General features: G+C 39.4%; 1 protein-coding gene and 1 long non-coding RNA gene across 4 annotated transcripts; one reads left to right on the forward strand and one right to left on the reverse strand.

Annotated features, from left to right (window-relative positions):
• The first annotated feature begins 21,574 nt into the window (after window positions 1-21,574).
• On the forward strand, window positions 21,575-40,781 carry GORAB (golgin, RAB6 interacting). 3 transcript variants are annotated; one of them, XM_060197868.1, is made up of 7 exons: window positions 21,597-21,714; window positions 21,850-22,247; window positions 24,051-24,139; window positions 24,942-25,299; window positions 26,818-26,919; window positions 30,763-30,903; window positions 37,882-40,781. In XM_060197868.1, exons 2-7 carry the CDS (start codon window positions 22,156-22,158, stop codon window positions 38,330-38,332), a joined length of 1,233 nt encoding a protein of 410 aa, XP_060053851.1. In that variant the 5' UTR covers window positions 21,597-21,714; window positions 21,850-22,155; the 3' UTR covers window positions 38,333-40,781. The 3 variants fall into 3 exon arrangements, with proteins under 3 accessions (XP_007525284.1, XP_060053851.1, XP_016044648.1); XM_007525222.3 differs by lacking the exons at window positions 21,850-22,247; window positions 24,051-24,139 and having other exon boundaries at window positions 21,575-21,714; XM_016189162.2 differs by lacking the exons at window positions 21,597-21,714; window positions 21,850-22,247; window positions 24,051-24,139 and having other exon boundaries at window positions 25,166-25,303.
• Window positions 40,782-69,444: 28,663 nt separating this feature from the next.
• LOC132540202 (uncharacterized) lies at window positions 69,445-80,718 on the reverse strand. The gene is made up of 4 exons (XR_009551417.1): window positions 80,635-80,718; window positions 78,595-78,718; window positions 76,552-76,631; window positions 69,445-69,588 (listed from the first exon to the last, which is right to left on the reverse strand). It is a non-coding gene; the product is annotated as an uncharacterized LOC132540202 (long non-coding RNA).
• Window positions 80,719-101,326: the final 20,608 nt, after the last annotated feature.

Raw genomic sequence — 101,326 nt, forward strand, 5'->3', positions numbered from 1 at the left:
GGGGGAAAAAGTCACTGAGAGTGGTGGATCTGATCTTTAAAAAGACAAAAAAAAGGTGGGGGTAATCATTCCTGAGTCACACTGCCAGGGTTAATACTTATTACTAGATGTGGAAACTTGACAATTTACTTAAATTCTGCTCTGCAGTTCCCTCATTTGTGGAAGAGAAAAGGATAACTTGAAGGTTGTTGTGAGGATTCAATAATATAAAATGCTGGTAGATTTTACAATAGTCTTCTTATAATAAATGTCAGGTCAATTATTATAATAAAATAATGAGATACTTTTCTTTGGTACATCTTTCCCAGAACCACATTAGCTCCTGTCATTTTGAGGGTTCCTGCTCAAAGCCATTTAAAGCATCACAGTTCAAGATTTTTCATGAACAAAGTGTAACATAAATAAAATATGACAGATTTAACCTCTTATATTTCCATTCACTTTGTCAGGTACTTATCTAATAGCTACTAAAGTTTATAACTAAGCACTTTCTCAAGATTTTCCCTCATAAAGTGACTAAAAGCTTTTCCAGGTAGTCTAGGTCCAAAGTAATGTTGCTAGTTTATTTTTACCGGCTAAACTGATTTTCCTCCATTAATCCTGGGTCTTTATGATGGTTTCCATCCTGAGTGTCTAGCAAAGACAGGAATCACTTTTTAATAGACCGTGGAGTAGTGTGGCTTCATCTGGTAAGAGATGATTGGATATGTCATTCGTCACACCACATTCCATATTTATATCATGAAAATGAGCAAATGAGGTGGTTACTAGTTTTTTCTATTTTTTTAGAATAGCATTCTATTAAACATAGTCAAAAATTAGTCTCTAGTCCAAAAAAAAAATCAGTCTTTGTGAACAATCTCAGAGTACCCACATTCACTCTTAGAATACTGCTTATCCCAGGAGCAAGTTTCAAAAGATATCTCAGTGTGTATATTTAAAGGAATTATGTGGAAAAGACAATGAAATAAGTGTGTTCCTCTCTATATTACTCACATTTGTGTTTCTGGTTTTCTATTTTAGTTTTAAAATATGAATATAACTCTTTGCCACTATTGTGGTAAAGATGTGGTTTTCTAATTCTGCATATTAAATTAGCTTGGAAATACTCATACATGATGTAAATCCTCTTAGAAATTCAGTCTGTTTTTATTCAGAGCTTAAATGCAAAATATTTTATTTTGTTCTGGAAATTTTATAAAATCATTTTGCCAAAATCATTAAAAATTTGATTTTACTTGTTAAGATTTGCAAGAACTGCTTTAAATTTATTATAAAAAATAACAGCAACAGCAACACATTTTCCCCTTTCATTAAGGTAGTCAAAAGAAAAAAAAAAGACCTTTAAGAGCTTTTCCATAAAAATGCTCTAAAATATTCCATTAAAATTAAAAGGCAACTGCCATTTCACACGTGGTCAGATTTAACTATTTAAAGTTATTTTAGTTATATCAGCCCCAAGAGACCCAACTATCTGAGAATCCAGCTGTGTTCAAAGATTCAGAGTTGGACAGGATTGATAGCAAGGTTGTCAGACTAAAGAGGGGAAGAACAGTTGTGGGGCCCATATTGGTATTAGGCTTCTCCAAATTCTCACCTGATTAAAGATATCCTATTGAAACAATCACCCTACAATGAATCGGAAGAAATTAAAAAAAAAAAAAAAAGCCCAATTCCAGTACTGATAGCTTGTAGCCTCATGTTAGTAGAGGCAAACTGAAAATCTCAACAGGAAGTGATCTGATTGAGTTGTGAGAGAAAAACAGCATTTCAGGTGAATCCACTTATAAAATGAAATCTTTAAATATTTTTGTCATTAAATATTATACTCCTTCCAGCTCTCTTTGTCTAGTTTTGTTTTCCAGCAGCACTTATATATTTTAAATCTGGTTCAAACATTCACTACCACAAAAAAATGAATTTTATGCATCAGTACCTTATCCAAGTATTTCTTAAGGTGGTCCATTATATGTAAGTTTAATTACCCTAAGAATAAGGTTGTTAAATATTTCATTCAATGTCTTAAATATTTTTTTAAAAAGGTACCCTATATCTTTCATGAATTTATTCTTGACATTTTTTTTTTTACTTAAAACTTAACAATCTTTTACCAGTAATCCTCTTAGGGTCTCTCAGAGCCCCAAGAAATTCCGACATCTGGTATACTGATTTTAATACCAAATGCTTATATGTTAGATTTGTTTTATAAAAGTTACCAGAGGGAGTCGGGTGGTAGTGCAGCAGGTTAAGCACAGGTGGCGCAAAGCACAAGGATTGATATAAGGATCCGGTTCAACCCCCTGGATCCCCACCTGCAGGGAAGTCACTTCATAGGTGATGAAGCAGGTCTTCAGGTGTCTATCTTTCTCTCATCCTTTCTGTCTTTCCCTCCTCTCTCCATTTCTCTCTGTCCTAACCAACAACAACGACATCAATAACTACAACAATAAAGCAACAGGGCAACAAAAGGGAATAAATAAATATAAAAAAGTAATTTATTAAAAAAAAAGTTATCAGAAAGAAAAAAAAAAAAGAGATGTCTTTTGACATGCTTCCTGAACCAGAGTTTGAAATGGAGTGTGGGATAGGAGTGAAATTGTTTGATTTGCTTATTTGTTTAGAGTTAAGTGAAAAGTACAGTCCTTATAGCCATACACTCACTCGTATAATTCTTACACTTCTGTTTACACATTTCTTTAACTTTGAAGAAAGCACTCAATTTTAAGTGACTTTTTAATTTCATTAGATTTTGTTTAAGGACCATCATTAGATGAGAAAATAAAAAATAACAATACTTGTAGTGCTTTCATCTATCCAAATATAATATACATACTTTTTAAAAAGGTAGCAAAATGGTAAATTTCAGGTCATGCAATTGCCTTTCCTTTTAAACTCCTGTTAAGAAGTTGTCAGTCTCTGCTTTAGAATTCCTTATTATAAAGTACTACAGTCACATTATTGAAAGTGAAGGCACTCTTCAAGTGCACACACTATTTGCTTGTAGGCCAGAAGTTTTTTTTGGTTTTTTTTTTTTTCCCTTCCAATCAAGAAGGAGGCAATTTCCAGTCTACTTGCTCACACATTTACTACACATGAGCTCAACTCCACTGGCAGAGCAGCGGTGAGACACTTGGAAGAATCTGATGGAGCCCAGGTGGCTGTCTTCTTTCTCTTGTCCCTACCCACAGCCACCACACCAAATGGCCTGGCCGGATGGCTACAGCTGGACACTGCATGCCCTACAGAACACCTTGTTATAAAAAATGGGAAACCTGGGCAAAGTTCAGAGAAGAGCTACTAAAATGATTATGTGACCAAGGGGACCAATTTATAGGGAACTCAGAAATGTTTGGTTAAGTGGTAATAACCCTAAAAAGGTGTGGAGGCCTGGCATTCAGCTGGAATTCCAGGCCAGGCTTGGCAAAGAGGCCTCTTTGCAGGCCCTCATGTTCAGAAAAACCCTGAAGAGGGGCAGCAGCTAACTTTAGCTTGGCCTTCTGAATGCTGCGCTTACTGCTATGTGGGTGGCTTTCACACTAAAGAGCATTAGCCTCCAAGAACAAGCAGGGAGGCAAGGATATCAAAGCCAAGGTCATAAAGGAAAACTGAGGGAGCTCATAGATAAGGTTTCAAATGATGAACAAGCTCTGAGTTACTAGGATATAGTTCACTGGGTAGAACACATGCCTTGCCATGCACATAGTCTAGGTTTTAGCCCAGCTCCACACAGGAGTGCCAAATTACTGAGGGTAGCCCCAGTACAATTGTGGTTCTCCCTCTCTGAGTCTCTTAGAATCTCTCTCTCTCTCTCTTCCTCACTCTTTCTGAAGTAAAAAAGGAATGAAAAAGTTATACCAAGTTGGGAAAAGCCTAGTCCTCCATCCCAGATAAGCACTCAACAGCTACTGTTCATCTTTAACCACTGCTTGGTATGTGGTGTTATCTAATAAGAACTGCCAGGTGAGCCCAGTTTACAAGTCTATCTAAAATAGATTTGGGGGGGGGGCAGTGAAGACTCTTCCAGTTGCATGCATGCACTACCATATGCAAGAACCCCAGTTCAAGCTACTGATCCCCACTTGCAGGGAGGAAGTTTCCAAGTGTTGGAACAGTGCTGTGCTGTAGATGTCTTCCTTTTTCTCTCTCTTTATCATGTCTTACCTCTATCAAAAGAAGAAGAAAACAGCAGCAGCAGAATAAGGAGGAGGAGGAGGAGGAGGAGGAAGGAGAAAGAAGAGTAGGAGGAGAAAAGGAAAAATGGCTACTTGCAACAGTGATGCCACATAGGAACTGAGATCTAGGGGTAATCGTGGTGACAAAAAGAAAGAAAGGGAGGAAGGAAGGAAGGAAGGAAGGAAGGAAGGAAGGAAGGAAGGGGAAGGAAGGAAGGAAGAAAGAAAATAAAATATACTGCTGCAAATGTCAATTCCTTTAGGCATGACTATTCCCTTTTAAAAGAAAGGGTAAAACTTAAGAAAACCTGATAAGGACCTGCAAAAGATAGTGTTTCTAGACCTAGTGAGCTCAGCAATTTAGTCGAATGGCATAAAGAAGACATCCTAAGTTTTCCAATCAAATATTTATTACTTAGGCCTAGACAGCCCCCTCACCTCATACTTCATTTCCCTCAAACACTCTATCTACTCAACTAAGTACACAAAAGAAAATAAGAGAAATCTCCTAATCTCTTCTGATAGCACCAGCATTATCGTTATCCCTTGATAAGCTTTAGAAGAAACACTATACATTTGGAAAACTCTGGTGGACACACACACACACACACACACACACACACACACACACACACACACGTACATATATACATTTTGCATTTTTCATCAACAGTCCTGCCTTCACTTCCTCCTTTTTTTTTTTTTTTGCTTGCACTATAAATCCACTGCTACTGGTGGTCATCTTTTTTCCATTGTTGTTGTTGCTGTTATTGTCATTGTTGGATAGAACAGAGAGAAATTAAGAGAGGAGGGGAAGTAGAGAGGAAGAGAGAAAGACACCTGCAGACCTGCTTCACTGCTGGCAAAGCCAACACCCTACAGATGGGGAGCCAGGGCCTCGAACCTGGATCCTTGAGCTGGTCCTTGTGCTTGCATTATGTGTGCTATCTCCTGGCTGCCTTCACTTCCTTTCTAAGTCACACTTACACCTATTACTACTTCCAAGTGCCCTTCCTTTTTCCTCTTTGTTAACTAGAAGCAGCTTAATCTGAAAGTACTCAAACTAAAGTTGAAGGATCTTCCACTTCCCTGAGACTTGCAAATCCTATGTGTAATTGTAGTGTTGTGTTCTTCTTTTCTTTTAAATTCCACAGAACTGTACCTATAGCTCTCTTATCATTCAAACCCTGTTGCTATAAAAATATATCTCAAAGAGCTTTTTTACCAGATTTATAGGTTGTAATGGGAGAGTTGAACCAAGTGATTGATGTTATCAGACTAAAATTCACTTTGGATTATTCTGGAATCATCTTTTTTTAAAAAGATATTCATCTGCTGTGTAGGTACAGTGTAGATTCAAACACTAAATCTAGATCTTCTTTCTATACTTTTCACAATAACATTAGCTAATTAATTAGCTAGTTAATGAATTAATTTAATATCAACAAAATCCATGGGGCTCAGTGCCTACACAGCAAATCCAGTGCTCCTGAAAGCCAATTCCCCTTTTTCTTTCATTACCCTTTTTTTTTTCATTACCCTTTTCCTTTCCTTTCCTTTGACAGGACATAGATAAATTGAGAGGAGAGAGAGAAAAAGAGATAAAAAGGAAGGAGAGATACACCTGCTGCCCTATTTCACTACTAATGATGCTTCCACCCAGCAGGTGGGGACCACAGGCTTGAAACCAGCTCTTTGCACATGGCAATATGTGTGCTCAGGTCAGTAGCCACTGCCTGGCCCCAATTATATTAGCTTCAACCATCTCACTTCTTAGAATTTCTTTTAAGACATCTATCACTTCTACATTATGTTTCTTAAATACACACTTTGCCCAATAGCTTTCTCCCCATTCTCCCTAGTTTTCAATATTTTAAGACTACATACAGCCACACTGAAATAATCATATTATAAATATTATCACAGTTGGGATTCCTTCTGATGACCATCTGAAGTTGTGCATCAATTTTTCCCACAAGTAAGAACTGACATCTTTAAATGTGAATGTACAATACAGCAATTTGGCATTCTGCTTCAATTCTTTAAAAGCTTCATTTATATTGCTCTTGTCTTTTGGAATTTCCTGTAGGCTGCCTCAGATAAAGTAATTTCCAGTTGGGGCTGGGTGTTGGCACACCTTGTTGAGCACACATGTTACAATGCTTAAGGACAAGGGTTCGAGCACCCAGTCCCCACATGCAGGGGAAAACTTCATGAGTGGTGAAGCAGGGATGCAGGTATCCCTATGTTTCTATTACCCCCTTCCCTCTTGATTTCTGACTGTCTTTATCCAATAAGTAAAAATAACAAAATTTTTAAAAATGCAGCATAATATTTATTTTGTCTGCTCTCTACTTGGCATTATATTCAAGATCAAGTATTATTATTTAATCTAAATAAAATACTTTACTACAAAATACTAAGCCAGTAATATTAATGGACTGACTGTGGCAATTTACTGCTATAACTGATAAGCAAATGTTTAAGCTTTGATAACTGACACTCACAGCTTTGCAAATTTCTTCCAGATTCTTCATAATTTAACAAGATATTCTAACAACTACACATGCATGTGTGCACACTCACACACACACAATCTAACTACTTTTATGTCTCAGGAAAAATCAACACTTTATTTTCCTTTTTCAAATAAATTCACAGACCAAATTTCAAAGGTAGGTCTGAGTGTAAAAGCTAAACATTACCTTCTTTGTCATTATCTTTCTAAGATGGTAACTATAAAAATACACTAAGTCCAAAGTGGCAAAGTGGCAACTATTCACTGCCAGCCTCAGCATTTCCAAGTTAAAGAGAAACTGACAGATAGCCCCTTTACAAGTATAGTGTTTGTAAATATCCAGTGAAATGACTTCATTCACTCAATTATTTCTGGAGAAAGTTGGCAGGATAACATGGTAATTAAACTGAAGGCTGATGGAAACTGTTAAACAGGGGAGCTAGTATGTCCAGCAATTCTAGTTGTTACTTTTAATGCCTTTTCATTTTCTTTTTTTTTTTCAAAATGCTCAAAATACTTGTGCAATTAAAGGGAGCTTGCTCTTCACTAAGAAACACATTTAAATGCTCCCATGAATATGACAGATGGAAAAAGGAAAGAGAAACTCAAGTCATCCAGTATCTTCTTAGAGTCAGTAAAGTATCTTTTTTATTTATTTATTTAAGAAAGGATTAATTTAAAAAACCATAGGGTAGGAGGGGTACAACTCCACACAATTCCCACCACCCAATCTCCATAACCCACCCCCTCCCCTGATAGCTTTCCCATTCTCTATCTCTCTGGGAGCATGGACCCAGGGTCATTGAGGGTTGCAGAAGGTAGAAGGTCTGGCTTCTGTAATTGCTTCCCCGCTGAACATGGGCTTTGACTGGTCGGTCCATACTCCCAGTCTGCCTCTCTCTTTCCCTAGTAGGGTGTGTCTCTGGAGAAGCTGAGCACCAGGACACATTGGTGGGGTCTTCAATCCAGGGAAGCCTGGCCAGCATCCTGGTGGCATCTGGAACCTGGTGATTGAAAAGAGAGTTAACATACGAAGCCAAACAAATTGTTGAGCAATCATGGACCCAAAGCTTGGAATAGTGGAGAGGAAGTGTTAGGGGGGTACTCACTGCAAACTCTATTGTACTTCTGCTTTCAGGTATATATTATGCAGTAGTTTATGGATACGTGTGAACATAAGCTCTCTCTCACAGAAACTGGTGTATATCTAGGTTATGGGACTTTGTTAGAAAGTGAATCAACTGAGATGAAATTATGAGAGGGGGAAAATCAATTGTATGTCTCAAAGTTTTTCAAAACACAAACTGAATCTTTTTAATATATAGGCTGTGTATTTGATATGCGGACTCTCTCAAAAGCCTAGACTAAGTAGATTAGAAGCATCCAATAGCACAGCTATATACAAGATACTGGGCACTGTACAGCAAACCATAACAAAAGGACTTTTCAAAGTTAACCCAATTACCAAATAATGTGATGATAACATTAACTATCGACTGTCTTTTTGAACCCTAAGACAGCAGGAACCTCAAATCTCCACTATAGAGCCCCTACTTCCCCCAGTCCTGGAACCCTTGGATAGAGCCCACTTTCCCGTATGCCTCTCCCAATCCATACCAAATAATATTGCATCCACCGATCACAACCTAACCAACGCAACGAATGCCACCTCAACATGCTTCACCTCAGACTGTGTCCAGAGACTTCACGTGTGGAATGACAACCCTTCAGCTTCATTACTCGGGTGAGACCTTTCCTTTTATAGTACACTCTAATTTCAGTAAAGTATCTTATTTAAATATGATGAATTGTGAAGTCAGAATACAGCTATATCCAAATGTAAGTAGAAAAAGGCACCTCAGGGTCCCGGCAGTGGTGTACCTGGTTAAATGCAACATGACAGTGCTCAAGGACCCCAGTTAAAAGCCCCTGGTCCCCACCTGCAGGGGAAAAGGTTCACAAGTGGTGAAACAGGGCAGCAGGTATCTCTCTGTCTCTTTCCCTCTATCATCCCCTCTCCTCTCAATTTCTTTCTGTCTCTAGCCAACTATAAATAAATAAGAACAAAAAATATTAAAGAAGAAGAAAAGATACCCCAAAGTCAGAACATTGTATACTTCAGATTCAACTGTCCCGGATATCCAGCTCATATTGAATATCCTATCTGAATGTTTTATTTTGTCCAGTAGGGTAGCCTTTCATCAACTGGCCACCAGCAAATTTTAAGCCAGCCATCCAGCCAGCCCTCCATCCAGCCATCCCAAGCCATTTTCCCAGGCATTATGGTTATTTTGTAATGTAGTCTCAAACAAAAAGGCTTATCTACATATCTCTCTTCATGGCCTAATGAAGAGCTAATATAGCTGGAGACTAAAAAAAGTTCTACTATAGGGGCCAGGTTGTGGCACAACCAGTTGAGCACACACATTACCATGCTCAAGAACCCAGGGTCAAGCCCCTGATCCCCATATGCAGGGGGGAGGCTTCACAAGTGGTAAAGCAGTGTTACAGGTGTCTCTCTTTATCTCCCTCTCACCCCTCAATGTATCTCTGTTCTATCAGTTTTTTTAAAGTTCTAATGTAAAGTAATAATATGAAATTAAAAAACTGGTGGAAAGAATACTGAATACTTCCTGAAGGAAACTGCGAACTATTTATATTATTTGTAATATTTCATTTGTAAGAGATTCTTGCATACAAATAACCACCTTCCCTGTCAGAAAGATAGCTTTCCAAGTAGGGCATGTTCTCTGCTATGTGCACACTTCAAGTTCAAACCCCAGAATCACATGGGAGATGTTCTGGAACTGAAGGGATCTCTTGTTCTTATTCTGTATCTCTCTGAGTGAAAAGGGGCCTAGACTAGTGAAATTGCACATGTATGTTGTCCTGGCTTTGAAAAAAGAAAAGGTGTTTCCTAGCATCTGATTCCATACATATATATGTTACAAGAGGTACACTTTTAGGCCATATGTAACAGTCTCAAAAATGTAGTAAGAGAAGTCAGCAAAAATGAAGAATAACTTAGGGAACTCAAATTAAAAAATTCCAAAGTTTCTATGGACAATTAATCTTTAAAAAAGGATTCCAGACTATTAAATGGGGAAAGGAGAGTCTCTTTAACAAATGTTGTGGGGAAAATTGGATTGAAACGTGCAGAAGAACGAAACTGAACCACTATATCTCACCAAAACAAAAGTAAATTCCAAGTGGATCAAAGACTTGGTTGATAGACTAGAAACTATCAAATACTTAGAGGAAAATATTGGCAGAACTCTTCTCTGTCTAAATTTTAAAGACATCTTCAATGAAATGAATCCAATTGCAAATAAGACTAAACCAATGGGACTACACTAAACTAAAAAGCTTCTGCACAGCAAGAGAAACCATCATCCAAACAAAGAGACCCCATACAGAATGGGAGAAGATCTTTACATGCCATACATCAGAGAAGAGGCTAATAGTCAAAATATATAAAAAGCACACCAAACTCAACAAGAAAACAAATGACCTCATCCAAAAATGGGGAGAGGACATGAACAGAATATTCACCACAGAAGAAATCTGAAAGGTTGAGAAACATGTGAAAAAATGCTCCAAGTCATTGATAGTCAGAGAAATGCAAATAAAGACAACAATGAGATACCACTTCACTCCTGTGAGAATGTCATACATCAGAAAATGTAGCAGCAGCAAATGCTGGAGAGGTTATGGGATCAAAGGAACTCTCCTGCACTACTGGTGAGAATGTCAATTGGTCCAACCCCTGTGGAAAGCAGTCTGGGGAACTCTCAGAAGGCTAGAAGTAGACCTACCCTATGGTCCTGCAATTCCTCTCCTGGGGATATATCCTAAGGAACCCAAGATATCCATCCAAAAAGATCTATGTACACATATGTTCTTAGCAGCACAATTTGTAATAGCCAGAACCTGGAAGCAACCCAGTTGAGTGGATGAGAAAGTTTTGGTCTATATACACAATGGAATACTTCTCAGCTATTAAAAATGGTGATTTCACCGTTTTCAGCCCATCTTGGATGAAGCTTGAAGAAATCATATTAAATGAAATAAGTCAGAAACAGAAGGATGAATATAGGATGATCTCCCTCAAAGGCAGAAGTTGAAAAACAAGATCAGAAGAGAAAACAATCAGCAGAACTTGGACTGGAGTTGATGTATTGTACCTAAGTAAAAGACTCTGGGGTGGGTGGTGGGGGAGAGTTCCGTTCCTGGAATAGGATGGCAGAGGACCTAGTGGGGGTTGTATTGTTGTATGGAAAACTGAGAAATGTTATGCATGCACAAACTATTGTATTTACCATCAACTGTAAGCCATTAATCCTCCAATCAAAAAATTAATTTAATTTAATTAAATAAAAGAAAATTCCAAAGTAGAATAAGTCAGTTGAAAGTCAGTGACTTAGAACAATTTCTGCTACCTTTCACAAATATTTATTTTTGTCATGATACAAGCCACTGAAAGATTTCTCTGAATAAAGAAGAGTAAATACAAATGATATGGAGTTGTAGGATTAAAGGTTATCAGTCATTCAGATTCTGCTCATATGAGTTACACAGAAATGAAACGGAATGTATGTCAGAGTTCTCTGTAACCTGGGGAATACCATAAAATCAGAATGTCAGGCTGCTCAGTACTTTCTTTAAGACTTATTTCTTTCTATGAGAGACCCAAAACACTGCTCAGTTCTAGCTTATGATAGTGCCAGGGATCAAACCTGAATCCTAGGGAATGCAAGTGTTGTGCTAGAATGCATTAATATATCTCCCAGGAGAATGGATCGACCTGCCAACACCCATATTCAGCAGAGAAGCAATTACAGAAGCCAGACCTTCCACCTTCTGTACCCCACAGTGATCCTGAGTCCATACTCCCAGAGGGATAAAAAATAGGGAAGCTATCTGTAGTCAGGCAAGCCCAAGGACCAGCTTAAGGGTCACGGTTCGAACCCCCCGCTCCCCACCTGCAGGGGAGTCGCTTCACACGGCATGAAGCAGGTCTGCAGGTGTCTGTCTTTCTCTCCCCCTCTCTGTCTTTCCCTCCTCTCTCCATTTCTCTCTGTCCTATCCAACAACAACAACATCAATAATAATTGTAACGATAAAACAACAAGGGCAACAAAAGGGAATAAATAATAAAAATAAAATAAAATATTTTTTAAAAGAATAGGGAAGCTATCAAGGGAGGGGATTGGATATGGAGCTCTGGGGATGCGCACTGTATGGAAATGTACCCTCTTATCCTACAGTCTTGTCAATATTTCCATTTTATAAATAAAAATTTAAAAATATATATTTCCCAGATCCAGTCACCAGAGTTTGAATATTAGCATTATTATTAACAATCTTTGCAACTATGAGCAACTAATTTAGTTTCTTTGTGCCTCTGCTTTCTCATCCACAAAATAGAAATAGTAATGGAAACTACTCCACAAAGTTGTTGACAACTTAAATTAACATATGTAAAGCACTTAAAATATTGGTAGGATTTGTACTTCTGATCAAAATGGAATCACACATACTGAACTTGAGCTTCCTCCTAAAACAACTTATACTAAACAAGTAGAATAAATGCAACAGTGGGTTGTGGGACATGGGCTCAGACAGTGAATAAAAGTGATCCCTAAGACATAGGGGTGGGAATGAGACAAGCCTAATAAGTGACTCTTTTAAAAATAATTTTTATTGTCTTTATTTATTGGGTAGAAAAGCTAGAAATCAGGAGGCAAATGGGTCATAGAGAGGGAGAGAGACAGAGAGAGAGAGACCTACAGCAATGCTTCACCACTCTCAGAGCTTTCCCCCTGTAGCCGGGAACCAGGGGCTCAAACCTGGGTCCTTGCACACTGTATCAGGTGCACTCAACCAGCTGCATTCCCACCTGACCCCCTTATAAGTGGCTCCTGCAATTCACAGAGCAAAGAGTAATCTAATATCCAAAGATTTTTGCCTCCACAGTGGCAAATTAGCTTGACTACATGCTCCTTTGATCATGTCTAACAATATTTTTTACATTTTTTTCTTTAATAGGACAGAGAGAAATTGAGAGAGAAGGGAGAGACAGAGATGGAGAGACAAAGAAAGACCTGCAATACTTGCTTCACTGCCTGTGAAGCAGAGCAGGTGTTCAAACCTGGGTCCTTTTAAATGGCAACATGTGCACTTAATGATTTTTTTCTTTTTATATATATTTTCTCTTTACTTATTTTTGCATAGAGATGGAGACAAATTGAGAGGGAAACCTCTTGCCACTGTCACTGGTCATCTCCATCAGGAACAACATAATGGACCACTTTGTGGGCCTTTTTAAGACCTTGCCCTCAATGGGGATCAATAATGGTAGGGAATGTTCCACTCTCCGAAGCAAGGTTGAACAACATACTCTATCTACTACCCAAAGAAGATGGGTCTCAAAACAGTGCAGCCTGGAACGTTCCTAGCCGTGACCACAGAATGAGATCTCAGACCTACAGGGATGCAGAGGTTACATAGGCTCTTGTGCTGAATATGGGCCCCAGATCAAACCAATGGGGTTTACAGTTAACAATATTTATATACTTTCCCCGTATTTGGGAGCTACTGTCTTCCCTGATCCAGCTTTCTGATCCTCTTTCCAACTATGACACCATCTCCCCAGACAATAACCTGGCTCCACCTGCATATTAGTTGTCAGACTCAGGCAAAAACTAGTAAAGTCATGGGCCCTCTGGAATATACTTAAAATAGACCTACTAGTTTTTTTTCCAAAATGAAGACCCCAAATCTTCATCTGCAATATTCCTGCCTTTAGGTTCATGATTAGTCCACAATTTGTTCTGCTTTATATTTTAACTCTTTTTCAGCCACCAGGTTCCAGATGATACCATGATGCTAACTCGACTTCCTTGGGCAGACAACCCCACCAATATATCCTGGAGGTCCACCTCCCCAGATCCCTGCCCCACTAGTGAAAGAGAGAGACAGGCTGGGAGTATGGATTGACATGCCAATCTCTATGTTCAGTGGGGAAGCAATTGCAGAATCCAGACCTTCCGCCTTCTGCACCCCATAATGACCCTGGGTCCATATTCCCAGAGGGATAAAGAATGGGGAAGCTATCAAGGGAGAGGATTGGATATGGAGCTCTGGTGGTGGGCATTGTGTGGAAATGCACCACTCTTATCCTGTAGTCTTGTTAATATTTCCATTTTATAAATATTTTAAAAAAATGAGAGGGAAAGAGGAGATAGACACCTGAAGTACTGCTTCACCTCTTGTGAAGCTTCCCTCATACAGGTGGGAGCTGGCTGCTTGAACTTGGGTCCTTGCACAATGCTGTATGCACTCAACATGTGCACCACCATCCAGAACACATGTTTAACAAATTTTAGAATCAACTCTCAAAAAGATAAAGCTATTTCCAAATAGTTTGGTTGCATCTCAAAACAAATCACACAAATATTTATTGAAAAATAAATAGCCAGCACCTAAAAAAGTAACATTCATAATGTCCTCACAATGCAAAATTATAAAGGGTACCACAAAACAGAAAAATGTGGATCATAATGGAAAAATAATTAATTGAAACTGACGCAGAACTGACACAGATGTTAGAACCACCAATGACCTATCACTACTACATTTCATGTGTTCAGAAAGTTGAAGACATCACAGATATGAAAAGAGCCAAACTGACCAGCTATCCATGAGCACTGTGATGAAAAAGTCCACTGTATCAGAATTAATAGCAATGCTATGCAAGTCTATCGAAGAAACTAAAAAGACTATTTCTCACTTGGTTAGACCTGCAGTACCCTGTCTCCAAACCAGACAAATAACACACAAAATAAAATTTAAGACTAATTTCCTTCATGGGTGTATGTGAAATTATTTTAAAATTTATATTCAATTAAATGTTTAATATATGAAAAGCCTATCACTTATAGTGGTGTTTGCTTCAGGAACATATAAAAGTTCGTATTTGTGATTGGTGTAATATTGGCTAATTAGTACAGTTCCCCTTACTAGCAATCTGGGGGGAAAAGTCATATAATCATCTTAATAGACACAGAAAAATCAATCAATCCATTTCTGCTTAGCTATCTCAGCAACTAATAAATAGGGATTTCATCAAACTGGTAAAGAGCATCTATAAAAACAAACGCAGTACTAACATCATACTTCATGGCGGAGGATTTTATGTTTGCCCACTGAGATCAGAAGAAAGACAGGATACCCAATTTCACACCTACTGCTCATTATTGTACTGCAAGTCTAGACAGTGCAATAATGTACCGAAAAAAATAATAGAGGCATCCGGGTCAGAAGAAAAGAAACTGTCATCTGCAGACGGCATGATTATCCACATAAAAAGTTCAAGAGAACCTACCTGTAACATCATAATTGTAGCTGTTGGGGAGGTGGCTCAGTGATATAGTGGAGGATGGGTAAGATCCTGAGTTTGGTTCACTGGTACTGCATAAGCTGAAGTGATGTTCTGGTGCCCTCCCTCATTAAATAAACAAATTAATCTAAAAAAAGTAAAATGGCTGATGTAAATAACCAGTGTGTTTATTATAGTTGAATTAACACATATAAGGTTTATTTCTATACATTAGATAAAAGTTAAATATTATTAAGTACTTATAAATTCCTCTGACAGAAGATGTAGAGGACTATATATAAAAACTATGGAATAATCTATGAAAAATACTACTTTAAGGACTTATAAAAATAAAATAGTATTTTCCTCAACCTATTTTAATGGTTTTAACTAAAGATTCCACAGTTGCAACGAGCCATGAGTAATAAATACAGCTAATGCTATTTACTATCATAGGAGTTTATACTAGAAAGGAACCTAAAAATATACTAAATGTTGGAATATTTCAGCTCAATACTTGACTTGGAAAGTCAAGTATTGGAAAGTATTTGTCTTTCAATTATTTGAATATTCAGTAGGGGGCCAAACAACTGGTTTCACTTAGTGAAGATACATCCCTGAACTTGTAGAACTACTACATAATAAGGTGAAATAAAAAAATAAACAAGCGGGAGTCGGCGATAGCGCAGCGGGTTAGGCACAGGAGGCGAAAAGCGCAATGACCAGCTTAAGGATCCGGGTTCCAGCCCCTGGCTCCCCACCTGCAGGGGAGTCACTTCACAAGCGGTGAAGCAGGTCTGCAGGTGTCTATCTTTCTCTCCCCCCTCAGTCTTTCCCTCCTCTCTCCATTTCTCTCTGTCCTATCCAACAATGACAACATCAATAACAACAACAATGACTACAACAACAATGAAAAACAACAAGGGCAACAAAAATGGAAAATAAATAAATATTTAAAAAAAATTTAAAATAAAATAAACAAGCAACCAAAGAAACACAATATAGGAAGTATAGTCAATGCTACAGAAGTAGTAAGAAACAGAGAAAGAGGATAGTATTTCAATATTTGTGATATTTGGGTCATTGAAAATCTCTCAAAGAAACATTAAGGCCAAAACCTGATAAAAATCACTGAAATAAAGTTCAGAACCTGAAAAGAATAATCCATCTACCAAAAGAGAACTAGGAAAAACAAAGTCAGCTTACTGCTCTGAAAAAGCAATAAGGAAGCCTGCACCTTTATAATTTTTAAATGACTGTTTCTAAAGCACATACAAAAAGGTGATAGCTGAGATGTGTGTCAGCTATGGAAATGTAACAAGTGGGAAAAAAGGGGGGGGCTGAGTGGTGGCGCACCTGGTTGAGCACACATATTACAGGACACAAGACCCAGGTTCGAGCCCCTGGTCCTCACTTGCAGGGGTAAAGCTTTGCAAGTGGTAAAGCAGGGCTGCTGGTGTCTCTCTGTCTCTCTCTCTCCTTCTCTATCTACCCTCTCTCGATTTCTGACTGTCTCTATCCAATAAATAAAGGTAATTAAAAAAAATTTTTTTTAAAAGGCCCTCCACTCTGGATTATAACAATTTACACACCTAAGGTCCAGAGACATTAGGCGTGGAATGTCAACCCTTCAGCCTCATTACTCGGGTGAGACCTTTCCTTTCATAAGATTCTCTAATTCCATTCCAGGTGATTCACCTCCTAATAAAATTCCCAAACCTAGATATACAACAGGTCCCATGAAATAGAGCATATGTTCACATGTATCCATAATTTAGGGCAAAATATAGACCTGAAAGCAGAAATTGCCAATAGTCTGCAGTGAGCCAGTATATGCAGCAAGCAAGTAGAAAGACCTAAAAAGACACCATAAAGTTCCTAATGAAATAGTGTCTACTTAGAAGTAGATAACCTCCTCACTTACCTCCTATTACACTTCCCTCAGTCACTCCAAAGCTAACCTTATCAAAGTAAGGACTGCAAAAGCTGAATAAGGGCAAGAGACTGGAATACTGTAATGATGGCTCTTTAGTCACTATTGGGCCACCTCATCAGCTGGGGTCCTAGTCAGGGAGTCCTGAGATTCCAAACATACATGATGGGTCTAGACCTCGAATAAATCCCACTCTCCATTGTTATTGGTCTGCTCTATCAGAAACAACACAATAGACCCCTTTGTGGGCCCCCATAGGACCTTGCCCTGAATGTGGATCAACAATGGTAAAGAATGTTCCATACTCTGAAGGGAGGCTGGACAACGTATTCTATGTTCCACCTGAAGATGTCCTGAAATTGGGGCAGCTTGGAACGTTCCTACTGATGACCACAGAATGTGAGCTCAGATCTATAGGGATGCAGAGTCACATAGGCTCCTAAGCTGAATATGGACCCCAGATCATATCAAACCGATGGGGTTTATAGTCAACAATATTTATACACCTTTCCCATATTTGGGAGCTACTCTCTTCCCTGATTCAGCTTTCTGATCCTTCTTCCAGCCATGACATTATCTCCCCAGACAATAGCTTGGGTCAACCTACATATCAGATGCCAGGCTCAAAAAAAAAAAAAAAAAAAAACACTAGCATAGTCATGGGCCCTTTGGAATATACCTAAAATAGGCCTACTATCTACAAAATGGAGACCCACAACTCTTCATCTGCACTAATCCAGCCTTTAGGTTCATGATTAGTCAACAATTTGTATGGCTTTATATAAACTCTTCTTTCAGCCACCAGGTTCCAGATGCTAGCGTGATTCTGACCAGACTTCCCTGGACATACGACCCCACCAATGTGTCCTGGAGCTCCGCTTCCCCAGAGACCCTACTAGGGAAAGAGAGAGGCAGACTGGGAGTATGGACCTACCAGTCAATGCCCAGGTTCAGCAGGGAAGCAATTACAGAAGCCAGACCTTCCACCTTCTGCAACCCACAACGACCCTGGGTCCATGCTCCCAGAGGAATAGAGAATGGGAAAGCTATCAGGAGAGGGGATGGGATATGGAGATTGGGTGGTGGGAATTGTGTGGAGTTGTACCCCTCCTACCCTATGGCTTAGTTAATTTATCCTTTCTTAAAATTAAATGAAATGAAAAGGCCCTCCATTTTGGGTTATGACAACCTAAACACCTAAGGTCCAGCAGAACCAATCATACAGACCATCTCTCAACTTAAGGTAAAGAAAACTCTCACCCCCCCAAAAAAAAATTAAGATATGCTCCCAATAAAAATTACACATCATTTGAGGAAACTGGTCAGCAGGAGAGTGAGCCAACAGACACAACCAATAGGAGATTTAGAACCTTGCAAACTGAAAATTATAACTTGATACAGATGTTATCTTTTACTAAAATCTCCCTCATGCTTTGGTTCTCATTCAAGGTTAACAAAAAGCCTTTTTAAATACCGTAATTTCCATCTCTGTTAAGATTGTTGATAATGCTTAAAATTCAACCAGAGTGAAAGAAAGTTTCTGTATAAAATTCCACATGGGGCATACAATGAGGTTCGACTTTTTTTGCCTAGGCTGAACTAGATGGTTGGTGTCTGTAAACAGAAAATTAAACTAACTGCTACTGATTACTTACTAAGTTGGAGCTTGATAATCTACCTTAATGTCCTGAGTTTATGTTCTAATGTTGGATAAATCCTTCTCCTCCAATCCTTAGGAAAACCACTAATTTTTGTTAGCAAAAATGACAACATTTTATCCTATTTTTTGCATTATTTTTATTTGTGATTAATAGTAGGCTACAAGACTGTAAATTAACAATGTATGGTTCCACATCACACCCACCACCAAAATTCTTTATCCCCATGCTCCCAGCTCACAAATATAACCACCAGAGTTCCCACACGTCTTTTTAAAAGAATATTTATTTCCTTTTGTTGTCCTTGTTTTATTGTTGTAGTTATTATTGTTGTTGTTATTGATGTTGTTGTTGGATAGGACAGAGAGAAATGGAGAGAGGAGGGAAAGACAGAGGGTGAGAGAAAGACACCTGCAGACCTGCTTCACCGCTTGTGAAGCAACATCCCTGCAGGTGGGGAGCCGGGGGCCCAAACCGGGATCCTTAAGCAGGTCCTTGCACTTTGCGCCACGTGCGCTTAACCCGCTATTCTTAATTTTTTATCTTTATTTACTTATTGAATAGAGGCCGTCAGAAATCTAGAGGGAAGGGAACGATAGAGAGGGACAAAGAGACAGAGAGACACCTGCAGCCCTGCTTCACCACTCCTTAAGCTTTTCCCTGCAGGTGGGGATCAGGGGCTGGAACCTGAGTCCTTGCACACTGTAACATGTGCGCTCAACCAGGTGCGCCACCACCTGGCCATGGATTTTTTTATTTTTAATTTTTTTATCTTTATTTACTTATTGAATAGAGGCAGTTAGAAATCTAGAGAGAAGGGAGTGGTAGAGAGGGAGAGCGAGACAGAGAGATACCTGCAGCCCTGCTTCACCAGTCGTGAAGCTTTTCCCCAAACGTTAAACTCTCAAGCATAAGATACTGAGTTGAATCTCTGGCACTACATGTATCAAGTGATGCTCTGGTTCTCACTCCTCTGTTTTTGTTTGTTTGTTCCTTCTTTTTTTAAAAATAATTTATTTCTTTATTGGGGAATTAATGCTTTACATTCAACAGTAAATACAATAGTTTGTACATGCATAACATTCCCCAGATTCCCATTTAACAATACAACCCCTACTATGTCATTCATCATCTTTCATGGACCTGTATTCTCCCCACCCACCAACCCACCCCAGAGTCTTTTACTTTGGTGTAATACTCCAATTCTATTTCAGGTTCGACTTGTGTTTTCTTTTCTAATCTTGTTTTTCAACTTCGGCCTGAGAGTGAGATCACTGCACTGTTTGTTTTTTTAACCAGAGCACTGCTTAGCTCTGGCTTATGGTGGTGCAGGGGATTGAACCTAGGGCTTTGGAGCCTCAGGCATGAGAGTCTGTTTGCATAACCATTATGATATCTACTCTCCACCACACTTTTAAATTTAAAAGCTGAAAGTTTACAAGCGAAAATTCCAAGTATCTTCCACCTTCTGACTATATTCATTTCAATTTTTTTTGGTGTGAAAGTTTGTTTTCAGACTAAGATTTTATTTCAATTTATCTAAGAATACTGTTGATAACACACACAGGTCTAAAATCACGCTGGCGCTTTTAAGTGCATGCCGAAATAATTAATATATGCATGTATATCCACACATAGAGACGTGGGGTGGTGGTTAAATCGGTCTCTTGTAAATCATTTTAATAGGTAAATTCTTCGACCATCCTTATTGTATCCCTCGCAATCTTGCTTAGAAGAATAAAATGATAATCCAAAGAGGTTTAAAGTTCCAAGCATAATCAGAATAACGAAATGTGGACTCTAGCTTCATTACTCTGCCACCAGGTTCCAGATGCTAACATGATGCCAAGCGGAATTCCCTGGGCAGATGACCCCACCAGTGTGTCCTGGAGCCCCACTTCCCCAGAGCCCCGCCTCCACTAGGGAAAGAGACAGGCTGGGAGTATGGATAGACCTGTCAACGTCCATGTTCAGCGGGGAAGCAATTACAGAAACCAGACCTTCCACCTTCTGCATCCCACAATGACCTTGGGTCCATACTCCCAGAGGGTTAAAGAATAGGAAAGCTATCAGGGGAGGGGATGGGATACGGAGCTCTGGCGGTGGAAATTGTACCCCTCTTATCCTACGGTCTTGTCAATATTCCCATCTTATAATTAAAAAACCGTATTAAAAAAAAGTCCAAGCAATCTTCCAGGGCCCACGTTTTACATGGTCTTCTCTGAATGGGATGGTAGAAAAAGTCACCTTTTAAGGTGACTTAGCCATCTCCTAGCTATAAGGTAAAAAGTGTGGGTGATCATTATTTACAAAACATCGAGAAATCGATGCAAAATCCAGAGAAATCTGGAAGATGCTAGGAGGTCCTTCGGGAGACCTAGCTCTCAGGGAGTCCTGCTCCCTCTCCATTAGTAACTCCCGCCCCCAGTCCTCTTTACTAGGCTTTCACCATTAATAACCTAAATTTGCACTTTCCAGAGTCTGTCTACAAGGAAGACTCCAAGCAATCCTAGAATAAACTCTTAAGAACCTCGATGCACACCTGAGGGAATGTCACAATGAGGGGAGGCTCGGACTCCAAATGGTTCAAGACACCCCTCGCCCCCAGGATCTTCTTCCTTTACCTCCACACCCCCCCATGGTCACTTCGTCACCGCCTGTTTACCTTTTTTCTTATCTCGAGGGTTAGTCACCCCCCTTATCTTTTTAAAATAATTAACCCACAAGTATAGAAGACCGAGAGAGGCAAAGGAGTTGGATCAAGAACAGTAGAAAGCAGCGCGTTCGTAGTCTCCAAGAAATTTTTCCGGCACCGCTGCGGGCAGCCTCACAGGGGAGAGAACCCGAGGTTAGGTGAGGGGGCCTGGCGTCCAGAGTGGCGGACGCTGATTGGCCGGCCTGGGAGCCCGGATGCTAATGGGTCCTCGCCGCGTTGGCCGTCCTGAGGTCGAGGTTCGGACTGGCAGCCGGGGGGCTCTAGCAGCCGGATCCGATGGCGCAGCGCTGGGCCGGCTTCTCCGAGGAGGAGCTGAGGCGACTCAAGCAGAATAAAGGTATCGGGAAGTTCGTGCAGTCGTGGGAGTCGCGAGTGTGTGGAGAGGAAGGGGCGGGGCTGGAGCTTTGGAGAGTCAGGGAGGCGGGGAACTTCGCTCGGGGAGGTGACCCGTGACACTGGGATCTACCTTCAGAAGAGGGAGTTGAGGAATCCTACTCAGAATTCAACTTTTCCCTCTTCCCTCCGAGTGGCATGAGGCGGGCGATCGGGGAGAAGGATATGAAGCTGCTACCCTTGCTCACCTTGCAAAGTGTGATGATGGAGAAGCAGACTAGGACTGGGGGCGCCTGACGGACGATGCATTTCCTGGTGCATCTGGAGCTGTGCATTCACTTCCGGTTGCCACATGACCTGTGCGCTATGCTTTCCCTGACTCTTGGAGTCAGCAAGCCAAAAGGGTCCTTGGAAAGCGGGGCAGGGGCAGGGGCGGACAGTAAAGATGATGGGACTGTGCTGTGGTGTCTCCCATGTCCTCTCTCGTCCTCCCTTCCTGCCTCCTTCGTTCACGCTTTCACGAGGAGGAAAAAATAAGTAAATAAATGAGTTGGGCCAGTGGCTATCACACATAATCCTAGGTTCACTCTCTGGCACCAAATTAAAATAACAACTTTAAAAACGAGATAAGTTAGGTGTGAAATATATACACTCTTACTTTCTTTTCAACTTAAATTTAAGTTATGTGATTCTTCCTCTGACTTTGAACCCTAAGTGAATGTGCACCATTCTCTCTTTTAAGGAAGGAAGTGAATTTACTGTTACTTGGTCAAAACTCTTGGAGATATCAGCCGGAATTTGTTTGTGATAAAGCTTATCTGCATAAATGATCAGAGAAGGGCACAGCACTTCTGTGTCTACACTGTTCTTGGTACCGTAACTTACACACTTTACTTTGAAGAAAATAGAGCAAGTTTTCTGTGTCGTTTATTATAGTTGGCAAATAAATTAGTGTACTTATTTTAAGCTTATTTAAGATAGTTTTAATTTTATTTCTTAGGAGATAGAGACAGAAGCCAAAACACCACTCTGGTACATGAGGTACTGGGAATCAAGCTGGGTTTCTTTTAAGAGAACTTTTGAAAGGAAATACACATAATCTGGATGATTACATTTTATTCTTTAGAAACAGACTAGTAAAGTGTCTAATGGGATTTGATTAACTCATTTTTATACTGTGCTGTGGTGTCTCCCATGTCCTTTCTCGGCCTCCCTTCCTGCCTCCTTCATTCACACTCTTAGGAGGAAGGAAAAAATAAATGAATGAATGAATTGGGCCTGTGGCTATCACACATAATCCTAGGTTCATTCTCTGGCACCAAATTAAAATAACTTTAAAAACTAGATAAATTAGGTGTGAAATGTATACACTGCTTGGTACTGGAACCTAAGTAGACACAATGACCAATGGAATAGAATCGAGAGCCCAGAAATAAACCCGTATACCAAGCAGTTTTGATTACAATAGCCCTATAATACAATTTGAGATCTGGGAGTGTGATTAATAGGATCAATTCTTAAGTGATTTAATAAGTTTAAAAATTAGCTTTTAGGGCTGAGGAAACTGCATGATGACTTTGCAAAAAACTTCATGAGGTTTTGAGGTCCCAGGTTCAATCCCCAGCACCACCACTGCCTGAGCTGAGCAGTTTTTTTTTTCCCCTTTCCCCTCCCCCTCCCCCTCCTCCTCCTCCCCCCCTCCTTCCCCCCTCCTCCCCCCCTCCTCCTTATACAGAGGAAACATTGACAAAACCGTAGGATAAGAGGGGTATAACTCCACACAGTTTCTACCATCAGAACTCCATATCCCATCCCCTCCCCTGATAGCTTTCCTGTTCTTTATCCCTCTGGGAGGAGTATGGACCCAGGGTCATTGTGGGATGCAGAAGGTGGAAGGTCTAGCTTATATGTAATTACTTAAAAATGAGCCTGTCTCTCTCTTTCCCTAGTGGGGCGGGACTCTGGGGAAGCAGGGTTCCAGGACATATTGGTGGGGTTGTCTGTCCAGGGAAGGTTTTTTTGTTTTGTTTTGTTTTGTTTGTTTTTAACCAGAGTACTGCTCACCTCTGGCTTATGGTGGTACAGGGGATTGAACCTGGGGCTTTGGAGCCTCAGGCATGGGAGTCTGTTTGTATAGCCATTATGCTATCTACCACTACCCCATAGCAGTATTTTTCTACCAGGTTTTTTTTCTACTTCTGTTGCCTTTTTCATGTCTTAATAAAATTAGCTTGCATACATTGTTTAAAAACTAACTAACTTTTGGGGAACACAATCCTGGACTATTCTGGAGGATAAAAGATTCTAATTAACTTTAAACGGCTTTCTTTTGTCTTCGAGGGATTTTAAATTTTGCGTGTTGACTTTTCAAGATTTGTTTCAAGTTGCTTTGGTAGTAGTCAAAAGAATCAACTATTTCAACCAACTAGGTAAACAACTTAATTCTCTTATTTCTAACTAATCATTGGGGAATATAATCTTAAACTGTTCTAGATGGTAAAAGAAACTATCTAGGGATACTAGTATTCCTAGAAATAAAGAGACTTCACTCAGTTACACTTTTCTGTGTAAGGTCTACTTATATTTCAAATTGCCCTAAAGCCTGTTAGAATTTAAGGAAGGTGGCAGTGTGTTAAGCGCATGTGGCACAAAGCACAAGAACCGACCGGTTAGGATCCCGGTTCAAGCCCCCGGCTCCCCACCTGCAGGGGAGTCACTTCACAGGTGGTGAAACAGGTCTGCAGGTGTCTCTCTGTCTCTCTTCCTCTATCTCCCCCTTCTCTCTCAATTTCTCTCTGTCTCTATCCAATAACAAATAAATAATTTTTTAAAAAGAATGTAAGGAAGGTGAAGCTCATTTGGAAACTCAGGATCAATTTCATTTCAGAAGAGCAGACAGAACAATAAATAAAGTTCAAAACCTGTCAGATAATTCAGTTGCCTACCTTTTGATTATTTTAACTGTTATCAAAGCAACTTTAAAAATAAACCTTCTTTTGTATTCTGAGACCAAACTCATAGATAGATCTACTTCTTTTAAGATAAATTGAGAACTTGGAACAGTATTTATTATAATAGAAAAATGACTGCTTTCCCCTGGGCTTATAAGATAGAATAAGAGTGGTGGGTCGAGCTGTGGAATTATCAAGATTTAATGTTAACACTTTTGTCTCCTTAGAGAAATTATTTGCTGAGCACACAAAAGACTTATCCATTCTCTTTTTCATATAGATCCAATTGAACCCCAGCGGCGTGGCCCTGTGAAGAAAAGCCGACAGCAACTACAGCGAGAAAAGGCCCTTCAAGAACAAAGCCAAAAACTTGGCCTTCAAGATGGTTCAATCTCATTGCCTCCAGACCAACTGCTTTCTGCACCAAAACAGAAATTTAATAATCAGAAACCACATTCTTCTACCCCTGTTTCTCCTAGTAGTCTTAGTCTCACCTCTCCTACTGGTGATGGAAAGCCACAGAGTGGTGAAAATCAACCAGAGGAACTGGGCTTTCAGAATTCTCATGATGGTCACAAAAGTACTGAGGTTTTACCTCCAAAGCCAGATTGCAAACTGGGGAAGAAGAAAGTGGAATTGTTAGTAAGTCTGTATATCCATGCGATATTTTTTTCAATCTTCCTCTTTTCCCCATTGAATTTCAAGAAGTTGTGTGTGTGTGTGTGTGTGTGTGTGTATGTGTGATTTTATATAACATGAGATTTTCTGTATTGTATTCTAACCTACAAGTGTGATAAATAAACTATTGTAAAGTTGTTGCCACCTAAATATAGGGCAGGCTGGATCTGTTAGACATTTTATACTTTCCCTCAGTGTTCACAGTGACTCTGCAATGTACCCTCATTATTTTCACTTAACATTATCAAATATCTTGGAGTAGATTGAATGTTATTAGAAAATTATTCTTAGGGGCATGGTGGTGGCACACCTGGGTTTGAGCCTCCAGTCCCCACCTGCAAGGGGAAAGCTTCACAAGTGGTGAAGCAGGGCTGCAGGTGTCTCTGTCTTCTCTTCCCCTCTCAATTTCTGGCTGTCTCTATCCAATAAATAAATATAATTTTTTTAAAAAAAGAAAATGATTCTTTAGGTATTTTGGAAAAAAAACTGAAGATGTAATCTCAGAAACTGTAAAAAGAAGAAATCCTGAAATTATAAGGGATAGAAAGTTGTATCCTAGAGAATACTCAGATAATACCTCACTTCTATAGAAAAGGCAAGGGCTAGGCCAAAAAGCTGTAGAGAATTAATGAAGTGAAGTGGGACTTGGAAGCAAAGGGTACTTACCTTGGATGCTCTTGATGTCTCAGTGTACCCCAAGGCCTCTAGAGGAGAGAAGGCCCCGATCAAAATAGTGAGTGATAAAGGGACTAGTAAATCTTGGAATGGATATTGTTGATAAGATGACTTTAAGAAATGATGAGAATAAATTCCTTTTTCATTACCTTATTTAATTTGCATTGTCCTCAAGTTTATGATATGTAAGACATTTTAATATGCTTCTTCCAGAATTGGACAGATTTGGAAACAGTTTTCATTTTCAGATGTTTGAAGTTTTTCTCTACCCATCATTAAGGTCTTAGCTCATAGTAATGCACCCTATATAAAAATGTTTTAAGAGCTGTAAAGAAGTGAGCCAGTTGAAAGAAAATGGATGAAATTCTAAGTAGTACTTATCCTAAGGGTGTTAAGTGGTTGAAACTTTAATTATAGAAAACTCTAAAAGTTGCAACATAACATTATATAGAAACTGACTGACTTTGCTCTCCATTTTGCATATAATACATAATAAATGTACACAAGCTTCTTTGTACTCCTGAAATACGCCACAATACTCTGACCTCCAGTTTGTGGGTTCCTAGATTATATACATATAATGGATTTCAAAGGACCAATTTATGTAAGCCTTCTTTACTTCAAATCATAGTCTTTGTTCCTATTAGAACAAAATAATGAGCTGCAGATGGATTTCTTTTAAGAGAACTTTTGAAAGAAAATATACATAATCTGGATGATTACATTTTATTCTTTAGAAACAGACTAGTAAGGTGTCGGATGGGATTTGATTAACTCATTTGTATACTGTTTTTGCTCCCTAGGCAAGAAAAATCTCGTTGGGAAGTCCTCCAACAAGAACAAAGACTGATGGAAGAGAAAAATAAACGTAAGAAAGCTCTTTTGGCTAAAGCTATTGCAGAAAGGTGAGGCATCTGAACAGGGAGAAGTTGTTTCTAACCTGAATTCAGCTCTGTGGTGTTGTATATTTATTTTCCCATGTCTGCTCTAATAAACTTTTGTTTTCTCTACAGCCACTTCTTTTAAGGCTAATTATGATATATAAATAATACAGATAGTCCTTTGTTAATTAGGTCACTGTGGGCATAAATCATGAGTTTGGGAATACAAGTGCAAGATCAGTATTTGCCATTTTACCCATTTATGTACTCATTAGGGAGCGGTAAATAACTATTAACATAAATCAAGTAGCAACCAACAGAGGTTTGAATTTTGAGGTTGAGAAGCCTTAATCATCCGGCATGTAGAGGAGCCAAGTGCATGCCACTTAAGTGACTTACATGTATACCCATAAATCTTAACTGTGTTTTCCATAGACATTTTTCTTTCTTTTTATTTACTTATTGGGTGGAGACAGCCTGAAACTGAGAGGGAAGGAGGTGTTAGGGAGACAGACAGACGGAGATACCTGCAACGCTGCTTCACCACTTGCAAAGCTTTCCCCCTGTAGGTAGGGGCCGGGGTCTTGAACCCAGGTCCTTGTGTATTGTAATAATGCACTCAACCAGGTGTGCTATCACCCGGCACTGATCTTGGTGATGCTGGACATGCACTATGAACCCTGCTCTTTCCCTACTTAGTGTGATTTACTTTTCTCCTCACCCCCCACCATCAGTCTGTTGGCAATCTCCTGTATTGATCTTCCACAGTAATATTTCCATCTGAGCCCCTTTCTTGCCCTCTTACCCATTCTGTTGCCTTTTTCATCTACTATAGCCTTAGAAACCAAACTTAGTAAGGCAGTGATGTGGGAGTGGGGGTAGACAGCATAATGGTTATGCAAAGAGACTCATGCCTGAGGCTCCAAAGTCCCAAGTTCACTTCCTCATACCACCACCACAAGCCCATTACTGAGAATTCCAATGTCAGCAGACACCATATCATCTAAAGCTAAAACTAAATGGAGTAAATAGTAGTGTTTTCTATCAGTGAGATATGGACATATACTTATGAAAAAAATATTTTTCTCCTTCTGACACGGTTTGATCTTTCATGAAGCACTGGAAATAATGCAGTGCAGTGGACTCTGCTTCAAGAGGAAAAACAAATTATAAAGCGCAAGTTCCTTTTTCCCCTTCTCACGATTATTGGAATGCACTTTAGACTTCAATTTGAATGAAGTTGGCTATACTAAGATTTGTAGTCTCAACACTAGGCATATTTTGCTTTTGATTAATGTAAGGAAATATAACTTGATGAGCTTATTAATGTTTCTAAGCAGAAAACGAGTTAAGTGCATAATGTAGAAATCAGAGAATGTCAGTTACACCATAGTGGTTTTATTTGGTAGCTTTATTCCAGAAGATTCCAGAAGAATTTAAAGACGGGTGCTGTCTTTGTTGATCTCACAGCAGCCTATGACACGGTCTGGCACCGTGGTCTCCTAGTCAAGATCTCAAGATGCCTGCCTCCATGGGTGGCCAACACTATATCGTTTCTTCTCTAAAACAGAAGATTCCGGGTGCATCTGGGTGACAAGTCTAGCAGATGGAGACTTGTCTCAAGTGGCCTCCCCCAGGGCTCTGTTCTGGCTCCTACGCTATTTAATATTTACATCAATGACCTTCCAGAAACTTCTTCAAGGAAGTTCATCTACGCCAATGACATCTGCTGTGCAATTCAGGCATCCAAGTTTGACATCCTCGAGGAAACACTCACGAAAGACATGTCTCTGATATCTGATTACTGTAAAAAATGGCAACTAATACCTAGCACTGCAAAAACGGTATCATCTGTTTTCCATCTACACCATGCCTCGGCCTCGCGTGAGCTTAATGTGCAGCTTGACGATAGGAGAATCCGGCATGAAGCCCAGCCAGTCTATCTTGGCGTTACTCTCGATCGCACCCTGTCATTTCACGAACATCTCATAAAAACTGCAGCAAAGGTGGGCGCGAGGAATAACATCATTGCAAGACTGGCCAGCTCCTCATGGGGCGCGAGCGCTTCCACACTATGATCATCATCTCTGGCACTATGCTATTCCACTGCAGAATACTGTGCCCCAGTATGGTTCTGTAGCCCCCATGTCCACTTGGTCGATTCCAAATTATATTCCTCCATGAGGATAATTTCTGGAACCATCCGTTCCACCCCGGTTCCATGGCTGCCAGTTCTTAGCAACATCGCCCCGCCAGATATTCGTCGGGATGTGGCATCATCTAAGTTCATTTCCCACATCTACGCTCGACCGGACCTGCCAATATACGCGGATATCTTCGCCCACCCTGTCCAATGCTTGACGTCTCGTCACCCAATCTGGTTCCCTACGCCTACACTGAACTTCTCTGTTCCAGACTCTTGGAAACAGAGTTGGCAGTCAGCTGAGGTAAAGAACAAAGACCTCATCACAGACCCCTGCAAGCGTCAACCCGGCTTTGACCTAGCACGTTATGATTGGGTCCTCCTCAATCGCTATCGAACAGGCCATGGCCGGTGCGCTGCTATGTTCCATCGCTGGGGAGCCAGAGACGACCCGAACTGCCCCTGCGGCTACAGACAGACTATGACCCACATAGTCAACGACTGCCACCTCTCCAGATTCAAAGGAGGTCTCGAAACTTTACATCAGGCTCAACCTGATGCTGTTGACTGGCTACGGAAGAAGGGCAAACGCTAGAAGAAGAAGAAGCTTTATTCTCTTGGTAGAATGTGTGTGTGATACTTTGAAATAAGCAAAATCATGATGAAACATTTGCTTTTGTATTTATTCTATTTTTTAGTTGTATATTGTATTTGAAGGTAGCGAAGGAATGGCAAGATGATGAGTTTGAGTGTACTTTTAAACGAGGAAAACTTTATTTTGAAGGCCTATAGTTTTCTTTAAAAGGGGGGGGGGGTCTAGCCAATAAAGGTTTGTGAAAATGAATCCCAAGAAATTCAAAGCCAAAAAAAGATTGTCCACCATAAAAAGAACTAGTGTGTTCTGTTTTACCAGAGTACGCATCAGCTGTGACTTATAGTAGTAGTGTAGGGGATTGAATCTGGGACTTCAGAGCCTCAGGCATGAGAGTCTCTTTACATAACTGTTGTGCTATCTACCCTGGCCCTAAAGAATTAAGTCTTTAATGCATGTATCTGTCCTTGATGCTCACTAATTTTCAGAAATGAAAATGGTTTTAAATAAGAAAAACGTTTCAAGACTAGGAATTTAATAAGTTGTATTGGGTGGTCTCATGTAAAGAGAATACAGATACATTCTTCTAGTTTTTATTATTATCTTTATGGTGAGTATAGACTCACAAATGAACTATTTATTGGTATTTTTTTCCCTCCTTCAGTGTTACTGTTGGGGCTTGGTGCCTGCACTATGAACACACTGCTCCTGATGGCCATTTCTCCCCCATTGGATAAGACAGAGAGAAATTGAAAGAGGACGGGAGACAGAAAGGGAGAGAGAAAGATAGACAACTGCAGACACTGCTTCACCATTTGTGAAGCAAACCTTCTTCAGGTGGGGAACCATGATCCTTGTGCGCGTCTTTACACTGGTATTTCTTTTAAGTCTCGCTTTTTCCTTTATATATAAAATACACACCAATATAAAATTTTGCAGAGGGAAGCTCAAATTCAGTCTTGAGAGCTATCCCAAAATGTTGCTAGCATTGACTTCAGATTTTCTGATTTTTATAAAAGTACACACTATTATGATATTGTTTATATAGTAGATTGCTTTTTTCCCCCCACTTAGATTGTATATGGGCCTGTATTATAAATGTTTTTTCCTACTTGTGTTCTTGGTTTTCTAGATCTAAAAGGACTCAGGCAGAGACCTTGAAACTAAAGCGGATCCAAAAGGAGTTACAAGCTTTAGATGACATGGTGTCTGCTGACATTGGAATTCTCAGGAACCGGATTGATCAGGCCAGTCTCGACTACTCAAGTGCTCAGTAAGTGGGGGAAAGTAAACAAGAGAGTCTATAAAATTAATGTTTATTGTCTGCTAGAATAGAAACTTTTATATGTAACATCACTTAAACCTCATAACAGCCCCAGATGGAGCTATATTTATTCCTCAATTGTACAAAATCAGATGTTTCTTCTTACTGAAGTCTGCCTTAACTCTACCCTACAACTCAAATCTAAGATTTCTATTAAAAACTTTTGGTACCTGGCCCTGCAGGATTAAAGTCTAGTTCTCATTTCAGTTTTCATCAAAATAAGATTTTCCTTCATTTTCAAGCAAATGAATATGTATTTTAAAGAAAACACTAATCTGCCTTGAAAGCGTGGAGTTTTTTCTTTTTGATTACACTTAGTATAAAGTGTTTGCAAGCATTTGTTTCCTTGGTTTTAACCATTGGCATTTTTTAAGAGAAAAAAAATCACTGTGGAGTATTTTTTGTAAGTGAAATAACACATGTAAAGAATTACATGAACTTTACAAACAGATAAAAGGGCAAAAAATTAAGTCCAATTCCAGGGTTTTCAGTCCTTTTAGCATTGCTTTAATCATCCCCGTTTATCTTTTTCACAAGGGATTGCTGTGTTCATGACTCAGTTTTGCATCCTTCTCTGTAACACTCAATCAGAATGCCTCATTAGTCCAGGGTAAACCACAGCATCAGAATGTTTATGTAGCAATTTAATAAAGCGGAAATACTTGATTGTGGTTTATAATTCACTGTTTACTATTTAAGAAAGAGGTTTGTGGTTGTCTTTGTGAATTTTGTAATTGTTGTTTGACCATATGCTATTATACTTAATGGGTTGCCCTTATTAATTAACTGCCTAAAGTAATGCCATCAGTAGCTGATAACTAGAAGTTCCAGACTTCTGTTAATAAAGCCATTAAGAAAGTGACTGAGATTTAAACTAAGCCTAGATTTTTAGCACCTTTTATCCTCTGGAATTTAAGATTATTAGAGAAATATTTTTATGCCTTTATAGCCCTGTAATTCATATTTTTCTGGCTACCTACACAGACAAATTTTCTGATTATGTTTTCTATCTAAGAAACTAACACTAAGTGAAACACTAAGAAGTTTCATAGATTTATCCTTTCTTCTTCTTCTAGCGTTTGCCCTTCCGTAGCCAGTCAGCAGCATCAGGTTGAGCCTGATGTAAAGTTTCGAGACCTCCTTTGAATCTGGAGAGGTGGCAGTCGTTGACTATGTGGGTCATAGTCTGTCTGTAGCCGCAGGGGCAGTTCGGGTCGTCTCTGGCTCCCCAGCGATGGAACATAGCGGCGCACCGGCCATGGCCTGTTCGATAGCGATTGAGGAGGGCCCAATCATAATGTGCTAGGTCAAAGCTGGGTTGACGCTTGCAGGGGTCTGTGATGAGGTGTTTGTTCTTTACCTCAGCTGACTGCCAACTCTGTTTCCAAGAGTCTGGAACAGAGAAGTTCAGTGTAGGCGTAGGGGAACAAATTGGGTGACGAGACGTCAAGCATTGGACAGGGTGGGCGAAGATATCTGCGTATATTGGCAGGACCGGTCGAGCGTAGACGTGGGAAATGAACTTTGATGATGCTGCATCCCGACGAATATCTGGCGGGGCGATGTTGCTAAGAACTGGCAGCCGTGGAACGGATGGTTCCAGAAATTATCCTCATGAAGGAATATAATTTGGAATCGACCAAGTGGGCATGGGGGCTACGGAACCATACTGGGGCACAGTATTCTGCAGTGGAATAGCATAATGCCAGAGATGATGATCATAGTGTGGAAGCGCTCGCGCCCCATGAGGAGCTGGCCAGTCTTGCAATGATGTTATTCCTCGCGCCCACCTTTGCTGCAGTTTTTATGAGATGTTCGTGAAATGACAGGGTGCGATCGAGAGTAACGCTAAGATAGACTGGCTGGGCTTCATGCCGGATTCTCCTATCGTCAAGCTGCACATTAAGCTCACGCGAGGCCGAGGCATGGTGTAGATGGAAAACAGATGATACCGTTTTTGCAGTGCTAGGGATTAGTCGCCATTTTTTACAGTAATCAGATATCAGAGACATGTCTTTCGTGAGTATTTCCTCGAGGATGTCGAACTTGGATGCCTGAGTTGCACAGCAGATGTCATCGGCGTAGATGAACTTCCTTGAAGAAGTTTCTGGGAGGTCATTGATGTAAATATTAAATAGCGTAGGAGCCAGAACAGAGCCCTGGGGGAGGCCACTTGAGACAAGTCTCCATCTGCTAGACTTGTCACCCAGATGTACCTGGAAACTTCTGTTTTGGAGAAGAAACGATATAGTGTTGGCCACCCATGGAGGCAGGCATCTTGAGATCTTGACTAGGAGACCACGGTGCCAGACCGTGTCATAGGATGCTGTGAGATCAACAAAGACAGGACCTGTCTTTAAATTCTTCTGGAATCCATTTTCAATGTAAGTTGAGAGGGCCAGGGCTTGTTCGCAGGTAGATCTTCCTGGGCGGAAACCAGCTTGGGCGGGTGATAGGAATTTCTCTGTAAGAGGAGAAATACGTGACAGAAGCAGCCTCTCAAGGAGTTTGTAACACACGGAAAGGAGAGAAATTGGTCTATAGCTGGCGGCCAGTGTTGGGTCTTTCTTTGGTTTCAAAACCGCTATTATCTTCGCACGACGCCAAACTTTGGGCATAGACTCAGATTCCAAGATGTGGGACAGGAATGAAGCGAGCCACTTCTTTGCCGCGGGACCCAGGTTAAGAATGAGTTCTGGGGTGATGTTGTCATGGCCAGCAGCTGTTCCCGGTTTAACCCTCTTCAAAGCGTCTTCCAATTCAGACAGTGTAAAGGGAGAGAGTTTTGGAGATGGACAAGATAACCAGAAGTGGGATGACCACTCATGGGAAATTTCTCTTTTCCAGACTGGGTTGATCTTAGCATGTCCAACTTGAGTTAGGTGACTGGCCACTGAGTTTGGAGATACGGGAGGATGGGAGACGGGAGGGGGTTGGCTACTGGCACCCAGACTATGAAGAAGCTTCCAGGCCTTCCTACTTGAGTGGGTGAAGTTCAGACTTTCCGTGAGTTGTTGCCAGCGGGCTTGGCGTGCTGCATCCAGGGAGGCAATGAGATGGTCAGCCACATCTGGGTCGCCTGACTCATCATACTGCTTTAGTAGTTGCTCGCATTCAGCATCAAGACAAGGCGTATAGTTAGCACGTCTCCCACGAGGAATGGCTTGGGAAGCTGCTTTGAAGATGGCTTGGTGGAAGCGCCTGTAGGAATCTTCAGAGGGGATAGAGTTAATTGGAATTGCAGGAATAGATTTGTTGGTAAGATCACTGAACAGACGTCAGTTTGCTTTCCGAAAGTTCCATCTTAGTTTCTTCGAGCACAGAATCAGTGGGAGCTGGAGACCAATGTGGATGATAGCTGTGCGGTGATGACTGTGCGGGAAGATCTTGAGAACTTGTCTTGTAGCGGGAGAGGCTTGGCCGTTGGCTGTGCTAATCTAGCACAGGTCGGGTGACGAGTCTTTATTCCATCTAGCACTGTGAAAAGAGCCTGGCTGTTTGGGATCGTATAATAGGGAGAGGTCATTCGCTGAAGCCCAGTCGGCTAAGATAGAGCCGTAAGCACGAGTGGAGGAATATCCCCAGTCTTGGTGATGACTATTAAAGTCTCCAACGTAAACGGCTGGGTGATTCGGGCTAGGCAGGACCTCATTATCCCATGAGGCACTGGGAGGCTTATATACGTTGACAAGCTGAATAGTTCCAATAGTAATGGAGTCATAGAAGGTCGAAGAGGCCGTATGGTAAATGTCCACAAGACACGATTTGGCGTAGATGGCTCGGCCGTGTTTAGGATGGAGATTATAGCATATTAAATCGAATCCACTGACGGTGAATCGAGCAGCTTCATCGACTGCTATATGTGTTTCTTGTAGGCAGATAACATCTGCCTGATGCTATATCGCCAACTGACCAATAAGAACGCGTTTGGCAAAGGACAGCCCCTCAACATTAAGTTGGAGGACTCGAAGAGCAGGACCAACAGCATGAAAGCTGTCAGGAGCTGCTTGTTGCTGGCTTCGAAAGTGACTGGGATCCATGTGGATTCAGTCGGCTAGGAAGGATCGTCAGTTTCCCCAATGAATGGGTACTCACGAGATGCACCACGGGAAGGTCGATCCAATGGTTCTTAGACACAGAGTAAGGGAGAATTTTCTTTAAAACTGCCTTGTGTAGGATCTTGTCTGAAGAGACTAACACTGAGTTTTGGGGGGATTTTTGATTGTTTTGCTACCAGGGTTATTCCTGGGGCTCAGTACTGGTGCTACAAATTTACCACTCCTAGTAGCCTTTTTTATTTTTATTTATTTATTTATTTATTTGATAGGACAGAGAGAAATTGAGAGAGGAAAGGGCAGATAGTGATGGAGAAAGGAAGATAGATTTGCTTCACAGTTTGTGAAGCATTCCCTCCTGCACATGGGGAGCAGGGGCTCAAATGCTCGTCTTAGCTCATGGTAATATGTGCACTTAACTTAGTGCTTCACTGTCTGACCCTGAGATTGACACTTTGAGTTGACCAACTTAAGAGAGTAGATATGCTGCTATTGCTGTTCACAGTAGTAACTACAGAGCTGTCCTATGATGTGCAGACCAACTTGTGCCATGGAGAGGGGGTGAATGAGCAACACGTCTAGCCCTCTTTTTACCAGAAAAGCCAGTTAATCACTATTTTCCTGTATACTGAAGAGACACTCTACAAATAAGCACATGCATATATAAATATTTTGTCATTTTATGAATCGTTTACAAAAGTACAAATAAAAGGGATTCAAAAATAATTATTAAAATTTTTAGTAAGAATATAAGCCTTGTGCTGCCTGGGAAATGGTACAGTGGGTAGAGCACTGTGCTTGTATGAGGTCCCACGTTTGATATCTCTCTCTCTCTCTCTCTCTCTCTCTCACACACACACACACACACACGCTCCTTCCTTCCCATCATCTCCTTCCTCCTTTTTTCTCTCCATTTCTTGAATAGCAATTAGCATTTTAAATAAAATACTGTAAGCCTTGCGAAGTTGTTGACTTATCTATTAACTACAAAGAAATCTCATCTGTCAACCTTCCCTACTTTGCCATTATGGAAAGAAAATAAAAAATATGAATTGTCAACTATGTTCTGTGAAAACTGAGAATAGATCACAATATAATGTCTTCAGCCTTTTCTTAGATCTTATAGTGAAATGAAATAATGATCATTACAGCATCATCCTTTCAGGTTATGCCATCATTCTCTGGTTTCTTATTATTTTAATTGTTTTAGTACAGATGAAAGTAAGTGATGAGGAAATAACTCAGAGTTGTTAGAATGCAAAAGTGTTTCAACACATAGATACATCTCCATTTTTTACAAGTCTACATTATACTACTTTGCTTTTATTATGGAAGACCTGTATCAATACTTTACTTAAAGCAACCCAAAGGAGGATTTCACTTAATTGGCAGAAGTAAAATTGCAAATTAAAATTTGCTTTATTTTATGTTTTAAAGTGTAAATACATTTTCTCTTTGTTCTCTAGAAGAACTAAGGGAGAACAACAATTAAGAAATATTAATCTTCATAGAACTGTTCAGAAAAGGAGCACAACCGAAAAGTGGTTAATGGAACCTAGTAGTATACCAAGGGTTAAGGATTTGGGTTTTTAAATTTTCAGGATGCTGAAACGAAAAGACAGGTTTTTGAATCTTTTAAATAGCATCCATTAAATCATCTACTGTCTCTGTGAAATAATAAAATAATGTTATAATTTCATTTCCAGATCAGCTTGTCTTTTACATGGTGTATAATGTTCTTAGTATTCTCTTCCTAAATATGTTAATATACTGTCATTTGGTGTTACCCACCTGACCCCCAGACTACTAGTGCTGTTTGTAAAACTAATCAATATTTTAAGCATAAATCACTCTGTACACGAATATATGTGCATGTTTCTGGCCAGGCGGACTTTAAATAAATAAACAACATGCAGAATTTTCCATGATTTATCCAGGGTGAAATATCAGTGGAAATCCAGGGGCCAGTTTGCACATGTTAATTTCAGTTCATTCATGAGTCCACTGAGTTAAATCATTTCTAACTGACTTTGACTAAGCGGACTACAGACTTACACAGAAGACTTGTTCAAGTGGAGGAAGAGGCAAGGTAGTTATAGATCTATAGAGAACACTGTCAGACATCTTAAGTTTGAAACTAGTATATTCGTGAACAAAATAAGTTAAAAAGTATGGAAATAAACAAGAGAGCTCCTTTATAGCCACTTCTTTTAATACAGAGGGTTACTGGAAATCAGCTAGTTTTCTATTTCATATATGTAGTAGAAAACAGTGAGTTCCCTTCCATTTATGTTTACCTTCTAACCACAGACTATAGTTTTATATACCACAAAATTTTTGCCTTTTCTTCTCCACTAAGAGTTACAAATTTTCTACTTTCTTCATCTGTCATTGTGTACCTGTCATAATTTTAAGGAGCTTGTTGGCAGAGTCAGCTTCTCATTAGATCATTAGAGTAAATTTAACACATCTCCTCCTTTCTGCATTCAGTGGTGCCACATTAGTAGTTTGAAACTGGCTATCGTGGTAGTATTTATATTACAGAAGTTGACACTTTTTACAAAATTAGGGCTCTTGCCTACCGGAGTTAGCACTTCACTGAATTAACCCTCTTTGCTTGCTTTCGCTCAACCACAGCCTTAAAAAGAGGAAACGAATGCAGAAGAAAGGTGTTACATTAGGAGAGTCCAAATGTGGCAGTTGTAGATGGTTCAGCCCTGATAATAGCCTCACATGTAGACAAAGCATTCATTAGGTATTAATATCTCTGTCTGCCTTGTACTGGTTTTCCCCAATCTGGGAGTATAATTATTGTCTCTAGACCCTTCTTAAATGGAAGACCATGGACCAACCTTTGTACTTGTCTCTACAGGAAACGTTTTGACAGGGCCGAAGCAGAGTACATAACCGCAAAGCTTGATCTGCAGCGCAAGACTGAGATTAAAGAGCAACTCACTGAACATCTTTGTACAATCATTCAGCAGAATGAACTCCGCAAGGCAAAAAAGTTGGAGGAATTAATGCAACAACTGGACGTAGAAGCTGATGAGGAGGCTTTGGAACTTGAAGTGGAGGTAGAAAGGATGCTACATGAACAAGAATTAGAAGCAAGGAAACAAATTCATTTAGAGAGGCCAGTTCAGCCTTCTGGGGACAGTGTGACATTTCCTAAAGAGAACAAAAAGCTTCAGGAACAAGCTGTTTCCCCAAAGGTAGATGAACAGTGTGAAAATTACACTAACCTTCCCCTTCCTGAATCAGACTGCCCAAGCCAAGAAGTTAAAACAGCAGCAGATGACATTGCAGCTGCTTTGACCACATGAAGTCCCCATGTTAATTATTTCCAGCTAATATGATATGTTCTGTAAATCATTCTTTCTACTATAGATTATGCCATCACTGCCAATTAAACTTATTTTTTGAGTCCATGATTAACTTTAGTATGTTAGCATATTGAACTATTCCAAGGTGCCAAATTATGGTAATTTTATAAATGTATTTTGATGCAGTTCCTTAGTGTCCCCTTATTACTGGGTGAAAACATGACTTAAGAGGATGGAAGAAAAATACCTTGTTAAGAGCGTTTTAAAATCGTAAATATACAATAGAAAAGTAAAAGGGAAAATAAAATTTCAAGTTCATTTGGTTTCTGGGATATTGTTGAAAATGAGAATTCTATTTTATGTAACAAGCAAAAGAGATGCAAAAATTAATGTGAAAAAGATAAAACTAAAATCGAATAATCGTTCTTGAGTTGCAGTTAAAACCAGCAATATAGAGTAATCTAATTGCAGCTAAACAAATTAAGCCAACATTACTTTTGTTTTCAGTTTACCTTTTAAGTGGCTTTACTTTACAGTCTGAGATTTTAAAGCTGATAGAAACATCCTGTAAATATAAGCATAAAATATTGATATTTTGTTTTTAGTCCATGCATCTATTGGATTAAAGTATTACTACTTGTAGTTATCTAAAAAATTGTTCTATTTTCTTTTTAAACTTATCTGTAAATATGTATTTTATATGTTGAACAGAAATTGTTCTGTCATAAAAATTAAATTTGTTAAAATGATGGTTTTAGTACTTGGAACAGTTTAACTGTTACAAATAGTTGACACTACACAGTACTGTATGAATGTGCAAATAATATTGTGCAACAGAATCTGTATCAAATATCATTAAATTATGCTCTGTCAAAAAATTCTGAAAGTACGAATAGTAGAAAAGAACTATTCATAAGGAGATGATTGGGAGTCAGGCAGTAGCGCAGTGGGTTAAGCGCACGTGGAGTGAATCGCAGGGACTGGTGTAAGGATCCCGGTTTGAGCCCTTGGCTCCCCCCCTGCAGGGAAATTGCTTCACAAGCAGTGATCAGGTCTGCAGGTGTCTATCTTTCTCTCTCCCTCTCTGTCTTCCCCTCCTTTCTCCATTTCTCTCTGTCCTATCCAACAATGACAACATAAAAAACAACAAGGGCAACAAAAGGGAAAATAAAAGTTTTTTTTTAAAAAGGAGATGATTAATATCAAATCCATGATAGTAAAAGTTTTTGAGTGATATTATCTTTTAGTAATGTTGGATATGCTTTATGTTTTTATATTATGTCACTTGAGTTGAAATAATTTTTTTTTATCATTTTTTGTTGTTCAGAGTACTGCAGCTCTGGCTTATGGTAGTGATGGGGATTGAACCTGGGAGTTTTGGTGCCTCAGGTATGAAAGTCTTTGCATAACCATTATGCTGTCTCCCCAGGCCCTATTGCTGATTTCTAACAGTAATCAGTATAGACAGCTGTTTTCTTTGGGGGAGGGGAGGTAAAACGGGGAATGCTTTTTTGCCATACTTTTTAAAACCTTTTTATTAAGAGGGTTAATGCTTTACAGTCTCAAGTATGTGGAGAATGAGAAACATGAAATAAATGAATAGAATGAGGCCTCAGAGATAGCTGATCTAATCACCCTGTTTTATAGACAGGAGATTTGAGAACCAGAAATTTTTATACCTCGATATGCTGACTGTCTGACTATCTGAATTTAAAGCACTGGTAAAATTGCAGTTGTAAACTCTTGACGCATCTCTTACATACATCAGACCATGAAATCTACAACATGTCTCCATTTGAAAAACTTGCTTTATAAGTCATTTAGGGATAATGTTTGTGCGTGTGGAATACTTGCAGATATGTCTAAAAGATCCACCATCACCATTACTTAGAAAAACTTACCTTACTTGGCTTTCCCAGGGTGGTATCCAAGTGCTTAGGTGATGATATAAGTGACAAAGTTATATTGCATCACTTTTGTACAAGGCAGCTGTATCCCATGTGTGGGAGGAACAAGAGCAAATAAAGTGGGGGGGGGGGGCTCACTTGTATGAGGACCATATGCACTGGCTTTTCCAGGACAGCCCTAATATCTTTTAAAGCCATAAAGTACTTCCAAAGACTTTGATATATGGATTCACAAACCCACAATAATTGTTTCTGGAAGAAAATTACTGGTACAAAGTTACTGGCTTGGGTTTATCAGGGTCCTTCATGTGATACGTGTTTAGGAGTTAACTTTATTATTTCGCTTGTACTATTTAAAAGCTAATCTACCAAATTGTAATAATTTCCTTAAGACATGATTGGGTAAACTTGAATTCCTCAACTAAAAGTTATTACACGTTGATTTCCCTGTGAATTTAAATTGGAACAAATTTTATACGTTTCAGGAAAGCACAGTCCATATTGCATTTAAAATAAAAACTTGAGTTATTCTTCATTATTCATCTCTGCATCATTCTGCTGAATTATAGCAATTGCAGGTGGTCAGTCTTTGCACTCACTAAGAGTACAGCTGGTCTCCAAGTCAAATGACAAAAAGTTCTGATTGGAATTCCTAGAACATATTTCGCTGCTGAGTTGGCATTTGGATTAAAGTGAAAACTCAGCTATAAACTCATTCTTTGGTTTTAGCAACACAGTTCTCTCAAAAGGCTTTATCTCAGTGTTCAGCACTTCCTCTACGGAGGTACTGGCACAAAATAGTTATTCTGACCCACACCATTCCCAGTGACCTTTACAAATGACGTTTGGGCTCTTGTATTTCTAAGGAGCCAACTCAGCACTTTAAAATGTATAATAGATATAGCTCAGTCTGCCAGACAAGACCTGGGGCCACTCTGGACCAGGGTAATTATACCTCTTCTCAACACAGATCTACCCCAGACCTGACTTGAACTACTCTCAAGGGATGAAGCAGGACACTGTTCTCCATTCTTGCCTTTCCCTTAATGTCAGGCTACTTTTGCAAACTCCTAATCTCAAACAGCTGCAAAATTACCTACTTATACAACTGATCTACTATATTTATGCACACATAGATACATAGGATTGTCAGAAAAGCTTCAATGCATTTTTGCTTTGAAAAACAAAAAAATACATGATGACTTTTCTGATAACCCAATATCTGTAGTAGCTATGCATGTAGACAGGGTTGTGTAAGAAGTTTTTGCTGTATATCTATTGTCCTTGGGACACTTTAGTCTAATCGGACTTTTATACCCATAAAGCTAAGACTGATGCACAACATAATGATCTTACTAATGGGAAGCAAAAATAAATGTAGGCTTACCCTTTGGAAGTCCTAATTTTAAAAAACATTTCAAGTTTTATATCTTCTATCTTACCGTTGGGCAATTTGTGAATGTATGTGGAGTCTGCCATACCTTTTAGCTTGACCACTGGAGAGCAAAATACATACCAAAACAAAACTAAATCCTCAGTTACACCATATTTCCAGATTTTGATTAAAAAGTTAAAGCCTTTGGTGTATTGCACCAAAGTAAAACACAGGTGGGTAGTGGGGAGAATACAGGTCCTGGAAAAGGATGGCATAGGACCTAGTGGGGGTTGTATTATTATGTGGAAAACTGAGAAATGTTATGCATGCACAAACTATTGTATTTACTGTCAAATGTAAAACAATTCTTCAGTAAAGGGAAAAAAATTAAGAAAAGTTATAGTCTGGGCTGGCAAGATAACTCACTGGATAATGCATGCTTTATTGGTTCTGTGGTATCTTTTCCCTTTGTCTGAAAAAGTTGGTCTGGAGCTAGGAAGCCCCAGTGACAACAAAATATATTTACTTTTGTCAATGAAGCAAGAATTAGTTGGAAAGATATGATGCTTTTGCATGTTACAAATTTAAAATAGCATACAGAGAGGTTTATGTGGACCAAAAACAAATCAACCATTGGGACAGTTAATTCTAAGCATATGAATTCCTGACAAAGGTTTGATAGCGTTTTTCTATATGGAGACTAGCATAAATAAAATCCCTCCAGTAACTGAAGGTATTGCTGAACTAAAGAACAGTAAATGACTATGCAAGCCAAAGCAAGATAGATATGGAACAAATTGGTATGAACTCAAGAATAACTCAAAATGGGAAAGAAAAAGAAAAGTCTAAGCCAGATGACTATAGGAATCTAAAAGAGCCATAATTAAGCAATAAGATGTGACAGCACATTTCTCAGTGACTGTATCATGTCACTAAGGATAAGTTACTAGGTGAAAAGTTCCTCTGAGGAGTGAAAGAATGACCCTGCAATGGATAGAATCCCAGTGTTTAGAGAAAAAGAAAATGAAATGGGAGTTTTGGCATGAACTGTTACTTCACTTGTTAGATAAAACTTCTGTATATGTGGGTCTCATGATCACTAGTGGTATATCATCCAAAAGCTGTCTATACCAGAGCCTTTATCTAAAAATCTAGCGAAGTTGTTCATCTCAATTTTTTTGGCAAAAAGTCTATTGTGGCACAAACTTGATTGTTTTTAGCTATGTATATGAAACCACAGCCTGGTAGAATTACGACTATGAGGGGAGTCGGGCAATAGTGCAGCGGGCTAAGCGCAGGTGTTGCAAAGCACGAGGACTGGCATAAGGATCCCAGTTTGAACCCTGGACTCCCCACCGGTGGGGAGTCACTTCACAAGCAGTGAAGCAGGTCTGCAGGTGTCTTATCTTTCTTACCTCTCTCTGTCTTCTCTTCCTCTCTCCATTTCTTTCTGTCCTATCCAACAAGGATAACATCAATAACAATAACTACAACAATAAAAACAAGGGCAACAAAAGGGAATAAAGAAAAAAAGAAAAATTACGATTATAGTTGGTTAGATTTGACTTCCATAACTGAGAAACAGCTGAAGCAACCAAGCACCTTAAGTCATTCTTAGAATTTTGTCTCATTCCCATCATGTGCTTCCCTCAAACTACACAGTAGCCCTGGCCACAGCATCACCTCTATCCAGAAACATCTCCAGCCTTCTCACCTGAGCTTCTTTTCCATGCTGCTATGGGAAAACAGGAACATTCCAGGGCTAGTGACCAACTATATCCTACACTCTGGTCTTTCCCCAGCATGAGAAGTGAGGTGCCAGTAGCCAAGGATAGAGTTTCCAAACTGAGAGACTGGATTCATCCCCAATGGATGTTTCATTCCTGTCACTTCAGAAAATAGAGATCTAAACTAAACTCAGAAGACATCATTTGTGGTGTCTGTGTGGTCCTTAATGCCTTTCATAGTGCAGGACAGAAAGGATTGTATCCTGGGACAGGATTCTGAGTAATGCCTATTTTAGATGGCACAGCGCTTCTTGTTGGTTTCCAGTGCTCTCATTATGAAAATCTACTCCTAAGGAAAGCTCTGTTGTAGATGACTTGTGTCCATAAAATTCATATATGAAAGCCTAAGCTTCAAGGTGCTGATATTAGGAGACAGAGTCTTTGGAAAGTGACTAGAAAGGTGACTAGGTCAAGAGTGGAGCCCTCATGAATGTGATCCAAGACCTTATGGAAGATGCCCTCAGAGTCTGATAACCAAAATATACAATGAACTCACCAGACTCAACAATAAAAAGACAACCCTGTTGAAAAATGGGAAGTTATGGGCAGACTCTTCTCCAAAGAAGAGAACCAAAGGGCCAACAAATGTGAAAAATGCTCACAGTCAGTGATGATCACGGAAATGCAAATAAAAACAACAGTGAGATACCATTTTGTACCTAGGAGAATGTCACACACTAAAAAAGACAGAAATACTAACTGTTGGAGAGGCTTTGGGGGAAAAGGGACTTTCCTATCTATATTGCTGGTGGGAAAAGTAAGATGTTCCAACCCCTATGGAAATTGTCTGGAGAATCATAAGATCTCTAGAATTAGACTTAGCTTATGACCCAACAATCCCTCTCCTAGGTATTTAGCCAGGGAGAACAAAACACCTATAAGAAAAGGCCTATGGGAGCCAGGTGTTGGCGCACTTGGTTGAGCGCACATGTTACTGTGTGTAAGGACCCAGGTTTGAGCCCCCAGTCCCCATCTGCAGGGGGAAAGCTTCACAAGCAGTGAAGCAGTGTTGCAGGTCTCTCTCTCAATATATATATATGTGTGTGTGTGTGTGTGTGTGTATCCCCTTACCCTCTTTCTCTCTCTCTCTCTCTCTATATATATATATCCCCTTACCATATATATATATATATATATATATATATATATATATATATATATATATATATATCCCCTTACCATATGTGTGTATATATATATATATATATATATATATATATATATATCCCTTTACCCTCTCAATTTCTGGCGTCTCTATCCAATAAAGATAATAAAAAAAATTTTAAAGAAACAAAAGGCCTATGCACACTAATAGCCTTAACTTGGAAGCAACCCAGATACCCAATGACAGATTAATGGCTAAGGAAGTTATGGTACATATAGCTACAGTGGAGTACTATGCAGCTGTTAAAAAGGAGGTCATCTCCTTTACAATAGCATGGTCAGCACTTGAAGGCATCATATTCAGTGAGACATGTCAGAAAAAGAAAGACCAATAATATCACTTATAGGTAGAACTTAAGAACAAAGAACAGGTAGACCTAGTCTAGGTTTGGTGTATTGCACCAAAATAAAGGACTCTAGGGCCAGAGGGAAAGGGGCAGTATGAAAGAGCACTGGGCTCCTGTTGTTTCTCCTAGACACCAATCAAGAGGAGATGAGAGGTTGTGCCTATGTGTTAAAGACTATACTGTAGAGCACTGTGTAAAATGTGTAAAACAATGCTTTGAAAATGTTACTTCAGCAGAGATTTGCATACAATTAAAAAAATATAGAACAAAGTGAAATACCTCAGAAAGCTTCCTTGCTAATTCTACCAAGTGAGGACACAGAAGACAGTCTATGAACCAGGAATTGGGTCCTTACCAAACTCAATCTGCCAGCACCTTGACCTTGTACTTCCAGCCTTGAGAACCCTGAGAAATAAATTTCTGTTGGTCAGGCCTGGTGGTGGTGTACCTGGTTGAGTGTACATCTTGCAATGCCCAAGGACTCAGGTTTGAGTCCCCTGTCCCCACCACTGCTTTGCGAGTGGTGAAGCAGTGCTGCAGTTGTCTCTGTCTCTCTATCTCCCTTTTTCCCTCTCGATTTCTGGCTATCTCTATACAATAAATAAAAATTTTAAAACAGAAAATCAGTTGTATGTCTCAAAGTTTTTCAAAACACAAACTGAATCATTTTAATATATAGGCTATGTATTTGATATGCGGACTCTCTCAAAAGCCTAGACCAAGTAGATCAGAAGCATACAATAGCACAGCTATATACAAGATACTGGGTACTGTACAGCAAACCCTAACAAAAGGACTTTTCAAAGTTATCCCAATTACCAAATAATGTGATGATAACATTCATTAACTATCGATTGTCTTTTGAACCCTAAGACAGCAGGAACCTCACATCTCCACTATAGAGCCCCTACTTCCCCCAGTCCTGGAACCCTTGGATAGGGCCCACTTTCCCGTATGCCTCTCCCAATCCATATCAAATAATATTGCATCCGCCGATCACAACCTAACCAATACAACGATTGCCATCTCAACATGCTTCACTTCAGACTGTGTCCAGAGACTTCACGTGTGCAATGACAACCCTTCAGCTTCATTACTTGGGTGAGACCTTTCCTTTCATAGTATACTCTAATTTCATCTCAGGTGGTTCACATTCTAACAAAGTCCCAAAACCTAGATATACACCAGTTTCTGTGAGAGAGAGCATATGTTCACACGTATCCATAAACTACTGCAAAATATATACCTGAAAGCAGAAGTACACTAGAGTTTGCAGTGAGTACCTCCCTAACACTTCCTCTCCACTATTCCAAGCTTTGGGTCCATGATTGCTCAACAATTTGTTTGGCTTCGTATGTTAACTCTCTTTTCAGTCACCAGGTTCCAGATGCCATCAGGATGCTGGCCAGGCTTCCCTGGATTGAAGACCCCACCAATGTGTCCTGGAGCTCAGCTTCCCCAGAGACACACCCTACTAGGGAAAGAGAGAGGCAGACTGGGAGTATGGACCGACCAGTCAATGCCCATGTTCAGCGGGGAAGCAATTACAGAAGCCAGACCTTCTACCTTCTGCAACCCACAATGACCCTGGGTCTATGCTCCCAGAGGGATAGAGAATGGGAAAGCTATCAGGGGAGGGGGTGGGATATGGAGATTGGGTGGTGGGAATTGTGTGGAGTTGTACCCCTCCTACCCTATGGTTTTCTGAATTAATCCTTTCTTAAATAAAAAATAAATAAATAAAATATAGGTAGAAAAAAATTTAAAGCATTTAAAAGATGTTTTAAAATAATAATAATACTAAATTTCTTCTGGTTGAGCATTTTAGTTGGTGATATTTTCTTTATTTTATTTTATTTATAAAAAGGAAACATTAATAAAAACTATAGGATAAGAGGGGTACAACTCCACAGAACTCCGCATCCCATCCCTTCCCTTGATAGCTTTCCTATTTCTTTTTTTTTAAATATTTATTTTATTTATTTATTCCCTTTGTTGCCCTTGTTGTTTTATTGTTATAGTTATTATTGTTGTTGTCATTGTTGGATAGGACAGAGAGAAATGGAGAGAGGAGGGGAAGACAGAGAGGAGGAGAGAAAGATAGACACCTGCAGACCTGCTTCACCGCCTGTGAAGCGACTCCCCTGCAGGTGGGGAGCCGGGGTTCGAACCGGGATCCTTATGCCGGTCATTGTGCTTTGTGCCACCTGTGCTTAACCCGCTGTGCTACAGCCCGACTCCCAGCTTTCCTATTTCTTTAACCTTCTGGGAGTATGGACTCAAGGTCATTATAGGATGCAAAATGTAGAAGTTCAGGCTTCTGTAATTGCTTTCCTGCTGAACATGGGTGTTGACAGGTCAGTCCATACTCCCAGCCTGTCTCTCTCTTTCCCTAGTGGGGCAGGGCTCTGGGAAAGTGGGGCTCCAAGGACACTTTGGTTGACATCATGGTATCATCTGGAACCTGGTGGCTGAAAAAGGATTAAGATATAAAGCAGAACAAATTGTTGACTAATCATGAACCTAAAGGCTGGATTAGCACAGATGAAGGGTTGGGGGGAGTTGTAGATAGATAGTAGGCATATTTTAGTTATATTCCATAGGGCCCATAATTATACTAGTTTTTTTTTTCTTTTTTGCATTTTTTCCCCGAACCTAAAATCTGATATGCAGGTGGACCCAAGTTATTGTCTGGGGAGATGATGTCATGGCTGCATAAAGGACCAGAAAGCTGGATCAGGGAAGAGAGTAGCTCCCTTATATGATTATTGTTGACTATAAACCCCATCGGTCTGATGTGATCTGGGGCCCATATTCAGCTTAGGAGCCTGTGTGACCTCTGCATCCCTTTAGATCTGAGCTCACATTCTGTGGTCATGAGTAGGAATGTTCCAAGCTGCCCCAATTTCAGGACATCTTCCTCAGGTGGAACATAGAATATGTTGTCCAGCCTCCCTTCGGAGGATGGGACATTCTCTACCGTGGTTGATCCATGTTGAGGGCAAGGTCCTATGGGGTCCACAAAGGGGTCTATTGTGTTGTTCCTGATAGAGATGACCAGTAATAATGGAGAGATGTTGTTTTCTCTGGGCTGGCTTCACGGGCGGGTAACAGACGACCCGGGACTCATGGCTGGGTTGTACACAGTATCTCTTTATTCATGGAGGACACAACACAATCTCAGCCGAGCTAAGCTAAACTAAAAACTCTACAATCTTGTCCTTATAAATATACTAGCCCAGTAGGGTGGGAACAGGATGTGACGCAGAGAGGGTGGAGAGAAAAGTGACTGGTGAAAATCAGAGTGTGACAAGGAGAGGGGGCGGAGCAGGTGAGAATTCTACCACTAAACCACCAATGCCCTGGAGGGAAGGTGGTGCTTGTTAACAGAGGTTATGTAAATAGAATACAGTGTTATGTAAATAGAATGCAGGGGGGATTAAACCAAATGAAACAGAAGGGGTTTTTAAAGCATACCAACAGAGAGAGGGATTTATTTGAGGTCTAGACCCATCAAGTCTGTTTGGGAATCTCATGACTCCCTGACTAGGGCCCCAACTGATGGGGTGGCCTGATAGTGACTAAAGAATCATCATTAAAGTATGCCAGTCTCTTGCCCTTATTCAGCTTTTGCAGTCCTTACTTTGATAAGGTTAGCTTTGGAATGAGTGAGGGAAGTATAATAAGACATAGGTTAGGAAGGTATCTAAGTCTAAGTAGACACTATTGGTGATATTTCCTATGGCGGCCTGAGTGGACAAACATAGATTTTGCTACCAATTAAATGGGGAATCTGATGTAACCAATTCCATGTCAATAGTATTGGAAATCGCATTCCAGTATCTGAAGTTTAAAAATCCAAAGTCTCAGTCGAAATACTGTATGCATCAAGGTTAGCTTATGTAAAACTATGTATCTGAAAGAGATGGATTTCACTCTATGTGACACATACTTCAATAAATAATACCCTGAGGGAAAACCTGTGACATAGAACAACTATTTGCTCACCATTGTGTAGGTCAGTTGCTTATCTTTTTTCCTCTGCTCTAATCGGTATCGGAAGGTATCTATGAAAAGCTCAGACAAATCATTTTTTTCCCCTCAGAGACACATTTTTTTTAAATTTTTTTTTAATTTTCCCTTTTGTTGCCCTTGTTGTTTTTCATTATTGTTGTTGTTATTGATGTCCTTGTGGTTAGATAGGACAGAGAGAAATGGAGAGAGGTCGGGAAGACAGGGGGAGAGAAAGACAGACACCTGCAGACCTGCTTCACCGCCTGTGAAGCAACTCCCCTGCAGGTGGGGATCCGGGGGCTCGAACCGGGATCCTTAAGCTGCTCTTGTGCTTTGTGCCACCTGTGCTTAACCCACTGCGCCACCGCCCGACTCCCAAGAGACACATTTTATTAGAGCTTATTGTCTTCTGATTCTTTATCACTCATATAGCAGTATATCTTTCCTCTTTGCTATCCTTAACCTTATCCTTGAATCTCAGTTGTTTCTGCTTGTTTTGCTTTATTTTAGCTTAGTGGTTTACTTGTGGTGATAGTGGATTACAAGACTGTAAGATTAGTGGGTATCGTTCCACACCACACCCACCACCAAGTTTCCGTGTTCCTACTTGCCCATCTCTCCTCCCGTCTCCCAATAACTATCATCTTCCTCTGGTCTCCTGATAACCACCAAGGTTCTCACAAGTTTTTCTTAGAAACAGTTTGCTTGGTACTGTTTTGATTTGTTTTTTTTTTTTGCAAGTTTATGTGTATCAGATCTCTAGATTCCACATCTGAGTGAAACCATCCAGTAGCTGTCTATCATCTTTTGACTTATTTCACTAAGCTTAATCACCCACACCCAGTTCCATCTATTTTGTTCCAAAGGACACCGTATCAGCTTTTTTGATTGCATAATAGTATTCCATGGAATATATATTATATAACTTCTTTAGCCATTTATCTGTTGATGGTCATTTAGGCTGCTTCCTCTCATTGGCCATTGTGAATATAGGGGTATATATGTCCATTTGGAAAAGGATTTTTTGAGCAAAAACTGCCCTATTGAAGAAGTGTATGTTGTATCTAAATGCCTAAACTACCCAGTCAGCCTTGACTTGAGGGAAGTGTTCAGTGCAGAGCAGAGAAGTGTAGTTCAGGCTGTACCACTTGAACCTGGGAGATTCTTTGCTACATATCTCAGAGTTGGGTTCTTGGTTGTTATCTAAACTGGCATTCTTTGAGCTATGTGTAGCTGGGGTCCACTGTGTCCTTGTACCGACTTCATTTTCATTGTCCCTTGGACCATATGAGGGTTGTTCCCAAAGCAGGAGCTCTCTTGCACACTTCTATGCCTCTCTCAACCATAAGAACAAAACAAACAAAAACCAGTACTGGGTTCATTGTAATAAGAGGTTCAGGTCTCTAAAGTGTTATTTTTAAGTAGTCAGGTTTTGTTTTATAGCTCAAAGTGATTACATTTAATCACAGTATGATTTTATGTGGGAAATCTCACTACAGCAGTATGAGCATACAGTCCAACTATCAGGGGTGGGGGGAGGGCTCAGGGGTTGAGGGTGAATAAGAATCACTAAGACCAATGCTCTGGAGACTGGCTCACTACAAACTGATTAGGGATTTCTTAGTAGGATGGAAGGGGCTATTTCTGAGCAAGGGTCCCAGTGACCCCTCCTAAATTGTGGATGTCTTAGAACCTCAGAGCCATAAATACAGAGTCCAGGAAATGCTTCAGCTTGGCTCAATTTGGTGCTCAAACTGATAGCCCATTAAAGAGGTGTGCTATTGGGACCACTTGTTAAGTGCAACTTAGGTGGGTACCGCTGAAGCATTCCCATTTTTATCTTTTTTTTTTTGCTTTTCACTAACTGCTTATCTTCTGAACAAGTGTCTGCTATGTGAGTCAGTCACATACCCTTTATTGCCCATACTTTTGCATATATTTTTAAATTTTTTATATTATATGTATTTATTTATTTTCCCTTTTGTTGCCCTTGTTTTTTATTGCTCTTGTAGTTATTATTGTTGTTGTTATTGCTGTTGTTGTTGTTGGATAGGAAAGAGAGAGATGGAGAGAGGATGGGAAGACTGAGGGGGAGAGAAAGATAGACACCTGGAGACCTGCTTCATTGCCTGTGAAGGGACTTCCCTGCAGGTGGAGACTTTTGCATATTTTGAGGCACTGCTCTATCAGTGGTTCTCACCTTCCCAGCTGGAGCCATTACAATGTCAGTGCAATTATTCCTGGACAGATTGTCCCAATATTAATACTTCAAACACTTTCCTTTTCCATGCTGGGGCTGGGGAAAGCTCTCTAGAGCAGAGGAGATCTTTCTGAGGTTTACCATCTTTGGGATTCCAACAAGGAAATAAGGCAGAGGCCTCTTGAATCCTAAAACCTAAGAAATCCTGTCAGAGTTCAACCTGTGGAGGGGCAGGAGCAGGGTGCATGACCCTCTTTGGGGGCTCCCCAGCATCAGCTTTTGCTTTGCTCAGAATAGCTTCTTGTCCCCTAGCCAGGGGAATTTTTATTTTAAGTGGGTAGGGAAAAATTGGCTCAAACTGATCAAATAGCCTTCCAAATCTTTTTTGTCTGAAGCCTGAAGCTCAGCCTTTTAAACTCAGAAGCCAAGAATTTGTCTCTTTTGTTCTCTGGTTCTGCTGTGACAACCCTCCCTCGAGGCAAGGAATGACTCATGGTCTAGCCCATGTGGGGGAGGGTCAAGGGCAACAGGAAATCATGGGGGAAAACACATTTGTTAATACATCAAAATATTATCCTGCAACTCTCAGATTTCTACTTTTATTCTTTGTTAAATGGCGATGAACCACTTCTCCTTTCTTACAAAGCCAGCCATCAGCATGAGATAGGGTTCTTTGGGCTGTATATAATAGAAATCAGCTTATTCTTGTCCACTCTCCCTGAAAATGAAATACAGGTGCTGGATGAGGGAGTGGAAAGGATTGGAGACTGAAAGAGAAATATAACAATGCGTTCGGAAGGTACCCAAGGCGAGCCATGCTTTTTCCAACCGAGCCATGCTTTTTCAAGCTTCTCTCCATGTTGGCTTTGCATTCTCTCTGATTTTCCCCGGGTTTTCTGTAGGACCTGAATCAGAATTCCCGCAATCTTGCTGAGTGCAGAACTCTCTTGCCCTGATATCTGAATTCTAATGGTAGGAATTCTGGTTAACCAGTCTTCATGGTAAATGATCAATTGAGGGAGCACTGGTAGAGAAGAGCAACAACCTATATTATGGTTGATTTGAAACAAACAAATTTTAGCTGAGTTAATTGAAGAATCAAACTAAGAGTCATCCTGGATGACTTAAGTCCTAGAGCAGACTTAAGATTGTTCTAAGAGAATGTCTCTAAAGTCTGGGTCCTGGTACACAGATTTATGTGTGTGTGTATGTATGTATAGTCATTAGGGTTTCACTGTTTTAGGCATGATCTTTCACATAGAAAGAGAGGCAGAGAAACGAAGAAAAAGATAACATAGCACCAAAGCTTTGTTCCTTGCAGTGGGGACTAAGCTTCAATCTAGGTGGTACATATGACAAAGCAAAAACTCTATCCAAGTGTGCTATCTTGCTGACCTGGTGCAGAGACCTTATGTTGTATGTATACAAGAGATGATTACAATAAATATCTTTGGCATTCTGCTCATGGTAGATAGTATGATAGATAGTATGTCTCCTGACTCAAGGTCCTATCTGCATTGAAGCAAGCAAGTGAGGCCAATTATTTTCCCTCATCTGCCTTTTTGAGCCACATTTCTGGGAATCAAGGGTGTGGATGTCACAGGATGGTTGCTCTCCTGCATATCTTCACAGTTAAAGATCATGTCTCAGGTCACTGTGCTCCTGCTCCTGACAGGAGATTTGGGGCATGGTCTTTTCACAGAATCACACAGAACAGCTGTATTCTGACTCTTGACTCCCACGTTTGCAATGAAGATGGTGAGCTTTATTAGCTCATTGCCGCAGGCAGGCCTTTATATGTCTTCCTTAATGTTGCAAGAGGCCAGCTAAGTGCCCACTACCAAAGGAGGTAAGCAAACTCTTGAAAAAGCAAAGACTGAGCAGAAAATGCCCTAGGTATCTGGTTTACTATTTCCTGGGTGGGAGTGATTTCACCTTTACTGAACTGTCTGACAACTTCCCTATACCTACCATGTAGTACTTATTCAGATACTTCTTATTGTATGCTACAATTCTTGTTAGGCAAGGAAAGAGTTAAGCAGTTTTGCCCCATGTTCATGGACTTCTGACATGATATAAAACACTACAATTTTGGCTTTTCCATTTTAGCTGACATAGTTTAAGTTGATGAATATTTTGATTTGTGCCAGTCTCCAGCAGTTTTAAATGCTATCCCTGCAGGAGTCAAGAAGTCCAGTCATAATCATAACAATATGCTTGTCAGTCAAAAGCACCGGAAGATTGTTTAGGTGCAAAAAAAGCATTTTCCCCTGAAAGGAAACAGGGCAATTGAAATCACCTACTTTTCAAGGCATTGAAGTCAAAACTGTTACCAGCTTCATGGTGTGAAAATCCAGGTCTCTGCACCCCCTTGGTCAGACTCCAGTATTCCCTGGGGCCAACCAGCCGAAAAACCAGTTACAGTCTATAGAAGAAATTAGACTAAAGGAAAAGCACCATGATCTGGGTTGATTTCCCCATCATTATTTTCAGGTCACTATTTCAACAGGGAATATATAATGAATTTCCTCTCCTTCTGCAAGGCTGTGTACCTTCAGAGAGATATGCAGAGCCAAGTAAATCAGAGAATTTATAAAGTTACACAATCTGGGCAGAAGAAAGTCCCCTCCCCAACCCCTTAAACAGACTGAGCAAATAATACTTGATAGAACTGACCTAAACATTATACCATGGGAACTATTTTGCACTCAAGCAAAGCACCATTTTAAAATTCACATAGAATTAGGTTCATTAGAAAAAGGGGGAATGCCAAAAGCCAGTGTGGAAAAATTGAACAGCCTGAAGAAATGGATTTCAAAATTGGAGGCAGCCCAGAATTATTCAGATCTTTGGGTATGTTGATGTCAAGACCTTCTTTTTTCAATGTTAGTGTGACCTTAACAATTCCAGCTGCTCAACAAATTTGCTCTGCAATTTTCCTCCACCAGAGGAAAATTAAAAAGCAAATCGGGTGTGCCCATACTCATTTTATTGCCTCAAAAGCAGCTTTTACATGGAAGTGAACTGGTTAAATAAAAAGTTACTATAATAGAAAGAACACCTTTCACCCCCAAAGAATTCCATATACCCCATGCTGATATCAAAAGAATCTCCTCATGGGAAAGAGCAATGTGCAAAGCAGAGGGGAACTCAAATCTGGTGTTCACAGTCCACTGGGAGCTTCAGACAAATATGAAACAATGACTTCATGTAGTAGATAAATTTCTCACATTCTTCAACCAGTTTTACTGGCTAAATACTCATATATTTGGTTAGCAGAACACCAAGACTGCCCAAAGAAGAGCCTAGATAGGTATGAAAACATTTATCTAGGGTAGAAATGTAATCACATGTGATTCTTTCTGTCTAGCACTTAACCAATATTTGTATCCTTTGGCTATTTGTGAAATTATATGAAATCATGCCCATGCTTATCCTGGATTTTTCTGATAAAGAAGTAAGAACTTGGGGACTGGGTGGTGGTGCACCTGGTTGAGCACACATAGTGCACTGTGCAAGGACCCAGGTTCAAGTCCTCAGTCCCCACCTGCAGGGAGAAAGCTTCACAAGCAGTGGAGCAATGCTGCAGCTCTCTCTCCCTCTCTCTCTCCCTACCTCTCCCTTCCCTCTCAATTTCTCTGTTTCTATACATAAATAAATAAATGCCCCCCCAAAAGGAAGTGAGAACTTGGAAAAAGTTTTACGTTTTTGTTTTTAATCACTACTAGAGTAGGGGGAGATTTACTGGCCTTATTCTGAGTTTAATCTTCTAACCTGTTACTGTCCCGAGATGTAGTACGAATTCTGGCACAACATAGTGTGCTCAGATTTCTTTCTCAGTCTCCTAACTCTCTTCTATCAGAATCTTTCACTTCATTTAAACCATTTCTATTCACCATGCCTGACAGAGCCATGCAAACATGCACTCTCCTTTGCGCACTATCTCCCCTCTTCTCTTTCATCCACCCTGTCTTATGCATCAAACTGGTTTCCTCCAGAAACTCCAGACCTGCTTCAGTCTCTGCCACAACCCCCTCATCTAAAGCCCTTTCAATTGTTACATCTCCTCACCTAACTTTCTCTGTAATCTCTCTCTCTCTTTTTTTTTCTCTATGTATTTATTCTGTTGGGAGATTAACAGTTTATAGTACAACTGTTGACACATGGGTACAATTTCTCATCTCACCAAGACAAGTGTCTGGTAAACATTCTCACCCCCAAATTAGGTCCAAATTATTCTGTGTCAGGATCTGAAAGCTCTCTCCCCCTTCTTCTTTCCTCTCATTGTCTTCCTTCCCCAGAGTCCTTTGCTTTGGTTCAGTACATCAAACCAGTCCAAATTTTACTTTATGTATCCCCTTTCTGTTATTGTTTCTTAACTTCTGCCCAGGAGTGAGATAATCCCATATTCACCACAAATACATCATCCAGGCAGAGAATTAGTAAAGACATAAGAGAACTAAATGAGGAGATGGATAGACTAGGCCTACTGATCATCTTCAGAACCCTTCATCCCAAAATACTACTAATGATGCCCCTTAAGCTTTCATTTGTCTCTAAAGGTCAAGTAGGATAGTAGAAAGTATGTAAGTTTTGGAATCATTTCAGCTGAAATGGAGAGTCAGGCTCTCTCCTTGACAATTCATGGTGACTTAATCTTTCTGAAATTTTATTTTCTTGTGTGTTGATGGGGAATAATGATATCTGGCTTAAATCGCTCTTGGAAGCATCAAATTGAGCAATGTATACAAAATCCCTACTCCCTTATATTACAAAGTAAGTCAGGGCCTTCCCTCTTTTGTTCCCTGCTTTATCTTTGGCACCTCAAGAAGTTCTTTGTACAGTGTAGGACTTGATACTTATTGAATGGATTAACAGGTACTGTGTGTGCTTTCTCTTCTACCATATTTGAAACGCTAGCCTGTAAGTTTTAGAAGGCAAGCATAAGCATATATCTCTTGAACAATTCACTATAAGAAGCTCTGATGAGTCTCATGAGTTCTTGGTCTCCTTCTTCACTCAGTAACTCTCAAAGGTACATGAAGATCATTTATCATGCAAGATAACCAATCTGTCTAGGAACATCAGTTCTGCTTCCCACTGAAGCAGTAGCATACTGAAAATAATCATCATCATCCTTCAACAGTAAGGAGCAGTACTTGATAATGTCTATCATTTCCTAGCCTTTACCAACTTTTCCAGAATGCAAGAAATATACCCTAAAACTCAAAAAATGAAAGTCAAAATATCAGTTATAAAGGCATTGAAGAAGAAATTCAGATAAGAAAGGAGGAAGGGCAAAGGGAATAAAAAAGGAGAAAAGTGAAGATAGAATCTTTAAAAAAAAAAAAAAAAAGCCATGAACATATTGCTGTTGCCCCAAGGCTGCGTGTGTTACATTTGTTCCCAGACTTCTCATGATCATTCTGGTTCAGGCTGGGAATAACCTCAAAAAAAGTTCTGAAATCCCAAAAGGATAGTGATATTTTTAAAGTCCCAAAATCTCATAACAGTCTTCCCTTTAGAGACCAAACCAAACCCCCAAACATCATCATCTTCTCTGTTATCTATTAGAAAAAGAAAACAAGATCTGAGATCCTATAAGGTTCCTTTCCTTTTTAACCCAGGGAGATTTCTCCATCATGAAAGAGAAAAAAAAAAAAGTTGCCATGGGCTGTGATGCCACATGCTGAAGAGATAGTTTGAACCAGTCAGGACAAACTTGGTCTTGGCATAATGGAAACCACATGCACCATTATAGATTTCTAGTGTTCTACCGAGGTGGCTACATGTTGCTTTGAAGAAAAGGAAGCCATTTCCAAGCACATTTCTCCTGATTTATGCCCCAGCCCCAGAAGGTCCAGACGGATTGGAAAAGATTTGGTAACTGGAGAAGTGACAGGGGGTGAGAAAGCATACTTTGTACAAGACTGCAAACTCCACTCTCACTTAAATCCTTGCCTTAGGCAATGAGAGCATTTCAGAACTTAAATCATGTTAGGAGTTAAAGTCTGATTGAGGGTGAAAAACTACACAGCTCTGTGAATGAGGACTGGATTGTTTTGGTAAAAACATTTTCTAAGTTGGCCAAACATAAATCCATCCTAACAAGGTGCCTGTGATTACAGGCAGGTCTAATACCCTTCACTGCAATCCACTCACTCCCATTTCTCTTCTACTTATTTTTTTTTTCCAAACTAGGAAAGCAGAACACTGTGAAAATTTTGTAAGAAGCATATTGCTCTCAGTTCTAAGGATAGCAGAAGTGTCTGGAATATAGAGCTGAGGACAAGTGACTACAAAGAGGTCAGGAACAGGCAGAAGTTAATGGTGGCACAGGAGAACTAAGACAGCAGGATAGGAAACCGTAGGTTTCAGCATGTCCAAGAGTTGGTATCTGCTGTCAACTGGCTGCTGGCATTCCACACTTCTGCCATGGGAGCCTCTGTTACTACCTAAGCTTGCTGTACCTTTCCCCTGCTTTTATTCTGACCTCCGAATCTTCTCAGTTCTGAAATTCTAGTTGCTCATCTTTTCAGGTGAATCTTATTCGTCAAAGGAAAAATATTCACGTTATCTTCTTTTAAAACTGTATACTTTGGGGCCAGGTGATGGTGTATTGGTTGAGCACACATGTTACTGTATGCAAAGACCTGGGTTTGAGCCCAGGTTTTCCCACATGTAGGAAAGCTTTGCCAGTGGTGAAACAGTGCTGCAGGTGTTTCTGTCTCCTCTCTACTACCCTTCCCTCTGGCTGTCTCTATCCAACAAATAAATAAAGATAATTCTAAAAAAAAAACTGTATACTTTGACTTTAGTCTATTTCTTCATGGTTTTTATTTTTATGAAAAATGACCTCACTTTTGAATCATTGCTTTTTTTTTTTTCCTTAGCAAATACCTCTTTACATCCTGTCAGAAACAGAATATTAATACTAGGGGTGGCGGCGGAGGGAGGAAGCAAGGTTGTTTTATTCTTTTGTATACCTTGAAAACTGGTCAAGAAGGCTTAAAGCTTTTAATCTACTATCTCCAGTAGTCTTGGGAAAAGATTGCATGCGTTCTTGTTTCTTACCTTTTATCAGTTTTAAGAATTTGATTTACATTATCAATACTTCACCTATCTGGCTAACTGCACGCCTTCTTATGTTGTTCATCACTCATCATAGTTCAGCTTATTAAGTTGACTAATACTATTTTAATATCTACTGCACTCAAATTAGTTACTGAGTTCTGAAGTCTTATAGAAAACTCTTCTCTCTTTGAACATCATGTGGTCAGTTGAGGTACTGGTGGTTAGCAGAGCTGGGTTGGCTTCTCCTGGCTCTCATCACCAGCCAGAAGACAATTTAGTGTTTCATCTGCAGAAAGTTAATTTATGTCTCATCGTATATTTTACTTAGTATCTCACAGTTTTCATCTATTTTAGTAAATTCAATTTGTCTAAGGTCCAATTTTTCAAACATTTAAACAAATGTTTGTTCATTTCAAATGTTCACATTGTAAAACTAAGCTCAGAAGAAGCTATCCAAATACTTTGTCTAGCAATAACAATAACTTTTTTTTAATGACGATCTTTTATTGTTCCCTGAACTCAGCTCAGTAGTCTGATTGTAGGCCCCCCCAACTCCTATGTAATTGTCCTGTGAATAACAATCATTTATTTTATTTTATTTTATTTTGCCTCCAGGGTTATTTCTGGGGCTTGGTGCCTGCACTACGAATCCACTGCTCTTGGAGGTCATTTTTTCCATTTTGTTGCCCTTAGCGCTATTGTTGTTATTGCTATCATTGTTGTTGCTTAGAAGAGAGAGAAATTGAGAGGAGGGGAGGGAAGAGAAAAAGACAAACACCTGCAGACCTGCTTCACCACTTGTGAGGCTACTCCCCCCTCTGCAGCTGGGGAGTCGGGGGCTCAAACCGGGATCCTTGTGCAGGTTTTTGTGCTTCTGGCCATGTGTGCTTAACCCGCTGTGCTATCACATGGCCCCCAACAATAATTTTTTTATGACCACATCGGACTGAAATGTTTTCATGTACTGATTTCTCTGAATATTTTTAGTAACAAATTAAGATTGACAAAATTATTATTTAGTGTTATAGGGATGGAGTATTCAGTCTCCAGGTTTTCTGTGGGGGTTCAGTACTCTTCTGGAGGTTTTTTCTTTTTTGTTTTTTCCTACTACAGTTATCACTGGTGCCAGAACTATGAATCCACAGCTCCTGACAGCCATTTGTCTTTCTTTCTTTTTTTCCCCTCTCCCTTTCTATTTTACTTGATAGGACAGACAGAAATTGAGGGCAGTGAGGGAGATAGAGAAGGAGACACATGCAGACCTGATTCACCACTCGTAAGGCTTCTACCCAGCAGATCTGAGTCAGGGGCTTGAACCCTGTGCCCATGCTAATGGTACTGTGAGAGCTTAACTAAATGTGCCGCCACCGCCACCACCACCACCACCACCACCACCACCACCACCACCACCATCCCTCCCCACCCCACCCCCCTGGAGATTTAATCCTACTGGTTTTTTGAGGTTTCCTTCTTTGTCTTCTTTGATGGTAAAGATAGGGAGAATCCCACTGAATATGAGGAACAATATAATGCCTAACACACACACATACACACTGTGTAAAGTCATATAACTTCTTCCATTTTATGGTTATACATGTGACATATACACATACATATTTATTTTTGCTTGATTAGCTGGGCTCTACTCTTTAGGGTAAAGAAAAAAGGAAATAAGTCTCAGGTCTCAGGACAATATGCTTCTTGTAACTTACTATGTAGTCTAAAACTCACTCGGTTTTCTTAAGAGATTGTTTCAAGAGATGGAATCCACTCAAGTGATCTTGAGTAAACGCACGTTTGTTGACTATCTTCCACATGCCAAGTACTTTGATACTGGAGTTACATCAGTAAAAATCTACATTTGAATCCTGTGTGTGTGTGTGTGTGTGTGTGTGTGTGTGTGTGTGTGTGTTTGTTGTTGTTCGTTTGTTTTAGTTTGTTTTGGTCTTTGTTTAGCAGAATTGGAGCCTTTCCCATGCATGATTTTGCCACTCCTGAGCTAATGCTTTTTACTATTTTTATTAAATAAAAAGATATGGGGGGGGTAGAGACTATAACGAACCCAAGTTTCCCTCATATAGTGGCACTTCCATGTGATACTAAGCCTAGCTCCTTGATTGTGCATGGCAAGGCAGACACCTTACTACAGTGAACACTTTTCTGGCCCTAATTCCAGGGCCAAATAAAATAAGTTATATTGATGAGTTGAGGAGGGACTTGGGGAAGGGAAGGACAGAAAATGATAGTATCTAGATGCTATTTTTCCTTCTAAGTAGAGGGTTTAGATAATGGCGTTCTATCCTAAGAACTTGTCTTTTCACTGTCAAGTCCTCTATCCCCACTTTACTCAGAACTATCATCTGAGAAGAGTTTAGTTTTGAATAAGTCATATGAAAATCCTAGTTTAGAAAACTGAGATCATCCAATTGTGTGATCATTCCTAAGGCAAACAGAATAGCTCACGATTTGTTTACTGAATTTAGGATGTAGGAAAATCGCTAATAAAGTTGATTTGATCATGGTGTATGTCCTTAATAAATGGGCTCCATACTGTCACACTATCCCAACCAAACTATAATAGCAGATAGTTATCACAGGATGGCTAGCTCATGGAGAATGTCTTCAGTCTAACTCAGCAACTGCTTTAGTTCAACATGCATTTTAGTACATTAACCATTCCCCCAATTTATTCCTTTCCCAAGTTTCTAAAGAGTTCTAAAACTTCTGAACAAGTTCCTCTAAACAAATTCTCCCTGACCAACCACTGTGCTCAACTCACATTTCTTTTCCCTCTTCTATTTCCCTCTAGTTATTTTTCTGTGAACATTCTTAATCACAACCAGCAAGACTGGGTACTTTCTAAAGCATGTGTGACTGGCTACCCACTATCCTCCCCAAACCGCATGTGCCCACACTCCAATAGAATTAACTGCTCTAAAGAAGTAGAACAGTAAGAAATGTAACACATATCTGTGCCACCCTCCTCCACCAGGATCTTAGAGGCAGTCTAGTTAGCACTCTTATCTCTGCTGAGGGAGGACTTACTTATGCATCCTTTGTTTCTCAGTTTTCAGGTTACCCAGTCTTGGCTCAGGGCACCTAGAAAATGGATCTTGTGTAAGTACTGCACACTAACCAATTGCACCCTGGATCTGAATATGGGCCCCAGGTCAGATCAAATAGATGGGGTTTACAATCAACAATATTTATATACCTTTCCCATATTTGGGAGCTACTTTCTTCCTTGATCCAGCTTTTGGTCCTTTTTCCAGCCATGACATCATCTTCCCAGACAATAACTTGTGTCCACCTGTATATCAGATGTCAGGCTCAGAAAACAAACAAACAAAAACCAACCAACCAAACAAACAAAGAAAACACTAATATAGTCGTGGGCCCTTTGGAAATACCTAAAATAGGCCTACTAACTATCTACAAAATGGAGACTCCCAAATCTTCATCTGCAATATTCTAGCCTTTAGATTCATGATTAGCCAACAATTTGTTTGACTTTATATGTTAACTCCTCTTTCAGCCACCAGATTCCAGATGCTACCATGATGCCAACTGGACTTCCCTGGACAGACAACCCCACCAATGTGTCCTGAAGTATCCACTTCCCCAGAGCCCCGCCCCACTAGGAAAGAGAGAGGCAGGTTGGGACCTGTCAATGACCATGTTTAGCAGGGAAGCAATTACAGAAGCCAGACCTTCCACCTTCTGTACCCCATAATGTCCCTGGGTCCGTGCTCCCAGAGGGATAAAGAATAGGAAAGCTATCAGGGGAGGGGATGGGCTAACGGAGTTCTGGTGGTGGGAATTGTGTGGCGTTGTGCCCCTCTTATCTTATGGTTTTTGTCAGTGTTTCCTTTTTAGAAATAAAAATTTAAAAAAAAAGAAGAAAGAAAGAAAAAAGAGATTGGATCCTGAGGCAAGGGCTAAGTGCTATTGCTTTCCTTGGGAAGTGAGAGTGAAGAACAGGAAAGTGTGACTACACTGACCAACTAACCCACAACAGTAAAGATATATCTCTAATTATGTGCAGGTATTTTGAGTTGACATTTCTGTAGATGGGCTATGTTAAGAAATGAGGTTTTGTTGTTGTTTGTTTATTTTTGTTCCATGGAAGAGAGGAATTTATTTGACTATCTTCCACTATTTCCCACTGGTTGATGTTGGTTCTATGATAAAGGGTTCTCCACCTTTTTGGATCATGACATCCAACATATGCTGATGTGTACTGTTCAAACAAAGTGGCAGCAATCAGACACTGGACAAATGAGAAGGAGGACATGGCACACACAGGACAGGAAGCTGCTCACTACAGCATGGGGCCCCCTGATCCAGCTGAGTTGGCCCCTGTGGCAAAGTAAAGGTTGATTACTAGAAAGCAAGAGATCTCAAGGTAGTGACTGAAGGAAGCTGAGAAGATCCCAGCTCCTCTTCCTACAGTTCCCTTCATCCAACTCCCCACCCCAAGTACTAGGATTCAACACACGACATGGTTGACTTTGAAGCTTGTACTGCCTGCGTGTGGTTCATTTGATTTTGATAAAATTTTATGTATGAATGAGTAATAAGATGTTATCCACCTCTTCGTAACAAAGCTGCAGATCTTCAACCTAATACATAACAAAAGAAGGTGTGACATTGTACTCCAAAAACATACAGCCTACAAATCAACATAATTTCAATTAACAAAATTTAAATGCACAACAGTAGAATACAACAAGGCATCAGAGGGTTATCTCATGGAGTAAGGTATATACTTTTCCATGAATATGACACAGGTTCAAACCTTGACACTATATGACAATGACACTATAGCACTGGATGAGGTTGCAATACTATGGTGTCACTCCCTGTTTCTCTGTCTTTCTCTGTCTCTACGTGAATGAAAAAGTCAACCTGGGAGTGGTGAAATAACATATGCAAGAGATCCTGGTTCAGCTAAATAGATATGTTTAATTGAATGTTTCTCAAGGAATTATTATGTGATTTCTTTAACAAAAATAAACAAAGCAACTAGGTACTATCTCAGAAATACTACACAGGATTTGCATATCTGAGGCCCAAATTATATCACTAACATCACATATACTAGAGCTGAGCAGTACAATGGTTTTTCTCTTTCTTTCTTGTTAAAAATAAATATATTTCATATATATATATATATATATTTTCAATCAAAAAGGAGTATCTGGTATGTAGTCATCAAAATAGCACAGTGAAAACTACTAATATAAATAACCTAGAAAAACTAATTTCCACTTCATATTCCTTTAAAGGTAAGCAAAGTAGATAAGTAAGTTAAAATAAAACCAATACACCCTGAGGGAAGGGATTGTTTTGCTCACACAGTGGAATGAAAAGTGGTTTTTATTTGTTTGGGTCTTTTTAGTTTGTTTTATTGTTATGGTTTTAAGTTCTCCATGGTTAGGGCTCAAGTGATTTTCTTCTTTTCTATTATAAGTTGCTGGAGGGCTGGTAAAGATTTGGTTTCATTCTGATGTTTGGGGAAAATGATCTCCTTGTTCCATATTCAAAGATAAAAATATCTCCCAGCTAAAGAGATCTCCTGTGCCAGGGCCAGGTTCCCTTTCAGGAATTTCCTTTCTGGATTTGGCTGTTCAATGTCCAAAATAACCATTGTGTTTCAGTTTTTCTGAAAGCAAAATGTCATATTTACTAGCAGGGTTTGGTTTTATGACACTACATTTTCTTTCAGTCATGCAAGTGACATGAGCCAGGCTGGTCACCAAGCAGAGAAGCTACAAAGGGTCTGAGAATTAGTTTAAATAGGAACAGGGAGCAGACTTTGACTACTTGATGTATGCAGAATTTCAAACCAGGTCAGATATCCAAACAGAGAGGAAATATGTATCAGATGAAATACCTACACTTCAATCTTTCTTAAAATATGACTATTATTATTATGCAAAATCCCTTTTTCCTGCATGCACATTACAGGAATTAGTCAGTAATAATCTTTTTATTATTATTATTATTTATAAAAAGGAAGCATTAACAAAACCATAGGATAAGAGGGGTACAACTCTACACAATTCCCACCACCAGATCTCCGTATCCCATCCCCTCCCCTGATAGCTTTCCTATTCTTTAACCCTCTGGAATTATGGACCCAAGGTCATTGTGGGATGCAGAAGGTGGAAGGTCTGGCTTCTGAAATTGCTTCCCCACTGAACATGAGCATCGACAGGTCAGTCCATACTTCCAGCCTACCTCTCTCTTTCCTAGTAGGGTGGGGCTCTGGGGAAGTGGAGCTCCAGGACACATTGGTAGGGTTGTCTGTCCAGGGAAGTCTGGTTGGCATCATGCTAGCATCTGGAACCTGGTGGCTGAAAAGAGAGTTAACATACAAAGCCAAACAAATAGGAGGAGGAGCAGGAGGAGGAGGAGGAGGAGGAGGAGGAGGAGGAGGAGGAGGAGGAGGAGGAGGAGGAGAAGAAGAAGAAGAAGAAGAAGAAGAAGAAGAAGAAGAAGAAGAAGAAGAAGAAGAAGAAGAAGAAGAAGAAGAAGAAGAGAGGGAGGGAGAGAGAGAGAGAGCAAGAAGAAGAGAGAGGGAGAGAGGGAGAGAGGGAGAGAGGGAGAGAGAGAGAGAGAGAGAGAGAGAGAGAGAGAACAAGAGCATCATTCTGGTAAATGACTTGTCCTTGATCAAATTGAAGACCTTGTGCTTGAGAATCCAAGAATTTTATCTACTGCACTATCTCCTGGACTACTAATTCCTCGGGTCTTAACAGTGCTGAGTAATGCTGGAGATGAAATGGTATTTAGATGGGAAGAGGAAGTGGAGTGGGAAAAATGTCTTCAATTTCCTTCCTTCCTTCCTTCCTTCCTTCCTTCCTTCCTTCCTTCCTTCCTTCTTTCTTTCTTTCTTTCTTTCTTTCTTTCTTTCTTTCCTTCTTTCCTTTCTCTCTTTTTCTTTCTTTCAACACTGCTCAGCTATGACTAATGGTGGTGTGGCAGGCTTAAGATCCAAATTATCTTTCTTTTCCTTTTTAAAAAATACATTAAAATTAGGGAAAAAATCTGCATTATGATAGACAGAGAAATAGGGTGGGAGAGATAAGAGAGAGAAGAAGAGACACTTGCAGCATGCGCCACCACCCATGAAGCTTCCCTCCTGCAGGTGGAGGTCAGGGACTTGAGCCCAGGTCCTTGCTCATGGTAACTTGTACATTTTAGTTTATGCCATCTTCCAGCCCCTTTTTTGTAGAACTGTTATGCTATCTCCCTCACCCTTTTCTTTCTTTTCTCCTCCTCCTCCTCCTTCTCCTTCTCCTTCTCATCCTCTTCCTTCTTTTTTCCTTCAGGTTTATTGCTGGGGCTCTGCGCCAGCACTATGAATCCACTATTTCTGGTGGCCATTTTTTTCTTTTATTCCCCCCTCCTATTTTATTCGATATGATAGAGAGAAATTGGGAGAGAAAAGAGAGAAAATTGAGAGAGAAAAGATCGAGAGAAAGAAAAAGAGAGAGAGTGAGAGGGAGACCTGAAAATCTGCTTCATTGCTTGTAAGCATCCTCCCCCTGCAGATGGGGGATGGGGACTCAAACCCAGGTGCTTGGGCATAGTATTATGTACATTTAACCAGGTGCACCACTGCCCCTCCTTCCCCCCACCCCCCACACATTTCTTTTAACCAGAGCACTGCTCAGCTCTGGTTTATGATGGTGCTGGAGATTGAACATGGGGGCTCAGAACCTCAGGCACTTTTTTTTTTTTTTTGCATAACCATTATGCTATCTCCCCACCTGTGATTTTTTTTTTTTTCTGATAAGAGCAATATTCTTCAGGAATGAGGAGAATTGGGGCAGAAACACGGACCCAAATGTGAGCACTCCTCAGGGAAGAAGGAAGTGTACAATAGCAAGATGCTATCTTCTGTGGACCAACCTCAAGGGCAACCTAATATTTGCTAACGCTTCCTTCTTTTGTGAAACTATCCTTAGTATTTTCTTAGATTAGGAAGAACAGGCACATAGCCTCTGGCAAAGGAAGTTGACCAGAGGAAAACGAAACACCTTTAAAGTGAACCTGTTCATTGTGTCAGACATTTTACTAGACACTTCACAAATCTTATGTCTTTTACTCTTCATGATAACTTCACTTTATTAAGTTTTTACCCCTACTTAGGGAATGAAAATACTATGCTAAGAAGGAAAAACATCAAATATCTTGTGTAACATCTTACATCTATATATAAAGGCATTTTGGTCTTTGGTGGACAACATATAGAGACAGTGGTCTCTATGCATAGCCTAGTATGTAGTAGTAGTAGGCAATACCATCTAGATTCTCTGGCTCTTTCTCTCCATTATTAATAAACAAACATATCTTTAGTTATGCCTAAGCATGCTCTTTGATGTGCAATGATAAAATTGTCTATCAATATACCTCTCAAAACATATCCTGCCATAAAGTTATACTTGTAATAGGAGAGAAAGTTCAAGAAGAACCACAAGGACAGGTCTTGCATTATTATCTTTGTATGGGCACTGGATACTTGCTTACATGAGCCTGTGGGACCAGACTTCTCTCTTCCCGGTTGCCAGCAGTCTCAGTTGTTAAAGTACTACCAGCGATTCTCTCTCTAGGAGTTGTACTAGTCTTCACCAAAGATTGTACTCCTTCCTGGAAGGCAGCTGACAAACAAAAGCCAGTCATGGGAATACAGACTAGCTGACTTCCTCATCTCTGTTGTAAAGTACAAGGGGCCTGAAATACCCATTCATGCCATCTGTGGTGACTACATTTTGCCCAACATCCCGCTACTTCAGCCCTTTAATAGGTATTCTCAAACACTGCTGAATGAACTCTTGCACGTATTTCTCTATTTCAGAGTTTATTTCCTGAGAAGCATGACCCATGGTAGCCTTCTGGAATGCATAAAAGTGGAAGGAAAAATAGCAGTCTAAATACGAGGACTCAGAAAAATAAAGAAGAACTGTAAGCAAACAAAGCGAATCTGCTTCATTATGTCAGTTAAATGACTCTGGGTATGTTACATAGAGATATCTAGAAGTGGCACTCATACTCAAGGTAGGATTTCATAAACTATGAAATTTTACTCTTTTTAGAATTAAAATAAATATTGAGTCTTTCCTATCCCATCTTCATTTGCCTTCCTATTCCATTATTAACTTTCTTTTTTATATTTATTTATTTATTTTTCGTTTTGTTGCCCTTGTTTTTTATTGTTGTTGTATTTATCAGTGTTGTTGTTATTGATGTCATTGTTAGATAGGACAGAGAGAAATGGAGAGAGGAGAGGAAGACAGAAAGGGGGAGAGGAAGATCGACACCTGCAGACCTGCTTCACCACTTATGAGGCAACTCCCCTATAGGTGGGGAGCCAGGATTCTTATGCCAGTCCTTGTGCTTTGTGCCACCTGCACTTAATCCATTGCATTACCACCCAACTTCCCCTATTCCATTTTTTAAAAAATATTTATTTACTAATTCCCTTTTGTTACCCTTGTTTTATTGTTGTGGTTGTTATTGTTGCTGTTATTGATGTCGTCATTGCTGGTTAGGACAGAGAGAAATGAAGAGGGGAGGGAAAGACAGAGAGGGAGAGAGAAAGACGCCTGCAAACCTGCTTCACTGCTTGTGAAGCGACTCCCCTGCAGGTGGGGAGTCGGGGCTCGTACCGGGATCCTTATGCCAGTCCTTGCGCTTTGTGCCACCTGTGCTTAACCTGCTGTGCTACCGCCCGACTTCTCCCCATTCCATGTTTAAAAATGTGAATTGTTCTTTGAAGAAGTAGATAGGACTCAGGGTGGAATCTAACGTATTAATCACAGTCAATGTTATATTAGATATCCTACTTGATTAAATTGAAAATGTGTTAGTGGTGCATATTATGTGCAAGAAAGTACCAAACACAGAAATTGCAGGTCTCATCATATTTTGTCTTATGAGTCGTTTTAGAGTCATTATTGTATAATTAAGTAATTCTTAATATCATGGAAGAATTTATCTTCTGCTTTAGCTGAGGCATACTTGATTCTACATATTTTACTAAGCGTTATCATACATTCACCTGAAACTTGTAATTTATACAACTTTAAGCAATGTATTTCTCTCTCAACCATACTGTGCTAATTTTAACTTAAGCTTCACTATATTATGTAATAAATTTATTTTCCTTAAGAGGAATAAATTAAGTGTGCCTTCCAGAGCACCCAGAATTCTTTTTTAACCTCCAGGTGGCTAAAATTTCCCTTCAATGGCTCTCTCTCTCTCTCTCTCTCTCTCTCTGATTCTCTCTCTCGCTCTCTTTCTCTGCTTCTCTCTTTCTCTGCTTCTCTCTTTCTCTGCTTCTCTGTTTCTCTCTCTGCTTCTCTCTCTATCTCTGTCTCTCTCTCTCTCTCTCTCTCCCTCTCTTATCCTCCATTGAGAAGTTAAAGGACCATAGGCTTCAGGGGATAAATGAACATTATTGGTTTGCTAGGAGGGCCTAAGGACTTCTCAAGCTGTAATGCACTGGACGTGTTGAGAGTACATGGTTATGTAACACCATATTTTTTAATACAACTGACAGTCTGTCTTGAGATTTAAGTGTTTTTTGACAGTTTTTATGCACCTGTTAATTCAAAGCTCTTAACATATGCCAGTTAAGGAGAGCCAGGCACTAAAACATCTAGCTTTAGAGGCTAAATATGGCTCAGCTGTGATCCCAAGCCGGCAGGCTGATGGGAACAGTTCCTTCCTTCAAGATGGAAATCAGCTGTAGCCTCCTCTCTGTGACCTGGACAAGCCATTTTTAGGCAAGGTGGTTGGAAAAGCTATGTGATTTCTCAGACAGTAATCATCAAAACTGACTTCGGTCTTTTGCGTGGTTGCTTACCCTGTATAATGACTGTTCTGCTGTGTTCAGGCGGACAACATGGGATTTGGAAAGCCTGAGCATTCTTGGACCTGGTGTCAGATGAACAAAGCTCTCCATTTGTCTTCTTTCCATACCTTCCCTCTACATGCACCCATACCTAGGACAAGGGCCTACATTTTCCTATTGCCTCCTCCACGTGTTTTAAGATAAGACCGTGCATTGCTCTACAAAATAAAGATCAGTATTTCTCATGTGGAAAAAGAAATATTTTTTGCCAACCATAAGTTAGGATGGTTCCGGTATATTTACTTTAGCGCTAGCTACAAACCAAAAGATAAGTGATCTCTCTGTGCATGTGAAGTACTTTATACTTAATGCACTAAAGCAGCACAGCTTGAAAGATAACTAAGCACTTGCTTTTATTGTTCTCTGTGAGTGTATGGGACAAGGTGTAGATTTGGTACATCTCAGACTTCCATTCCACTCTTGAAGTTCCAGAACAGTGTTGTCCAACAGAAACATAACAAAAGCTGCAAATGTAAGTCACATATGTAATCAAAACTTATCAGTAGTTACAATTTTTAAGTTAAAAAACAACAAATAAAATGACTGTAATAAATGTATTTAACACACACAGAAAATATGATATCAACATGTAACCATTTGAGATATTTTATATAGTTTTTCTTTGGGACAAGATGCCTTTGAAATGCTGTGTATATTTTGCATTTGGACAAAGCACATTTGAAGTTTCTATGTAACAGGCATAGTTCTAAATTATGGAACATGAAATGTAATAAAAAATATTTCAAAAATAGAGGCCATGAAAATGTGCCAACAAATGAAAAATAGCTGGCCCTGGGTAGTATTCCTAGAAACTAGAGAATGACTAGGTACTCTGCAGAGGATTCTTTAGCTGCTCTCTTCCCATGTTACAACATATTTCTTTTTCATATGGTTGCTTTAATACTCTTCTCAGCTTCATGATGATGACCCTCAGATGTTAAAAACTGGAGAAAACAGAACTATCAAAATAGCATAATGAGTTACCTGGATGGAATAGTGAATTTACCATCATCAGAGCATTTGAGTAGGTCTAAATGATGATTTGTTGTGATATTATAGTAAGGTTCTGTACTGTATGTTTAAACCACATAAGTAATATACACAACAGATTACTTGAAATGTAGAGCCAAAGAGATCTGATTTGAATATCAACTTCACTGTTTTTGTGCTGGCAAACATGTTTGCCATTCTGAGTTTTAGTTTCTCCATTTGAAGACAGGGAAACTATTTCATAAAATTGTCAGGGAAACTGAATTTAATACTATACATCTCTTAGTAGAATATTTAAATATTCACTATGGCATAAGAAAAATGTTTATAAGTACTTGCTACTAAAGGTAGATTACAGAGCATACTTAGCATTTGAGATACTGTTCATACAGACTTAATTTTTATTAAGATTTCAGTCATCTATATGAATAACAAGATCATTAATTCTCCTTTATTATTTATTGCCATTAGGCAATAATAATTTATTGGTTTTTTTTGTCATTGCCATCACTGGCCTTGATACCAGCACTACAAATACACCACTGCCAGCGACCATTTTTTCCTTTTTCTTTTTCTTTCTACTTTTTAAAAAAATATTTATTCCCTTTTGTTGCCCTTGTTGTTTTATTGTTGTAGTTATTATTGTTGTTGTCAGTGGTGTCATCACTGTTGGATAGGACAGAGAGAAATGGAGAGAGGAGGGGAAGACAGAGGGGGGAGAGAAAGACACCTGCAGACCTGCTTCACTACTTGTGAAGTGACTCCCCTGCAGGTGGGGAGCTGGGAGCTCCTCTAACTGGGATCCTTATGCCTGTCCTTTCACTTTGTGCCACCTGCACTTAATTTGCTTCATTACAGCCCAGCTCCCTTCTTTCTTCTTTTTTATTGGATGGAACATAGAGATTGAGAGGAAAGGGGAGAGGGAGGTAGAGAAAGAGAGACATATGCAGACTTGTTTTATACTATAAACTGAAGTTGGGGAGTGTGATACCTTTTTTATATATCAGAAATGTTTTGGCTATTTGTGGTTTTTTTCTTGTGGTTCTATACAAGTTTTGGATAAGTTATTCAATGCCATTGAAAAGTATTATTGGGCTCTTGATAAGCACTGCATTAAAAATGTAGATTACTTTTGGTAGAATAACTATTTTAATAATCTTTATCCTTTCAATCCAGGAACAAGTAATATTCTTCCATTTCTTTGTGTCATTTCCTCCTTTCTCCTTCTTCTTCTTCTTCTTCTTCTTCTTCTTCTTCTTCTTCTTCTTCTCCTCCTCCTCCTCCTCCTCCTCCTCCTCCTCCTCCTCCTCCTCCTCCTTCTCCTCCTCCTGTTGGGCATTACACCAGCTCCCCTGCATTGCTTGATGCTGTGGTATATTTACATAATCATTGTTTTGCCTGAGACCTACCCTGCCTGCAGGATATTGGTTAATCCCACTGGTTAGAACCTTCACAATAGCTGCTATGGAAGCGTTCTTTTCTCCACCCCCTCTCCTAGCCATTTCCTTTTCCCACTTGCCACTTCCGGTTAAAGATATATATGTGTGTGTGTGTGTGTGTGTGTGTGTGTGTGTGTGTTTGTGTGTGTGTGTGCCTTGTCTCTGATCAATAAAGGCATTTCATTGCGTTCCCGCTTCACCACGAGTTCCTGGTTCCTCTCCCAAGATGCTAGTCCGGCATTCTCCTCCTCCTCCTCCTCCTCCTCCTCCTCCTCCTCCTCCTCCTCCTCCTCCTCCTTCTTCTTCTCCTTCTTCTTTTTTTTTTACCAGAGTACTGCTCAGCTCTGGCTTATGGTGGTGCTGGGGACTGAACCTGGAAACTTTAGTGCTTCAGTCATAAGTCTTTTTGCATAACTATTATGCTATCTCCCCAGCCCTCATGTCATTTTCTATTTCTTCAACAATATCATATATTTTCACCTCTGAATGGAACATAGAACTTTGATAGTGGGAATGGTGTGGGATTATACCCCTGTCATCCTATAATTTTGTAAATCAATATTAAATCATGGAAAAAAAAAAGGTCTTTCACCTTCTTTGTGAAATTCATTCTGAGGTATTTTATTCTTTTGTGTTCTATTATAAATGGGATTAAGTTTTTCTATTCCATTTCTCTCTAAGGCATCATTTTTATATAGGTACAGATTTATGAGTGTTGATTTTGTATCCTAGTATTTTACTAAATTTATTAATTACTTCTAGTAGTTTTTTTTTTTCTTTTCTGGAATCTTCAGGATTCTCTAGGTATGTTATCACCAAGTAGTAATAGCTTGATTCCTTCCTTTCCAATCTGTATACCTTTGATATTACTTTCTTGCCTGATTGTAGTGGAGAGGGCCTTTAGGACCATATTGAATAATGGTGATAGTGGATATCCTGTATAATTCCCGATTTTAGGGGTAAATCCATTTTTCCTCAATGAGGATGACATTAGCTGTGGGTTTATTATATATGGCTTCATTGTGCTGCTAAAATTTTGTTCTATTCCTAGATGCATTACATTGACTGACTTGCAGAAGTCAAATTTTCCCTGTTTTTCTGGGATGAATCCAACTTGGTCTTGGTAAATTATTCTCTTAATATGTTGTTGAATTTAAGTTACTGAAATTTTGTTTAGAATCTTTGTCTCAATCCTAATTTTGACAATTACCCTCCTCCTGTTGACTCTTGTGTTTCTTTTTTGCTCCTTTTCTAGTTCACTTGTGGTATGAGTTCATTTGAGATCTTTGCTTTTTGTTAGTATTGTATTATATTATTACTATATTGCTATAAACTTTTTTCTTATGACTATTTTTGCTATATCCTACAGGATCTAATAATTGACCTCTTCTTTCTCATTGTTCTTCAAGTAATTTTTAAATTCTTTTTTGACTTATTCAGTGACCAGGTTCAGAATCATATTATTTAGCCTTCACATTTTGAGTGTACTAATTTTTTTCTTTTTGTGGTTGATTCCTAACCCCATATACTCATGGTCAGAAAAGATACTTTTAATGATTTCAGTATTCATATACTGAGGCTATCTTTGCATCCTAATATATGATCACTCCTCAAGAAATATTCCATATGCACTTGAGAAGAATGTATATTCATTTCTTTTGGAATGAAAGATTCTGAACTTTTTTCTGTTTCTCTTTGTTCTGTTTCTAGGACCTGCCTTGAAAAGCCCTTGAAAAGGCATTCATTTTAAGGGGAAAGATGCTGATAATCAGGGGAGTTAAAAGTCACAGAGGGAAATGTAGTGTTATAACTATATGACTGGATACCCATCTGATCTAGAGCTTATTCTAGTTCTAACATGTGAGCATGGCCAAATGTGACTTTCATTTATCTGAAATTTTCTATAAATGGCAGAAATGAATAGAAATAGTATTCTAGTAATTTTAAAGTACCACATTTTGGTTATTTATTTGGCTATGGTTAAAATACATGCCCTTCAGCTGCCACCATCTGCCCAGAGAAGTGGTCAGTGCTTTACCTAGGTAGGGATCCTCTCAGTTCTCCACAGCAGTCTTTTTGGACTTTGTCTTCTTCCTGTACCCTGGAAAGTCTCTCCCCTTTGCAGAGCTCACTTCTAATGTAAACACTCCTGAAAATGAGGGGTCACATAAAACAGAATAGATATTTCAAGCGACTTAACTCATAGGATACTACACAAATGATCTCAGGCTAACAGTGACAGCCACTATAGAGGTGATAGTCATCCACATCCCACACTAGCACTGCTATGCAGATACCTCAATTAAGGTTGGCCTGGGCCACAAAGTTGCAAATGCTACCATAATGCCAACCTGATTTCCCTGATCAGACGACCTCACCAGTGTATCCTGGAGCCCCACCTCCCCAAAGCCTTACCCCACTAGGGAAAGATAGAAACAGGCTGGGAGTATGGATTGACCTGCCAACACCTATGTCCAGTGGAGAAGCAATTACAGAAGCCAGACCTCCCACCTTCTGCACCTCATTAAAATCTTTGATCCATACTCCCAGAGGGATAAGGAATAGGGAAGTTTCCAATAGAGTGGATGGGATATGGAACTCTGGTGGTGGGAATTGTATCCTTCCTATCCCACAATCTTGTCAATCATTATTAAATCACTAATTTAAAAAATGGTTGAACTGGAGAGTGGAGTGGCAAAGGAGCAGCAAAGAAAAATAGATACTTGAAGACTGCCCTTTTGAGCAATCCTTTTCTATGAGTCATTATCACTGCCTTTAGAACATGTCTGTGCAAAACAAAAGTCCCTGGCAACTGTTCTGAGTGTCCTTGCTTCATCTAGTCTGGTATTCAAAAGGGCAGAGAGATAGGTCCTAGTCAGAAAATCTACACTATTGTCTTAGCCTTTGGAACAAACTCCCTCAGTAAGAGAAAGAGTCTAGTTCAAACTCCATTTGCAGTTCTTATCCAAAAGGTTTACCATTTGATTTAAACAAGCTTCTGGATTCCCTGCAAGCTTTATCATTCCAAAAGAACTGTCTTGGTAAAGTTATATTTCTAACCAAAGATGAGAAGGAATTAGCATCACACAGTTTTTCTCAGGTGTCACCAGCCCCCGGTCCCATAAGTAATTGGGATGTGGTAAGCCCTTGTTTATATGCTGGAAAGTGCTACAGACTATTTTTTTTTTAATGAAGACACAGAATTGTGTTCTTTAAAAACAAAAGTGGTCCTTATAATGCTGTCTTAGGTTCTAGCAGTAAGACAGTTGACCCAAACAGCTTAGTCTTCTAGTTGGAAAATTATCTAGTGATTCAGCACAAAAAAACCTTTTTTTTTTAAGTTGCACTGTATTAGAGGAGGTAGATTTGTGTAAAGGAATTGGAGTGATCTCCTTAAAGACGAAAAGTAGCTCATTTTTTTCATTAAAAATTGCAAAATATTCTTCCAGAAATAAAAAATCTCTCTCTTTCCTGATAGATGCCAAGTTCTGCTCTAAAGCCATGTGAATTTTTCTCTCGTGCATTTGTCAGCCTGACTCCAAACCGTTTTATTCTTTCCTTATTTTTCGTCTCTGTTCAGTCTGTTTTTAGTTAGTTGTTTCTTGGCATAGCTTCCGTTGAAGCTGAGAGTGCCTGTTTTTCCCCCATCCCACACCACCCCTCCTTTTTCTTTTTTCTTTTTTTCCTGTTAATTTTTTTTTTAAGTCTTCTTTCTTCTGGGTCCTGTAGTGACTGAAAAAATCGGCAAGACCAGAGTGAATTCAAGTCTCTGCAGCCCACTTTTCACCCATCTATCAGACCTTCCTATAGGAAAGGGTGTATGGGGATGGGTCATAGAGGGATAGAGGAAGACCAGCTCATCAAAGCCTGGTTCACTCTTCTGTGAGAATCATCAGCTTCCAAACTCCTGTGAAGAACCTCATCCAAGGCATAATTTGTGGGGCAGACTTCCCTCAGTAGAATTCTCCAATTCATTTTTAAAAACAAATTTTCTAGGATCTAGAGAGTGTGTTTTTATTTGCAGAACCCCATTATGTTTTGCTGTTGTTTTTTTTCAACTGACTTTATCACAAGTGGCTTCAAGTGGTGAAAAAACAAAACAGACAATATCACACTAGCCATGGAGCACCAGTGGAAACCTGAAAAGAAGATAGTTGCTTTTACTCTAATACAAGCACCATTTATATGAACTTAGAGGTTTTAAGGAGTATCATGAACATATGGAATATTAAGTGGAACACTGTCAGGAGGCATTCATCTGCACTGTGTGTGTGTGTGTGTGTGTGTGTGTGTGTGGATCTGATATGGATTTAGACAGCGCTAGTTTCCATCTATGTGTGAACAGGCTTCAGAAAGACCTCTTAACATCAGAACACACCCACCAGTGTGCCTCAGATCAGGAATATGGGGAAAAGGCAAAGTCAATTTCTCATGTAAATTGAAATTTACTTACACTTGAACTAGTTGGGTAGTCTAATGGGACAATAGAAATCAGACTTTATTAATTTCCACTCAAATGTATGTACATTCAGTTTCTTTGAAAGATTCATTGGTGAAGCATGAGCCCACTCAATTTCTAGGTGACAGTCACAGTAAGGAAACTCCTTTTACTCTCATTGGGGTAATTTTTTTTTCAAAGTGACATAGAAATGCAGTTATTTGTGCTAATATGCATAGGAGAGGTAAGTTTCCAGTGTGTACAGAATTTAAGAAAGTCATGTATTTATTTATTTTAATTTTTGAATAATCTTATTTATTTATTAGATAGAGACAGCCAGAAATTGAGAGGAGGGGGGAGATACAGAGGAAAAGAGACAGAGAAATACCTGTAGCCCTGGTTCACCATTTGTGAAACTTTCCCCCTACAGGTGGGGACTGGGGGCTTGAACCCTGGTCCTTGTACATTGTACCATGCGCACTCAACCAGGTGCACCACCACCCAGCCCCAGAAACAGTCATTTTGATTTCAGGAAACAAAATATAAAAGATTGAACTCACAAATGCAAAGACTGATGCAGGAGAAATCACTTCAGGGTATGTGAAGAGAGATATGAACTGGAATGATTTGACTTCCCTACCTGGAAGAACAAATATTCAGGCCTCCTCTTTTGAAGTAAGTAACCTGGAAAGCTTATTTTTGCATCATCAAAGGTGAGAAGGAATTAGCACCACACAGTAAGTTTTTTTCTCAGATGTCATCAGCTCTCAGTTCTATAGGTAACTGGGGTGCAGTAAGCCCTTGTTTACATGCAGGAAAGTACTATTAAAAAATGCAGACATAGAATTGTATTCTTTTGAAACAAAAGTGGTCCTTACAATGTTCTCTTAGGTTCTAGTAGTAGATAGGCTGTATCTACAGGTGACAAGCCCCATCAGCAGAGAGGAAATAATCTTCATAAAACTGAAATAATTAGGCCAGTATCTCAATAATTTTCAGACAGCCTGTTCATTATTATAAATGAAAAAAACTCTGATATTTTATTCCCCATAAATATTTTTTCTGGTATTTGTCATTGTATAGCTATAGGAAATGAATGGCCCAATAGTTTTGTGTCTTCCTCAACCCAAAAGTAAATAAAGTTACATATATACAGATAGGAGAAATAGTGTTGAATTAAAAGACCCAAAGTGAACAGCTAGCCCATGATGTCATGGTCACTTATGTATTCTTATTGTACTTACATTGTTATATACATAAAAACACATCTATACAAATACACATGCAAGCACTACTATTTAATCTAGTAAAACCAGATTTCCTTCTACCTTTAGTTATCTTATGTGGTCTTATCTCAGTCTCACTCATCCCCAACCCAGACAGAACCTACAAAAATAAAGTTTTGCAGAAGTTCATGATTTTTCTGTGTAAATCTGCAAATAATTTTTGTTTAAAATACTGTCATTGTAAATTCAGTTATGTACAGAGTATATCTTAAATTTACCTCTCAAGTCCAGAGTTCTCTAAGCATCTCTATTATTTTTATTATCTGGTAAATTGATAACATTAGATAATTTATATTCAAAAATTCAGCCTTAGTTTCTAAAATATACTTGACATTTTTCTAACAGAAATGAAATTTCTATCCAAAGGACTCATGATCAATAATCTATAATCAAGATAATTAGTATAAATATTCTGGGTCTTAGTAGCACAATATATTTGCCAACAGACTTACCTTATCTATGATAATAATGAAGTGGGAAAAAATGCAGTGAAAAACAAGAAGAACATTACAGTTGGCATTTAAAATTAACTTTGATGATTTTAAAAATGTTTTCTAAAATAAACAGGAAAAAATGTTTTAACTATTTGATAAAGCTGCGATCACAAGACACAGGATATACTGTGGATTTTTTTTTTTTTTTCCCGAGTCCACATTCCCCAGAATTCTCTGGACTATAAGTTATATTCATGAAACTCAGGCTAGGAGAGACAAACTAGTATCACCCAACCTTGCTATATTCTCTGCCTTTTAAAATGATTTAAATTTATGATTTAGTAGTGATTTCCAGGATTATAAGATATTAGAGGTATAGTTCCACATTACTCTCACCACCGAAATTCTGTGTTCTTATTCCTTCCCTCTGTTTCATTTTGAAGGAGTCTTTTCTTTTTTCCTATTATCTTCAACTTGTCAGTACAACCACCTTTAGGCGATCTTTACATAAAATGTCAGTTGTTTCCTAGATTACTAAATATCATAACTGAGACCATTCTAAGATTAGAAAGAATCTATATTTTAAGACAATGTATTTGAACTATCTGTTCAAAAATAAGTGTGTACTTTAAAAGGTGGAAACAGTGCAAAAGAATCTATAAAGTTATAAATTACAGTGTTTCAGAAAACACTTGAAATGGGCACATGGAAATTCACATAATTAAATAATAATTTAAGGCCTTTGAACATGTTCAGATTAGTCTAGATGGTGTCACATACACGAGTTGCTTGTTAGTAATAATATAATATTTTGTTTATGCACATTCACTTTAAAATACAGCTTCAAAAGCATGACATTGATTGCCTTTATGCATGTGCTTACCATATATTTAGAGGCAGATTTTAGTGAAGCATGGCTGGAAATTCTAAAGGTTTGCATGTCAACACTGGTTCCATTATAGAAGATATTTTCCTTCCTCTATTTCATTTCTAAAAATATGAGATGCCTGAAGAGAGTGGAGGAAAAGGAGAAAGTGCTTTGAATAAATACGTACAGATTCTGAAGGTGGACTTTCTCTTTTCTTCCTATAGCGAGCAGGAATAAATAGATTTATGCAGAAGTTAAAAAGTACACAGAAATCGAGAGGCAGAGTGCAATATTGGTGTAGTGATACTATAAGGATTTTATCAGCTGTTACTTTTCAATCACTAGAACATTTAAAATGTCCTCAGCATATCTTCTGGATCAGATAGAATTTTAAAAATCAAAATTACAAAATTTAGAACTTTGTACAATAAAATATAGTCACAAATTCACTGTTAGAGAAAACAAACAGATTTAAAACAAAGAAATAATGGTAAAAATTATTATGGGAGTAGAGGGAGAAATAAATTTGGGGAATGTCATAAGGAAAAGTTATAATCAGAACTGGATTTGAAAGTAGAATATATGAAAGTATATGAATATATAAAATGAATATGAAAATAGAGTATATCGCAAATATGCCTTAACAAGCCCGGGTTCTGCAGGCTTTTCTTCTGCCATGCCAAAGTGTATTTTTCAAGAAAATTGGTTGCAGCAGTGACTGTGCCTTCAAATAGCAGCAAGCAGAAGCAAGCAGTAGGTCTGGAGGGACTCGCTACAGAGCTGCATTCTCTACCTTTCCAATTCCTGCCCTGTTCTCCTGCCCCAAACCATATGGAATCCATCTTCTTCAAGGACATGCACTGGAAGAAAGACTGGAGGAAATCAGAGCTGCTGCTGGCCGTTTTCACGGCATGCCACAGGAAAGTTTTATTTCCAATTGATTGGTTACAAATCAGATAAATATCGCTTTTAATGAAAGCAACTTTGAACTGCTAGAAATGTTATCTATAGGGACCTGGGGTTTATCATAAGTCACATGTAGCTTTAATCACATCAACATGCTAATTACAGACAAACAATAAAAGCTTTAAGAAATGATTGGGAGGGTTTTATTGCTATTGACAGTCAACAAGGTGTATTTATTTCGGGAGGTAATTGTCAGAAGACTTTCTCCAGAAAGACTTGTTTGTGTAATTAGGTGTATATTATGCAAGCTTATCTGCTGATCAGCTTCTGCTATTTAAAGAGCTCCCCAAATGGTTTCAAACACAGAGGCAATTACAGGAAGAAAAACTCAATAGTTCAATTGTGAAGGATAACAAAATACAGACCTAATTGCTCTGATAGAGAAATGTCATCTATTATGATACAAGAAATGAACATAACTGTAAAAGCAATTAAAAAACTCTTCATATTAGGTATGTAAGAATAGAAAACAATTAGGGTGGAATCTGCAGCTTTTCATTTAGAGTAGAAGTGGGCAGAAAACAGAACTTTTCTCTTTTGACAACAACATACTGTTCAAGGAAGAGATACTCCAATCTAAAAATATTTGTGATTAGAATGAGATAAAATGAAAAGTAGCAATAAAGTGCTAGATAGAACTGATTTTACTGTGTGTATGGGTATGTTAAAATACCTAAATTTAAAAGATTCTAAAACTTTGATAGCATCATCCCAAACTTAAGTACCCACATGTGATTTCCATCCAAATAAACAACAAAAAACTTGTACAGCTATCCCCTGACCACTTCTACTTTTAGATTAGAACAACTGAAGCATACATTTACAAGAAAATTTCCATCTCATCTTTAAAGACAAACTGACTGCATTATGACTGAACTAGAGAGAGAAATACTTTTCAAGCTACATACTATTTTGTGCCATAACGAATCATTCAACTCTAAAAGGGAAAAACCCTAATTTTAAAATATTATTATATCAAAAGGTGTTGGACTGAGCTTAATGCTTTCCAGCCCCAAATATTGGCCTCAGCTCAGTTTCCATTTCATCCAAAGCAATTAAAAATGTGGTAAATCCTTGATCAAATTTTACCTTTAAACAGGGTCAGTGCTGCAGTTGTTGTCACGTTTTAATGGGTTCAGAGTCAGTTTATGCAAGAGACAATCAAATGTTTGCTTTTAAAGGCCCCATAAAAAGTAAGAGCTTTTAACCTTTTGGATACATTAATAAAATGCTAATGACATCATAGTCAAGACCACATTTGGAGGTTCCCCCAAATTCCAAATGACCATTGTGAAAAGAAAACAGATTTTTAATCAAATGATCTGTTATTTTAATAGCCACTTAGAAAACAGAAGATTTATTGAGAAGCATAAAGTTTGTTTGCATGAGCAAAGGCAAAGCTTTTAAGAATTACCTTCTTCTGGGTTTCCCCCCTTAGTTCCTTGCAACATAATACTACCAAATATTTGTGCATTGTGACTCAAGCCTACAGTCCTATTTCTAGCAGAAAATAAAAGGGAGTCTGGAGGGGGGGGGGGAGAAAGAAAGAAGAGAAAAAGGAAAAGTGGTGCCAATTTGTCTGCCCAGGCCCTGATTATTGAATGCAGAATTTTTTTTTTCTGGGGGGAAGGATTTGGTGGGAATGTTTCTCCCTTCAGGGTGAGATATCTGATATCCATCCTGAGACCAATCATAAGGCCAAACTTTCAAGCAAAACTACACAAGGGGGAAAAAAAAGTCTTTGGGTAAAATTCTCTAAATTTGCAGCAGATCTCTAGTTTCCGCTGAGCAATTAAAGCCCTCTCTCTCTCTCTCTCTCTCTCTCTCTCTCTCTCTCACCATTTCTGATTATGAAATACATTGATTTAGGGTGCAGGGAGTTGTTTCTGATAACTTGAGAACCTTCAGTTCTCTGCCCCTTCCCCCTTATTGATCTCCCCTTTGAATCTCTGTTCCTCATTTCTGTCTCTCCTGTCTAGAAGTGCTATCCAGTGACCCCTGGTGCTGATTAAAGTTTCTCGGGTGACCCCTGAATGCATTTTATTACACTGACTGGTCATAAAACCTGCTTAAACTGCTTGCTTATCCAAACTCCAACCTCTTTTGAGGAAAGCCCCATGGTTAGTCTAACCTCAGACTGGGTATATTCAAACAAGCAGACCAAGAGAAGACATAGAGAACTGAAACACATTTTTTGTTGGTACCAGGCAGCTACCCAGCACACAGGAAGGAAAAACTGGAATGAAGACAGGTGTGCTCAAGTTCTGGAGGAAAGCAACATAATGCCAGTGTAAGTGAAATACAGAGAAGTACAAACAGGGAAAGGGGGGAAATTAAAACCCTCTGAGATTTTGTTCTTTTCCTGAAGAAAAATAAAAATAAAAAAGACTGCTAGTGTGAAAACAAGGTCTAAGTATTGCAGAGTAGCATTAGGCATTTCTGAAAACAAGATATTCTTAAAATTAATTCTAGGGGAACATCTCTTCTGGAAATAAGAGATTTCTAGAAGCTCTGCATATCTATCCCTAGGTAATTCTATCCCTAGGTAATTTTATATATAATATATTAATAGTTCAGGAGGAAATTGGACTACTATTCTAGTTACAGTTAGACTCAAATTAGCCTTTTTTTTTTTTTTCTAGATAGGTGCTGGAGACCAAATTTGTGACATTAGCAGTCCCCCATGTATGGACTTCTGTGAAGAGTCCCTCCCACTTGGGACTACCATGTGGACATAGTAAGATGTGGCAGTGTTTGCAGGAGAGGTCAGAGAAGGCAGTGCTTTAAAAGAGATGGGACTGTTAGGAAACAAACCTCCCAAACCTCTTTCCCTGCTATTAAACTTGAATGGAGGCAGGCATGCATATCAAATCTGATTAACATTTGGAAGTTAAATGAGCTTTAAACTTCCTTTCTGTCCACAAAACCTAAAGATAAGTCAGCAGAGAAGCCCTGAGCCAGAGAAGAAGACAGTCTGTAAGTGTGCTGGGAGATGCGTGTGCTCAGTCCTGTAAATGGGGTCCTGCCTGTTGCCTCTGGGGACAAGATGAAGGTTAGGTGCCCAGTTATTCTCTGGTAGCTATCTGGCCAAACACAGAACCAGAGGGACAAATCTCCTTCTGGTCAGGTCCTCATTTTGGAGACACTGAGCCTTGATCAGGTTCACATCCTTTGCTGGGAGTCCTTGCCATTTCTAATGTACAAGTAACAGTCACCTCCTACCCCACACCCCTAACCCCCCCCCAAAGAACTGAGAAATCTCTTCTTAATACTATCAGGGTCTATAACTTTGGTTATTCTCAGACTTGCTAGCTAGCTTAAAGATACATTCTTATCTTAAAGTAGGCTCCTTAACAAGGTACAAACAAGGACACAAGATAAATCCTCAGCGACTACTGAATCAACACATGATGGAGAATATGATATTGGTGATGGTTGGGGACCAGTCCATGGTGCACCGGGTTAAGCATACATATTACCAAGCACAAGGACATGGGTTAGAACCCCTGCTCCCCACCTGTAGGGGGTCCACTTCAAGTGCAGTGAAGCAAGTCTGCAGGTGTTTAACTTTCTCTCCCTCTTTATTTCTTTTCCTTTCTTTTCTTTTTTCTCTTTCTTTCTTTTTTTTTTTTTTTTTTTGCCTCCAGGGTTATTGCTGGGGCTCAGTGCCTACACTACAAATCCACTGCTCCTGGAGGCCATTTTCCCATTTTTGTCCTTGTTGTTACCCTAGCTGTTGTCATTATTACTGTTGTTGTCATTGCTGTTGTTGGATAGGCCAGAGAGAAATCGAGAGAGGAAGGGAAGACAGAGTGGGGGAGAGAAAGATAGACACCTGCAGACCTGCTTCATTGCCTGTGAAGCAACTCCCCCGCAGGTGGGGAGCTGGGGGCTTGAACCATGATCCTTATGCCAGTCCTTGCACTTTGTGCCATGTGCACTTAGCCTGCTGCGCTACCACCTGACCCCCATCTCTCCCTCTTTCTATCTCCCTGTCATTTGCCCTGGCAAAGAAAGAAAATGAAATTGGTAATGGTTACTCTTAAAAAGGAAACAGTTATGTTTTTTTTGTCTTAGAAAATGTGCTGCATGGTTCTTTTTTTTTATTCAGGAAATATACAATAACTGTAAATTATTTAACTCTGCTAGAAATTAAGGCTGCCCCGCCTAACCCTCCCCTTTTCTTTTTTGTCTGTTTTAGTCTTTGTTTTTAGTCATTAAGCAAAAGTCAAATATTCCTTGAAATTCCCTTCTATACTGTGAGTCAAAGCTGGTGATAACACTCCTTTTTTTTTTTTAGTAGTGATTTAATAGTTTTACAAAATCATAAGATTGCAGGTGTATAATTTCACAACCATACATGGTAAGTTTAAGTCACCATGTCCTCCACCAAAGTGCTCCCACCCCCACCCCATAACTAACATTTTTAAATTTTATTTTTCTTTCTTTCTTTCTTTTTAATTTCTTTATTGGGGAATTAATGTTTTACATTCGACAGTAAATACAATAGTTTGTATATGCATAACATTTCCTAGCTTCCATAACTAACCTAGTTCTCAAAAAAATCCAAGAAATTATTTGGTTACCTTTTTTTTTTTCCCCTTGTCATCAGCATTATAACTGGAGCTTGATGCATACATAGGACTCCACTACTCCCCCCCCTTTTTTTTCATCTTTTTCTTATAGAGGGTAAGACAGAGAAAGATAGCTGAGGCTAAAGTGACAGAGAGAAGGGGAAATAGCTATAACACTGTTCCCCCACTCATGAAACTTTCCCTCTGCATGCAGGAGCTGGGGTCTTCAGCCCAGGTCCTCCTGCATAGTAATGTGTGAACTCTACTAAGTGTGCTACCAACTGGCCTCACTTGTTTGCTATTTTACTTAACGTAATCACTTCCAGTTGCATCTGTTTAGTTCCAAATAAGATAATCACATATTTTTTATTGCAGAGTAGTATTCCATTAAATATATATCCTATAATTTTTTCTTATCTAGTCATGTTTCATTGGGAATTTACTTCACTACCTGGAATTAACTAGAAAGTTATACTTCCTGTAGTTCAACCTTGACCTTATTTAGTTCATCCAGAGATTTTCAAAGTGGATGATAAGTCTGAAAGCCAGTGGGATTCACAAGTATTCAGAGTGTCTTTGTATATCACTATTTACTATATCAAGGGCCTGGCTTTCAGATAGGGATGTTTGTGAGAGTACTTAAATAGCGACTAAAGAACCCAACTCACTACAGAGGGAGCAAGACTCATATATGCTGTTGTCCAGTTTATAGATGTAAATAAGTTGCGGCTTACTATATCCTTAGGAAGTGTACCTAAGTATTCCCATTTCAGAGATGAGGAAACCTGGGAATAGAGAAGTTAGATAGTTGCACCTGTTCCCATTCCTAGTAACTGACTGATCAGGAATTTCATCCTGAACAATATAATATGCTATACTGCCTTTGAGGTCTGAGTCTTTCCTAACCAGCATCTTTTAATCAACTTTACCAAGTACCAAAAAAGAGCATTTAGAAAAAAAAAGAACTAAAGCAGGCCCAGAATACTTATCAAGTTACAATTCCAGGTTATTTCCTCTATTATGTCTTCCTGGGTAAACTAGCTTACACGTCACCTGATGAATCTTATTCCTCTTCTTGGCAGAATCCAGTTTTCTTTTTAAATTCTATTTATTCTTGTTAATTGCCCGTATCTTGCCTTAACAAAAGAAGTGATACACCTTTTTTTTCAAGGAGTGGAAAATTTAGTGTTAAAAATAGCAATAATAAGAAACTTGTTTCATGCTTTCAGACACAGGCCATAAGATTGGAAAGTGAGTACTAGATGTGCCAAAACACTAGATAAGTTAGAGTTCAAGTTGAAGCAGAGGGACAGAGAGGACTGATAAATCAAAGGCAATAGTCAGCTTTCATGCATTTAATCCAAAACCAAAACAAAATAAAACAAAAAGCTGGTGAATAGATAAAGTGGTGGAATTATAGAGTCAGATGTTAAGATATAAACTATAAAACGATTTAGTAAACACATTTCTTGGAAACTAGCCTAGACACAAAAATTTATTAGGGCAAGTTATCTTCAAGAAGATAGTCACAATAACAAAACTTTGAAAAATCTGAAACTATCCAAAAATCGGAAACATGTATAATTAAACACTAACATATTGTGCAATCGTATTACAACTATTAAAAGTGATGACATAGGGAGTCGGGCAGTAGCGCAGTGGATTAAGCGCAAAGCACAAGGACTGGCGTAAGGATCTGGGTTCCAACCCATCTCCCCACCTGCAGGGGAGTCGCTTCACAAGTGATGAAACAGATCTGCAGGTGTCTTTTTCTGCCACTTTCTGTCTTTCCCTCCTCTCTAGATCTCTCTCTGTTCTATCCAACAACAACAACATTAATAACAACAATAATTACAACAATAAAACAAGGGCAACAAAAGGGAATAAATATAAATAAAAATAAAGTGATGACAAAAAGTAAACAAGTGACTTTGGGGCCAGGCAGTGGCACACCAGGTAAAACACACATAGCTCAAGGAGAAAGGACCCAGGCAAGGCTTCAACCTTGGCTTCAACCTACAGGGGGAAAGCTTCATGAGAGCTGAAACAGTTCTCTAGGTGTCTATCTTTCTCTCTCCCTCTCTAGCTCCCCCTCCTCTCTCAATTTCTCTTTACTATCCAATAAAGTAGAAAAGTGGCCTCTAGGAGTAGTGAATTCATAGTGCCCACACCAAGCCGCAGCAATAATCCTGGGGAAAAAAAAAGTGTCTTTTTATTATTGCTCCAGAGTGATTTCCAGTATAACAAACAATAGCGTTTACTATACACACACTGGGACAAAAAGTTACATTGTATAAAAATATTTACATGTTTTTCTCTATGCTATCTATAGCCCCATTGATTATTTTACAGTTCACATAATTTATTTAATTATATTTGTAGAAACTAACACTTTGATTATATTTATGCATTCGTAATGTGGTCTTAATAGATCCGGAGAAACAGCTCACAGAGTAGGACTTGTACTCTGCCATCAGCATGGGTCAAAATCAAGTTCCAGCAACATATGAGAGGTGCTATGGTACAGGAGGAAGCTCTAGTACTATTGTATCCCTTTGTGTGTGTCCCTCCTCTCTGCCTTGATATCTCCAAATGAAAATACACTACAGAGGGGTGAAATCATGTATGTGCAAAGTCCTTGGCTTCAGAAAAAAAAATTTTTTTCTCCACTATCCTCAGCAACTTTTCACTTTCTACCTAAAAGTTCTGTTTGTATAGTCTTTATTGTCCAAATGTCTGAAAAAGATGTTGGGGAGGGGGGACTCTGGTGGTAGAGCAATGGGTTAAGCACACATGGTGCAAAGCGTAAAGATAGTCGTGAGGATCCCGGTTTAAGCCCCTGGCTCCCCACCTGCAGGGGAGTCGCTTCACAAACAGTGAAGCAGGTCTGCAGGTGTCTATCTTTCTCTCCCCCTCTCTGTCTTCCCCTCCTCTCTCCATTTCTCTCTGTCCTATCGAACAACAATGACATCAGTAACAACAATAATAATAACCACACAATGATAAAACAACAAGGGCAACAAAAGGTAAAAAAAAAAAAATAGCCTCCAGGAGCAGTGGATTCGTGTCACAGGCACCGAGCCCCAGCAATAACCCTGGAAGCAAACAAAACAAAACAAACAAAAAAGATATTTGGGGAGTATATTTTCCTTGGAATGGTACATGTTCACATTTCAAGATTTCAGTGTTTTGAGATTTATATAATTGACACTTAATCTTTACCTCTGCCATATCTAATCTGTCATTAATCCTACAGTGTATTTTCTCATTTTTAATTTGTAGTCTTTATCTTTAAAAGGGCAATTTTTTCTCTCTTCCTCCCCCCTCCAGTCTCTTTGCATGGTTGAGATTTCATTGCTACAGATGGAATTTTTAAGATAGAGTGAGAGTCAGAGAGAGAAATGGAAAGGCACCATAACATGCAAGTTTCCCATGTGTGGTGGAGGCTGGGCTAGAGCCAGGGTGAGCAATCTTGCAGGCTCTCATTCTCTTTCTCTTCTTCTATGTCTCTGTTTAACAGCATCTCTCCTCAATTTTTTTTTAACAATACAGAATGCAATTATAATTGCTTTCATGAAAAATAAATATTGGGTAAAGAATGCATAGAAATGTTCAAAGTTACATCAACAGGAATATTGAGTTAGGACTTTTTTTTTCTAGGTATATTCCAAGGGGCCCATAACTATTAATTAATTTGCATGTGTTTAAGCTTTTATTTATAAAAAGGAAACACTGACAAAACCATAGGATAAGAGGGGTACAACTCCACACAATTCCCACCATCATAACTCCGTATGCCATCCCCTCCCCTGATACCTTTCCTATTCTTTAACCCTCTGGGAGTATGGACCCAAGGTCATTATGGGGTGCAGAAGGAGGAAGGTCTACCTTCTGTAATTGCTTCCCTGCTGAACATGGGCATTGGCAGGTCTTTCCATACTCCCATCCTGTCTCTCTCTCTCTTTCCCTAGTGAGGCAGGGCTCTGGGGAAGTGGGGCTCCAGGATACATTGGTAGGGTCATCTGCCCAGAGAGGTCCGGCTGACATCATGGTAGCATCTGGAACCTGGTGGCTATAAAAATAGTTAACATATAAGCCAAACAAATTGTTGACTAATCATGAACCTAAAGGCTGGAATGGTGCAGATGAAGATTCAGGGTCTCCGGTTTGAAGATAGCTCGTGGGCCTGCTTAAGTTATATTCCAAAGGGCCCATGATTATACTAGTTTTTGCCTGAGCCTGACCTCTGATATGCAGGTGGACTTAAGTTTTATCTGGGGAGATGATATCATGGCTGGATCAAGGACCAAAAAGCTGGATCAGGGAGGAGATTATCTCCCAAATATGGTAAAGTTGTATAAATATTGTTGACTGTAAACCCCATCAGTTTGATCTGATCTGGGGCCCATATTCGGTTTAGGAGCCTATGTAATCTCTGCATCCCTGTAGGTCTGAGTTGACACTCTGTGGTCATGAGTAGTAACATTCTAGTTGCCCCAATTTCAGGACCCATCTTCCTCAGGTTGTAGATAGAATATGTTATCCAGCCTCCCTTCTGAGGATGAAAAATTCTCTACTGTGGTTGGTCCAAGTTGAGGGCAAGGTCAATGAGGGCCCACAAAGGGGCCTATTGTGTTGTTCCTGATGGAGATAACCAGTGGCAATGGATAGAGGGATATATTAGAGGTCTAGGCCCATCATGTCTATTTGGGAATTTCAGGACTACCCGACTAGGGCCTCAGATGATGGGGTGGCCTGATAGTGACTAAAGAGTCATCACTAAAGTATGCCAGTCTCTTGCCCTTATTCAGCTTTTGCAGTCCTTACTTCGATAAGGTTAGCTTTGGAGTAACTGAGGGAATATAATAGGAAGTAGGTGAGGAGGGTATCTAGATCTAAGTAGATACTATCTCACTAGGAACTTTATGGTGTCTTTTTAGGTCTTTCTACTTGTTTTCTTCATTTATTGACCCATTGCAGACTACTGTGCACTTTTGGTTTCAGGTATATATTTTAATTTTTGCCTAAGCCCAATAGCTAACATACAGGTGACTTAAAGTTATTTCTGGGGAGATGGTGTCAGGTTGGAAATATGACTAGAAAGCTGGATCAGGGAAAAAAGTAGCTCCCAAATATGGGGAAAATATGTAAATACCATTAACTATAAGCCCCGTTGATCTGATCTGGGGCCCATTTTCAGCACAGGAGCCTGTGTAACCTCTGCATCCCTATAGATCTGAGGTCATATTCCATGGCCACAGCTAGGAACAATCTAGGCTGCATTTATTTCAGAACCTGTCTTCCTCTAGTTTCAGAGTATTTTGATCCAGCCCCCCTTTGGAGGGAGGGGTAGTCCCTACCATTGTTCCATATTGAGAGCAAGGTCCTGTAGAGGTCCACAAGAGGGTACATGATGCCATGATGTTGTTCCTGATGGAGATGACCAGTGATGGTGGAGAGAGGTATCTATCTGTTAGAGGTCTAAGCCGACCATACCTATGTGGGAATCTCAGGATTCCCTGACCAGGGCCCTGGATGATGGGGTAGCTTGGTAGTGTCCAAAAAAGGCATCATTAAAGTATGCTGGTCTTATCTTGCCCTTATCCAGCTTTTGTAGTCCTTACTTTATCTGAAAAGGTTAAGACTTAGAGTGATTGAGGAACATGCAATAGGAGGTAGGTGAGGAGGGTCTCTAGGTCTAAGTAGAAACTATTTGATTAAGTACTTTATGGTGTCTTTTTTAGGTCTTTCTACTTGCTTGCTGCACTTATTGAGTCATTGAAAAGTATTGATGGCCTAGAACTCTAATAGACTCATATCAGTGATCAGATTTGTGACTATATAAGAGGGATGTGTTGTCATTGTTGCAATTACTTTCAGTGAAGTTAAGATGAATTTATACTTCTGAGTTTTCTACAATGTCAGAATAATGTCAAAATCTCAACTGTTCAGCTTTTTCATGTGTATACCTAGAAGTTGATGGATACTGCTAAGTGCCAAAGATGGAAAGTTTGCCCCAAATCTGTGGAGTTAAAGATTTTAGTCTGACCACCATCAAAATACAAAACTTTGTCTACTAAGTAAGAATCAGCAGATAAACTCAAAACAACAGATTTTCATTTATTTTTCTGTTTTCCATGCTCTTTAAGAGGCTTTTGTAGGAAAGAAGGAGAAGAAGGAGGAAAAGGAGGAGGAGGAGGACGACGTCAACAAGAAGAAGATGCAGATTTTGTAGACAAAGGAAAACAATGTAATAATTGTTATATATTTTACAAACTTAGGGCCTGATTACTAAAATGCTAAAGACTTGCTTGCCTGAGGTGAGAACTCAACTACAATTTCAAAGCTTGGAGGAGAAAGGCCAAAAAATTCAGGTTTTAAATTGCAAATTTACTTAATCCTGGATTGGACTCTGGTGGTCTGTTCACCATGGTGCTGCCTGTATTAACTAACCTAAGCCCTATTCCTAATTACTGCCTGCTGTTGATGTTCCTAGATGACATCAAGATGTGTGGGATTAATAGGCAATACCAAGCACAGTGCATGAAAATTGTGGCAAAACATCATGTTCTCTCAAAAGCAGAAAAAGAGTGATTTCTTGGGTCAAAGCATTAATATCTAGACCTACAAGACTGCTGTTATTATTTAGGGTGTTTGTGTGGAAGATGCATCATTCATTCAGGTCAGAAGACTATCTTGAGCTTATCTTTGAGCCTATCTCATTTTACTTTTGAATTTTAAATTTCTTTGTTTATTAAATTTCTCTCTCAGAGTTTTAAACACAAGTTTTAAAACAAACTGCTGTTAGCCTCAAAGTACTGTGTGTGTGTGTATACACGGTAAGACTATAGAACATTGGATGATGCTATTTGTGTATTTATAATATCCTCTCAAAAAATAAAAGAGGATTTGAGGTATGTCATTCTTAGTAAATGAAGAAAAATTAGCCATTAGCATCTGAGACTTTAAGAGCTCACATACACCCAAAGAATACTGATATGACCATTTTCCCAAGCACTGTCATGTGACCCTACATATAGAGAATGTGAGACTTTTTGTTTTTGTTTTTCCTCTCATTTATGATGTTTCAAGGAATTGAACCTGGGACCTCAGAGCCTCAGTCATGAAAGTCTTCTGCACAACCATTATATTATCTCCCTAGTCCCATCCAAAGGATATGGCATCCAGAGAGTTCATATTTGTGCTGTCATCACAAATTTAAATTTGACACTGGTGATATCATCACTGTGGAAAATAATTTTGTAAAAATATCACTGCTGAGTGTTTAGATTGTACCAGTTGTCATTAAGAAGTGAGATCCTGTGAATGGCTGGTTAGCTCTGTTGGTTAGAAGTGAGATCCATGGAATCTGATAGAGACTACAAGCATGAAAGAATTCACAGTGAAGGAAATTTACTTCATTAAATCAACTGTATCAAATACCACACTAGGCCTTTCCTATTTATCATCTTCTGATAGCCCTTCAGCTAAGTATTATTACCTCAATCTATGCATGAGCAAATGAAGAGGTTAAATACCTGCTCCAGTATCACACAGCTGTGATAGAAGGCAGAAACTTGCTCTTGTCTACTTGACGCTTAAAGTATGTGTTCTTTCCATTATATCTGGAATGTTTGGAATTCAAATTGAATTCTGTTTTGGACTAGATTAAAGACCTGCTCTGTGGCATCTCTCAGAAGTAAAATGAAATAGGGGCTAATGAAAATTGCAATTCACTTCCTAACAAAGTCCAAGACTACAACAATAAGGAAGAGGGCCTGTCGGAATAAAACCCATGGCAGGACTGATAGCTCTTTCATTAGATACTGTGATCTCTAAAAGTATTGGTGCCCCTTCCTCCTGCCTTCTTATCAAAAACAATGTTTCTGGAAGACAGGAAAGGGTTATGTATGAAATAAGTTTATACTCAGGTATTTAGTGACTAACGAAATATATCTTCTTTTTAAAAAAATTAATTAACTTTATTTATTAGATAGAGACAGCCAAAAAAATCAAGAGAGTAGGGGGGAGATATAGAGCGAAAAAGAAAGATACCTTCAATACTGCTTTACCACTTGCACAACTTTTCACCTGCAGGAGGAGACTCAAACCTGGGTCCTTGTGCATTGTAACATGTGCACTTAACCAGGTGTGCCACACCACACAGCCCTGAAACATACCTTCTTATGAGAGAAGAAAACAGGCAAGGCACTTTTGGTGTGTGGATGCCAGTAGGGCTGGAAAGAAGAAAAAAAATTCCATAAATGAGACAACATTGTTTTATCTCCTACTTAAATCAAATTTTAGACACAGCATTTGGGTAGGAAAAAGGGAGAAAATAAGATTTTGGTGCATTTTCCTTTGAAAAATCTACATGTTTACAATGGGTCTGAAATTTATAGCCATGTTCTTGGTTTAAAAGAAATTTATTGACGTTCATCATTATTTTTCATTCTAGTCTTGTGGTCACTGATGATTTGCATCATTTTTAAGGTCAAGCGCTACTATTAAAATGTTTACTGAATTATATGGGTTTTTTTTTTTTGTAGTTTTCTCAGTGCTGTTCATGATATCACACTATAAAAACACCATCGCTATAAACTTGACCTCTTAACTCATAAAGTTTAAAGTCTAAATTATGGATTTGACTAAGACCTGTACTGGGCAGCAAACTTTGCAAATCATAGTGGTGGGGGGACATACACAGAGAGTTAGTTTGTATAATTAATTAGATATTGGAAAGAGTTACACAACAAGAAAGTATCTTACAGACCATAGGGTTTAAAAGACTAATGCAAAATTGTAAGCACTACTCTGCCAGGTAAGACACAAAGTTCCATTTTTAAACAACTTTGTTCAGACTTCTGAAAGATATCTCACTCTGCTCTCCAGGAAGCATGGCCTTGTCACTATGAGGCAAGTAGATAGGGTTGGCAGCCATCTTATGCAATGAAAGACAAAATGTCTGGCTCTGAGCCAAGGAAAGCCAAAGTGATCAATATTCCACACTGAAAGCACCAATGGGCCCTTTGTCCCAGGATGAATGCTTCTGGGAGATGTGCCAGCAGATTCACGTGTGCACATATGTGCATACACTGGGTAACATGATGATTCAGGAAGTCGAGTCATATGGGAAGATCAAAAGCTCAGCAGGATATTCCTGCGACTCTGGCATTGGTCAGCAATACTTCACTGTCCACATCCAAATATGAAGGCAGCTAAAAGAGCCTACAGATGGAAGATAAACAGAAAAGGGAAAAAATGTACTAAGGCAGCTTATTTTTCTCCAGTTGTCTTTCTACCTACCATGAGCAGACATGGTGTGCTGTCAATCATTCTTTCATATCCCTTTGAAGTGAGACTCTGTCCTTGAATCCTACTGAGTGGGTGCCAGCCTGGCCTGATCTCACCTCACTGAACCTCCTGGCCTCCAGTGCACTCAGAAGTATTTGCAGCATATATTGGGGATAGAAGGGAATATGATACCAGCCCCAGGTTCAGGCAGCTACTAGAGTCTGTCATGTGTCTGGTGCTGAACAAGAGCACACTGCCAATTTAAAACCAGCCAAATGACCTCAGTTTTCTTGCAAAAGTATAAAGAAAGACAGCATGTGTATGAGATAATAATGAATAGGTACACATTACACACCACACACACACACACATTTATATGAAAAGCTAGGTCAGATTTGAGATCTAGATGAAAAAGAATATTCTGTAGATAGCATAAACAGAAGGGCCAAGTGAAGCCCTCTAGTCATTGTTTTCCTTACAAATCAATTTTAAGGACACATCAAGTCAGGGACAAAATGGATATTCAATTTAGGACTTTTTCAAACATTTAATAGCTGCCTTTCTCATCATGTTTGCAATTGTTACAGTCTTTGTTATGAATAGCTTCTCATCACATTTCTCTGAGGGGGATCATTATAATTACAACCTCATGTTATAAGAGAGCAGAAAGAAATGACTTGGCAAAGGTCATGTGGCAAGGTAATGTCCTAGACAGGAAGGTAACTGATTTATCTGGAAACCATTGTGAGGTGTGCCTTCCTGTATGCACGGCAGAAAGCAAGGCTCAGGGCTGCTCTAGCCCAAGTTTAGAGCTTATTCAGAAACACCAGCACTTGAGATAGATGTGACATCACCAAGAAGATAAATCAAATGTAAATAGTAATAGTTGCAGCAAAATCTTATTGGAAGCGTTTCCAAAATCACTGGTTTCTTTTTTGGAAACTGTATTTAAAATAAGGAAAGAATGAAGTGCCCTTAAATGCCATGGCATGTAATTTGGCATTCAAGTTGTTATGGTATCTACTCTTAGCTAACAGCCTATCCACTGTACAAGTTTTATTTAAACTTATGTAAGGGTGATATTCTCCTCCAGCTGTTACTCCCTTGTATTCTTGTAATCACTCACACAGCTACAAAATATACCAAGAGTTCTATCCTAGAATTCTGCTTAACAGTAGAAAGTAGAGATACTAAACTGTTATAGATCTTTTGTTTGGCTTTATTTTGTTTTGTTTTTACCAGAGCACTGTTCAGCTCTGGCATATAGTGGTGTTGAGGATTTAACCCAGCCTTGAAAGTCTTTTTTTTTTTTTTTTTTTAACCAGAGCACTGCTCAGCACTGCTCAGCTCTGGGCACTGAACCTGGGACTTTGGAGCCTCAGGAATGACAGCCTCTTTGCATAACCATTATGCTATCTACCCCCCCTACCTTGAAAGTCTTTTGCATAGTCAATATACTATCTCCCCAGTTTCAAAGTTACAGAATTAAAAAAAAAAAGCAAAAAACTCTACCTCCTATCACAACATTGGAGAAAGTAAGATTGAAATATTAAATTAAGAGGATCACAAAGAATCTAATAATATTTTTCAGAAAGTATCTGGTAGCAGAGAAATAACTATACTTACACAGCTGATTTTGTTTAAAGAATGCACTTAATATATGGACTTTGAAATAGTTAACATGGAGAAATAAATAATTATCCAAAACTCATATAAAAATTCAGATGTATGAAAGTAAACATTTAAATCATTAAATGGGGGAGGACACCTTCACTGATCACAGGAGAGACCTACTAAAAGACGCTGTCATAAGATGGCACGAGGCAGATACAGCTCCCTCCCTCCGTGACATTTGAACAAGCAGTGTTCTCTCTTTTTATTAGTGATTTAATATTGATTTACAAAATTACAAGATAATGGGTACAACTCTGCACCATTCCCATCACCAGAATTTTGGATCCCCAACCCCTCCATTGTAAACTACAGCAGTTCTCCCAAGGTTGCAAATATGGGTTAACAATAATTTCTACTATTATCTGTCTATGTTTGCATATGTTTGCTCTTTTTTTTTTTTTTAAGGTCCCATCTTCCCTTCCTTTCAAGTCACACATATACTCATTACTACATCCAAATATCCCTCCCTCCCCCCTCCTCTCTCTTTGGTTCCTGATGGAGTTGGAGTTCAGAGCCCTGCGGTCATCTTCCCTCTATCATTTCTTTCCCACTGGGAGTATGGAACAAAATTATTTTTTGGCTGCAGAAGGTGGAAGTTCTGGCTTCTGTAATTGCTTCTCCACTGGACATAAGCATTAGCAGGTCGATCCATAACTCCAACCTGTTTACAAGTGGCTTTCTCTACTTGCCTTGCAAAAATGAGTTAGGGGTTGGGGAGATAGCATAATGGTTATGCAAAAATATTTTTATGCCCAAGAAAACCAAAAATCTCTGATTCAATCCCCAGTACTACCATAAGCCAGATCTAAGCAGTGTTCTTATAAAAGTAAATAATAGGGGGAGTCGGGCTGTAGCGCAGCGGGTTAAGCGCAGGTGGTGCAAAGCACAAGGACCGGCAAAAGGAACCCGGTTCGAACCCCGGCTCCCCACCTGCAGGGGAGTCGCTTCACAGGCAGTGAAGCAGGTCTGCAGGTGTTTATCTTTCTCTCCTCCTCTCTGTTTTCCCTTCCTCTCTCCATTTCTCTCTGTCCTACCCAACAACGACAACAACAATAATAACTACAACAATAAAACAACAAGGGCAACAAAAGGGAATAAATAAATAAAATAAATATTTAAAAAATAAAAATAAAAAAATAAAAGTAAATAATATTACATATAATCTGTGTTTCTAATACTTTAAAAAGTTGTTTCCTAAATATTTCAGTCCATAGAAGATGTCATATTACCACTAGGTATGTTACATTTCACATACCTTTGTGTCCTACCATATTTGTTTTCGATTTAATTTTGTATATAAAAGACATAACAGGTACCATTGAAACCCACACTGAAACATCTGTTCCTACCCTCTGCAGTTTAATTTCTTCTTCCCTCTCTTCAGTAATAACCTGAAACTGGAATGTCATTGCTGTTTTCATACTTTACCATATGCAGATGTATAAAAATATATCATGTTGTCTTGTGTACTCACTTTTCAATTTTACCAAAGTGTATCATGCCTTTTACATTACTTTCCATATATTTATACCCATCCACGGTTTTTCAACATTTCTTCAATTTGGTAATTGTATCCGGTTTAATCATTACAGCTGTGAAAGTGGGCCTACCTCCACCTATAAGCCAGGACCCTAGTCAGGGAATCCTGGGATTCCCATATAGACTGATGGGCCTAGACCTCTAACAGTTCCTCTCTCCACTGTCACTGGTCATTTCCATAAGGAACAACATAGTGGACCCTCTTGTGGGCCTCTACAGGACTTGCCTTCAATGTGGGTCAGCAACAGTAGGGACTGCCCCATTCTCCTAAGGGAGATTAGTTCAACATACATTGCCACTCAAGGAAGATGGGTCCTGCAATGAATGTAGCCTAGAATGTTCCTAGTTATGACCACAGAAAGCGAGCTCAGACTTACAGGGATGCAGAGGTTACACAGGCTCCTGTGCTAAATATGGGCTCCAGATCAAATCGATGGGGTATACAGTTAACAATATTTATATACTTTCCCCATATTTGGGAGCTCTCTCTTCCCTAGTCTGTTGGTATGCTTCTAGTTCTGCTTCTGGGATCCCTTCTGTCACATTGCTTGTTGTGGTCTATTTACATGGTCATTCTGTTATATTGGTTTGGTCTCACTCCCCCTGCCTCCGGGAGATTTAGGTTTAGTCCTTGCCTTTTCACGCTTCTTGCTTCTCCCCACCCCTATCGTATGTACTTCCTTGGTTCCTGACTTCTTTGGCCGGAGGAGAGAGAAGAGGACAGATTGGGGTTGTGATTAGATTAGATTAGTTTTTTGAAGTGTTCACTTGTGAATAAAGAAATATTGCTTCTCTGCTCAGCCAAGTGTCCCTGGTCATCTGTCTCCCGCTGCGAAGCTAGCCTGGCATACTGGCACCCTGAACGCTGACTGACACTAGTCCAACCTTCTAGTCCTATTTCCAACTCTGACACCATCTCCCCAGACAATACCTTTAGCCCACCTGCATGTTATCTCTCATGTTCAGGAAAAAATTTATAAAGTCATGGGCCCCTTAGAATATACCTAAAATAGACCTACCAGCTTTTTCCAAAATGAAGATTTCCCAAATCTCATCTGCTATAGCCTTACCTTTAGGTTCCTGATTATTAAACAATCTGTTCTGCTTTACATCTTAATGCTTTTTCAGCCACCAAGTTGCAGATGCTACCATGATGCCTACCTGACCTCCCTAGGCAGATGACCTCACCAATATACTCTGGAACCCCACCTTTCCAGAGCCCTGCCCCACTAGGGAAAGAGATTAATAGGCTGGGGGTATGAATTGACCTGCCAAAACACATAAACAATGAAGAAGCAACTACAGAAGCTAGACCTTCCACCTTCTGCACTCCACAATGATTCTGGGTCCATAATCCCAGAGGGATAAAGAATAGGAAAGTTTCCAATGGAGGGGATGGGATATGGAACTCTGGTGGTAGGAATTGTACCCCTGTTACCCTGTTATAGTCCTGTCGATCACTATTAAATCAGTAAGAGGAAGAAATAAAGGAAGAGGAGATCCAAAAGGCTAACAAACATATGAAAAACTGCTCTAGGTCACTGATTGTCAGAGAAATGCAAATTAAAACAACACTAAGATACCATCTCACTCCTGTAAGAATGGCATACATCAAAAAGGACAGCAGCAACAAATGCTGGAGAGGTTGTGGGAACAGAGGAACCCTTTTACATTGCTGGTGGGAATGTAAATTGGTACAGCCTCTGTGGAGAGCAGTCTGGAAAACTCTCAGAAGGCTAGACATGGACCTTCCATATGACCCAATAATTCCTCTCCTGGGGTTATACCCCAAGGACTCCATAACACCCAACCAAATGGAGGTGTGTACTCCTATGTTCATAGCAGCACAATTCATAATACCTAAAACCTGGAAGCAACCCTGGTGCCCAACAACAGATGAGTGGCTGAGAAAGCTGTGGTATATATACACAATGGAATACTATGCAGCTATCAAGAACAATGAACCCACCTTCTCTGACCCATCTTGGACAGAGCTAGAAGGAATTATGGTAAATGAGCTAAGTCAGAAAGATAAAGATGAGTATGGGATGATCCCACTCATCAACAGAAGTTGAGGAAGAAGATCTGAAAGGGAAACTAAAAGCAGAACCTGATTAAATTGTAAGTAGGGCACCAAAGTAATAGCCCTGAGGTGAGGGGTAGACATGCAGCTTCCTGGGACAGTGGGGGGTGGGAGTGGGTGGGAGGGATGGGTCACAGTCTTTTGGGTGGTGGGAATGGTGTTTATGAACACTCCTAGTAAAATGTAGTCATATACATCACTAGTTAATACAAGAGGGGGAAAATTAATTGTATGTCTCGAAGTTTTTCAAAACACAAACTGAATCTTTTTAACATATAGGCTGTGTAACTGATATGCAGACTCTCTCAAAAGCCTAGACCAAGTAGATCAGAAGCAACCAATAGCACAGCTATATACAAGATACTGGGTACTGTACAGCAAACCCTAACAAAAGGACTTTTCTAAGTTAACCCAATTACCAAATAATGTGATGATAACATTAACTATATCGATTGTCTTTTTGAACCCTAAGACAGCAGGAACCTCACATCTCCACTATGGAGCCTCTACTTCCCCCAGTCCTGGAACCCTTGGATAGGGCCCACTTTCCCGTATGCCTCTCCCAATCCATATCAAATAATATTGCATCTGCCGATCACAACCTAACCAACACAACGATTGCCACTTCAACATGCTTCACTTCAGACTGTGTCCAGAGACTTCACGTGTGGAATGACAACCCTTCAGCTTCATTACTCGGGTGAGACCTTTCCTTTCATAGTATACTCTAATTCCATCTCAGGTGGTTCACTTTCTAACAAAGTCCCAAAACCTAGATATACACCAGTTTCTGTGAGAGAGAGCTTATGTTCACACGTATCTGTAAACTACTGCAAAATATATACCTGAAAGCAGAAGTAGTTTGCAGTGAGTATCCCCCTAACACTTCCTCTCCACTATTCCAACCTTTGCGTCCATGATTGCTCAACAACTTGTTTGGCTTCGTATGTTAACTCTCTTTTCAGTCACCAGGTTCCAGATGTCATCAGGATGCCGGCCAGGCTTCCCTGGACTGAAGACCCCACCAATGTGTCCTGGAGCTCAGCTTCCCCAGAGACCCACCTTACTAGGGAAAGAGAGAGGCAGACTGGGAGTATGGACCGACCAGTCAATGCCCATGTTCAGCGGGGAAGCAATTACAGAAGCCAGACCTTCTACCTTCTGCAACCCACAATGACCCTGGGTCCATGCTTCCAGAGGGACAGAGAATGGGAAAGTTATCAGGGGAGGAGGTGGGATATGGAGAATGGGTGGTGGGAATTGTGTGGAATTGTACCCCTCCTACCCTATGGTTTTGTTAATTAATACTTTCTTAAATAAAAAAAAAAAGAAAGGAAGGAAGAAAGAAAGGAAGGAAGGAAGGAAGGAAGGAAGGAAAGAAGAATAGTGACTCATGTTAAGTGAGATCAGCCAGAAAGAGAATAATGAATATGGGATGATATCACTCATGGACAGAAGTTAAGAAATAAGAACAGAAAGGAGAAACACAAAGTAGAACTTGTACTGGGTTTGGTGTATTGCACCAAAGTGAAGGGTTCTGTGGAGAGAAAGGAACTTCAGGTCTAGGTCCTGATGTATGATGATGGGGAGGACCTAGGCTGGGGGTGAGAGATTTTACAGAAAACTGAGAAATTTTACACATGTACCAACAACTGTAACAAGTATAAACCATTAATTCCCTTGATGTAAAAAATCTAAAAAAAAACAAAACTTATCATGTTACTGTATTATTTTAAAGTAGTATATCTCTATTTTCATTTAATTATATACTTACTTTGGACAGTTAGTTTTTTCTTTTTACATTTTTTCCCTTATCACTATGACAAGGGACTGGTAAATAATATATATACATATATAAGTGGTATATATGACAAGGGACTGATAAGTAGTATATATGGGACTGATAAGTAGTATATACATATTTATTTGTTGAAAAGATATATACATCACCAAAAGTGTCATACATAATTAATAGAAAAAAATGTTTTGACCCCCACACCTATGGACATCTAATCTTTGACAAAGGGGCCCAGATTTTTAAATGGGAAAAGCAGAGTCTCTTCAACAAATGGTATTGGAAACAATGGGTTGAAACATGCAGAAGAATGAAACCCACTGTATTTCACCAAATACAAAAGTAAATTCCAAGTGGATCAAGGGCTTGGATGTTAGACCAGAAACTATCAGATACTTAGAGGAGAATATTGGCAGAATTCTTTTCTGCATAAATTTTAAAGACATCTTCAGTGAAATGAATCCAATTACAAAGAAGACTAAGGCAAGTATAAACCTATGGGACTACATCAAATTAAAAAGCTTCTGCACAGCAAAAGAAACCACTACCCAAACCAAGAGACCCCTCACAGATCAGGAACAAAGATTTATAAACTAAGACAAACTAATCACCAAACAGAACTCTCCTGCCTCCTTCCCCCGCAGGGCTCCAAGCACTCTCAAACTCTGGAACTCTGGAACTCTCTCGGGGTTCCTTGGGGCAGGGACAAGTGGGCCGCAAAAACTAGCAGGACTGAACCAATTTTCTTGGCAGGGGGAGAGCTAGACCAGACCAATGTAAAGCATACAACAGACTAAGGCAAGTATAAACCTATGGGACTAT

This window comes from Erinaceus europaeus, chromosome 9 (genome assembly GCF_950295315.1).
Source record: "Erinaceus europaeus chromosome 9, mEriEur2.1, whole genome shotgun sequence".
NCBI lineage: Eukaryota > Metazoa > Chordata > Mammalia > Eulipotyphla > Erinaceidae > Erinaceus > Erinaceus europaeus.

What these genes read in the sequence shown, in the direction of transcription:
- GORAB (XM_060197868.1), top strand. Translation starts at nt 22,156, where the DNA reads ATGATGGGACTGTGCTGTGGTGTCTCCCATGTCCTCTCTCGTCCTCCC. An exon ending in TCACGAGGAGGAAAAAATAA is followed by an intron (nt 22,248 to 24,050) that starts GTAAATAAATGA and finishes TTTGTCTTCGAG; the next exon opens with GGATTTTAAATTTTGCGTGT. An exon ending in CAACTATTTCAACCAACTAG is followed by an intron (nt 24,140 to 24,941) that starts GTAAACAACTTA and finishes TTTTTCATATAG; the next exon opens with ATCCAATTGAACCCCAGCGG.